Source organism: Microcaecilia unicolor, chromosome 12, assembly GCF_901765095.1.
Source record: "Microcaecilia unicolor chromosome 12, aMicUni1.1, whole genome shotgun sequence".
NCBI lineage: Eukaryota > Metazoa > Chordata > Amphibia > Gymnophiona > Siphonopidae > Microcaecilia > Microcaecilia unicolor.
In genome coordinates, this window is record NC_044042.1 from 32,053,537 (window position 1) to 32,197,715 (window position 144,179).

General features: G+C 45.2%; 1 protein-coding gene across 2 annotated transcripts; it reads right to left on the reverse strand.

Moving 5' to 3' along the window:
* Positions 1-52,628: 52,628 nt before the first annotated feature.
* TRIM29 (tripartite motif containing 29) lies at positions 52,629-105,322 on the reverse strand. Of its 2 annotated transcripts, none has more exons than XM_030220445.1 (10): positions 104,314-105,322; positions 96,832-96,927; positions 88,750-88,983; positions 88,115-88,304; positions 85,320-85,409; positions 83,220-83,315; positions 78,764-78,853; positions 66,850-66,942; positions 62,488-62,564; positions 52,629-53,894 (listed from the first exon to the last, which is right to left on the reverse strand). In XM_030220445.1, exons 1-10 carry the CDS (start codon positions 105,172-105,174, stop codon positions 53,832-53,834), a joined length of 1,890 nt encoding a protein of 629 aa, XP_030076305.1. In that variant the 5' UTR covers positions 105,175-105,322; the 3' UTR covers positions 52,629-53,831. The 2 variants fall into 2 exon arrangements, with proteins under 2 accessions (XP_030076305.1, XP_030076306.1); XM_030220446.1 differs by having other exon boundaries at positions 66,850-66,939; positions 104,314-105,321.
* Positions 105,323-144,179: the final 38,857 nt, after the last annotated feature.

Genomic DNA, 144,179 nt, shown 5'->3' on the forward strand with positions numbered 1-144,179 from the left:
TACGCGTAAATTGAATTTGCTGCCAATTAACACCAACGATTGATTGTTAGTGCCAATTATTGGTGCTAATTGGTTCATTATGCAATTAACTTGTGCACGCAATTTTGAACCCCATATATAGAATTTACTAGATTTATTTATTTATTAGGATTTATTTACCGCCTTTTTGAAGGAATTTGCTCAAGGCAGTGTACAGTTAGATACTTTTATTTTTAAAATCCAGCAGCAAAATGTGTGCACCAGTGGCGTTCCTAGGGGGGGGGCAGTAGGTGCGGTCCGCCCCGGGTGCACGCCGCTGGGGGGGGGTGCCGCGCGCGCCTGTCCTCCGTTGTTCCATGCTTCTTCTTCGCCCCGGAACAGGTGTTCCGGAGCAGAGAAGAAGCATGGAACAACGGAGGACAGGCGTGTGCGGCACCCCTCCAGCGGTGTGCACCCGGGGGGGGTTCCTTCGCGGGGGGTATCCTTTCGCCGGGGGGGGGGGTCCATGCTGCATCCGTGGGGGTGCTGCACCCGGGGGGCAGGGCGCATCAGCGATCCGCCCCAGGTGTCAGCCCCCCTAGGAACGCCACTGGTGTGCACATACTTTCCACCCAGATGTGCAGTAGTTAAATTATTCCCTACATCCAGGCGCTTTTCATGTGAAGAATTGCATAGGAAGAATTTATAAAATGCTATTAACCCCTTTAGCAAACCTACTTGATATCTTAGCCCTAACCATTATTATTTCAGATTTTACACTATATTCTGTCCAGGGCATCTTACTGTTATGTGAAAAGATACAGAGTTACATCCTGGAAATCCAAATTGAAAGGGTTAAGGATTAGGATAGCCAGGTGAAATAGGTTTTAAAGGATGCCCCCCCCCCCCCCCTTCTGCTTTTATTCTACCTAAAACTCTCAAGAATCTTTTAAGATGTGAATAATATCGTCACATCACATCTGTTTTCAATTTTTCTTCTGTAATCATAATGAAAAGACCTTAGCACCAGCCGTGAGATCAGGGGCTAGTGGGAAGGGAGCACAGAACCAGATGAGCAGAAAGGGAGGTCCATTTATGAAGAAAGCTGAGTGAGTCCAAAGCCATTACAATTCCAGCCGTATCTCTTCCAAGTGACAATTACCTCGCAGAGCTTTCCAATTTCCTACGGTTAGCTCTGATTTAGGATTCTTTATTTCGGAGATAACACCCTAGAAATCGCTTATTGCTAGCCATCTTTGCCTGTTTTACTTAACCCCTGTGGCCGCTAATGACTGCAATCAGTCAGTGGCTGTTCCATCTGCAGTGAAGAAAGAGCTTTCCTTCTCCAGGCAGGGAATTCTGGGGCCTTTCTGATGGGGATGAGTTGGTGCCAGATTGCAATCGGCAAAGCAGAGCAAGAAGACGTGGTGGGGAATATCAAGTATTTTGCAGCCATTCATGGATGAGACTGGCCCAGGTGCGGACTCTGACGGCTTTTGACATGAAGACGCTCCGATGGACACTTCAGTATCTGACATGAAACCCCTTTTTATTTATTTATTTACTTACTTTCAGTCAATTGCTCATCCCCTGGAGATGTTCACAAATAGCTGGATAAGCACTTGCAGTTATATGATCATATTGTACCAAAACTGGAGCTGAGGGTATCCCTGAGGTCTGTGGCTAAAACTCTCATAAACCATCTCTCAAGGCACACAGATTATCAAAGGGTCCCCTAGTACTATAATGTAGTAAATGTAAAACAAATCTGGGAAAATGTTTCTTCACTCAACATGTAACTCTGGAATTTGTTTGCCAGAGAATGTGGTAAAGGTGATTAGCTTAGCGGAGTTTTAAAAAGGCTTGGACAGCTTCCTAAAGAAAAACTCCATAGACCATTATTAAATGGACTTGGGGAAAATCCACTATTTCTGGGATAAGCAGTATAAAATGTTTTGTACTTTTTTGGGATCTTGCCGGGTATTTGTGACCTGGATTGGCCACTGTTGGAAACAGGATGCTGGGCTCGATGGACCTTTGGTCTTTCCCAGTATGGCAATACTTATGTACTATGTACTTATGTAGTGGCAGGTTTAAAAGTTGATAGTTAACTATTAAACAGGTATAATAAATTCAAAGGCATCTGGGAAACTGTTCTTAATTATAATAAATTCAGCTCTCCAATAACGGACACATATATGCAAAAGAAGGGCCAAGAAAACAATGAGGCAAATAATCTGTAAGAAGAATGTAAAATAGTTACAAAACACTCAAAAGAACAGGGAATTAAAGCCCCAATGATCAAAACTAATAGCATGCAAATTTCTGTGCACTATTAGTTTTGATCAGGGGGGTACTACTGCGGGAGGATTGTGCCCAAAGCACAATCCTCCCACAGAAGTTGTTTGACAGGTCTGGACTGTCAAAAGAAAAGCCCCGGTGCCTGTCAAACAGGAGGTTCCCCCCCCCACCACCACACTCACACAAGGGGCTAGAGGTTCAGTGGACCTCCAGCCCCCCTAACCCACCAAGACGTTTCCCTGCTGGTCCAGTGGCTTTCTCCACCCCCCCACCCCCAGACACATGGGCACAGGGGGTCTGGAGGTCCGGTGGAGTTTTCTCTTAAATGTTATTGAAGCCCTGCCCAATGAATCCCAGGATGCACCGGGCAGGTCGATGCCATTTTGAAGGAGGAGACCCAGGAGGAGGAAGTGCTATTCCTTCCTCCCTTCGAAAGGTACAAGAGGGATTTGAGGGGCAGTAGGCCACCAAGGCGGGTGGAGGGACCTCAGCACCCTTGTGTCAGGGGGTTGGGGGGAGAAGGCTACTGGGGCCACCAGGGATACTTGTCCGACTGCCACTGCCCCCACCCTCTCACCACCTGTAGGCCCTCGCCGGGCCTACCTTAGAAGATCTTGATAGCTCATTCCTATTGTGAAGTCCTGTGCTCCATTAGCAGCCTCAGATACACTTCACCCCCATCCCAGATTCACCTTTTCTCTCGCTGTCTCCAGCTATGGATCTACATACCTGTATATAATAAATATAAACTACTTTGGTTGTACCACAGAAAGGCAGAATATCAAACCCACAACTCTTTACCCTTTACCCACTATCCTGGGAAATGAGCTCTGAGAAATGAACCCACTGCTCTTTGTGTTCTGCCTGGCGCTTGAGACCTGGGGTATGTACTTGTTTCTTTTACACCTTTGGGGGGTGGAAGGGGGTCTGTGACCACTGGGGGAATAACGGGGAGGTCATTCCTTAATTCCTGCAATGGTCGTCTGGTCAGTTAGGGCACTTTTTTGTGGCTTAGTTATTATTAAAATGGATCTAGCTCAAAAAAACATCTTAGTGTTGGTGCTGGACAGTTTTGTTTTGTTCCATTATGGCTGAAAAACATCCAGGACTTAGAAACACTCAGATCCTACCCTTAATGCACCCTCAACATGCCCCCTTGAGATATGGACCCACTGCAGTTGAACAGCATAGAAAAACATCTTTCCATAGAGCATGGTCGCTGCTAGACAACTATCAGGCTTATTTTCGAAAGTGATCACCGGCCATTTCCCGACATAAATCAGGAGATGGCCGGCGATCTCTCAAAAGTGGCAAAATCGGTATAATCGAAAGCGGCTTTTTTTACACCATCGCCGCTTTCCCGTGTTGGTGGCATAGCGAAGGCGGGACATGGGCAGGCATGGGTGTGGCTACCAGATGGCCAGCTTTCGCAGATAATGGGAAAAAAAAAAAGCGGTGTTAAGCAGTATTTCACCGAGTTTACTTGGTCCTTTAATTTTCACAACCAAGCCTCAAAAAGGTGCCCCAATTGACCAGATGACCAGTGGAGGGAATGAGGGATGACCTCCCCGTAGTCCCCCAGTGGTCACCAACCCCCTCCCACACTAAAAAAAAATACAAATCAAAACCTTTTTTTACCAGCCTGTATGCCAGCCTCAAATGTCATACCCAGGTCCCTGACAGCAGTATGCAAGTCCCTGGAGCAGTTTTTAATGGGTGCAGTGCACTTCAGGCAGGCAGATCCAGGTCCACCCCCCCCCCCCCCGTACCTGTTACACTTGTGATGCTAAGTGTTGAGCCCTCCACCCCCCCCCCCCCGAAAACCCACTGTACCCACATGTAGGTGCCCCCCTTCACCCATAAGAGCTATGGTAGTGGTGTAGAGTTGTGAGGAGTGGGTTGGGGGGGGGGGGTTGGGGGGCTCAGCACCCAAGGTAAGGGAGCTATGCACCTGGGAGCTATTTGTATATTTTTCAAACATTTTTAGAAGTGCTCCCTAGGGTGCCCGGTTGGTGTCCTGGCATGTCAGGGGGACCAGTTCACTACAAATGCTGGCTCCTCCCATGACCAAATGCCTTGGATTTCGCCGGGTTTGAGATGGCCGGCATTTTTTTTCCATTATTGCTGAAAAACAAAACCGGCTATCTCAAACCCGGCGAACTCTGGCATTTGGCCGGGCTACACCGTATTATCGAAAAAAAGATGGCCGGCCATCTTTTTTGATAATACAGTTCCGGCCAGCTGTAGCGCCGCCACCAAAATAGATCACCGGCGACCTATTTCACCGGCGACGTTCGATTATGCCCCTCCATGTGACTCGTGAAGGGAATCAATATATATAAAAGGCGAGTGTCGTACTCACTCGCAAAAGTGCAGTAGAGACCTTCTCTGCCCCGCCCCCGCGTCAATACGTGATGACGAGGGCGGAACAGAGAGGGTCTGTACTGCGGCATTTGTGAGGAAGGGACACCGCCGTCGCCGCCGCCACACCCTCCACCCGGTCGGGCCCTCGCTCCGCTACTGAAACAGCGAGGGTCCGGGAACGCAGCACTGAGCTCTGCTGAGCTGCCGTCGGCCTTCCTTCTTCTTCTCTGCCTGTGTCCCGCCCTCGACAGCATTACATCACACGAGGGCGGGACTGGCAGACAAGAAGAAGGAAGGCCGACGGCAGCTCAGCAGAGCTCAATGCTGCGTTCCCGGACCTTCGCTGTTTCAAATTAGCGGAGGGGCCCGGCCGGGTGGAAGGTGGGTGGCGACGGCTCCGGGGGGGGGGGGGGGGGGGAGGCAGCGGCGAACTCGGCGGCGCGGGCTCAAAGGCTAGTTAGCTCTCTAAAGTATGTTGCGCGTACTGTCCTGTTTTATTTTTATCAGCTCACTGACCTGTATGTGTTTTTTTTTTTTTTTTTTTCTTCATTGTTCCATATGCTGTTATATGTTTTTATAAATATTATGTTGCTTTAAAATCAATAAATAAAGTTAAAAAAATACCGATTTGGACGCTTTGGAGAGAAAAACATCCAAATGCTGCTTTATGCCACTTTTTAAAAATGTTTTTCTCTTTCGAAAATGAGCCCCAGAATCTCTTAGAGAGAAGAAGAGAAAGTAGATGGTATGGATGGACAGAATGAATAGACCACGTGGCCCTTGACAGCCAGCGTTTTCTATGTTTATATATTTTTTTAACTTTACACTCTCCGTCAATTAACATTCAGGCTTCCCATACACACAAAACCAAGATTTTGATAATTAAATTATACAATCATAGTCATCTCATGCAATCCTGTAAAACACGTTATTGGACATTATAACAAGAGCTAATTCCAAAAGTCATTTACTCACATAAATGGGCTATTTGAAAAATTCTCACCTCCTCCTGCATCTATAAGTACTGCTGATGATTCTTTTGAGTTTGTAGGGCTGTCGGGGACCCATTGTTTTGCTTTGACTGTAGCAGTTCTTTGCTGTCCCTCGGAAGCTTCTGCCCTAGTTGACCGCCTCATCTTGCCTAATGGATAAGCTAGCCTGGGATGAGAGGTAACCTTTAATAGTCAATTAAGAAAGAAGTTCCACATGTGTGATAGTCACAAGGCAATTGGGCCAGAGATCAAGTGAGAGATATTGTAGGAGAGAGGAAGAGACTATCTACTTACCCATCTTGAAAGAACTATAAAATACCACTTGGAATTTATACTAAAGAGGTTTAAGTAAAATGGAGTTTCAGTCACATAGCAGCGAGTACTATGGAGTCACTGACAAGAATTCCTTCCAAGGACAGGGATCACTCATTGGGTGTGAATGTGAAGGGCCTTGGAGAAGGACCGCATACAAGCTTGCATAAAGGGAGTCATAAAACTGGCCCTTAACAGACATGTACATGTCTCCACCAATGTTCAATCTAAGCTATGCAGGAATTCACTGACATTCTTGCTAGCAGTGCTGTTGTCAGACTTGTGAGTTCTTGTGCCAAGTGGAGCACTGCTGAGCGTGGTGACACGCCCCCGGACTCTGCTTGGTGGCCGGGCAACCCCGAGGTTCACCTGCGGTGACCGCCGTTCCCTGGAGGTTGAGGCTCCAGGTGTGGGCGGCCGGCAGGACTTGTGCAGAAAACTGAGAAGAGGGGCGCTGAGGAACCAGCCGGAGGGAACAGAAGGGAATGATCCTGGTACAAGAAACGTCCAACAGGCAGGAAGCAGGCAAGAGAGTAATCCAGGTGCAGGCAGAGTCAGTAGGAAGGCAGTAGACACAACAGTAATCCAGGTACAGGCAGAGTCAGAAGGCAGGCAGCAGACACAAGAGTAATCCAGGTACAGGCAGAGTCAGTAACAAGGAACAAAGCAGAGGAGAAACGCACTACCGAGCAAGCAACACCCACCAAAGTGGAAGCCGAAGCAATAAAGCAGAGGAAAAGGCTTCCAGAAATAGTGCTGGTGTCTGATGTCAGCAGGAACCAGCTGGGGAGGAGAGCTGTGAAAAGGCCAATGGTAAGGAAGGAGAGCATGAGCCCGCCTGCGGGGGAGGCCAATCCCACGGAGCAAGGAGACGGGGCCACGGCCCAAGCAGCCTGCAGGATGGAGCACCGAAGCACGTACAGCACGGGCGGGACGGCGGGCAATGTCAGCAACCCCAGCAATTTTGGCATGAGCCCAGCGCCGCCGAAAGAAGCATTAGTCCAGTGCAGCGCCATCGAAGGAGCGTCAGCCCACTATGGAGGTGAGGGACGTGACAGCTGTTTCAATATCACATTTTCAGTGGTGAAAGGCAAACAAGTTCTGAAGGACTCCAAAGGACCTGCCTGTGCCTAGTGACTGAAAACATGATATTGAAGAATGAGGTTGGAGGACTCCCGCATAGCTTAGAGAGAACATTTGAGAAGGTGGAGGTTACACGCCTCACTGAATTTGGGGGATCTAATATAAACCCCTATTTATTAAGCTGTGATAATATAACTCTACATTACAAAGCATTATCTCAAACTTAATGGAAATAACACATGGAATTTGTAATAATCCCAAACTTCCATGTGTCATTTCATTGATCCTAAATCAGGTACAGTGTGGCTAACAAACTAGGTCACATGCAAATGCATGCAAAGCAGTTCATTGTCATGGCAACAAGCAGCACAGTTTGCTGCAGTACTCATGTGGTAATCAAGAGTATAAGTAATCTTCCCCTGGGAGCATGGTCAATCTAAAGAGTCTGACAGTGCTCCCTGGACTTCTATTTAAAGGGGTTGCAAGGCCCTAGAAAAGCTTCTCCTCCACCCCTCCCCTTCCACTCCGAATACAGAACATTCTTAATGTCTCATAGAGAAAGTTGCCAACCTTCTCTCCACACCTGCATAGCCCATAATAGGATTGAAAAATTGAAGCCCCACTCCTGCCTCTGAAACCCACCCCTTTGCATTCTTTAGCTAAATGTAACCCTCCCTGATTGGGCCCTCTACTGAGGGTCTTCAGGAGGCATGTGGCATAGCTACGGGTGTGCCTGGGTGGGCACAGGCCCACCCATACTTGACTCAGGCCCACCCAGCGGCGGAATCCCACATCAACATCTCTCCTCCTACATGGCATCCCGGCATCTGCCCGCCCGCCGTTGAACCCCATCCCTCCCCAGGCGCCTGCAGTGATCCATTATTGCTGCCTGCTCCAGCCCCACAGGCTTCCATCGGCCAGATCCCACCAGAAAGAAAGCAGGAAATAACATCAGCAAGGGCGGGACTCGGCCGATGGAAGCCTGCGGGGCTGGAGCAGGCAGCAATAATGGATCACTTTAGGTGCCGGGGATATCTGTAAGGTACACTGGGGAGGGACAGGGTTCAGCGACGGGTGGGCAGAGGAGAAGAGATGTTGATAAGGTAGGTGAAAAAAAGCCTACATTTTTTTAGATCTTGGGGGTGGGGTGCAGCATGTTAACTCTGGGCCCATCCAAAATACTGGGTCTGGCTACGCCGTAGAGAATGAATAGGGATCAGATTCCTATTCATTTTTGCTCCTACCAATGCTATAGTGCAAAAATAGCATCAGCCTTCCTCAAGGGCTCTTTTGTCCCACAGCTGAGTAAACAGGCCTAATCGTGATGTAGCCCAGAAGCTCTGTGCTGTTTCTCCTCAAGCAATCCAGGACTCAAGCAAAGTCCCTGGAGCTGTGGAAGACAATAGTGCCTGGAGGGTGAAAAGAGGTTGTCTCAGGAATATTCTAAGGAAATATTAATTTATGGAAAGAATTGTGGATGCATGAATGGCCTCCCAATGGAGGTGGTGGAGACAAGGAAGGTATCTAAATTCAAGAAACCACGGAACAAGTACAAAAGATCTCTGAAGGAAAAGGGATTGTAGGGCTTGGTGTGAACGGGCAACTGTATGGTCTTTGGCTGTGGTCATTTTTCTATCTTTCAGTGAGGGACTGTCGATTGGAAACAGGTGCATTTTTGGATGTGGGGTTTAGTATTTCTCATGCTCCTCTTTCCAGTGCAAACTTCACACCAGATTGTTAAAGGAGAGGTGGAAATTCTTCCAAGAGTGATCTGTGCTGTAGGGAATGAGTATTCTGATTCTCAAAAGGTTCCTGTACCCAGGACAAGGGTGGCAGAGATATACTATTGCAACTCTGAGTTAAAGAGATTCTCAGAGGAGAAGAGAACCTCTGGGCCAAAGTACTCAGGAGGAAACATTAACCATGCATTGTCCCTCCTAGGAGAGAAAGGGTGGAGCCTTCCCCACTCCCTTTCTCCAAGTGGTGGACTGCGGTTAGTGGACAGTGACAATTGGGAAAATGGAAGGTCAAGGGGGGGTTTCAAAAGTGGATGTAAGCCAGCAAGTAGAGGTTAAAATAGGGTACATCAGGTGGCTCAACCTCTTCCATTCCAGCTCCCTCTCTCCCCGCCCCCCCCCCCCCAATGGCTATAGACCCCAGGTAACAAAGAGAGTGAGTAAGTAAGGGACAAGTGCTGCCTTGGCCAGGTGTAGACACACAGGAAAGAGCATGGGATGGCCATGCCAACTGCTGCTTCAGCTGGACTGGCTATGATCAGCAAGCTGAAGGCAAGTGAAGGGATCAATGAAATGAATTATTTGGGTTTGAGTAATGATGTCAATGCAGTGGTGTAGCAAGGGCGGGGTGGTGGGGGCGGTCCACCCCGGGTGTCAACGGGTGGGGGGGTGCATCCATCCTCCCCCCCGACACGGTCCCCACCTGTCTATGAGCTCCATCCATCTGCACCGCTGCTGTAAAAATCGCTTTGTCGGCCCTTCCCTCACTCACTCTGTCCCGCCCTTGAGGAAATAGGAAGTTACGTCAGAGGGCGGGACAGAGTGAGTGAGAGAAGGGCCGACGAAGCGATTTTTACAGCAGCGCTGCAGATGGATGGAGCTCGTAGACAGGTGGGGACCATGTCGGGGGGAAGGCAGGGTCCACGCCGGTGGGGGGGTGTCGTGTTGGTCTGCACCCGGGGGGGTGCAGCGGCGATGCACCCCCACTACGCCACTGTGTCAATGTCAGGTGCATATGATCAATAAAGCTTTGGCCTGTTTCCCAAGAATGTGGGTATGTAGTTAATATTGTGGGGGAAAGAGAAAGAGCTAACGAGTTAATACAAAAGCATGAGAACATTTCACTCTTTTACAGGGAAACCGACCTGCATTGACCAATGGAAGAGGAGGAATCATCAGCTTTTATTCAGATACCAATAAACAGAACCTATTGACTGGGAGATCTTTAAAGAAATATTGCTAAGGGTCTGGGAGGGAGAGGAGACCCCTGATGCAGAGTGATTTTTCTGATACACTGTACTTCTTTGACTGAATTTTCATTTCTGCTACAGACATTACCAGACAGAAGTGCTGATTTTGTCACTGACAAAGAGGATTCTGGTCCTCCAGAGCTGATATCTCAATAAATTGATCAGTCTGTAAGGTGCCACCTGTCTCTGCCAACCTTATCACATCCTTACTGTTTCACAAATATGTCAGTAAAGTTTTGTTGGGAGTCCCAAAAGAGGTACAAGATGGCCCCTCAATAATTTCCAGGTGGTCCCCATTTGTCTTAGTGAAGAGTGGAAAGGGGGTTACACCAGCTCCAATGCACACCTGATTCTTTCACACATACACACACAAACACACTTTTTTTTTCATAGTGCTTGTCTGGAAAAATGGAAGTCGGAAAACCGTGAAGTCCAGCTAATCTGAAAAATGCAATAAGAATTGTGTTGTGATTTTAAGAATAAGCAAACGTTCACCTATTTCCATAAAATACTAGACAGGTATAAGAAATATTGGGCAATAGTAGACTGGATTTATGGGCTCAGCTGCCTGTTTTGAATCAGACACCTGACAAGTTTCTTGGGAGGTTCTTTGTTCTTGTGAATTTAGTGCACGTGAAAGCTGCTAGATTGATGGCTAAGAAAAATCAAGTCCTTCATTTATCCACATAGCAGGTGCAAGACGGTAGGAACAGAATGAGCTTCCTATGCACACACTGCGCCACTGCTACACTTTCCGGAAAAAAAAATGTTTCTTCAAAGGAAACTGCCAGTTTATCTGTTGGAGTCAGAGTGAGGATCTTTGAAATTCTGCTTGGGAGACTTACTCAAAGCAGAACAGGAACTGCTAAGGCTTCCCAGCTCCTAAGATCTTTATCTTATTCCTACCACTTCCATCATTCTATAATGAAGTTAGCTAAAGCACCAAAAGCCTGGCCATTTTCTCCGTTTTATATAAATTAATTATAAATAAAATCATTTCCATGTGGAAATTAAACCCAAATTAATTCTGTTCTGCCTCATTCTTAGTCACCTCTGATGTGAGATCATCGCCCTACATTTTTTATGTGAAATCTGTGAAACAGTAGCTGCTGATCTGCACAAGGCGGGTAGATAAAGGCTTCAAACTTGTCCCCCACAGTGTATGACTGTCTCTGCTATAAGCAGGGGCGTAGCTACGTGGGGCCACGGGGGCATTGGCCACCATAGATTTGGCCCCCCCGCCAACCCCTTTGACCCCCCTCCTGCCGCCAACCCTCCCCCGCCACTGTCGCCATCGGGTACCTTTGCTGGTGGGGGTTGGGGACCCCCACCAGCAAAGGTACCCGACGGCGGCAGGAAGGGGGGGTCGAAAGGGTTGGCGCCGGGGGGGTCAAAGGTGGCAGCGGTGGCGGCAGGGGGTCAAAAATGGCGGGGGGGATCAGCGGTGCCAGGGGGGCTAAAATGTGCCCCCTCACCTGGGGCTCTGGACCCCTCTCCCACCAGTCTGGCTACACCCCTGGCTATAAGAGCTGCTGGGTGGCAATGTAAACCTCACACACCTTAACAGACGGATTCATTGGATACTCAGAACCAAACTTGGGTGCTAGACGTAATTAGTGCCGGACTATTGCCTGCCTTAGTGAGCACAAAATGCTCAGAGGCTCAAGTGCGGGAGACAATGTGCACGCCAAAGATTAGAGCAAATTGCAAGCTAATGTAGTCAAACGGATATTAATGAGGTCATTTCCTATTCCTTTCCAATGTTCAGAGGACAGCGCACAAAACAAAGCCGCCTTACTGCTGAAAAAATAACACCAGCTCAGAGCATAAGTACATAGTACATAAGTCTTGCCATACTGGGACAGACCAAAGGTCCATCAAACCCAGCATCCTGTTTCCAAGAGGGGCCAATCCTGGTCACAAATACCTGGCAAGATCCCAAAAAAGTACAATACATTTTGTGCTGCTTATCCTAGAAATAAGCAGTAGATTTTCCCCAAGTCCATTTTAATAATGGTCTATGGACTTTTCCCTTAGGAAGCCTGCCAAACCTTTTTAAAACCCTGCTAAGCTAACTACTTTTACTACATTCTCTGGCAAAAAAATTCCAGAGTTTAATTACAGGTGTTTGAAGTGAGGATTTCTCATGCTTCTGTCTTTAAAATCTGCCAGTTTTTATATAATGCGGAAGTAGAAGGAAGCCTATGCAAGCCCCTAAGCACTGGTAGTGAGAGATGAATGTGTGCAAGTCAGAGCAATCCCAAAAGTGAAAGCACACATTGGCACCTGTTTCCTGTTTTTAAATATAAGCATTCCAAGTAAAAAAAAAAAAAAAAAAATCGATACACATATTTACAAGGCACAGAAAACAGATGCTAATGTGGGCTTCACTTTCGGGTTTGCCTGACACATGCGCACAGGTGCTGAGCTTACTGCGAAACTCTTCTGCGCATGTGTCAAGCACCTTCCCCCCTTGCTTTCGTTTTTACAGCGTGCATATAATACGAATACCTTTTCCTTTGAGCATTGGCAAACTAGGTTTCTGTGCTGTTCCAGCTGTATGGTTTCTGCGCTGTTCCAGCTGTATGGTTTCTGTGCTGTTCCAGCTGTATGGTTTCTGCGCTGTTGGCTTACAACAGGAGTTCAGGAGGGAGGGCCAGATTCTTGTTAAATAGCTGGGAGGAGCTGGTGTGGCTTGGAGGCAGTTCAGGACAACCTGCCTCTCTATTAGCAAGCCTGATAACATCTAATTTGTTATGGATAATGCTGAATTAACTCTCCCAATAAATTCAAAGGGCTCCAGTCTCCTCCCTGCCAAAGGTGCTGTTATCATGTTTACATGCAGAAACTACAGGCAAGAAATTTGCATATAAATAACCTGCCAGTACAGAAAAGGAGCTGCAAGGTCTTTTATTACTCCAGAGAGAGCGAGGCAGAAGGAAACAGACTGGTGTTACAGTCATTTCAGTCTGGATTCATCTCCCATAGCTGATTAGCCTAGGTAAGGTTCACAACCTTATAAATATGTATTTTCAGTACATCTAACATTTAGTTACAGTGGTGCACACTTCATCAACTTCAGCTTGAGACAGAGGTGCTTAGAGGGCTTTTCCCATTAAATTTGATGCCAGGTGTTGGGCCTATGTGCAATTGCCCAGTGTAATTCTATTTACTCATTTTCAGGTACCTGGTGGAAGTCAGCTTTGGTATCTTTCCTTTACACTGCACAGAAGCCAGGGGGAAGCATTACTTCAGTCAGAAAGAGGGGGATGTAACCTGATGGTTAGAGCAATGAGTTGAGAACCATTAGGTGTATTACTAGTATTATGCTAACATTGTATTATATCTCTGGTATTTGCAGGGCTTTTTTTGAGGGGGTACTTGGGGGTACTGAGTACCGGCACCTTTTCTATTGTCTGCTAAAATCGACCCATGGTCCCCAAATGTTAATGAAAGATCTCAGGCTCTACACAACAATTCTGCCTTGTCATAGATTCTGTGACTGGTTGCAGGGGGCCTGGCTATTGTAGGGTGGGTCTCTCAGTGATCACCCCATTCCTGAAGGGTGGCCTGGCATTTGAGTCCTGTCACCTTTTTTGGTAGAAAAAATGCACTGGGTATTTGAATTCCAGAGCTGTTAAATATGTACATTTTTGATACAGTTTCACAGTAGTTGTATTATTAGGTTTCACTTTACTGTTTTCAAGTTTACCTCAATTATTGTATTTATGTTTATATTTGGTTATTTTACTATTGTTATGCTGTTAACAAAATTGCAAGTTTTATGTTAAACAGTATCTTCTGTTCACCGCCTTGGGTGAATCTCTTCATAAATGCGGTTAATAAATCCCAATCAATCAATGCACCAGGGAATCCAGGGCTCAAATCCCACTGCTGCTCCTTGTGATCTTGGTCAAGTTACTTACGGCTGGATTCAGTAACTGGCACCCAAACTTAGGCACTGGGAAAAGTCACGCTAAACTCATATTCTATAAAAGGCCAATCACCCTTCATAGAATAGGCTTAGCACCAGTTTCCACACAGAACTTTGCACAAGAGTTATGGCCTGCTGATGCAAACCCTGGTGTGCAACCCAGGAATTCTACAACACTGTGCCCAAATTTTGGAATGCCCTGACCCACCCATGCCCCGCCCCCTTTTGGATTGTGCATGAGACATTTTGGGCATACACAGGGGCATTGCCAGACTTCGGCGGGAGGGCGGTCCAGAGCCCGATGTGAGGGGACACATTTTAGCCCCCTCCGGTGCTGCTGACCCCCCCTCGCCATTGCCGACCCCCGCCGCCGCCACCACCACCAACAACAACTTTGACCCCCCCCCCGCCAACGACCCTCTTGACCCCCCTCCCACCGCCAACCCTCCCCCGCTGCCACCATCGCCTACCTTTGCTGGTGGGGGACCCCCAACCCCCGCCGGCCGAGGTCCTCTTCTTCCGGCGCAAGGCTTCGTTCTGTTTCTGTGAGTCTGAGGACGACTCACAGAAACAGAACGAAGCCTTGCGCCGGAAGAAGAGGACCTCGGCTGGTGGGGTTGGGGTCCCCCGCCAGCAGAGGTAGGCGACAGTGGCGGCGGGGGAGGGATGGCGGCGGGAGGGGGGTCGAGAGGGTCGTCGGCAGGGGGGGTCAAGGGCCAAATCTACAGGGGCCAAGGCCCCCATGGCCCCACGTAGCTACGTCACTGGGCATATAGCATTATAGAATAGCAGACAGGCAGATGCACATGTAAGTCCAAATGAGTGTCAATTAACACTAATAATTGATTGTTAACAGCTCATTAACTCATTTCTTTTTGCACACATCTGCCCTGAGCACCCAAATTTGGGCGATGTTTATAGAATGCAGGGGTTAATCCTCTGCTGCCTCAAGTGCAAACATGAAAGGTAACTCTATAATTAGGTGCCATTAGATTATGGACCCAGTTTATGGAATAATAGGCAACGTTTCCCAGGCGACTGGTGCCAGTAATTTATTTATTTATTTATTTACAGCACTTATATCGCACAATTTCCCACCCAAGGGTAGGCCCAATGTGGCTTACAACAATCTACATAATCATACCGCAGGCAAGGTCAAAACAGTTAATGTTCTAGAAGTATAATGGGAAAGGATAGAAGCGAGATGAAAAAAAAGAGAAGAAGCAGAGGTGATAATATGACAGCGGGGAAGACAGTTCAGACGTTAGAGGTGCCAGACGGTAGTGGTGCGTACGCTTTGCCAAATAGAAAGGTCTTGAGGCGCTTTTTGAAGGTAGGATGATCAGTGGTAAATTTCACTAGCTTAGGTAGATCATTCCAGAAATGGGCACTAGTGTAGGAGAAAGTTGATGCGTAGGGTCTTTTGTATTTAAGTCCAGAATATACTGGGTAATGGAGGTTTAAGTACGATCGGGCAGTTACACGTAAGTACTAGATGCTATTCATAAAAAGAGCACACAACCCCCACCCCCCCCCCCCCCCCAGGTCCCAATATTCAGATCGCAGGAGATAGCCAGGCTGTCTCTCATGGTTGGTACTAAACTGGGATATTCAATGCTGCTCTGTTTCCGGTGACCGGCATTGAATATCCAGTTTAACTTTGGCCGGTCTGATTTTAACTGGCCACGCTGATATTCAGCACTGGCCGCTTAAAGTGAGACCAGCCAAAGTTATTCTACCTATTGTAGTGGCTCAATATGGCCACCAAACTTGGCCGGTTGGGTTTAGAAAATTGGGGGATAGCCGGTTATATTGCGCGATATAACTGGCTATCTTTAAGCCTCTTTCCTGCGATATTCAGCATCAGGTAACTGGCTATCCGGTGCTGAATAGTGACGGAAAGCCGCTAAAGTGCCATTTTAGCGGCCTTTTTGTTTTAAATATCAGGCGGCCAGATTGTGGATATGGCACTTAAAGTTGTGCAGGCAATTGTTCACGCGTCTGTTCACGCTTTCCAGAAATACTAGGACTAGGGGGCATGCGATGAAACTACAGTGTAGTAAATTTAAAACAAATAGGAGAAAATCTTTCTTCACCCAACGCGTAATTAAACTCTGGAATTCGTTGCCGGAGAATGTGGTGAAGGCGGTTAGCTTGGCAGAGTTTAAAAAGGGTTTGGACGGTTTCCTAAAGGACAAGTCCATAGACCGCTACTAAATGGACTTGGGAAAAATCCACAATTTCGGGAATAACATGTATAGAATGTTTGTACGTTTGGGTAGCTTGCCAGGTGCCCTTGACCTGGATTGGCCGCTGTCGGGGACAGGATGCTGGGCTCAATTGACCTTTGGTCTTTTCCCAGTATGGCATTATTTATGTACTTATGTAAATTTGCACATGCAATTTAATTGAGTAACGAGCCAATAATTGTGTACTAATAATCAAATACCGGTGTTAATTGGCAACCATTTGGATTTGCGTACATATCTTGCTAGGCCACTATTCTATAAAAGATGTGTACGTAAATCTTTTAGCATGTAGCTGAAAAGTGGGCGTGGCTATGGAGGGGCATGGGCGGGTCAGGGGTGTTCACTAAGGATATGCTCACTATGATAGAATTTGGGGGATCCGCCTAATTCGGAGCGACATTTATAGAATAGTGCTCAGCGTCTTTTTCGGCACCCAAATTTGGGCATCATTTACTGAATCTAGTTCGAAGTGCTTAGTGCGCCAACTGTCAGGGAGACGTACACACATGGACATGCCCCAAAACAACCCATGCAACTTTTAGAATAGTCCGTTGCATGCATTGAATGGTGCACTTAGGCACTTCCAGCAGCCACTGAGCTGACACAAGTATGTGCATCTGCCTTTTGGCACCAATGCACTTTGTGCTACTATTTCTATAACAACAGGAATGCCCTTCAGCCATTCTAGAATTGTGCAGTGGCGTAGCTACGGGTGGGCCTGGGTGGGCACAGGCCCATCCATTCTTGGTTCAGGCCCACCCAGCAGTGGTAGCACATTGCTCTCTCCTTCCTCTCCTCTGCAGCGTCCCAACATCTGTGCTCCTGTCTCTGAACCCAGCCCTCCCCTGTGTACCTTACAGGCGTCCCGGCATCTGCACTCCTGCCTCTGAACCCCGTCCTTCCCCTGTGTACCGTACAGACATCCTTGGCGCCTGCAGCGATTCATTCTTGCTGCTTGCACCGGCCCTGCAGGCTTCCATCTGCCACGTTCTGCCAGACAGGAAACAGGTGATGACATCGGCAAGAGTGGGTCGCGGCAGACGGAAGCCTGCAGGTCCGGCACAAGCAGTGAGAATGAATCGCTGCAGGCGCCAAGGAAGCTTGTATGGTACACCGAGGAAGGATGGGGTTCAGAGACAGAAGCGAAAATGCCGAGATGCCGCGGAGGAAAGGGGAGAGATGTGGGGTAGGTGAAAAAAAATCTGTGTTTTAAAAAATATCTCTGGAAACATATTAGGGGAGTGCGTGTGCATGGAAGGGCCCATCCAATTTACCTCTGGGCCCATTCAAAATACAGGCCACCAAGAGACTAAGCCGGGCCCGGGGCAAGACCGCCTCTCCCCGTTCCCAGGCCGCTGGTGCTGCAGTCCCCGGTCTCACCTGCCTGCCCTTGGCTCCGTCGACCGTCCACCATCGGGCCCCCTGCATTAAAATCGGCCGCGCCTCACCTCCGTGTGGAAAGGCAGATCGCCTCCCTTCGGGCCTTCCCTCACTGTGTCCTGCCCTCGTCTAATGTAACTTCCAGTTTCCGCGAGGGCGGGACACAGGGAGGGCCCGAAGGGAGGTGATCTGCCTTTCCAAACAGAGCTGAGGCGCTGCCGATTTTAATGCAGGTGGCGGATGGAGGGGGGCTGTCGACAGAGCCGAGGGTAGGTAGGTGAGACCGGGGACTGCGGCACTGGCGGCCTGACCCCGGCGGCGGGCGGGCCCCCCTTGGAGGCCCAGGCCCAGAGAATTTTGCCCCCCTGCTCCCCCCTCTCGGCGGCCCTGTGGCTATGCCTCTGAACTGTGGCTAAGCACATCCCTTTGTGGTGCTTAAAATGAGGCACTGATTTATAAAATTGCCATCTTGGATTGTAAGCCCTCTTGACATCTGCTGCACCTGAACACAATTGACCTTGAGCTACAACAGAAAAAGACACGAGCCAAATTCAGATCCTGAAATAGCATAAGTCAAACATGGATACAGTAGCAATTGGTAATGTGTTATGAAAGGTGACCATATGCAGCCCCTTATACAGGTGGCTTCTGATACTGTCATAGGAGCCAACACTTTGGGAAGCAGATGTACAGCCCCAATCTGACAAATGATATTCACAGAGTCTTGCAGGACAGGTCGTGACTCATCTGCCCAGAGACTTTCAGTACCCTTCTCCACCACCGCCAACTCTAGGCTCTGCCCTTTCTGCCTCGCCTCACCCCATGCTTGGAACAAACTCCCTGAGCCCATACGCCGGGCCCCCTCCCTACCCATCTTCAAATCATTGCTCAAAGCCCACCTCTTCAATGTCGCCTTCGGCACCTAACCACTACACCTCTACTCAGGAAATCTAGACTACCCCAACTTGACAGTTCGTCCTTTAGATTGTAAGCTCCTTTGAGCAGGGACCGTCCTTCTTTGTCAATTTGTACAGCGCTGCGTAACCCTAGTAGCACTCTAGAAATGTTAAGTAGTAGTAGTATTTAGGGCAGGCCCATCCATTAGGCTAGACTAGGCAGCTGCCTAAGCAGCAGCTTCTGGGGAAGTCCCTAAGAGTCACTTCACTGGCTTCCGATCAGGTACCGCATACAGTTCAAGGCTCTCCTACTAACCTACAAATGCACTCGATCTGCAGCCCCTCCTTACCTCTCTACCCTCATCTCCCCTTACGCTCCTACCCGTAACCTCCGCTCTCAAGACAAATCCCTCCTTTCAGTACCCTTCTCCACCACCGCCAAATCTAGGCTCTGCCCTTTCTGCCTCGCCTCACCCCATGCTTGGAACAAACTCCCTGAGCCCATACGCCGGGCCCCCTCCCTACCCATCTTCAAATCATTGCTCAAAGCCCACCTCTTCAATGTCGCTTTCGGCACCTAATCACAACACCTCTACTCAGGAAATCTAGACTACCCCAACTTGACATTTCGTCCTTTAGATTGTAAGCTCTTCTGAGCAGGGACCGTCCTTAGTTATTAATTTGTACAGCGCTGCGTAACCCTAGTAGCGCTCTAGAAATGTTAAGTAGTGGTAGTAGACTTGCATACTCCAGGGCTACCTCACTAGCCTTGCTCAGAATACTCTAAGAAAGATTTCGCAAATCTCAACAGGGGCCACAAAGAAAGAAAGTTCAATACAAACACACATTGCGCCAATTTTCAAACACATATATCCATGTGGCAGCAGATGCTATTAGGGTGGAGGAGTGGCCTAGTGGTAAGAGCACCCACTTGACATTCTGAGGTGGCCGGTTCAAATTCCACTGCTCCTTGCGATCTTGGGCAACTCACTTAACCCTCCATTGCCTCAGGTACAAACTTAGATTGTGAGCCCTCCTGGGACAGAGAAATACCCAGTGTACCTGAATGTAACTCACCTTGAGCTACTACAGAAAAGGTGTTGAGCAAAATCCAAATAAATTATTTGAGATTATGTTGCTACTATTTGAGATTCTACATGGAATGTTGTTACTATTTGAGATTCTGTTGCTACTATTGGAGATTCTACATGGAATGTTGTTGCTATTCCACTAGCAACATTCCATGTAGAAGCCTGCCCTTGCAGCCGCTCAGGCTTCTGTTTCTGTGAGTCTGACGTCCTGCATGTACGTGCAGGACGTCAGACTCACAGAAACAGAAGCCTGCGCGGCTGCAAGGGCAGGCTTCTACATGGAATGTTGCTAGTGGAGGAATCACCTAGTGATTAGTGCAGTGGACTCTGATTCTGGAGAACTGGGTTCAATTCCCACTGCTGCTCCTTGTGATCTTGGGCAAGTCACTTAACCCTCCATTGCCTCAGGTACAAACGTATGCCTAGATTTACTAAGGTGCACTATAGGTCCGTTAGCAGTTTTAACGCACGTTAATGGTTTACACGCGTTAAACACTAATGTGCCCATAGACATGTATAGGCGTGTTAGTGTTTAATGCTCCTTAACTTTAGAGGGGCGTTAAAAACACTAACGCACCTTAGTAAACATATCCCTTAGACTGTGAGCCCTCCAGGGACAGGGAAATTACCTAGAGGCATATTTTCAAAGCACTTTGGGAGGCTAAGTGCTTTGAAAATATGCCTCATCGTGTGCCTGAATGTAACTCACCTTGAGCTACTACAGAAAAGGTGTTGAGCAAAATCCAAATAAATAAATAAGTGACCTCTCTGTGAATGTTCAGCGATACATAGCCCTGAAATCCTGAATAGATATAGCTGGGCTTGAGTGTAACTTTTAAGGGACCTCAACATTAGCTTCAGAACTTTTAGTACAAGAAGAGTGCTGGTCAGATTTCTACGGTCTGTGCCCTGAGAATGGCAAGGAGAAATCAAACTCGGGTATGCATATAGAGTATCGCATACCGTGTAAAATGAGTTTATCTTGTTGGGCAAACTGGATGGACCTTACAGGTCTTTATCTGCCGTCATTTACTATGTTACAATGCAAACAGTGCAGCTGAACATTCTTCCAAAGTGCCCTGGATAATGCCAGGGGCAGAGCATGGGTGTTCCACCTAATTGCATGGATAGCTGGCACCTTCCCGGGTGCAGCACGGCGCCCCCCCCCCCCGGAGCGCATTCTTACTAGCATAGGAAAGCAGGGAGCGGGCGGGAGGGCCGAGCCGCCCCTACTGCACGTCGCTGAGAGCTGCATTGGCTCCGCTGGTTCCCTGCTCTCTCTGCCCCGGAACAGGAAGTAACCTGTTCCGGGGCAGAGGGAGCAGGGAACCAGCAAAGCCGACACCCCCCCCAGCGGCGTGCACACAGGGTGTACCACCCCACCGCTCCCTCTTTCTACACCACTGGGGCTGTCCCCAGTTAAACTGTATAGCTTATAAGAATAGAGCTGAACATTACAGCTATCCATAGAAAATGCTGGTCTGTGGTCTCTACATATAGCAGTGCTAAATATATGTAATATATTTAAACAGCATGGCCAGACACTAACCGCATCAATTGAATAGATTTTTCTGTCTTGTTTGTGCAGAAATAAGGGCCAATAAATAAGTTGTGGGTGATATTGTTTTATTGAACCTACTGCATCTGTGACTCGCTTTCAAGAGCTAAGCTGCCTTCATCAGATCTCAAAAACCAGTGCCTTATATATTGAGGTAGACCAGCCTGGTTGTTGACCCTTATTTCTACACATGCAACTGGACTAATGACCTCTACAATATACTCTCTTGCTTAAAAGTAACAAAAAACATGGGATGAGGGAGAGCAGGAACGTCCCGAGCAAGAAATGCACCCTGTGCAATGCACCTCGTATTACACCTGCCTTGCCCACTGTGTTGTCGCCAAGCAGGGGAGGCAATACACAGTGCACAATTGTGGTGCCCCACCCTCCCTTGCACCCTGTGTTGCCACACCTCCCGCACACAGGGGGTATTTTACTAAGGTGCACTAAAGTGTTTTAGCTGGCACTAAAAATCAGCTGGTACTAAATGCTGAGATGCCCATAAGAATATAATAGGTGTCTCAGCATTTAGTGCCAGCTGATTTTTAGCGGTAGCTAAAAATGCTAGCACACCTTAGTAAAAAGACCCTCATATTTAGCTGCAGCCCTCAGGGAGGGAAGGGGAGTTAATGCTCAACATTTTGAGGATCCTTGTGACTTTCATAAGGAAAGCTGATGAAGTCTAGGAAGGTTTGCCAGAGTTCTCAAGCTATGATAATTAAAGAGACACAATTAATATGATGACAGGTCTGGAATAATACACAAGACTCAGCACAGAATGAAAAACAGACACAGGATAGCGAAGTATTAAAGAGAAGATTCCAACAAGTGGTGTAGCCACCGGTGGGCCTGGGTGGGCCAGGGCCCACCCACTTAGGGCTCAGGCCCACCCAACAGTAGCACATGTTTAGTGGTAGCTGGTGGGGATCCCAAGCTGTACCAGCTGAGGACTTCCCCCTGATGGTAACGAGAACGCTACTCTCCATGATACCAGCACTTGTGCATGCTGTTTTCAGCGCATGCCTACTGCAGACTACCAAGGTGGAAAGAAGAGTTTTCCTGCCAGATGAGATATTTTCTGTGGTGGTGGTGGTGGTGGTGGGGAGAGAACACTTGGTGCCCACTCACTTCTTACCTAGGCCCACCCAAACTCTGTTGTCTGGCTATGCCCCTTATTCCAACTGGGTGAAAAAAAAGGGAGATCCAAGAGTTTGTTGTTCGTTAATTAAGAGTTGGAAGACTAAAAGTGCTACAAATAAATCCCAGCCACTGCAAACCAAAGAAGCTATGGAGAGGTTTCTAACAGCAACAAACAATGACTGCCTGTAAGCTGGAAAAACCAAAAGGCCTTGGCTCAAATCCCACAGCAGCTCCTTGTGGCCTTAGACAAGCCACTTCACCCTCCATTGCCTTGGGTTTGATGCTGGGTACATGCTGACAGCAACGCCAGTTCTGCTCATGCCCTTCCATGTTGGACAGCGATCACATAGTGGTGTCTCTCTCCTCAAGGTGCCCCCTCCCCCAACTCCCCCTTCATTATCTCCTCAGACCCTTGCTGAATTCTTTCACAACAAGGTTCAAAAGATAAACCTTGCTTTCTCTACCTCACCAGCTCTCCCTCCACTAGTCCATTCCCCTCTCTCTCCTTCCCCTCATTCCCTTTCCTCCTTTCCTGAAGTTACTATTGAGGAAACTACACTTCTCCTTTCTTCCTCAAAATGTACCACCTGTTCCTCTGATCCCATTCCCACCCACCTTCTTAAAGCCATCTCTCCTACTCTTATTCCTTTTATCTGTCACATTCTCAACCTCTCACTTTCCACTGCGACTGTCCCTGCTGCCTTTAAACATGCTGTGGTCACACCTCTCCTTAAGAAGCCTTCACTTGACCCTACTTGTCCCTCTAATTACCGACCCATCTCCCTCCTTCCTTTTCTCTCCAAATTACTTGAGCGTGCTGTTCACCGCCGCTGCCTTGATTTTCTCTCCTCACATGCTATTCTTGACCCATTACAATCTGGTTTTCGCCCTCTCCACTCAACCGAAACTGCGCTTACTAAAGTCTCCAATGACCTATTACTGGCTAAATCCAGAGGTCAATATTCCATCCTCATTCTTCTTGATCTTTCCGCTGCGTTTGACACTGTCGATCACAGCATACTTCTCGATACCCTGTCCTCACTTGGATTCCAGGGCTCTGTCCTTTCCTGGTTCTCTTCCTACCTCTCCCTCCGCACCTTTAGTGTTCACTCTGGTGGATCCTCTTCTACTTCTATCCCTCTGCCTGTCGGCGTACCTCAGGGTTCTGTTCTTGGTCCCCTCCTCTTTTCTATCTACACTTCTTCCCTTGACTCATTAATCTCATCCCATGGCTTTTCCTACCATCTCTATGCTGATGACTCCCAAATCTACCTTTCTACCCCTGATATCTCACCTTGCATCCAAACCAAAGTTTCAGCGTGCTTGTCTGACATCGCTGTCTGGATGTCTCAATGCCACCTGAAATTAAATATGACCAAAACCGAGCTTCTCATTTCCCCCCCCAAACCCACCTCCCCGCTCCCCCCATTTTCTATTTCTGTTGATGGCTCTCTCATTCTCCCTGTCTCCTCAGCTCGAAACCTTGGGGTCATCTTTGACTCTTCTCTCTCCTTCTCTGCTCATATCCAGCAGATTGCCAAGACCTGTCGTTTCTTTCTTTACAACATCCGTAAAATCCGCCCCTTTCTTTCCGAGCACTCTACCAAAACCCTCATCCACACCCTTGTCACCTCTCGTTTAGACTACTGCAATCTGCTTTTTGCTGGCCTCCCACTTAGTCACCTCTCCCCTCTCCAGTCGGTTCAAAACTCTGCTGCCCATCTCATCTTCCGCCAGGGTCGCTTTACTCATACTACCCCTCTCCTCAAGACCCTTCACTGGCTCCCTATCCGTTTTCGCATCCTGTTCAAACTTCTTCTACTAACCTATAAATGTACTCACTCTGCTGCTCCCCAGTATCTCTCCACACTCGTCCTTCCCTACACCCCTTCCCGTGCACTCCGCTCCATGGATAAATCCTTCTTATCTGTTCCCTTCTCCACTACTGCCAACTCCAGACTTCGCGCCTTCTGTCTCGCTGCACCCTACGCCTGGAATAAACTTCCTGAGCCCCTACGTCTTGCCCCATCCTTGGCCACCTTTAAATCTAGACTGAAAGCCCACCTCTTTAACATTGATTTTGACTCGTAACCACTTGTAACCACTCGCCTCCACCTACCCTCCTCTCTTCCTTCCCGTTCACATTAATTGATTTGATTTGCTTACTTTATTTATTTTTTTGTCTATTAGATTGTAAGCTCTTTGAGCAGGGACTGTCTTTCTTCTATGTTTGTGCAGCGCTGCGTACGCCTTGTAGCGCTATAGAAATGCTAAATAGTAGTAGTAGTAGTAGTAGTCTCACCTCAGAAGGCAATGGCAAACCACTCCTGTATTATTGCAAGAAAACTACAATGCGGGGATTCCTCACTGTGGCATCTGGAGTTGGTTTGACTCAAGGGCATATCTGGATCTGGGTAAGCTGGATAAAGTTCTGTGGTAAAGAGGCTGAGATTTAACCATGAGAAGTCTTTTCTTTAACAGTCTCTTTCACCAGCACTAGGATCTGTAGATCAGATCTGAATTACCAGGGACTGTCTGCCCCTGCCCAGGCCTTGGAATATTAGCGGAGAAAGCAGATGTCTTTTTCTTCTCCTCCGTTCCCCTTCCCCCCTACCCCCGATCATCTTGTTCTAGAAATTTTTTGTTTTGAAACATAAGCAATAGACAATTACAGCAGTAAAAATATTCAAATAGCAATACAAAGTATGGCATAGTATACTACTTACAACGTCAACACAATATGTAATAGAACATTTTAATAGACAGCGTAGGGTATAAGCAAAGATAGAACATATAGATAGGTAAGAGAGTAAGAGGAGTTAGAAAATAAGGTGACTAATTTAAAGAAAGTTGCACATGAGATCAGAGATGATTAAATGTTATCTCAGCTAGGTTAGGAGCAGTGGCGTAGCCAAGGGTGGGCTGGGGTGGGCCCAGGCCCACCCACTTTAGGTTCAGGCCCACCAAGTAGCAGCACACCTATAATGTGGCTGGCAGGGACCCCAAGCCCCACCAGCCAAAAACTCCCAACAACTGTTTGCTGCCGGTGAAAATCTACTATTTAAAAGGTATAAGGGGGAGAGGGGATGTTTGAAAGACCATATGGCATGCAGGCGAGAGAGGGAGAAACCAAATCACTTGTAGGAGAAGGTGGAGTTCTGCCCATCCACCTTGGGTGCAGGCCCACCCAAACTTGGGTGTCTGGCTACGCCCCTGGTTAGGAGTGGATAAACATGTCATGCTGCAGTATGTGGAGCCTGTGTCACTCTTGTGTGTGTGTGTGTGAGACTAAGAAGTTAGTTACTTCTTCTATTTAAGGCCTGGTTGAAGAGCCAAGCTTTCACCTGCTTCCTGAATTAGAGATAGTCATGTGGTATTGGTCCCTTTCCTTGCCCTCTAGGCTTTGTGGGTCTCCTTGCCCAATTCACCCCTGCAAGGCAGATTCTCCATTTTGGCCCAGAGCTTGTAGCGGACTCTTTTTTCACCACATCACACTTTAAGTTCAACACCCAATGCTGTTTTTACGTCCAAATTTTATTTGGAACCCAACTTTAAAACTTTGTTCTACCCAGCCCTTTAAGCATCTCTCTTTTCCAGCTCCACCTCTGCAATAAATCAATTCATTCAACAGTCATTCTATATCCACCTCTCTTCAATATCATCAGCTGTCAGCAACTGTGTATATACAGTACAAAGACTCTTGCCCTGGCGCTGAAAGACTTTTCAGCTTTTGCATGCTGTAACTGTTCCTACTTATTTTGCACTAAACAGTTAAAACTCAGGAAAACGGAGTCTTCCTTGTGGATGTTGGGCTGCTGCTGCTGGTTTGACTGTCTGGTTAGTAATTCATGTGCATACTTTACCAGGCCAGAAATGATCTGCCTCTGAGTCATTTTTTCAAGGGACCTCTACTCAGGGCTTTGGATACAAGTGTATGTGCAGTGTTCAAATATGAGTTCAATTCTATTTGATATTTATTTATTTATTTGTAACATTTGTATCCCACATTTTCCCACATATTAGCAGGCTCAATGTGGCTTACAAAATACCGTAATGGTGAACGCCAAGTACGGTAGGTATTAAACAAATACATTTTAAAAAAGGGTCAGGTAAGGTAGGGGTAAATGGATACAATAAGGGACAAGGAAATAATAAATAAAAATGTCCATTGCAATGTATATATAAATGCATTGTAGAGTAGAGGCATTTACCGTATTTTTCGGACTATAAGACGCACCGGACCATAAGACGCACCTAGGTTTTAGAGGAGGGAAATAGGAAAAAAAAAATTTTCCTCTTTCCCTCCTCTAAAACCTAGGTGCTCCGGTGCGTCTTGTCCGGGTTTTGGACCTACGTCCCGTACTTACAGGATTCCGTGTTCCCTGGTGGTCTAGTGACGTCGGGGCAGGAAAGAGCCCCCTCTTTCCTGCCCATCGCGCTGCTCTCCGTGCTTCTCAATGCTTTCCGACGGTCTCGGCAAGATTCAAAATGGCCGCCAAGAATCTCGGCGGCCATTTTGAATATCGCCGAGACCGTCGGAAAGCATTGAGAAGCACGGAGAGCAGCGCGATGGGCAGGAAAGAGGGGGCTCTTTCCTGCCCCGACGTCACTAGACCACCAGGGAACATGGAATCCTGTAAGTACGGAACGGAGGTCAAAAAACGCTACCTTCGGACTATAAGACGCACCCCCCATTTTCCTCCCAAATTTTGGGGGAAAAAAGTGCGTCTTATAGTCCGAAAATACGGTAAGTAGAATCAGTAGGGTAGGCCTTGCAAAACAGATATGTCTTTAAAGATCGCCTGAAGTGTTGATAGTCGTGTATCGTTTTTACACTCTTTGGTAACGCATTCCACATTTGCGTACTTAAGTAAGAAAAATTGGATGCGTAGGTTGATTTGTATCTGAGTCCAATGCAGCTTGGATAGTGAAGGTTCAGATAAGTACGTGATGAACTGATTCTGTTTCTGGCTGGAAGCTCTATTAAATCAATCACATATCCTGGGGCATCACCGTAGATTATCTTATGGACCACAGAGCAAATTTTGAAGGTAATGCAGTCCTTGATAGGGAGCCAGTGTAGTTTCAATCGAAGAGTTTTAGCGCTATCAAATCTTTTTTAGTTGAATATCAGTTTGGCAGCTGTGTTTTGGGCTGTCTGGAGTGTTTTCATAAGCTGTACTTTACAACCCGCATATATTCCACTGCAATAATCTGTTTGGCTCAATACCACTGATTGTGTCAAGTTATGGAATATTTCCCTCGGAAAGTAAGGTCTTATACGTTTAAGTTTCCACATAGAATAAAACATCTTCTTTATAATGGTGTTAACTTGGCTCTCTAGTGTAAGATGGCTATGAATAATAACTCCTAAGATTTTAAGGATATCAGAAATAGGGAGAGAATAAGCAGGAGTGATTAGGGTTGTAGGCTTGTAATTATTGTATGGAGAGGAAAAGACAATGTGTTTTTTCAGTGTTTAATTTCAGTTGAAATGAGTAAGCACATGAATCCATGATGTTCAAGCAACGAGCGATGTCATTGGATGTCTGAAGGGGATATAAATTGTGACATCATCAGCATAAATGAATGATTGGAAGCTCTGTCTGGATAAAAAGTTGGCCAATGGGGACATCATTATATTGAAAAGGATTGGTGATAATGGGGAACCTTGGTATTCCAGCTACATAAAAAAAGTTAGGGGTCCTTTTACTAAAGTGCGCCAAAAATATGGCCTGTGCTGTTGTAGACACGTGTATTGGACGTGCACAGGTCCATTTTTCAGCGCGCCTGTAAATAAGGCCTTTTGGGGGGGGGGCAAAAATGGACATATGGCAAAAGAAAAATTGGTGTGCGCCCATTTCGGGCCTGAGACCTTACCGCCACCCATTGACTTAGCAGTAAGTCTCACATGTTAACCAGGCGGTAATCGTAAGCGCACGTACAGTGCCAATTACCGCCTGATTAGCGCCACATGGTACAAAATTTTAAAAAATTTCAGACACACGTAAAAAAATGGAATTACTGCCCGGGGCATACGGTAGCCGTGCAGTAGTTCCAAATTGATGTGCATTGGACGCTCGTAGGTACCTACGCGCTTTAGTAAAAGGACCCCTTAAGTAGTTTAAAACCAGGGTAAATGGAGTGAGGGGTATCAACAAGAGCAAACGAACAAGGGACCACAGGAAAAACGTAAACTTAAAGGGAATACCAGGGAGAGGACCAGGAGAAATAAATATGCTGTGTGTGTGGGTGGGGGGCTGTAGGTTGTGAATCCATCAGTAAAGCACCCTGTAACCAGGACATCTTCCTTATACTTGAAGTCCAACAGAAAGACACAATTTAAACTGCAGAATGCTGGAAAGCCAATTTTGCAGGCACTGTTCAAAGATGAAGAAATACAGCCTACTTCTTTGTATGAATTGTGTCACATTCATCTCTGATATTAGCTTTAACTATCTGAAAAGAACTTGTTCTGATGATAAACTTTCTCAAGGCTGATTAGCTCATTGCCACTTCCAGGCCTTCACTTTCCTCTACATCTGACATCGAGACGAGCTTCAGCGCTGAAGGGGTAACATTACAAGGCACTTGTACATCTAGAACAGCATTTTACATGCTCAAGGGAGCTCTTTTTAAATTGCCCAGTGGTGTACATATTTAAAAAGTAGGTGCACAGACAGCAAGGGACTGATTTTCAGCGGCTTCAGCCACCAGCATTTTGCTTTAGTCATCTATTCAGTGGTGATATGCAATTACATAGTGCTGCTGAATATATATTTATGGAGTGACTGGTGCAATTACTTGTCCATTTGAGTTAAGCCTGCTATTTCTCTGCCCTGACTTAACCAGATAAGTTATCCAGAGAACTACTAAATTTTGTCTGGTTTCCGGATAACATTTTGGCCAGCTCCTAGCCTTTCTAAATATGTATAATTTTTATATGTTTAAAACTAGCCACAACACATTAAATGATAATGATATCCATATAAATGACAGAAGTAATAATAAAAAAAAAGACTTACTTGCTCAGTGTCATAAGAGCATAACAAAAGCCGTGCTGAGCCCAGGAGCCTAACTCCGACAATAACCACAGTCTGAAAAGAAAAGGAAAACCAACACTTCCACAAACCACAGCAAAGGAACCCAGGACTGGGAGTGACCAAGCCACAGGATAATCCAAGATGACAATAAGTAGAACCTTTATTTTCAATCCTACAGATGCAACTTCCCAGACCAAACTGAGACTTATTGTCATCATGGATCATCCTGTGGCTTGGTCACTCCCACTCCTGGGTTCCTCTCCAATAACCAGTCTGAGTCACAAGTACTTGGCAGACTCCATGCGCTGAAGGACAGTTCTATATTGGAATGCCTAGATTTAGGTACTAGAACCGCACCTATTTGAAACCTGTTCTATAAGAAAAGTAGGTGCCTGCTTTCCTTTATAGGATACTAATGCAAATGGGGGATGATGCACCAACAGTTAAGATGTATCGACAGAAAATGGTCATTCATGCGTGTGTCAATGTACATTGATAAATGACTAGAACTGTGTTCCCTAAGTTGGTCCAGGAGTACCCCTTTGCCAGTCAAGTATCCACAGTGAATATGCATGAGATTCAAGTATCCACAGTGAATATGCATGAGATTGATTTGCATACACTGCCTCCATTATATGCAAATCTCTTTCATGTATACTCCTTGCAGATGTCCTGAAAACCTGACTGGCAAGGGGGAAGTAGAACACATGTCTTCAAAAGTTAAAAGGTTTTTATTCTTGCCACTTTAAAACACAACGACGTGGCCATGTTTCGCCTCTCTAGAGGCTGCGTCAGGGCCTAACAACTATTAGGGTCCCAAAGGGCACAAACTCCTAACATGCTATATCTAGAATCACCAAAATGTCCATGCACTGTATAGAAACCAATCAGCACCGATTTGATGTCAGCACATAAAGATGTCATGATGTCATGATGTCGTGATGTCATGTACACGGGGACATTTGCAAAAATAGATTCTAGGCAGAGACAGCCAAATTTCAGCCATGCTGACTCTGTACTGCTTGCTAGGCTGCTTCTCCACAAGGTATTTCATCCTCCCAGGCCATAGGAGGTCTATTTAAAATCTAGGAAGATCTAGGAGAGACAGACAGCCTCCTACAATTCACAAGCCTCCTTCCCCATGGATGTACGTATAGAAAGAATGCAAAGTACTGTGCACAGGTTATGTTCGTGATTGTAGTGATTAGCTGGCCCTGGGACAGTGAGGCATTTTCTAACCACAAGACTGAAAAGAAGCACACCTGATTTCCAAGTGATTTGAACCCACCACCTATGAATGACAAGTCAACTGTTCTAACTACTAGGCCACCTCATTTGCTCTAGAGTCATAGATTACAGGCATCTGTACTGATACCTTAGAAGGAGAACATGTATGTCTCTGAGTGAAGAAGTGCATATATCTCTGGGGGAAAGGTGACTATAAAATGCAGACTCAAACAGTGAGGTTCCCATGAAGTCTGAGAGGGACAAACCAGCCTGTTATACAACAGTCTATAACACATCCTTCTATGTGGCAAAGGAAAGGTTCAATGATCTCACTTTGGCAAAGTACCTGAGGAAGCTTTCAGATTAATAAAAATGACCATGTTGCACATTTCCAATATATTTTTTTTGTTACATTTGTACCCTGTGCTTTCCCACTCATAGCAGGTTCAATGTGGCATACATATTATATACAGGTACTTATTTGTACCTGGGGCAATGGAGGGTTAAGTGACTTGCCCAGAGTCACAAGGAGCTGCCTGTGCCTGCCGTGGGAATTGAACCCAGTTCCCCAGGCCCAAAGTCCACCACACTAACCACTAGACCTCTCCTCCACTCTGACAACATATTCAACTCTAAACACCTTTTCCCAGATCACATATGTCCACAAGGTCTGGTTCTGAGTCTCAAAACACTAATACAGGCTTGGGTAAGTAGGCCAACTGCAGATCAGGTGGGACTTGAACCCTAGTCACCTGACTCTAAGCCCCAAGTGGTCACCATAGGCCACTGGTCTATACATACTCTTCAGTATTCCAATGAGGGACCCATAGCACTGCTTAGGGTTGATATCCCAGATCCTGGGACAAGCACAAAGCACCATAATAAGAGATGTGAGTTATAATACAGGTTCTAGCACATCTAAGCTCCTCAAGTCAACACAGTTGAAGTTGATATAAACACCATTGAAAGTTTGGAGAAAACAACAAAAAAGTGTTGTACCGAATCGTGCTTAGAGCTGAACAATGTATGTGCCAGCAGTTAGGCCTGCTCTGAGCAGACCTACATATCGGCGGCCAGTTTATGTGCAGTTAGACATGATTCTATGACATTGCGCATAAATTATAGACACGCCCCTCACCGCAAGCCTTTTTCGGTTGTGCAACTTACAAAACTAATGCATAACTTTATAGAATATGCATAGAGGGCATGTAAAGTCCAATTGGTGCTGATAATTACTTGTTAGTGGCTAATTATCAGTGCTGATTGACTTGTTAACCAACCGACAGTGCACACAGATTTCTGCACGCATTTTTGGATGCCATACATAGAATTGGGGGTTAGCGCCTAAGTTATATACTGTGTAATGAGAAATGTATATTCCTTCCTATACTAGGCTTGTAATATGGCTCTGCTGGCCCTCAGTATTCCTTGCTTTGCTGTCGTCAGCATATTTTTAGTTTCTTCCTGCAGCTGCATGTAAGCTACATTGCTTTCTCAGTAAATGGAAAGTACATGTTACATGTCAAGGTGACACTTATAGGGAACTGAGGCTATGCACGTGGCCCATATATGGCAGATACACATGGATATAACCTTGGTGGTGATGAGAGAGTGAGGACCCTGCAGACTCCAAGATGTTCCAACGGAAATATGTGTTCAGAGAGGAAGGACACCAGCAGCGCCATAATTGAAAGAGAAGGACATCCATCTTCTGATACAAGTTGGGAGATGGGCGTCCTTCTCCCAGGGTCGCCCAAATCGACATAATCGAAAGCTGATTTTGGGCATCCTCAACTGCTTTCCGTCGCAGGGAAGACCAAAGTTCATGGGGGCACGTTGGCAGTGTACCAAAGGCGGGACAGGGGCGTGGTTAAGAGATGGGCGTCCTCGGCCAACTTTACTCTTAGGTCGACCTAAATGTTGAGATGGTTGACCTTAGAGATGGACGACCTCGGTTTTTGGCGATAATGGAAACCGAGGACACCCATCTCAGAAATGACCAAATCCAAGCCATTTGGTCGTGGGAGGAGCCAGCATACGTAGTGCACTGGTCCCCCTCACATGTCAGGACACCAACCGGACACCCTAGGGGTAACTGCAGATAGACATTTTTGAACGGGGACGCCCATCTTGTTTCGATAATATGGGATGCCCCGCCCCTTTGCGGGGACGTCCTCAGAGATGGGTGCCCTTAGAGATGGGCGTCCCCGTTCGAAAATGCCCCTCCAGGTGTTTCATACTACTTACTTGTTTGCTACATGGTTTTGCGTGCTGGGAGCACGCGTTACTGATAAGGAATTAGCCAATTGCCACAAAGTGTGCATGTGAACACAAGAGGAGAGGATTGTTTAGCACTCAATTTTTTTTTGTGCCTAATCTTTGGCGCCCTTTCTTGAACCTATCCCTTTATTTATTTATTTATTTATTTACCACCTTTTTGAAGGAATTCACTCAAGGCGGGTGTACAGCAATTATAAGTCAGACATAAGCAATAGACAATTACAGCAGTAAAATATTCAACCAACAATACAAAGTATGGCATAGTATGCTACATTACAATGTCAACACAATAAGTAATAAAACATTAACATAGGCAGCCTAGAGTATAAGCAAAGATGGAACATATAGATAGATAGATAGATAGATAGATAGATAGATAGATAGATAGATAGATAGATAGATAGATAGATAAGACAGAGTAACGGGAGTGAGAAAATAAGGGACTAATTTAAAAGAAAGTTGTAAATGAGGTCAGAAAGGTGCTTGAATATTATCTTAGCTAGGGTAGGAGTGGATAAACATGTCCCGCTATATAGTATGTGTAGCCGGGGCAGAGAATAGGCAGGATTGGCTTTTCTGCGTGTATTTTATAAAAATATGTGCTTATTCTTTCTGGTACAAATACACAATTACGCCTGCTGGGGAACAGGTATTAATGTGCACCCCTGCTTTGCCTGTGGTAATTTTATAAAGGTACAGCGACTATGCATACATTGATTTTTATAAAATAGGTACAACATTTGTGCCTGTGTACTTTTGATAAGGAGCCATTACAAAAATATTCTTTTAATACCTGCTCTGCATAGTGGAATGGATGGTGCTGGCAGAAGCCCTGACTGTGCTGATCTTTCTGCATAAGGCTGGGCTGCAAACATGCAGATAATCATGACCTGCAGCTCACAGTGCCCATCTTTTAGGCGGTGAACTTCAGTATCCTTCATTGCTGCTCAGGATGACCTAGAAGTAAATGTTTCTCCTGAGGAGTCCTGCAGGCAGCAGCTCTTTCCTTCTCAGTCAGATGCAAGGGAGACAGGGGCAGAATGGGTGGGTGAAGTCTGATAGAGAGGACAGAGATCATTATATTTTTAAGAGAGCCATTAACTGGATTTCTATAAAATGTTAAAGCCCTCCCAGGGCATTGTTCTTCCAAGGGCACAATTTCTATCTCCATTAGCGTCTTTTTTTTTTCCCTGCGTAATGAACAAATGAACTGCAGGAAAATGCACTAGCTCTGAACAGCATTAGGAATCTGGACCCGGGGGAAAAAGGGAAAGTGTGATCATAATGACAATATCAAACTATACAAGGTGACAGCTATACCACTGAGCCTCTGAGTTCCACCTACCCTCAGAAAGTATTCAGACTGAATAAAGCTGCACCCTGGACACTGATGGACAGATCATGAGCTCCAAACAGCAAAAGACTGCACGCAACATGGATCTTTCTGAGCAGGGGACAGACAGGTGGTGTTGTAGCTGACCTCACTGGCTCTAAATTAGATAATAGACTAGTAACAGATGATGCGATTTGCTAGATGCTCTCAAGAAATGGTTCTCTGCTGTGCTTTAAGCCACTCTAAATATCTTGAAATCCAACTTTCTGTGGGGTCTGTTATTCCTAAATTGCTGTCACAACTGATAAAGACGCCTCCTGCAGAGAAATCTCAGAGCTTAGATAGCAAGAATAAAATGTTGGCGCAATAAAATATATTGTACAATCTATTTGATAGTAAAAAAAAAAAAAACGTTTTAACTAGTAATTGCATATGAGTGAAGGAGATGGAACATTGCAGGGCCCTGTCAGCCTGGGAGCAAAAAGAGAGAGAGTTGAAAAGTACACAAAACAAAGCAGCAAGCAAAGCACAAAGGGGCCTTCAGAGCTGGAACAATGGTGCAATCTTTAATGGAATGGACCCGACAGGGGCCGTGTTTCGGCGCTCGAAAGCGTCTGCCTCAGGGGTCAAACTAGTATTCCTTTTTGTTTGGAAATAACCCAAAATGTCCTTTTATAAGGATATTTTAGTCTCTAGCGAATTGTACCAAACGCTCCCGAATGCAGTGGTGCGAGTCACCTCCACCTACCCTCCTCTCCTCCTTCCTGTACACATTAATTGATTTGATTTGCTTACTTTATTTTTTTGTCTATTAGATTGTAAGCTCTTTGAGCAGGGACTGTCTTTCTTCTATGTTTGTGCAGCGCTGCGTATGCCTTGTAGCGCTATAGAAATGCTAAATAGTAGTAGTAGTAATCTCTTGTAACCAGAGCTAATATTGTGATGTCATAATGCCTCAGGCCACCAATAAGAGCCAACCTCATCAGTGATGTCACAATGGCTTGATTGTCCTATACTTGGCTCACTTTTATTACATAGCTCTGAGCAGGGACTGTCTTTCTTCTATGTTTGTGCAGCGCTGGGTACGCCTTGTAGCGCTACAGAAATGCTAAATAGTAGTAGTAGTAGAGTCAGAAAAAAAATGCCAAACAACCTGGGAGGGCTGGCAAACCCTGTGCTGAATTTTGAAATAAGAATTGGTGCTGCTGCTCAGGACCCCCTGCTGTGCTGACCAGGTAGCAAATGAAGGAGGGGGAACTTTCCGGGGGGGGGGGGGGGGGGTCGAGCTGCCCCCTCCTTGCCTATGTGTGTGCACACTTAAAATCCTGGCCATTCAATCCAAAGCTAGTTTCAGACATCAGCTACAATTTATTGATTGACTCTGCATATTCAAATGGACTAAATACTTTGGTGTTATTTATGAAGTCTTCACCTTACACAGTCAGAAGAACAAAGACACTGGAACACAGATAAGAAACCGAAGGAGCAGAAGGTGGAGAGAAAAATCAGTCAGAGCAAAGCAACAAGGAGTGGAGACGCTACAAAACAAGAAGGCAGATGGTGGGGAACAGGAGTGAGGTCCACAGATGTTGGGGGCGGAGAGATCAGGGAGAGAAGGAGTGTCAGGATGGAAGACCAAGAGTGTTAGCTTCTGGCAATGTGCACAGGGCAAACGTTTTTGAATCAATTTCAGTTCGCTTGGGTTTTGCTTCTTGATTTTTGGGTGTTTCATCTGTATGTCTCAGGCATTCATTTTAATAAATTGTCATGTGTATAAGAACTTTTTAAACATATGCTAATTGACGTTGCTTGTATTGGCTCATAGGTTAACACACCTCAAATCAATGTGCAGGCAGACTTTAGACAGAGAGGGGAATCCACATGTCCAAGTCCGAATGTGGGGAGTTCCTGTACTATGTTACATGTGGCTCTGCCAAATAAAGACACTCTTGTAAAATAGTTGTAGAACTGTACATCAGAAGGAGCTGCACATGTATGCATGTAGAATCCCCTCCCCCAAAGGCATGGGAGCAGCATTCTAATATTATTGCTTTCTCTGTAAAGGACCCCAAACCAGCATCAGTGGCCTCCCCTTATCTGTTCCCAATAGCAAAGCCCCCATGATGGCAGCTCTTCCCCCCAATCCAGTCCTCCCCCAGCACAGACAATCCCTGAGATGAAGATTCCCCCCCCCCCAAGAGCATACCCATCCTCCTGTTTCACCCCCTCCCCCAGCAAAGATCTCCACATGTCGAAAACAGCCCAACACATGGCAGCCTTCCCCAAGCCAACCCATCCCCTCGATGCACGATCTATTAACACAGGCCCGCAACATCCCCATGACCTATTCCCAGGGCTTACTGGAGGTCTCTGGTGTCTAGTACTGTGGGTGTGATGCCCACTCACTCCTGCCTCGAGGCTCAGACCATCCAAAATTACCACAGAGAACTACCAGTAACATTACAATATTACAGCTAGAGATCAGGATTCCATATATGGGCATTTACAGATAAGCCTGTGGAGTGAGACGGGGGGGGGGGGAGCTTCTGGGGGGGGGGGGCAGTGTTAATAGGCTGCACTGTGACTTCAGGGAGGTTGCCCTAGTGGGAGGATTCCACATGTTGGGCTATTGTCCATATTTGGAAGCCTGATATTACTGCTAGAGGTCTCAGCAGCCATTTTGGATGGTCTAAGCCTCGAGGCAGGAGTGAGTAGGCATCGCTCCTGCTGCACTAAATACCAGGAACTGCTGGTAAACCTAGGGACTGGGTTGGATAGTGAAAGGTGAGAGGGAGTTGCTTGAGGGACCATGTTAATAGGTCGTGCCTAGGAAGGCTTGGCCTGGAGGAAGATGGATACATGTTGGACTGTTGCCTACATTTAGGGGCCTTCAACAGGAAGGGCTGAAATGGGGGAGAACCACAGGGGGTCTTCATCTTCAGGAAGTTGCTGTGTAACTTGGGGGGGGGGGAACAGATGTTGGTATTTACTGCTGACCGTAAAGCAGGCACTTAGATGTGCCTTGGAGCAGCTATAAATACCAGTATCTATTTTTCTCTATACAGAGGTGGATTCCTTATGTGAAATAGGAAATCCAGGTCTGTATTGTAGGCCTACCCTACTACTACTAATTATCATCTCTATAGCACTACTAGACATACCCAGTGCTATACACTGAAAATGTAAGAGACATTCCTTGCTTGACAGAGCTTACAATCTAATCAGGACAGACAAACAGGACAAATAAGGGATAAGGGAATTACTAAGGTGGGAATGATAAAACAGACATAGGTACTGAACACGTGAATATGGGTTAGGAGTTTAAAACAGCATCAAAAAGGTGGGCTTTTAGCCTAGATTTGAAGATGGCCAGAGATGGAGCTTGACATACTGACTCAGGAAGTCTATTCCAGGCATATGGTGCAGCAAGATAAAAGGATAGAGTCAGGAGTTAGCAGTGGAGGAGAAGTGTAGAGATAAGAGAGATTTACCTAATAAATGGAGTTTCCTGGGGAACAGTGTAGGGAGAGATGAGAGGTACTGAGAAGCTGCAGTGAATGCACTTGTAATAAGAGGAGTTTGAACTGTATGCGGAAATGGATAGGGAGCCAATGAAGTAACCACACCATTCCCTCTCCCTGCCCTATCCACACCCTCTTGCAATCAAAACATACTGAGCTTCCACAAGTATGAATGGTCCCTGTTTTGAAAAAAAAAAACAAACAATCCTTCAGTTAAAGACAAAAACAATTACTAGTATATAAATAAAAATTATCATGAAAGTGCTCATAAATCACAAGACGTAATTATATCATTTCATAAGTAAGGATTGCCTATGAAAGCTAATAAAAAATGTATTTAGTCCAATAAAAAAGGTATCATCTTATTTTCTTTTATTTTCTCTGTTTTGTTTTATTTCTATTTATTACCTTTAAAAGTGGACTAACATGGCAACCACATCACTTTACTCACCATTTCAAAAAGAAATCATGTCATCTAGAAAAAGTATAATCATCGCATTCCAACATAAATTTAAAAAAATCTTTCAACCCTTAAGGCATTTTTTTCAAACATTTTCAATTAATTCTTTCTGCTCCTCAAAAGCTGCCAAAACATGGAACAAAAAAATCACGTATCCCTTGCATATAATCCTTCCATACACTGAGATTATACCTTGTTTTGAAAGAGCATTTAAACATCTGGCTGTCTCCAGCCATTTAAATGCTGTCATTTATGTGTGGGAATGTTTCTAAAATAAGGGCCTTTAAGGTGCACTAAATTTTTTAAATCATGTTAACAAACTGAGGGGCCCTTTTACTAAGCCATGTAGGTGCCTATGCATGACAAATGTGTGCCAAGTTGGACTTACCACATGGCCCTTGTGGTAATTTAAATTTTGGCACGCGTCCGCTACACGCATCTGAAAAATATTTTTTATTTTCTGGCGCACGTAAGTCATTACCGCCCAGATTCTTTACCACTAGGTCAATGGCTGGCAGTAAGGTCTCAGACCCAAAATAGAAGCGGGGCAATTTTGATTTTGCCCCACATCCATTTTTGGCAAAAAAAAAAAGAGGCCTTTTTTTTTTTACAGGCGCTCTAAAAAATGGATCAGCGCACAGCCAGAACCCATGCCTACACTACCGCAAGCCATTTTTCAGTGCACCTTTGTAAAAGGACCCCTGAATGCACACTAATGAATGCACATCCCTACAGCTTTCAGGAGTAAGAACCTACACTGCATTAAGTTAAAAATATATTATGTATCTTTTCTTTTGTTCACCTTTACTTTTCGGTATTCAATTCACTAATACCACTAATGCACTACTTTGTCCAAGTACATAAACTCAGATTCAACAAGCAATCTTCCTTCACACTTCTGTTAAAGGTGACTGCCTGCCCCCAGGCTCTGAGCGGAAGCAATAATCTCTCAGAGACACTCTAATGCTCTTTGTCCTCTCTCTTGCACAGCTGGAAGAGAGATTGCCCTTAGCTGGCAACTGGTACTTCAGCATCAGCAGAGATACCAATTTAAAACCCAGCTGCAGTACAGAGATTACAGAATTTAATGATATCTGCACAAATCTGAAAATAATATAAAACATCATTTTATTGCTATTATATCCTAAAGAAGGTGGAATCTGATCTAATCTTAGCTCAGTGTGGCCACCTAGTTATCATTTGAACCTACTGTTCAGTTTGTGTCTCAAGTTGGAAGAACTGTTAACAAGTTCAGTTAAGTGATAATCAGTTTTCTTGGACCATTTCACCAAGTTAGATTGGTCCACAGGGGAGGGAAAGGGAAGGGATGGAATTTTTTTTCAGCTGTAGCTCAAGGTGAGTTACATTCAGGTAAGGTAGGTATTTTCCTGTCCCTGGAGGGTTTATAATCTAAGTTTGTACCTGAGGCCATGGAGGGATAAGTGACTTACCCAAAGAGTGTACCAGACTTCCCTGGTTCTTAGTCCCCTCTTTTATAAGGCTGCCAACTGGCTCCAGATTCTCCGGACAGGATTGATCCAGTCTTGGGTTGACCTTGTTTATTTATTAGGATTTATTTACTACTGTTTTGAAGGATTGTTGCATGCAGGGACTTGTAGTTCTGATTTCCCTATTGCATTCCCTAAGAAAAGCAAGACTACAAGTTCCAGCACGCACTGGGGTAAACCCAGGACTTGATCAACCCTGTGCTGCAGACTAATCTGGATCCATTAAGCTACTTTTCCATTCCAGAGGGAATTTCGTTCAAATTGTTAGCTTCAGGCGTGGATGCTGTTCAAAAAAAAACATCCTGGAAGCCCAGGCCAGTTATATCTCATGTATTAAAAAAGGAGGAAGGAAGGCCAAGCAACAGCTGGCATGATTAAAAAGTGAGGTGAAGGAAGCTATTAAAACTAAAAGAAAATCCTTCAGAAAATAGAAGAAGGATCTGACTGAAAATAATAAGCAACAGCATAAGGAATGATAAGTCAAATGCAAAGCGCTGATAAGGAAGGCAAAGAGGGGTTGTGTTGGAGGCAAACACACATAGAAAAAGCTTTTTAGGTATAATAAAGCAAGAAGCCGGCAAAAGAATCAGTTGGACTGCTAGATGACCAAGGAGTAAAAGGGGCACTCAGGGAAGACAAAGCCATACCAGAGAGATTAAATGAATTCTTTTCTTCAGTCTTCACCAAGGAAGATTTGGGAGAGATACCGGTGCCAGAAATGGTATTCAAAGCTGACGAGTCAGAGAAACTGAATGAACTCTCTATAAACCTGGAAGATGTAATGGCGTAATTTGACAAACTGAAGAGTAGCAAATTGCCTGGACTGGATGATATTCATCCCAGAGTACTGATAGAACTGAAAAATGAACTTGCAGAACTATTGTTAATAATATGTAATTTATCTTTAAAATCAAGCATGGTACCGGAAGTTTGGAGGATGGCCAGTGTAACGCCATTTTTTTAAAAAGACTCCAGAGGTGATCCAGGAAATTATAGACCGGTGAGATTGATGTTGGTGCTGGGCAAAATGGTAGAGACTATGATAAAGAACAAAATTACAGAACATATTAAAAAACATGGATTAATAAGTCAAAGTCAACATGGATTTAGTGAAGGGAAATCTTGCCTCACCAATCTACTACATTTCTTTGAAGGGGTGAACAAACATGTGGATAAAGGGGAGCCGGTTGATATTGTGTATCTGGATTTTCAAAAGGCATTTGACAAAATGTATTTTATTTATTTAGATTTTGCTCACACCTTTTTCAGTAGTTGCTCAAGGTGAGTTACATTCAGGTACACTGGATATTTCTCTGTCCCAGGAGGGCTCACAATCTAAGTTTGTACCTGAGGCAATGGAGGGTTAAGTGACTTGCCCAAGATCACAAGGAGCAGCAGCGGGATTTGAACCCGGTGCTCTAACCACTAGGCCACTCCTCCACTCATGAAAGACTCTAGAGGAAATTGGAGAGTCATGGGATAGGAGGTAGTATTCTATTGTGGATTAAAAACTGGTTAAAAGATAGAAAACAGAGAGTAGGGTTAAATGATCAGTATTCTCAATGGAGAAGGGTAGATAGTGGGGTTCCCCAGGGATCTGTGCTGGGACTTCTGCCTTTTTAGATATTTATAATTGATTTAGAGATGGGAGTAGCTAGTGAGGTAATTACATTTGCTGACAACACAAAGTTATTCAAAGTTGTTAAATCGCAAGAAGATTGTGAACAATTACAAGAGGACCTTAAGAGACTGGGAGACTGGGCATCCAAATGGCAGATGACGTTTAATGTGAGCAAGTGCAAAGTGATGCATGTGGGAAAGAGGAACCCAAACTATAGCTACGTAGTGCAAGGTTCCTCGTTACGTGTTACCTACCAGGACTTTGATCTGGGTGACATCATTGATGATACATTGAAACCCTTTACTCAGTGTGCGGCGGCAGCTAAGAAAGCAAATAGAATATTAGGTATAATTGGTAAAGGATTGGAAAACAAAAATGAGGACGTTATAATGCCTTTGTATGCAATTCTGGTCACTGCATCTCAAAAAAGATATAGTGGAATTAGAAAAGGTACAGAGAAGGGCAACGAAAATGATAAAGGGGTGTTGTGCTTGTGAATTCCTATGCCCAGCGAAGCACAGATGAGACAAACTTGGACCTGAGCTCCGCAAGGCGGCCGAACAATTCCAAGACTCAGTGGCGTACCAAGGGAGGGCGATGGGGGCGGTCCGCCCTGGGTGCACGCCGCTGGGGGGGTGCCGCGCGCCTGTTGGCCGAGTCCGCTCGTTCCCTCCCTGGTTACTTCCTGTTCCGGGGCAGAGGGAGCAGCAGGGAACAAGCGGACTTGGAGCCGACAGACGCACGGCACCCCCCAGCAGGTAAAAATGCACCAGTGGGGGTGTAATTTCACCAGGGGGGGTCACGCTGCACCCGGGGGGGGGTGTAATTTCCCCGGGGGGGGCCACGCTGCACCTAGGGGGGGCGCATCGGCAATCCACCCCGGGTGTCAGCCAGCCTAGGAACGCCACTGCCGAGACAAAGAGATGGTCAGGATTCAGGCAATGGTCAAGGCAGGCAGCAAACCAAGCGATGGTCAGGATTCAGGCAATGATCAAGGCAGGCAGCAAACAAAGAGATGGTCAGGATTCAGGCAATAGTCAAATTCACCAGACACAGGAAACACCACGAACTCCACCGCAGTTGAAACTGAAGCAAAATGCTGACAGTGTTCTGCTCTTAAATAGGCCTCCCATCAGAGGATCCCTGCCAAAGCTGCCAGGCGAGGACTATCAATGAGCACACCCATAAAGATAGGCTTCTCAAGATGGCTGCCTCTCAGGAACAGATACAAATGGACTTCTCAAGATGGCTGCCTCTCAGGAACAGATACAAATGGACTTCTCAAGATGGCCGCCGCCAGGAGAAGCAAAGTAGGAGTGTAACAAGGGGATGGGATGACTTCCTTATGAGGAAAGGCTAAAGGCACTAGGGCTTTTCAGCTTGGAGAAAAGGCGGCTGAGGGGAGATATGATAGAGGTCTATAAAATAACGAGTGGAAAGGAACAGGGAGACGTGAATCGCTTGTTTACTCTTTCCAAAAATACTAAGACTAGGGGGCACGCAATGAAGCTACAAAGTAGTAAATTTAAAACAAATCAGAGAAAATATTTTTCACTCAGTGTTTAATTAAACTCTGGAATTCATTGCAAGAGAATGTGGTAAAAGCAGTTAGCTTAGTGGGGTATAAAAAACGTGTGGATAGCTTCCTTAAAGTTCATAAGCCATTATTAAGATGGACTGGGGAAAATCCACTGCTTGTTTCTAGGATAAGCAGCATAAAATATATTGTACTGTTTTGGGATCTTGCCAGGTACTTGTGACCTGGATTGGTGTAGGAAGCAGGATGCTGGGCTTGATGGACCTTTGGTCTGTTCCAGTATGGCAACACTTATGTACTTATCTGTGTGTGGCTTGGCTAATGCACTGGACTTAGTAGCCTGAACAGGGTACAAAAGGGTATTTTATTGCCTTATAGATTTTAGCCCAATCTGCACGAGAAGTCCATTGTGCTATCTGGAAGGCCCTGCTTTTACAGAGAATGAAACAGAGTGGAGGAACAGACACCTGACTACTTGGTTATTTTCAGTGATCTGGCAGCGGTTCAGGGCAGGACATGGGCAGCGCTCTGTCATGTCAGGTAATAAACTGTCCAGATTGTAATTATATCTGCTTTGGTTCACCGGTGTCTATCCAATTTATCTTAGCTTGGCCATTCTTCAGACAATCAAGGGAAAAAAATGAAATCTTGATGTGACAATATAAGGAAAAGTGCTGGAAGCTACATTTATCCTGGAGAAGACTGTGATACCTATTACTGAACCAACATAAGACTTATGTACATATTCATGCACAAGCTTCCAGATCTAAGAAGTCCTTTACCCCATCCAAAATTCTAGATAATATAAAGGTTATTTAGGTCTATATAAAATAATTAAATGACAAATGTTCCTGTCCCAGATGGTGTTGTGAGGTCAGGGTAGGTATCTGGCTGGCATTCAGCTGGCACAGCCAGTTCTTATCCAGTCAGGCCTGCTGCCAATGTAAGTTTAAAGCTGGCTAATCAGAGGCAGGGAACCCCTGCAAGTGCTGCAAGTCCCATGGTTTTCCGAGACTCCACATTGAATGTGCATGAGATAGATTTTCATGCCTGTCACCTCCATTATATGCAAATCTCTCACATGTAGACAGGGCCGCCGAGAGGGGGGGACAGGGGGGACAAAATTCCCCGGGCCTCCGGGGGGGGGGGGGGGCCGGCACCGCCGCCCTCCGTCGCTCCCTGGCATTGAACTTAAGCGCCTCACCTTCGAAAGCACAGCAAGCAGCAGCAGACCACTCCTTCCTTCCGTGTCCCGCCCTCGCCTGACGTAACCCACGAGGGCGGGACACGGAAGGAAGGAGTGGTCTGCCGCTGCTTGCTGAGCTTTCGAAGGTGAGTGAGGCGCTTAAGGTCTGTGCAGAGGGCCCGGGGGTGGAGAGAGGGCCCGGTGGTGGGTGGAGGGGGGCCCGGCGACCTCAGGTGGGGGGGCCCAGTGGGCGGCCTTGTCCCGGGCCTGGCCCAGTTTCTCGGCGGCCCTGCATGTAGATTCATTAGGGATATCCTGAAAACCAGATTGGTTGGTGGTCCCCCAGGACAGTTTTGAGAACCACTGCTCAACAGGGCCTTCATTTCCTCCTATTTCCCCCCCAGCATCCTCACACTTGCTACAGGTTGTCAAAAGGACAGGATGGACCACAGACCCAACAGCAGTTCTTTTCTGTTGCTGGGACGTTGGACTCTTGTCATATAAGCAGACTGGGGAGGAGGAGAGAACCGCAGCCAAGTTATGGATGATGGAGAAAGAGAGCTGCTCAATAGTGAAAGAGGGTGAGGTGAGGAGGTGGTGATTGACTGGAGAGGGGAGTAAGAGGAAAGGAATGCTGGAGGAAAGACGAGGGGGTCAAAAACCAGGAGGTAATGATTAATTGCTGAAAGCTAGGGGAGGGGGTGAGACATCAGCAGATGAATGCCAGGGGAGTGAGGAAAAGAGGTTAAGTGCTAGAGCCTGAGGAGTGAAGAGGAGGGGTGGATGCTGGGGGCAGGCAGACAGGATGAGAAGGGAGGAAGTGGCCAGGATGATGAAGAAGGGCTGAATGCGTGGGGGGGGGGGGGATGGCGGAGATGAGCAACAAGTCATTAGGTGGGGATGAATGCTGAGGAAGAGAAAAGGAGCAAGTGAAAAAGCTGGGGTCCCTTGAGGATGGGTGAATGTTGGGCGACTGAAGAAGAGGGGTTGAATTCTGGAGACTAGGGTGGTGGAGGTGCAAGGCAAGAAGATGGGGGTAAGGTGAGGATACAGAACAGAAGTGTGTGGTAAGTTGTCTTTATTTTTTTTCCTCTTAGCATTGATAACCCTAAGGTGAGGATGCCATCACTGCCTGGGGCATTCCATTAAAATTCAGAAAGAGAACACAGGAAAAGCTGCTGAGAAAAAAAATACGGCCTCCTGTCACAACCTCTGCACCTATCAGCACCCACAACATTAATAACATGGCATGATCCCCAGGCACCGCAGAGTACCTAATGGCCATTTAAAATGAGTAATTTACACGGTGGGGCTTGAGAGCCTTCAGACCCTTCCCCTGCCCCCAGTTCTCATTCCACTGCTTTAGCATAAGTAAGACTGGCATTTTCAATTTAAGGTTTAGCAAGATAATACCTGTGGGTGCCAGTAGATTACATAGTGGATATTAAACACATCAGATTTACAACGCAGGAACACTGATGGAATCCATAAATAGGAGACTGCAGAGAAAGAGAGTGGGATTCCTTTTTGCACTAAGAAAGAAAAAAAAAATACATATATACTACCATGCTCCCTGGGAGCCCTATTTGATTTTCCATAAAAGCAAAGAGGACAATTTTCAAACCATTCTTACCTGAATAATTAAGCAGTTACCCCCCCCCCCCCCCCCCCCAGTGGAATTGGATCTTGAAATTTATTTATGTGTTTAGCTCATATACCCTCTGCAAGCCTGAAAGCTAATGAAGCCCTGTACATTCAGGTACGGCAGGTATTTTCCTGCCCCTAGAGAGCTCACAATCTAAGTTTGTACCTGAGGCAATGGAGGGTTAAGTGACTTGCCCAAGATCACAAGGAGCAGCAGTAGGAATTGAACCCAGTTCCCCAGAATCAGAGTCCTCTGCACTAATCACTAGGTGATTCCTCCACTAGCAACATTCCATGTAGAAGCCTGCCCTTGCAGCCGCGCAGGCTTCTGTTTCTGTGAGTCTGACGTCCTGCACATATGTGCAGGACGTCAGACTCACAGAAACAGAAGCCTGCGCGGCTGCAAGGGCAGGCTTCTACATGGAATGTTGCTAGTGGAATAGCAACATTAACAATCCATGTAGAATCTCCAATAGTAGCAACAGAATCTCAAATAGTAACAACATTCCATGTAGAATCTCAAACATTTAGATTCTTGCTCACACCTTTTTCAGTAGTAGCTCAAGGTGATATTTCTCTGGATATTTCTCTGTCCCAGGAGGGCTCACAATCTAAGTTTGTACCTGAGGCAATGGAGGGTTAAGTGACTTGCCCAAGGTCAGATGGAGCAGCAGTAGGATTTGAACTGGGATCCCCATCCCCTAGTTCTGAGCCTGCTGCTTTAGCCATTAGGTTGCTCTGCCACTGCATGCTACCTGCTGGGAAACGTACCTGTGCTGAATAGGGCTATGTCCAGGGGCCAGGGGGAGGATGGAAGTGGCTGAATGCACAGGGCCATTTCATTTTGAAATCCCCATACATAGTTTAAGCTGTAGAATTTGCCTTGCTATAAAGCAGGTGTAGAGTCCATAGGAAATATTGTTCCTGCAGTGCACCCGGCCCCTGTATTATGGGATGTTGCCATTGAAAATGTGCTCACAGACTCCACGTGGGTTTCACATTTACTCACCAAATTGAAGAAAAGATTCACTGACTCTAGTGAACATTCTCAGCTATTGTTCGTAGCAGTTTAGAAAATCAAAGCTGCCAAGTGACCCATTTCCAGGAGGGAGACATTTTGGCCAGTCCTGATTTTAAACTTAACATCCCACACCAGGGGCTTAGCAAGAAGTCCATTTTGAGGGAGGCCCAAGAGTGGACTAAGGGGCCATGTATTTTATGTCAGCTCTATCCCCACTCACCCCAACACACACATATTTAAATTGTACTTTTGCTGCTAAGAATGTGAAGAGGAGGGGTTTAGAGGTTCACTGCTTGGGTTCCAGCCTGCACTGCCTGAGCAGTGTGGAAGTTGGCAGCATGCTTCAGCCACCAATGCCAGTATTCCCGTGCATGCTTAGTTCAGTTGCTGAACAGAGCATGCACGAAAGTGCTGGCACCAGCAGCCGATGCATGCTGCCAACTTTTCACACCGCTCGAGCAGTGGACCCTCTTCAGCTGGCAGGACTTATGCATCCCCACCAGACATTAAACCAGTGTTGCAATTTTGAAGGGTGGCTTGAACCCAACATGGAGGCCCCAGAAACCCAGGACTGACCTACTATCTCCCTCCTGGAACTGGGAAATTTGGCAGCTCTGCAATATTACTAGCCCTGTTCCCAAGAGTTTACAATGTAATGCAACAGAAGATAAAACTGATTTGCCCAGGGTCACAAACAGTATTTGTTGGAGAAGAATGTTTTAAACCCTAATTTCTCTTGCTTTCAACCCATTACTATAACTCAGGGGTTCTCAGCCCAGTCCTTGGGGCACAACCAGCCAGTCAAGTTTTCAGGATATCCACAATAAATATGCATGGATAGATTTGCAAAGAATGGAGATAGTGCCTGCAAATTAAATTTATCTCTTGCTTATTCGTTGTGGATATCCTGAAAACCTGAGTACTAGGTGTGCCCTGAAGATTGGTCTGAAAACCCCTGCTCTGACTCAGGAGTTCTTAGCCCAGTCTTCAAGACACACCCAGCCAGCCATGTTTTTCAAGATATCCAAAATAAATATGAAGAAATTAATTTTTATACACTGTAAACTATGGATGCAAATCTATCTTGTGCATATTCACCAAGGATAGTGTGAAAACCAGAGCAGCCCATGTGTCCAGAAGACTAGACTGAGAATCCTGGTTCTAACCCCCAGGCCACACACCTCAAAAGTGACCATCTATAGCCCTACTAAGTTTTATATTTGCAGCACAATAGCCATCCCATTTGGGTGTTCAGCCCAGATGGGAAGCCCATTTCTTGTCTGATTGGGGGGTGCCAATCCTGTGTTACTACTACTACTTATCATTTCTAAAGCGCTACTAGATGTACGCAGCGCTGTACACTTGAACATGAAGAGACAGTCCCTGCTCGACAGAGCTTACAATTTAATTAGGACAGACAAACAGGACAAATAAGGGATAAGGACAAAGAGCAGCAAGATTCCATGCAAAATCCCAAAGAGTAGCAAGATTCTGGAATCCCATTGTAGGAAGATTCTGTGTGGAATCCCAAAGAGTAGCAAGATTCCGGAATCCCAAAGACTACTACTATTACTTATCATTTCTATAGCGCTACTAGACATACACAGCGCTGTACACTTGAACATGAAGAGACAGTCCCTGCTCGACAGAGCTTACAATCTAATTAGGACAGATTTACACAAACCCGCCATCAGTATGGCTTGAATCTTGTTCCAGTGGCACCAACATTATTGGACTGGTTGTATTGGAGAAAGGCTGGGGAGCATGGAATTCAGGGATGAAGCTTTCCCTTCAGTACTGAAGAAGAGTAAGAAGATAATTATAAGAAATGAGAAGTGTTACAGGCATCACCTTTCCTTTAAATGCAGCATCTTGTGCTTTTCTTCTGTGCTATTCTGGTCTTTTGCAATACGTTTAGCTCCATACAAGTCATGTACTAAATAAAGTCTCATTTCTAATTCAGGATTAGCTTACAGGGCTTTAGCCATGTACCTAAGACACAACAGTGTTTTTGAAGGTACTAGCAGGAACTTTTTTCAGCTGCCTCTGTCAAATCATTTTTTTCTCAAGAAGTTGATTCACTTGTTTTCTCTTCTTTCCTGCTTGACGCTTGCTGCGGAAGCCTCTGGAATGACTGCCTTCTTTTTTTCCATCCTCGCCCAGAGCAGGAAAGGCTCTGCCTCCAGATGCAGGACTAGGAGGCTTATCTCACCCCAAGTCTTAGGAAATCCTTTATCCCAGTTACCACCATGGCCTTGGGACAGAGCAACAGAGTTTATCTCCATGTAGTTGCTTTGGATTTTCTTGAAGAACGCTTTTGTGCGAGACTTTGATATCCTTGGTGGGTCTTCAGGTTTAGTGTTGCATGTGTGTGAAAGAATGAGTGGGATGCACATGTACAGGGCAGATCCTAATAGACTCTACTCATGAGAATGAGGACTGAATGAAAGTCTGGGTCGATATGTGTGTATAGTGTGTGGACATGTTTGTAAAGTAGGACTGTCAATACCAATAATTTCCAACAGACAAGTGTCCTTATGCTTCATAGATCACCTGTCTCTTTAAAAAGGGCCACTAGGGCTACAACTGTGTCCTTTCTGCCACTTTTCCCTCAGCCTTTTTTTTTTTTTGTGGCTTCCATTCCAATGAAATTGGACAGAATACAGGGAAAGAGTGTTACAAGGCCAACATCAATCTTGCAGTTTTCCATAGAAGGAAAATAAATCAACATTCCTTGCAATATCATGGAAGTTAACTTCAGGAATGAAAAGTCCTATAAAGTAAAAAAAAAAAAAAGTCCTGGCCACAAGCATGGAGAACGATAGCTGGACTACAGTCCTCTGGGAGACAAATATGAGCTGCTCATCTGTGTGTTTTCACCTCTCACTGAATTCCTGCATCTTTGTGTCACTGTACATATTTATCCGGACAACTAATACAAAAATATTATACATGAATTCCTAGCAGTTTGTGGGGGTTCTACTTGGCTGATTCTTTTCAAGGTTTGCTTTGGCTAGATTCGAGCATTTGAGTGTAAAACCGCAAGACACAACAGAGTCCAGATTATCTTAAAAAGGACAGGCAAATTCAAGGCACTGCCATGCCTAGAATGGAGGGTGACACTACACTCCTCACTGTACTGTCAAAGCTTTTCAAAGGCCTTAGGTAAATCTCGACCCATTACCTTAGAACTCTGCTTTCTCTTCCTAAGATGAAGACTTGATAGAACACCTCAGATAACCATCTCTCTCTTATGGGAGACAATCTCATGAATAATTATGACAAAGACAATGAAAGTGTTAATTTCTAAGTGGTATGGTTTCTCCCAGCTTTAGGAAGGGCACTGAAGATCCTAAGTGTGAGGGAACATTGACACCTGCTGGGCAGAAGGATCTTGAAACTTGAAGTTACACTTGGTAAATGGCTTAATGCCACAGACTTTCACAGCACAGAGGGACAAGCGGGGCAGATTGTGGACAACAATCAGCCAGGGCATGAAGAGGATCCTGTTTCCAGCCCCTCCTCTCCTTTCCCCTCAGGTGCTGGCCTACCCCCTTCTCACCTAACCTTGATGATGCCTCCTCTGTTGCTTCAGACTCCCTGCTGCATAAACTATGCCTGCAATTGATAAAAACTGCAGCAGCATTAAGCTTCCTCTGAGGCTCCTCTTAGAGGCACAAAGGCTTCTGGGATGGCAACCATTGCTATGCTGCTGGCCTGCAAACCCCTGCACTTTTAAGAGGACATTATTGCAGTTTGTTTATTTCAGTAGTCCACCCTATCACTCTACCCCCAACTGGGCAATTTGTTCCTGGTACCTGGTTTAACCCCCAGCTCAGATATTCCACAATGGAGAGGAAATCATGATCATTGCTCAAGAGTGACACCAAGTGGCCAGATTCAGGGCCACCATTTGCAGGTACTTTGCAGTGATGCAAAGGAAGGGTCATGGCCCCAGATCCCAGCCCCTGGTTCTGATTGAACTGGGGGTTCGAAAGAGCTGGAGGAAGCAGTCAACAAGAAGAGTGGAGAAGAAGGAGGAAATAAAGGAAGAACTTGGAAACAGAGACAAGGTGACAGTAAAAAGCAAAAAAAAGACTGAAAGAATGGGTAACTGCTACAGTCATGAATCTACACTCAGATTATCCCCTGTGCTCTGTCAGTGTGAGTGATCTAAATGGGAAATAGTATTGATACGTCTGGGCGTGACACAGGAGAAATTGCCTAAAACAAACCACTCTGTGAAACCCTTTACGTTCCATTGTTGTTATCATCAGGGCTTTTCTTTGAGGGGGTACTTGGGGGGTACTGAGTACCGGCATCTTTTCCATTGTCTGCTAAAATTGACCCACAGACCCCAAGTTTTAATGAAAGAACTCAGGCTCTACACAACAATTCTGCCTTGTCATAGATTCTGTGACTGGTTGTGGGGGGACCTGGCTATTGTGGGGTGGGTCCCTCGTGATCACCCCACCCCTGAAGGGTGGCTTAGCATTTGAGTACCTGCACCTCTTTTGCTAGAAAAAACGCACTGGTTATCATAATATGTGCAGTGGAGCTAAAGAGCTGCACCTGACATGAAGCTCCACACAGGGACTGTGGGTACACGTTGTGGAGTCTCTAACCCCGTCCACATACATGCCAGGTACTAAGAAATGACATAGTGTAGCTATGCTGCTTTACTTTTATCCCAATACTGAAGAGCTGGGTCTCTGCCAGTTCTTTATGACTAATTATTCTGATCCTGCATCACTGAGCTGATTTTGTGTTATTTCAATACTAGATGCAAGTCTCTGATTGCTTTTTAAGCACAGTAATAACTGTGATTCCACAGATAATCCAATGCAAATACAAATGCCGTACTTAGGGAAGGATGCTCAGAGACAAATGTTTGTGATGCTGCATATCTAAGAGATTTATTCCCTTCTTTAAAGACCTATCATGGCATTCGTCATTGGAGAAACTTCCTATTTACCAAGGACGTCTACCTGTCATGCTGAGAGCACTAGCTCAGTAGTCTGGCATGCACCTCTTAAAAGCCCTGATGCAAGAAACTCAGAACAGCGCCCAAAACACTCATTATCAGAAGCTACTTTCCTTTCCATGGGTCATTCAGAGTGCTGGCTAAAGTTGTATCTTTTTATGAAATGTGTATGGAGGTAAAGAGACATGATTTCCTGTCCTACTAGATCTATGGAGTGGAGGAGTGGCCTAGTGGTTAGGGTGGTGGACTTTGGTCCTGAGGAACTGAGTTTCTGTGAGTCTGACGTCCTGCACATACATGCAGGACATCAGACTCTGCGCAGCCACATTGGTGATCTGCAAGGGCCGACTCCGACTTCTACATGGAATGTTCCTAGGAATAGCAACATTCCATGTAGAATCTCAAATAGCAGCAACAGTGGAGGAGTGGCCTAGTGGTTAGGGTGGTGGACTTTGGTCCCAAGGAACTGAGTTTGATTCCCATTTCAGGCACAGGCAACTCCTTGTGACTCTGGGCAAGTCACTTAACCCTCCATTGCCCCAGGTACAAATACGTACCTGTATATAATATGTAAGCCACATTGAGCCTGCCATGAGTGGGAAAGTGCAGGGTACAAATGTAACAAAAATAAAAAATATTCTTCAGTACAGAGTGAGCATTGAGAGAGCAGGGCAGGGCTGCCTGTAGACCCAAGTAGGGCCTGGTGTGGTTCCCCTGTTCACACATGCCTAAAGACAACCCTAGAAGCATGGTTTATATTATATCCGCACAACACAGGCTGCAGGGGTAGATTCCCACAGCACATTCCTAGGAAAAAGATTCAACATTACTGAGCCGAAGAGAAATTTATGCAAACAACTGTAAAGTGTCAAAGCTATTCCCCCAGGACGCCCTCTGTGCAGATAAGAAGGGATGTATTTCTGTTGTTGACGTCACTGATTGATTTTTCCCCAGAGAAGTTTAAAGTACAGTAGGAAAGAGGTGAACATAACGGTATGAAGAACTCAGAAGACAAGCCATTAGCAGCAAAAAAATATGAGTATATTGTTGTTAGAAGCAATGACACCCAGGTACAACATGCTAGGAAATGACTTTCGTTCTATACATTTCCCTCAAAATATCTCCCCCCCCCCCCCCCCAAGAAAATCCAAACATCTCAAACAGCCAACAGTGCAAAGCTCAGCAGAGGTGTCAGAATATTTATCAGGCAGGTGGCTGTGTAAGGTTGCCAACTGGCTCCACATTCTTCCAACAGGGTTGATCCAGTCTATTGCATGCAGGGATTTGTAGTCTTGTTTTTCTTAGACAGTGCAATGAGGAAATCAGAACTACAAATCCCTGCATGCAATGGGGTAAACCCAGGACTGGATCGACCCTGTAAGCAAATCTGGATCCAGTTGACAACCCTTTTTGTGCTCAGGGATTAGAAAGAAGTAGTTTCCAAGGAGAACAAACACAGCTGCACAGCAAAATTGTGAGAGGATGGACCACACCACACAATGCAGCAGGCCATGTCTACTGCTCTACTCGCCCAGCACCAGTTGATGGATAGAAGATATAGTTTTGTACTTACATTGAGCTTTCAAGTTTCTCTGACTCACCAGTACATATTAAAACAATTAAAAACAAGAGGCCTAATAGTTTACATGACATTATATCCGATTAAAAGAAGTAAATGGAGCCCCAGGCTGCTTTAAATTCAGTCCTAGTTGGCACGTGCCCTGCCAAGTAGCCAGCTAAAAATATCAATTTCTTTTCCAGGACCACGAGTGTATTACACATAAATTAATTTCATTCATACAAAAATGGAATATCAAATCAGTCTTATAGCAGCTCAATCAATTTTTTTATATCTCTAATTTGAAGAGGTGAGCTGACTTGAGGGAAAAAATGAATGCCAAGTCTCCTGTGAATATGGGCACAGAAAGGTAAGTGGTAAATTGCCCTAGGGAAGGGAGCGCAGAATAGCCAATTATGTAAAAAGATGAAGTGCCAGATGAAAGGAATCTGGGATAGGCTGGCAATATCCATACATCCCTGCCCTAGAACTGATATAGTCAGCAGTGCCAAGCTGCTCAATGCCTTGTTTCTTATAAGAGAGTACCCTCTCCTGCACCATCCCACCGAGAAATAGCAGAGGTTTGGCATTTGAAGATAGATCCAAAGGAATGGTTGGTCTTCTCTACTCCCTCTTCATCCCTTGCTTCTGTACACTGTTAATTTCATGGTGATTCATTGGAAGTTGGCGATTTCCCTTTATTGACATAAAAGGGGCGTTGATGGGACTGCAAGAGATAAGTTTCATGTTTTAGAATTTATCATACTGTGGATACCAAACTACACTCATTCATATATTCCTGACTAGCTTTATATAGAACTAGTCCTAAATCTAATCCCCAGACTGAGCCTACACTTAAGTATCTGCTCTTAATCCTACAACTAATCCTGCATCTCACTGTATACACTAAACCCCCCATCCAAGTGTGTATGCGTAACTCTGTATCCCAATGTGTACACACCAGATGCGGAATGACCATTGGAAAAAAGGGCAGTGTCCGAGGGCCTACAGCAGCAGAGGACCCACTCTTCCCTAGCCTCCATATAATTTAATCACTTTGATAGGTGGTTAGGGGCCCATAACCATTATTGCCCGAGGGCCCAGAACACTGTCAGTCCACCCCTGGTATACACCCAACTCTGAATCCAAGTGTTTGTACCCAAGTCTGTATCCTAATGTGAATACACCCAACCTGTATCCAAGTGTATGTGCATCTAACTGTGTAGCCCAATATGTATACACCCAACCCCACATCCAAGTGTGTGTGTACCTGACTGTACAGCTCATTTTCAAAAAAGTCCAGAAACTGGCATAAATCTGCATTTGGACATTTTTCTTTTCACAAAAACGTCCAAATTGGTATTTTCAAAACCAATTTTTCGACGTTTTTCTATGAAGTCCATCAGAAGTGCATTCAAATTACAAGGGGGCATTTCTGTCCAAAATTCCGCCGCATGTCTTATCTACCGCGTGAACCGATACTCTCATATCACCCCTCTCCTCAAGTCGCTTCACTGGCTCCCGATCCGCTACCGTATACAGTTCAAGCTTCTCCTATTGACCTTCAAGTGCACTCAATCTGCAGCCCCCCATTACCTCTCTTCCCTCCTCTCCCCGTATGTTCCCACCCGTAACCTCCGCTCTCAGAACAAGTCACTCCTATCTGTACCCTTCTCCACCACCGCTAACTCCAGACTCCGCCCCTTCTGCCTCGCATCACCTTATGGCTGGAACCGACTTCCCGAGCCCATACGCCATGCGCCCTCCCTGCCCATTTTCAAGTCCTTACTCAAAGCCCATCTCTTCTCCCTTGCTTTTGGTGCCTAACCACCTTCCCCATTCATGATACCTACACTGACTACATAGTTTGCTACCTTTAGATTGTAAGCTCTCTTGAGCAGGGACTGTCCTTCCCCATGTTTAAACTTGTACAGCGCTGCGTAACCCTAGTAGTGCTTTAGACATGCTAAGTAGTAGTAGTAGTCAGGGATATGTTAAGGGCGGGATCTGGGCGTTCCAAACACCTGGACGATTTTCAGCCATAATGGAACAAAAAAACCGTCCAGGACTAAAACTAAGACGTTTTGAGCTAGACCTGTTTTTATAATGAATAAGGCACAAAAAGGTGCCCTAAATGACCAGATGACCACTGGAGGGAATCAGGGATGACCTCTCCTTACTCTCCCAGTGGTCACTAACCCACTTCCACCCCCCCCCCCCCCCCCCCAAATTTAAAACATTGCTTGCCAGCCTCAGATGCTATACTCAGGTCCATTAGAACAGCATGCAGATCCCTGGAGTAGTCCACTGGTGAGTGCAGTGCACAGCAGACATGTGGACCCAGGCCCATACCTCCCCCTACCTGTTACACTTGTGGAGGAAACTGAGCTCTCCAAAACTCACCAGAAACCCACTGTACCTACATATAGGTGCCCTCTTCACCCCTAAGGGCTATGGTAGTGGTGTACAGTTGGGGGTAGTGGGTTTTGGGAGACTAAGAAGACGAGATAAGGGAGCAATGGTGAGATGTATACCTGGGAGCATTTTATGAAGTCCACTGTAGTGCCCCCTAGGGTGCCCTATTGCTTTCCTGGGTTGCACAAAATCAAGCCATTGGGATGTAGAAAAATGCTGGCTCCTACATCCCAATGGACTGATTTTGTGCATTTTGCACTTGGACATTTTTTTTTTTTTTTTAAACAAAACATCCAAATCACAAAACCTTGTTCAAAGGTAAAATTATGTATAATCATACCTGATAATTTTCTTTCCATTAATCATAGCTGATCAATCCATAGACTGGTGGGTTGTGTCCATCTACCAGCAGGTGGAGATAGAGAGCAAACTTTTGCCTCCCTATATGTGGTCATGTGCTGCCGGAAACTCCTCAGTATGTCGATATCAAAGCTCCATCCGCAGGACTCAGCACTTAGAGAATTACACCCACGAAGGGACACTCTGCCCAGCTCACCACCGCCGAAACGGGGGAGGGGAATTAACCCAGCTCATCCCCACACAAGTGGGGGAGGGGAATCCGTCCAGCTCATCCCCGCGGAGCAGGGGAGGGACACCACACCCGCCGATGCGGGGGGATCTGGCTTATCCTGCAACCGCAACCGCGGGAGGAGCTGACTGACCCTAACACCGCCGAAGCGGGAGGGGTACAAAACTGCCCTACAGCCGCACGAAGCGGGAGGGAGTGCCGGCAGAATTTATGTCTCAATCCAGCCCCGTAAAACGGAGGGGAGAGGAATGCAGCAGCTCACTGTAACACAAAGTCGTCTCAACTCTTGAAGAATCCAAGTGAAAGAAGAACTTGAACACGAAGTCCTCCTGAAGTAACTGAAGGCTAAACTTGAACCTAAAATTCAACCAGAATATAAACAGTACAGATATCTGGGAGGGGCTATGGATTGATCAGCTATGATTAATGGAAAGAAAATTATCAGGTATGATTATACATAATTTTACCTTCCATATCATCAAGCTGATCAATCCATAGACTGGTGGGATGTACCGAAGCAGTACTCACCCAGGGCGGGACATAGAAATCCCTGACCTCACCACTGAAGCTCCAAACCGAGCCTCCGCCCGTGCAGCCACAGTCAAACGGTAATGCTTGGAGAATGTATGAGCCGAAGCCCACGTTGCCGCCTTGCATATCTCTTCCAAGGAGACGGATCCGGCCTTTGCCATCGAGGCCGCCTGAGCTCTCGTGGAATGAGCCTTCAGCTGGATAGGCGGCACCTTCCCCGCGGCCACATAAGCCGCTGCAATGGCTTCCTGGACCCATCTTGCCACTGTAGGCTTAGCAGCCTGCAGACCCTTACGAGGACCTGCAAACAGGACAAACAGATGATCCGATTTCCGGAAATCATTGGTCACTTCCAAGTATCTGATGATGACTCGTCTCACATCCAGATATTCAAGAGCGGAGTACTCCTCTGGGTAGTCCTCCCTATGAAAGGAAGGGAGACAGAGCTGCTGATTCACATGGAAGCGAGAACCAATCTTGGGCAGGAAGGAAGGCACTGTGCGAATAGTCACTCCTGCCTCAGTGCACTGCAGAAAAGGCTCTCGACATGAGAGCGCCTGGAGCTCGGAAACTCTTCTGTCTGAAGTGATAGCCACCAAAAAGACTGCTTTCAACGTCAGGTCTTTCAGAGATGCCCTCGACAAGGGTTCCAAAGGCGGCTTCTGCAATGCTCTTAGCACCAGGTTGAGATTCCACGCAGGCACCACTGAGTGCAGAGGAGGGCGCAGGTGAATAACTCCCTTGAGAAAGCGCACCACATCTGGCTGCGAAGCCAGGGAAGCACCCTTCAGGCGGCCCCTGAAGCAAGCCAGAGCCGCTACCTGGACTTTAAGGGAACTGAGCGACAGGCCTTTCTCCAGACCTTCTTGCAGGAACGCCAACACTGAAGAAATTGGAGCAGTGAAGGGAGAAAGTGAGCCTGCTTCACACCATGCTGCAAAGATACGCCAAACCCTGGCGTAAGCAGTAGACGTAGAGCGCTTCCTCGCTCTCAGCATAGTGGCGATGACCTTGTCTGAGAAGCCCTTCTTCCTCAGACGCTGCCGCTCAATAGCCAGGCCGTAAGACCAAAGGGAGAGGGATCCTCCATCACCACGGGACCCTGATGTAACAGGCCCTGCTCCACTGACAGCCGCAGAGGATCGTCGACTGAGAGCCTGAACAAGTCCGCATACCAGGGACGTCTGGGCCAATCCGGACCCACCAGGATTACCCTGCCGGGATGCTTTGCCACCCGGTCTAGCACCCTGCCCAACATGGGCCAGGGCGGGAACACATAGAGGAGCTCTTGTGTCGGCCACTGTTGGAGAAGAGCATCTACTCCCAGGGATCGAGGGTCCCGTCCTCTGCTGAAAAAGCGCGGCACTTGGCCATTGGCCGATGACACCATCAGATCTAGGCTCGGCTGGCCCCAGCGCTTCGTGATGTCCAAGAACGCCTGAGCAGATAGTTGCCACGCTCCGGGCTCCAAGGTATGGCGACTGAGAAAGTCCGCCTTGACATTCATGACTCCGGCAATGTGGGCCGCTGAAAGCTGCTCCAGGTTCGCTTCCGCCCACTGGCAAAGACTCATAGCCTCCTTGGCTAGAGGGGCGCTCTGGTACCTCCCTGGCGGTTGATATAGGCCACAGCCGTGGCATTGTCCGACAGGACCCGTACAGGCTTCAACACGAGTACCGGGATGAACTCCAATAACACCAAGCGAATGGCTCTGAGTTCCAGGAGGTTGATAGACCACTTGCCTCTGCAGGAGACTAGAGCCCCTGCGCTGTCCTTCCCAAGTAGTGGGCTCCCCAGCCCATCAAAGAGGCGTCTGTCGTGACGACAATCCACTCCGGGGTCACCAGAGGCAATCCTGCAGACAACTTGTCTGTCTGCGTCCACCAGCTCAGCGCCTTGCGCACTGCTGGGTCCACGGGAAGGCGCACAGCATAATCCTTCGACATCGGAGTCCAGCGCAGCAGCAGAGATAGCTGTAGTGGTCTCATATGAGCCCTGGCCCAGGGCACTACTTCCATCGTGGCCGTCATAGAGCCCAACAGCTGCACGTAGTCCCAAGCCCGAATAGGAGAGGCTACTAGGAACTAGTCCACCTGAGCCTGAAGCTTGACAATCCGATTGTCTGGCAGGAACACTCTGCCCACTTGGGTGTCGAATCGAACTCCCAGATACACCAGGGACTGAGTCGGGCGCAGCTGGCTCTTCTTCCAGTTGATGATCCATCCCAGGGAGCTCAAAAGAGCAACTACCCGGTCCATAGCTTTGCCGCACTTTGCACAAGAGGGGGCTCGGATCAACCAGTCGTCCAGATAAGGATGGACTTGTACTCCTTCCTTTAGCAGGAAGGCCGCTATGACCCCCATTACTTTGGAAAAGGTCCGCGGAGCAGTAGCCAACCCGAAAGGGAGGGCTCTGAACTGGAAGTGTCGTCTCAGGACTGTAAAACGCAGAAAGCGTTGGAGAGGAGGCCAGATGGGAATATGCAGGTACGCTTCCTTGATGTCCAAGGAAGCCAAGAACTCTCCTGCCTTCACTTCCGCTATAACAGAGCGGAGAGTCTCCATGCGAAAGTGCCTCACTTTCCAGGCCCGATTGACCCCTTTGAGGTCGAGGATAGGCCGGACAGAACCTCCTTTCTTTGGAACCACAAAGTAAATGGAGTAACGTCCCTTGCCAATCTGATTTTTTTTTTTTTGGCACCGGAACGACCGCACCCAGGCGGATCAGGTTGTCCAAGGTCTGCTGCACTACCACAGCTTGACCGGAGACTTGCAGGGAGAGAGTACAAACCCGTCTCTTAAGGGTTGGCAGAACTCTAGCTTGTAGCCGTCTCTGATGACTTCCAGCACCCACGCGTCTGAAGTTATAGTGGTCCACTCGCCCAGAAACGAGGACAGCCGTCCTCCAATCTGCACTGGGGCGTGGACCAAGGCCCCGTCATTGGGTACGAGACCCTGGGGGAGGACCGGAGGGAGCACCTCCGGGACGGCGGTCTCTGCGAAAGGAATGCTGCTTGGGGGAGAAATTCCTCTTGAAGGAAGAGGGGGCAGAGGAACCCGACTTGCCCGGGCGGTATGGAGGTATCGGGACGAGTACTAACCCGAGCCCTGACCTCTGGTAATTTCTTGCCCTTAGACGTGCCGAGATCGGTCACGATTTTGTCCAGCTCGACCCCAAAGAGCAGCTTGCCTTTAAAAGGCAATCTAGCCAGGCGGGATTTAGAGGCGTGGTCAGCAGACCAATGTTTCAGCCAAAGCCACCGCCGCGCAGAGACTGTCTGAGCCATGCCTTTAGCTGAGGCTCTCCAGACATCATACAGCAAGTCTGCCAAATAGGCTAAGCCCGATTCCAGGGCCGGCCAATCAGCCCTCAAGGAATGATCCGAGGGGGAAGCCCGCTGCACCATAGTCCGGCACGCCCTGGCCACATAGGAGCCGCAAACTGAGGCCTGCAAACTTAAAGCAGCTGCCTCCAAGGACGACCTTAAGGCCGCCTCCAATCTTCTGTCTTGGGCGTCCTTTAGGGCCGTGCCACCTTCCACCGGCAACGCCGTTTTCTTAGTCACCGCAGTGATTAAAGAATCCACGGTAGGCCACAGATAGGCCTCACGTTCACTCACAGCCAAAGGATAGAGGCGGGACATAGCCCTAGCCACTTTAAGGCTCGTTTCCGGGACATCCCATTGAGCCGCAATTAAGGTGTGCATGGCATCATGCACGTGGAAGGTTCTAGGCGAGCGCTTCGTCCCCAGCATAATGGCAGAGCCAACAGGGGCTGAGGGAGAGACGTCCTCCGGAGAGGAAATCTTCAAAGTGCCCATGGCCTGTAACAACAGGTTGGGCAAATCCTCTGGGCTAAAAAGCCGCGCTGCAGAGGGGTCATCCGCTCCATCCGAGCGGGGATCTATCTCCTCCAAGGAATCCGCAAAGGATCGTTGGGAGACCTCAGACACGCTGCCCTCATCTACATCGGAGGAGACAAAAGTCCTCCAAGGCCTGGAAATCAACCCGAGGGCGTTTACCTCTGGGAACCTCAACCTCTTTATCAGAAGAGGGAGCAGGGGCAGCGTTTTGCATGAGGAAAGCCTGATGCAGCAGCAAAACAAACTCGGGGGAGAAACCCCCCAGACTGTGCACTTCCGCAGCCTGGGCAACAGCCCTAGACGCACTCTCAACCGGCGCTCGCAATAGCGGGGGAGAGACATGCTGCGCATCCAAAATGGCGTCCGGCGCGAAACTCCGTGAAGGAGCCGCGCGGGAAGAACGGCGCTTAACTTTAGCCGCTTTTGTGCCGTCGCCCAAATTAAGGGCGTTCATGGCATTAATGTCTCCAACCTCAAGGGCGGCCCCGAAGAAGCCGTCCGAGCCGCGTGGCCGGCCAAGATGGCGGAGGCGAGGAGCGGGGGATGGGCGTATATGGCGGGAAAAACCCGCCACGCCGGAGGAACGACCGGGACATTCATCGGTCACTAAACTATCACCCATCAAGGGCGAATCAGGTTGTAAAACCCCCGCATCCCCTCTAGAAGCGCTCCAGCGATCCGGGGAGCGACCCTTTGCGCCCTCGCCCTCCGACGCCATTGCCACGAGGAGAAGAATCGGGGAACCCCCTGCCCGCTATAAAAAGGTAAAATTACCTGCTTGCCGCTCCGAGCTGTAACGAACTGGTGTCCCAGTGAGTAGCTGCAATGAACGTTTAAAGAAACGTCGAATTAAACGCCTTTAAAGACGTTTAAAAATATTTTTTTTTTTTTTTTTTTAAACGGAGCCAGCGGGAGGGGGGAGAAAAGGAGGGACCTGGCACCACCAGGTTTGCACTTGCTCAAAAGAGCCCTCAACCCCAGGCCTCAACAAAACCTAAGGATTAGGCTTGGAGGCCTAGCCAGAGCTGCTGCTGTGTGTGACCACCACCTGCTGAGATAGAGAACATACTGAGGAGTTTCCGGCAGCACATGACCACATATAGGGAGGCAAAAGTTTGCTCTCTATCTCCACCTGCTGGTAGATGGACACAACCCACCAGTCTATGGATTGATCAGCTTGATGATATGGAAACAGTATTTTCGAAAAAAAAAAAGATAGATTTTTTTCCTTTTTGAAAATGACCTTCTTTCCTTATTCAGATTTTGGACATTTTTTGCACAACATCCAAAGTCGGACATGGACGTCATATTGAAAATGGCCCTCTGTGTATCTTAATGTGACTACATCCAACCTGTATCCGAGTGTGTATGTGCTTGTGTATCCTAATGTGTATACACCCAATCCTGCATACAAGTGTGTGTGTGTACCTAACTGTGTATCCGAATGTGTATACACCCAACTTGCATCTGAGTGTGTATGCACCTGTGTATACACCCAACTTGCATCTGAGTGTGTATGCACCTGTGTATCCCAATGTGAATACACCCAACCTGTATGTGTGTGTGTGTACCTAACTGTTTATCCCAGTGTGTATACACCTAACCTCGCATCTGAGTGTGTGTATGTACCTGTGTATCCCAATGTGTATACATCCAACCGATATCCGAGTGTGTGTATGTACCTAACTGTGTATCCCAATGTGTCTACACCCAACCCCGCATCATATTTTAGGTTTTCTTACATGCCAGTAATTATACCCTACCTTGTATCTCAGTGTGTACACTCACCCCTACATCTTAACACCAATACATCCAATATTACTATAATACCCAGCCTTTGTCAACCCCAAATAATCATTTTGATGAAAGAACTAACATTGGCTGTTGTATTGCAAGGCATGGGAAATCCTGGGTTTTACTTACCAGCAAACTCTGCTTGGAAGATTTCCAAGTCTGAGGCTGAGTTTTGGGGGTCTGCTGTCTCGACATCATGGGGTAAGCTATGTGAACAATAAGAAGTTGTTTTTAGAATGCTGTTTTCGCATTCGTGAAAAGCCAAGGCCAACCAGAAAGAAAAGTCTTATGGGAGGAGGGGAAGGGCAGTGAGTGACCGTTTTCAAACTCTCCACTCTAGGTACTTTTTAGCCACAAAATTTGCATCAAGAGAAAGTGGCACATGCTTTCAATCTAAAATTTATAGATATAAAAGTTAATCCAATAAACAAAGAGAAGAGAGGATTATGCCTGTTCACTGGACCAACTTAACACATTTTCTGACTAGCTTTCAGAAGCTAAAACCTCCCTTCCTCGGGTTAGGAAAGAGTGAGCAAAAGATGGCAAGACTAGGAAATATAAGTGAATCATAAACGTTCCAGTGATCGTGTGAAGGGAGAAGGTGGAGAGGATGGGTGATCAGAAGAAGACAGGCACCTGGATTTTGTGGTTTATAATGTATTACAAAACCCTGGTCTTTGTTGTGTCCTCACTTGTTAATTTCAAAGCAGCTGCCCATTTTAAGTTCAAAAGTTTCAATGTCCTAAGTTCCCTCTATCCTGATCACAAGATCATTGATGCAGTGCTGGGGTCCCAAGAAGCGTTCCCCCTCCCCCCTCCACACAGCTTTCCCCTTATCAATAGGATGCTTTTAGGATTCATTTATTTATTCTGGTATTGTCAGTTTTTTGCATCTTCTGTCCTGACCTGAAGGAGAGGGTTTTAGCTCTTGAAGGCTAATCACAAAATATATTAAGCTGGTCCAATAAAGAGAGGTTATCTTATATTGTTTTCTTTTTTATTGGATTAATCTTTATTTTCATACATTCAAGTGGACTAACACGTCTTTGAGACTTGCTGCTGTTTGTGGATGTTGGTAGGGTTTCTATGTAAAATCACGCAGGCAGATTTGAAAACAGAGGGGTCGATACGCAGCAGATCTTATCCAGGCTGGAACAGTTTCTACCTATCTGGATAATGCCGCCGAATATCTGGTCAGGCCGCTTCAGCACTATCTGAGTAGTACTGGGGAAGAAAAAGGTGAAAGAGAGTGGGGAAAATGACCAGGCTGACCAAGGACAAACGAGGAAACTGATAAAACATTTATTGGTGAAGACTCGACACAGCACTGTGTTTTGGAGGTGAGCCTGCTTCAGGAGTTAAATCACCAAAAGGTAAATGATTGTCGATAAAGGTGGATGAGAAAATATGATCTTGAAAAAGACCTCTGTCGCAAAATAGAAAGTACAGCGTCAGTGACCATATCTTCTCATCCACTTTTATCAATGATCATTTAACTTTCGGTGATTTAACATTCACTATATGAAGACTCCTGAAGCAGGCTAGAGGTTTCCTCATTTGTCCCTGGTCAGCCTGGTCATTTTTCCACTCTCCTTCACTTTTTACTTTTTTTTACCGTGGGATCTCAGTGTTCCTCTGCCCAGGCAGACACATGGTGCTGGGGAAGTCCAGAGGTGCAGCTAAAGCAGATACCAGTCTGAATATTGCCAGAACCGAGATAGGAACCAGCAGCCGCTGTATTCCCGAATATTCAACACTGGTATCCGTGTATGGCCTGGCATTAAACTCCAAGTATAAAAATTCCACGACTGCAGGTATTTAAAAAAAACAACCTGCTGGCTGCTGCAGGCTGAATATTGATATGTTATTTTTGATATTGCTAAAAGCAGGAATTCCTCTCTGAATGTAGTTAAAGGTTCCACAGCATGATTCTTTTTATTTTTTTTTGTTACATTTGTACCCCGCGCTTTCCCACTCATGGCAGGCTCAATGCGGCTTATATGGGGCAATGGAGGGTTAAGTGACTTGCCCAGAGTCACAAGGAGCTGCCTGTGCCTGAAGTGGGAATCAAACTCAGTTCCTCAGGACCAAAGTCCACCACCCTAACCACTAGGCCACTCCTCCACTGTTGGTGCTATTTGAGATTCTACATGGAATGTTGCTATTCCTAGGAACATTCCATGTAGAAGTCGGAGTCGGCCCTTGCAGATCACCAATGTGGCCGCGCAGGCTTCTGCTTCTGTGAGTCTGACATACGTGCAGGACGTCAGACTCACAGAAACAGAAGCCTGCGCAGCCTTCTACATGGAATGTTGCTAGTGGAATAGCAACATTCCATGTAGAATCTCCAATAGTAGCAACATTCCATGTAGAATCTCCAATAGTATCTATTTTATCTTTGTTACATTTGTACCCTGCGCTTTCCCACTCATGGCAGGCTCAATGCGACTTACATGGGGCAATGGAGGGTTAAGTGACTTTCCCAGAGTCACAAGGAGCTGCCTGTGCCTGAAGTGGGAATTGAACTCAGTTCCTCACGACCAGAGTCCACCACCCTAACGACTAGGCCACTCCTCCACTGTTGCTACTATCTGAGATTCTACATGGAATGTTGCTATTCCACTAGCAACATTCCATGTAGAGGTCGGCCCTTGCAGATCACCAATGTGGCCGTGCAGGCTTCTACATGGAATGTTGCTAGTGGAATAGCAACATTCCATGTAGAATCTCCAATAGTAGCAACATTCCATGTAGAATCTCCAATAGTATCTATTTTATCTTTGTTACATTTGTACCCTGCGCTTTCCCACGCATGGCAGGCTCAATGCGACTTACATGGGGCAATGGAGGGTTAAGTGACTTTCCAAGAGTCACAAGGAGCTGCCTGTGCCTGAAGTGGGAATTGAACTCAGTTCCTCACGACCAGAGTCCACCACCCTAACGACTAGGCCACTCCTCCACTGTTGCTACTATCTGAGATTCTACATGGAATGTTGCTATTCCACTAGCAACATTCCATGTAGAGGTCGGCCCTTGCAGATCACCAATGTGGCCGTGCAGGCTTCTACATGGAATGTTGCTAGTGGAATAGCAACATTCCATGTAGAATCTCCAATAGTAGCAACATTCCATGTAGAATCTCCAATAGTATCTATTTTATCTTTGTTACATTTGTACCCTGTGCTTTCCCACTCATGGCAGGCTCAATGCGGCTTACATGAGGCAATGGAGGGTTAAGTGACTTGCCCAGAGTCACAAGGAGCTGCCTGTGCCTGAAGTGGGAATTGAACTCAGTTCCTCAGTTCCCCAAGTCCACCACCCTAACCACTAGGCCACTCCTCCACTCCACTTCTTTTTGTGAGGTAGGGTCATTTTCAGACTATGTATGTGCACAGATCACTGTTCATCTGCGTATATAGCTTTGAAAATTGTCATCCCTAGAGAAGAACGAGTACTTATCCAGGTACAACAGCCCGACTGTAAAGTGCCCTTCTCAAAACATGGCTAAACTGAATACCAGCTCCCATGGGTGCACTGAAGTCAGGCAGAAAAGATTTTAGTAATGTATTCATGCAATGTGGAGGCTTCGGCACCTAAGATTCCTCCTTACTAGAGATTTGTTCCGTACACTTTTCCACTGGCTCGTCCTCTCCCATCTGGATTACTGCAGTGGAATTTACGCGGGCTGCCAGGCCTCTTTGTTGAAAAAGTTCCAAACAGTTCAGAATACTGCTGCGAGACTCATCCTTAAAGAGCGACGCTTTGCCCACGCCGAACCTTTGCGCTTTAAACTCAATTGGCTGCCTGTACATGAGCGCATTGCCTTTAAGCTTTGCTCCCTAACCCATAAAATCATCTATGGGGCTGCCCCGGATTACATGCGCCCCTTGATCGACCTTCCACCTTGAAATGCCAACCCTGCTGCTAGGTCCTATCTCCACCTCCACTTCCCGAATTGTTAGGGTGTCAAGTACAAGAGGATCTTCACCTCGTCCTTCCGCTACTGGAGTCCCAAACACTGGAATGCTCTACCTCACCACCTCAAAACTCAAGCGGACCATGTCCTCTTCAAGAAGTTGTTAAAGACCTACTTCTTTGCTAAGACTTATTCTTCACTTTACGCCGCTGATTGATGCACCCTCCCTGACCCTTACCCTGCCTAGTTTACACTGTTAGATACTACTCCCCCTATTTGCTTCTTGTCTACTTTCCTAAGTTTCCAACTTTGTAGTTTTTGCTTAATTCTCTGTAAGCCACATTGCGCCTGCATGAGTGGGAAAATGTGGGATATAAGCGATCCATAAATAAATAAATATTCATTTATTTCAATAATTACAAGACCCTTTCTGGATAATTCCACTTAAAGCAAGCTAACACAAGAGGAAAGAAAAGGATTCACTGTAACTGGTCTGTGAAAACACTGCACAATATAATCCTGGATAATGTAGTAACAGTAAAAAGATAGACGCGGACAGAATACCAGTGCCATACCATTCATGTTAAAGAGGCTGTTCTCAGTCTTGGTTGCTTCAGGTGACGCCGGTCCCATGGAGGAAAAAGAGTACGATAGTGGGCTGCTGGCTGTTGAAAAATACAAGCAGTGTCTCAGGTGAGCTTTGTGGCTTGACAACAAGGTGCTTGAACCAGAGTAGAGGGCAGAAGGTGGGCACTAGGGGGCGAGCTCTCTCTAGCTCCTATCCGTCCTACTTAACCTATGAGTTTGACCAGAGAAGAAAGGAGGTTTTTTTTGTCAGGTCTCTAACCTGGAACATTTTAAAACTTATTGCAATTGGAGTAGAAGGGGAGACATTACCCACCCCACCCCCCAGCCCAAATGACCCTGACCTGGAAATTTTTTTGTTTTTTGTTTGTTTTTCAGAAAGTTACCACTAATGGAGGGCTAGGGCCGAGATGATTAAAAAAGAAAGTGGGAACCTGATAATAAAAGGAGGGAACTGAGCTTCTCCAGCTCAGAGAAGGGAATGAGAGGATCCAGATCTTACCAATTTCTGCCTGTCAGAACACACACCAAGCTGGCAAAGCAGGAGTAGATGGTTATAGACAACAGGGGAAAGCTCTGATTCATCATCTCTCATCTCTAAAGCACTACAACCTGCTAGCCTCTAATCCGCTTGGTTTTACTTTTTAAACACTGTTAATCAATGTCTTGTACAAATAGTACAATTTTTAATTTGTTGTTAAACAAATGGAGAAGCATTTAATTTAGGTCAGTGGTAATTTTCTGAATAAAAAATAAAAAGGTTTCAGGTCGTTGACTGATGATTCCAAGTTGGTGATAACAGGTTCCAGGTCTGTGACCTGACATAAAATCACCACATAAGAACATAAGAATAGCCATACTGGGTCAGACCAATAGTCCATCTAGCCCAGTATCCTGTTTTTAACAGTGGCCAATCCAGGTCACATGTACCTTCCAGAAAACCAAATAGTGGCAGCATTCCACGCTACCAATCCCAGGATAAGCAGTTGCTTCCCTATGTCTGTGTCGATAGCAGACTATGGACTTTTCCTCCAGGAACTTATCCAAACCTTTTTTAAACCCAGATATGCTAACCGCTGTTACTACATCCTCCGGCAAAGAGTTCCAGAGCTTTCCTATTCATTGAGTAAAAAATATTTACTCCTATTTTTTTTAAAGTACTTCCATGAAATTTCCTTGAGTGTTCCCTAGTCTTTGTGCTTTTGGAATGAGTAAAAAATTGATTCACTTGGAGACCTAAATCATAACTCCCCTTATCCATCTCTTTTCCAAGCTGAAGAGCCCTAACCTCTTTTGCATTTCCTCATATGAGAGGAATTCCATTCCCTTTATCATTTTGGTTGCTCTTCTTTGAACCTTTTCAAACTCCGCTATATCTTTTTTGAGATATGACAACTAGAACTGAAAGCAATACTTAAGGTGAGGTCGCACCACAGAGCGATACAGAGGCATAATAGTATTTTCAATCTTATTCACCATCCCTTTCCTAATAATTCCTAGCATCCAGTTTGCATTTTTGGCCACTGCCGCACACTGAGCAGAAGATTACAGCGAATTAACTACGACGACACCCAGATCTTTTTCTTGGCTGCTGACCCCTAAGGTGGACCCTAGCATCGGTTAACTATGATTCAGATTATTCTTTCCAATGCGCATCACTTTGCATTTGTCCTCATTAAATTTCATCTGCCTTTTGGATGCCCAGTCTTCCAATTTCCTAAAGTCTTCCTGCAATTTTTCACAGTCCGCATGTATTTTAACAACCTTGAATAGTTTTGTGTCAACTGCAAATTTAATCACCTCACTGGTCCTTCCAATTTCCATTTCATGTATAAATATGTTAAATAGCACCAGACCCAGTACTGATCCCTGCGGCACTCACTATTCACCCTCCTCCATTGAGAGAAATGACCATTTAACCCTGTTTTCTGTCCAATAACCAAATCCCAATCCACACCAGAATGTTGCCTCCCTTGACTCTTCATCACAAGCTTTCTGAAAATCCAGATGCAATACATCAACCAGCTCACCTTTATCCATGCCTTCAAAGAAATAAGCAAACTGGTGAGGCAAGACTTCCCTTGGCTGAACCCAAGCTGACTCTGTCCCACTGAACCATGTTTATTCGTGTGTTCCTTAATTTTATTCTTTATAATAGTTTCCACTATTTTACCCGGCGGTACTGACATCAGGTTTACCAGTCTGTATTTTCCCAGATCACCTCAGGAACCCTTGTTAACAATCGGTGCTACATTGGTCACCCTCCAATCTTCAGGTGCTACGGATGATTTTAATGACAGGTTACATATTACTAAACAGCACATCAGCAATTGCTAGGCACTTCTAGGCACTGTCAACCCGGCATTTTAAAGCAAAAAGTCTCCTGAATCTGAAATGTCCTACCAGAGGGAATGTTAGGATAAGCATTCTAACTGTACTAGTAGAGACATTACACTGAAAACAGCATTATCAGAGTTGTAGCTTAATGGTGCACTTAAAGTGAAGAAGAGTTCAGTAATTTAGAAAATGTAAAAATGTACCAAAAACCCCACATATATCTAGCACACCAAGATATACCAAATACATTTATTTAGTGATAAAACATTACAGACCAACATTTTGGTTCTCAATTATAAAACAATCTTCAGAGTGAACAAGTAAAACTATATAGTTTATATAATAACTGGAATCAAACAGTGCCCCCTGCTGTTTCCGCCATTGTGTGATTAAATGAATGAGGAGAACCAGAAGGTTGTTCTATAATATTATAGCAGGACATGTTTATCCACTCCTACCCTAGCCAAGATAATGTTCGAGCACCTTTCTGACCTCATTTGCAACTCTTTTTAACTAGTCCCTTATTTTCTTACTCCTGTTACTCTGTCTTATCTATCTATATTTTCCATCTTTGCTTACACCCTATGCTGTCTATTAAAACGTTTTATTGGGTATTGTGTTGGTATTATAATGTAGTATACTATCAGGCTTATTTTCGAAAGAGAAGGGCGCCCATCTTCCGACACAAATCGGGAGATGGGCGTCCTTCTCTCAGGGTCGACCAAATCGGCATAATCAAAAGCCGATTTTCAGCGTCCTCAACTGCTTTCCGTCATGGGGACGACCAAAGTTCACGGGGGTGTGTCGGCACCGTAGTGAAGGCGGGACTGGGGCATGATTAAGAGATGGGCGTTCTCGGCCAATAATGGAAAAAAGAAGGGCGTCCCTGATGAGCACTTGGCCGACTTTACTTGGTCCATTTTTTCTTGCAACCAAGCTGTGAAAAGGTGCCCGAACTGACCAGATGACCACCGGAGGGAATCGGGGATGACCTCCCCTTACTCCCCCAGTGGTCACCAACACTGTCCCACCCTAAAAAAAAAACTTTAAAAATATTTTTTTGCCAGCCTCAAATGTCATACCTAGCTCCATGACAGTAGTATGCAGATCCCTGGAACAGTTTTAGTGGGTGCAGTGCACTTCAGCTAGGCGGACCCAGGCCCACCCCCCCCCCCAACCTGTTACACTTGTGGTGGTAAATGTGAGCCCTCCGAAACCCACTGTACCCACATGTAGGTGCCCCCCTTCACCCCTTAGGGCTATGGTAGTGGTGTACAGTTGTGGGTAGTGGGTTTTGGTGGGGGGATTGGGAGGCTTAGCACCCAAGGTAAGGGAGCTAAGCACCTGGGAGCAATTTCTGAAGTCCACTGCAGTGCCCCCTAGGGTGCTCGGTTGGTGTCCTGGCATGTCAGGGGGATCAGTGCAATACGAATTCTGGCTCCTCCCACGATCAAAGGGCTTGGATTTGGTCGTTTTTGAGATGGGTGTCCTCGGTTTCCATTATGGCTGAAAACCAGGGACGACCATCTCAACATTTAGGTCGACCATCTCTAAGGTCAACCTAAATATTGAGATTTGTGTGTCCCCGACCGTATTATCGAAACAAAAGATGGACACCTATCTTGTTTCGATAATACAGGTTTCCCTGCCCCTTCGCGGGGGCCATCCTGCGAGGACGCCCTCATGAAAACGTGGGCGCCCCGTTCGATTATGCCCCTCTATGCCATATTTTGTATTGTTGTTTGAATATTTTTACTACTGTAATTGTCTATTGCATATATTTGACTTATTCTTGCCGTACACTGCCTTGAGTGAATTCCTTCAAAACGGTGATAAATAAATCCTAATAAATAAATAAATAATATATTTTCATTAAATAATATATTCAGCATATTTTACTTACTACGGTGTCTGCACTGCCCTTTTGGGCCTCTCTCAAACACCTTGTGGCAGCTGATATGAAGAACAAAAGTCACTGAGATGTAGCCTCAACTACTTATTTTTTTAAAGGACTCAACATTTCTCATTTATGAAACTGAAGTTAAAGTATAAAACCATATGCTCTGCAAGACATCACATCCCAGTGAACAAAGTACTGAAGGGAGCAAGTTCCTGAAGCATGAAATCAGGAAGACAATTCATGGAGCTCAAAACATTAAAAAAAAAATTAGCTTCTGATTGCTCATAGCTATTGGCCATGTTTAACATGGATCACCATGCCCTGAGCATGTCTCCTCCTGTTCATGGTTTCATTGATGTTGGTAAATGAATCTTGGCCTCACTTGTCCCGGAACTGGTGCTATACTCAAAGGACTGTCTTTTACCACACCTTTTTCTTTACAACTACAGTAAAAAAGTTCTTTTGTCCTTATTCCATTTTGCATGTCATCTATACACGCATAATATGCAAATCTTGTTCTTGTCTGGCCATCTTCCCAAAACTAGCTCAGCTTGACTGCTAGACTGCCTCAGGGTTATCTCTGTCTGGAAAGGCTACCTAAGGCTAACTCAATCCAGGTTCAGGGCTGTCTCAGGACTATTTCAGTCCTGATCAAGGGTTCTCAACCCAGCATTGGAGACACACCAAGCCAGTCAGATTTTCAGGATACCCACAATGAATATGCATGTGATAAAACTTGCATTGCTACCTCTATTATATGCAAACGTATTTCATACATATTCACTGTGGGTATCTTCAAAACCTGACTTGCTAGATATGTCCCAGGGAGTGGGATGAGAACTCTTGGTCTGGATTAAAGAAAGGTTATCTCAGCAATCTCTAGGTCTGAATGAAAGGCTGCCTCAAGAGCTGTCTCAGTCTAGATGAACGTTCCCCACTTTAAGAAAAATTCTAATAACACAAAGATATTTTATACTTCACATTCCTCAGCTCTTCCTCTGTTATGTCCAAGTCAAAATTTCTTGGAAGGGTTCCCTTTTCCATGCTGGTTTGGCATGAAGTCTGATAAAGCTAACGCATTCCCTTCACCAGATCCTCTCTAGTTGAAACTTGCACAGCCTCTAGGCTGAAATGGAACATTTGGAGGGATCCTGATTTTTCCATCACGGAAAAAAAAAATCTTGCAGACTGTAATTATATGCATAAAAGTGCTGTGACTTCACTCATTTGAAGTATGCAACTTGCTTATTCATGTTTCAGTAGTGCTGCAAATGGACCGTCCAAATTCTATAGCAGCTGTTTCCTCTGCAACCTATACAAGTCCAGAATTGTGCCGCTGGGCTCTTGTTCCACCCATTTCATGTTAATTCAAATCAGCTCATCGGTTCAGAGATCAGCACTGGGACTCCACCTGAGAATTCACTCCATTTACGGGGTGGCCCCACTGAGAATCAAGTCACTTTCATGACATTGGAGTTTTCCCAAATAGTTTTTATCAGAGGGCTTATTCTGGGGACATTCTAATCGGGCAACTATTTATTTGCCACAGCAGCACACTGGGGCACACATGAATCAAACACTTCACTAATACCCTCCACACTGTCTCCTACTCATCTCATGAAGAGTTAGTCATGCACACACTCCCTGATTTGGCTTCTGAAGTCCTTCACCCCTACGTACGTGTACTCATAAGCTACTATACATTTCGTTTCATTTCACTTCATTTATTAAAATTTATATTCTGCCCTTATCCAGGGTGGATTACTAATGAACATGGCATCACTGGGTGGGGTTGACCCTAAAACTGCTTTTTTTTTTTTTAAACTATGTATCTAATTACTGCATTTACCCCAAACACTGCTATGTAATAGGGCTGAAAAAGTGTTATAGAGAAAATGTAAATAAGGCGGGATATAGACTGAAGCATAAGCAGCGTTTTGCCTTCTTTAACTTACGGCAAGGGTTCTTAACCCTTTTTGGTTCCCGCATCCCTTTAACTGATTAATGAAACTCTCACACCCCCTTCCTAAGCCACTCGTCCACTAGTGACTACTAACAGCTGCTAACTGTGAGCCACTAACAGTGTCAACTGCTAACATTGCTAAAATTACAGTAGGACACGATTATACTACCTATTGCTGTCCTAATAACTGCCTTCACTCTGTCTAGAAAGTTTCAATAAATTGCCTCAGATTTTAAGAGTTTTCTCTGTAACCCTTTTGACCTCTTTCCACGCCCCTTGGGATGCAGGCACCACTGGTTAAGAACCTCTGCCTTACAGCATGCTAGAAGTAGTCTACAAGGCCAAATTTAAAATTCTATGTTTGATTTTCAAGGCCCTCAGGCAAAATGGACCGAAGTACCTAAAGAATAAGCCCTCAACCTACTTTTGAGACCTTTAAGGTCCTCTCAAGGAGCATCACTATCTGTACCTTTGTGAAAAGAAATTGCACGATGTGATGCCCACCAGCGAGCCTTCTCAGGAGTAGCTTCCATAGTCTGGAACTCTCTCACAAAAGGTCTGCCATGAGCTTAAAACTACCTCTTCTCCCAAGCTTTAATACATGTGACGACTGACTATCCACTCAGCAATCTGGCCTAGTTTGCCACACACCTTGTAACGAAGACCAGTTCCACATACCTCATTCAGGAAGTGTGGTATATCAAGTTTAAATAAACCATAAACCATTTGCCTTCAATTTAGCCACCCATCTGAGGATCCCCAAACCTTTGTTCTACTCATCTTTCTATGCGTCTATAGGTCTCAACTGCACTTGCCTCTCAGCTGCCTATTGTTTCATTACAAGCATCATATCTATGTTATTTGAGTGATGTAATGCATGCCTCTTAAGGTATGCCATCGTAGTGTGCCAACATTGTTTACCATATTTGTTATACAAATGTTCAAATATGTTGCTATTAAGGAGTTTCATTTATATTCTGTGTTAAATGAATGTTCTTTCTCGGGGGCAATGTTTCCAAAGTTTTACACATGCCATGATAATAACGAAGCTCGTTCCTAAGCCAGGGGTGTATGAAGTATGATCTCAGTCTCAAATTTACTGTTAACACTCACCATAGTAGTTATATCATGCCAAAGAAAGCTTCCTTCTGGAGTTCATAAGATGTAACATGTATAGGCAACCTATCCAAGTGTTTTTGGAAATTCTTTTTAATTAAGACTGTGGCTTCCATAACAATGGAAAATATTTCTATAACCTTTTGCCCCGTTTTCTTGGTTTCAGACTGCATTTCTCGATACTTGAAGATCTCTCTCTATATATAAGATTCACAGAGTAATCAACCATCTCTATGATCAATGCTGTTCTGGTAGTTTTCTCTTCTACCATTATGTCCAGTTTCTTTGCATTGCAATTTTTATTGTTAGAATGGGGGCATCCCAGGTGATCATAACCTCTTCTCTAAAATTTCTTTGAGGTCATGATCCCAGTGCTTTTCTGGTACAGTGCTGTTATGTTTACAAAGCTTCCAACGGATGAGACATGGCACCTTGTTGAGCCTTTCTGTATAGAAATTTTCTGTCATCAGAACTTCACAGCCTGCTATGAGTGACTACGTCTAGCTCTTTCTTACACATAAAAAACAATCTACAGATGTCCGTTGTATCAGTTGTTTTCTATGCTTGCTGGTTATCAATAGAAATCAAACAAAATAAAACATGGAAAAGAAAATAAGATGATACCTTTTTTATTGGACATAACTTAATACATTTCTTGATTAGCTTTCGAAATACAACTTTTTTTTCTAGCCCATTATAAACCATAAAGTTGTATTTCTCTGTTTATTTCTCTGTTTATCACCCTCCTCTCACCTACCAACACCCATCCTGTTAGAATATCAATGTAATGCTTTGATGTCCCCATGCATACCCCCATCCTCCCACTCTGACTGTCAAAGTAATGCTTTGATGTTTCTCTTATATATACTATCTGCTACCACATTTGCTTATTTCCAATCTGACGAAGAAGGGCAACCTTCGAAAGCTAATCAAGAAATGTATTAAGTTATGTCCAATAAAAGAGGTATCATCTTATTTTCTTTTCCATGTTTTATTTTGTTCGATTTCTATTGATAACCTTAAGAGTGGACTAACAGGGCTACCACACCTCTCTATGCTTGCTGTAAATGATCTCATTCATAATCCACTGTCCTGGGCTGCAACTATCAATCACTCATCCTAAAGTTTCAATTCATCTCTCCTTAACTATTCCTGTTTCCGGTTTGATCAATGAATAGTTCCTGGAGTAACGCTTTGTATTTCCTACTGTACTTACGCATTTGCAACTTGTTTTATCTCATTTGCTGATCCAATTCCTTGACGAGTTTTTCTTTTCCTTTACAAATTCTGTTACGTCCTTCCCTTTTGGCACTGGTGGATTCTCACTCATTCCTTCTACTCATCAGAATGCTTGTCCAAGTCTATTGATGGATTATTTCAACATCTTTTGAATATTTGGACCTGATGACACTGTTAGGTAAGCCTGGAGACCTATCACAGTCGTTTGATAGGTATAATCTATTTCTATGAGACCCACTCTTCCTTCAGCTTGTGGAATGTACAGTCTTGGAATACACTGACCTCATGCATGGAAGAGTTTACTTGTTCATACATCCAGTTTTTCAAGATCTTTAAGAGTACAGTCTACAATTCCAAAGCTGTATAAGAGTGCAGGAATTGCCAGCTGATTAATGGCTTTTATCTTATTTCATGATGTTAATGCACTCTTCAGTATCAATTTCAGTCTCCTATAATATTCTTTACTGATCTCTTCTCTCAGTGATTTATGCTCGATAGTCACTACTTCCTCTATTCCTCTTCCTCCCTTGCTGTTCAAGTTTCTTTATCACACAGTCATCAATCAGAGAGATATTTTCTGTTTTGATCAACTTTTCTCTAAGGAAAGTTGCCTTAGCACTTTTGTCCAGACCAAAATCATCTTTATGTCATCTGAGAAACTCTTCGCTACTCAGAGTTGTTTTCTAATTATGGGTCACTGGAACTGTAGAGGGTCATCTACAAACAATAAGTATGACAAAACCTTTGGATCACTGGGATCTTTAGAGGTAAGGCTAAACCCATAGCCCAAAGATTAATAACAGTATTCAGTGGATTAAGTGGCAAATAAAACAAAAGTGGGGACAGGGAATCTCCCTAAAACAATCTTTACTGGATCTTGATGTTAGGATTGACAAAGTGTCCATCTGCATATTGCATATTCAGAGTGGTTTGCCACATTTTCATGGTGAACTTCATGTATTCAATCAATCCAAAGTTTATTCTATATATTTCAAGGCAATTTATTATCCAGGAATGTGGGATGCTATCAAAGCCTCTCTTATAGTCAATCCATGCTATATTGAGATTTCTGCTTTTCTTAGCATTGGACATAATGGATTTATTCAACATTAATTGGTCCTTGGTTCCATATACTCTCTTCTCATTAACCTTCTGTTCTATTACCATGATGTTATTAGAGTCAATATAATTGTATATTCTATCAGCATATATGGCAGCGAATAGCTTATAGACTGTAGGTAGTCAAGTTGTGGGTCTGTACTTTTTGAGAAGGTTACTTTCTTCTGTTATTAGCCATTCTGGCTTCACAAATTGATTTTTATAATCTGTCAGGTCTTGGTGAAGTGATGGTAATTATCTGGACCAGCTTAGGACTCCTTTCAACCTATTTTCTAGCTCTTTTGTTGTTACATCAGGCCATTCCATAACTTTGTTTGTCTTTTCCAGATTATCCTGTTTGCAGGGCAGCCATTTTGCTTCTTCATTGTGCTCAACTGGGTCTTTGTATAAGATTCTCCAGAATGTTTCTGTTTCAGCTGTAGCTGATGATATTTTTACTGTACTTATGATTTTTTCCCAGCCCCCCTGTAGAATCTGTAGAATTGTTTGGGGTTCTCTCTAAACAGCTTCTTCATATCTCTGCAGTATTTGCACTTCAGATGCTAATTTTAATTTATTATTGGAGCATATAAAATGAAGGTCTTCCTCTATTAACACGACATGTCTCCATATGATAGTCTGGATTTTTCTCATTATCTTTACTGATCTTGATCCTTTTAGATACCCCATCTACTGTATCAGGGACAATTCTGATTGCAATGATTTTATTTTTAATTTAATGCATTTTTTTCCAAGGAGGAGTTGTTATCTTTCTCTTCTACTTCTGCCCCTGTATCCTTGTTGGTAGAATTCTCTATACTGTCTATTATGTTATCTCATTTACACCTTGTTGATATAGATCGTATTTCAGTTATATGATTGTTCTACCCTGCTGTTTTAATATACATGTTTCTGAAACTTTATCATCTTCTTCCTCTTATTAGGGTTCAATTTGCCTGTCTCCAAGCTTACTTCATTGATTGTATTTATGTTTACGTTTGATTGTTTTCTTGCTATGCTATTAACAAAATTGTAAGTTTTAAGTCTCGCTATACTTGCTGTATACTGCCTTGGGTGAAGCTCTTCATAAAGGTGGTTAACAAATCCCAATAAATAAAATAAAATAAATCCATCTCCCCTTCCCTACCCCCATCCTATATCCAGCATTTCCCCTTCCATACCCTCATCCCGAGATCAGTATCTCCCCCCTCTTCCCTGCCCCTGTCGCCACTGCTCTACCTCTTCCCAAGCTGAAACCGCAAGTAGATTCGGCACTGGCAGGGAGCCTTTAAACACAGGTCTGCATTAAAGTGCTGCCGCATTCCACTACTCTTTGATGCAGGACTTCTTGTTAGGGAAGGGCAGGAAACAGCAGTGCTTGCGTAGGGGCCTGAAAGGTCCTGCGCTGACATTGAGCCTAGTTGCAACTTTGGCCTGGAAGAGGTAGGGCGGCAGCGGAAGGGAAGAGGGGGGAAGCTGGACATGGGACTGAGGTAGGCAAGGATAGATATGATGCTGCTATTCTGCTGTGCTTCTGTCTTCCAAATGTTGATTCCTAGTCTATCTAATAGCAAGACCGGCCCTAGTTTGGTTTGGCCCCCCAAATTTATCTATACATTCATTATTGACCTTTTCTCCCCAATTCGGCCTCCTCAAATTTCTTCATTCTCAAAATACCATTTAAAATATTCATCCAACCCTCCCAAATAGTTTTCCTTCATGACCTCCATGTTCCCGTTCCCGTGAAGCCAAGCAGGGAATCACTGACACCTTTGCTTTTGCCTTGTGCCATTCCAGATATTTCATGGTTTTTAAACCATGGGGTGGGGGGGGGGCACTGTAATCTGCTGGTTCCACGAGGTTCCATCTGTTAAATAGCTGAAGCAGCTCTAGTTGTACAGAAAGATGTCAGTAGTCGCCAAGCAGCTTAGCAGGAGAATTGCTCATTTCTGGCCTCTAAATAAGAGAATCAAGCCCTGAGTTTTTAGCCACTGGTCAACAGATATCTAAGATGTGAGCTGTACTTTCAAGCCTTCCCTGTGTCAACTCCATCATACGTCCACTGACTTCAGCACCATGTCCATCATACTCATGCACTCATCCTCTTCTAACAACATTGAACACTTCCTTCTCCAGCCCCTCCCCTCCTGTTCCCTGCAGGCTACCTAAAAGGGAGGGACGAGTCCTAAACAGCCAGGCCCCTGCCCAGAGTTTTCTAGCGTTTCTGAACTGGAGTATTACCAATTCATACCTTTCATAGGATAGGCTGAACTTCCCTGGTTGGCAGGTTCCTCCTGAGTCTGGAGAGGAGAATGATCCCACATCCGGCTAGTGTAGGTGCCTAGTAGGAAAAAGGTAGGTTGTCACTAGGACTACTTTGCGGAGGGCTTCAGGTTCAACATGTTCTGTGCAGCATCCATCAGGTTAGCATAATTTTACAACTAATTCTTAAATGATGCAGTGTGGCCAGAGCCTGGACCTTAGGGTATGCAGGACATGGGAATTCCTCCAGGTGAGGTCCTTCTCTCTCTCTTACTAGGGAATGTGGAAAAGAATTTCACTGCTGCTGAAACTGATTTACCCTCAAATACTTTTTCCTTTCTAAAACCTTTTCATTTCAGAAAGTAGCAGAGACCAGATGAGTGTAGCACCGTGAAAGTCCTCGACAACTGATCCCGCATTCATGGTGGCTTATCAGCTCAGGAGTCAATCCTGAAAGCCTGCTGAGTGGGTAAAGGTGAAGATAACTGGTAATCCTTAGCCTGATATTCGGCTGCATTTACAGTCATCTGGCTACATCTACCTGCCAAGAACTGTAGAGGGTAGAATTATGCTAGCTATTTGTGCAGCCGATCTTGTGTGAGTAAATTTAGCTGGCTAGCACGGAATATAACATTACCTGACTAAATGTGAAAAAAAAACCCCACCCCTCTAGCAGACACATTTAGCTGGTTGGGTTTTTTAACCAAATATTAGGGGTCATCACAGATCAATTCTTGACCTGTCAGGATCAAGTTAACTCCATAATTACTAAAGATTTTAAGACCCTCTGGAGACTAAATGCCTTCTAGTGCAATCTTTAGGGGTCCTTTTACTAAGCCGCAGCAAAACGTGGCCTGCAGTAGTATGGGTGTGTGTTTTTGGTGCCTGCCGGGCCAGTTTTTACCGCGTCTGGGGGAAAAGGGCTTTTTTTCAATGGGCCGGGGAAAGGGCCTGCAGAAAAATTGAAACCAGCGTGCTCCTATTTACAGCCTGATCCCTTAATGCCAACCCATTGATTTAGCAGTAAGGGCTCGCGTACTACATGAGTGGTGACCGGCGCACAACAACTGCCGATTAACGCTGGAAATGCCGCTCGTGGTAGGAAATAAAAAAATAAATTTTCCCAGCAGTATGGGTGCGCACCAAATCCGAAAGTACCACCATGGGGGTGAGCTAGCCTGGCAGTATTCTCATTTTGACGCACGCTGTATGCACGTAGAGCCTACCGCGCCTTTGTAAAAGGGACCCTTAGTGTTATCACAATTAGACTACTGTAATGCTGTAAACTTAGGTATAAAGAACGTCTAGTTATTTGATAGGTTATCTCCCTTTCTTATTAAATTGCATTGGCTTCCCATAAAAGCAAGAATCATTTTCAAACTTTGCTCCTTTATCTGTAAGATTATCTATGGTCTAGTGCCCGACTATATGTTAGATATGGTGGAGCTTCTCCCTCACAATGCTATTCCAGGTAGAAGAGATTATCTTCTGTTGCATTTTTCTTGTTATAAGAATATCAAATATAAGTCCATTCTAGTTAAAGATTACTCTCATTTGGGCACCAAATGGTGGAACTCCATCCTGAGAGGCGTGTAAAAGGCTGTCTCTTTTTTTCTCGAAAAGAAATGGCCGTGCGGTAAGTGAACCACTTACCGCAAGGACATTTGGGAGGGAGCACTTACCGCCACCCACTGAGGTGGCAGTAAGGGTTCCTGCACCAACTCAGCGGTAACCGGGCACCGATTACCGCCGGGTAAGCACCGGTGCTACAAAAATATAAAATATTTTTGTAGCGTCGGAAATGGTGTGCTCTGGGGGGTGGGAACTACCACCGGGCTCCTACAGTAGCCCGGTGGTATTTTCGGATTGGCACGCAGCAAGCCCAATGACACACACCAACCCTTTAGTAAATTGGCCCCTAAGGTTTTGTGCTAAGCAATCAATTGTAGATGTTGTTCTTTTAAACCTTTTACTGCTGTGTTAATTTTCTTTGCAGTCTAATCTAAGTTATTATTTAACTTTTCTCTGTTTATAAATTGCTATCCTGCTAATCTGTAAGCCACACTGAACTGGTCTATGTAATTCCGGATAATGTGGGATATAAGCACCAATAAATAAAGAAAACCAAATAGATACAAGTTTTACCCCCCCCCCCCCCCCCCCCCCCCCCCGTTTACTAAAGCTTAGCTCCAGTTATCTGCAGCAGGGCCCATTTTATTCCCATGGGCCCTCCTGCTGCAGATAACTCGAGCTAAGCTTTAGTAAACAACCCTCTTAGCCTGGCAAACCTTTTTAAAATTGACCTCTCAATGGTCAGGCATTTTAGCCTCATCCATATCATTTTAGACAATAGATAGAAATAAAACAAATCAAAATAAGGTGCTACCTTTTTTTGGACTAATTTAATACAATTTTTTGACAAGCTTTCAAAAGTAGAACCTTCTTCTTTAGGTCGGATATGAGCAAATCTGAAGCAAAAATTGATGAAAAACAAAAACCTCCCAACAGAAGCTTAAAAAGAAGAGATTGGCACTAGTCCTTGCAGTAGAGCAAAGTACAAATTGTTCCAGTAAATATCACAGGGCTCCACAGGTACCCACAGAGGAAATACATTCAACATAAGGGAAGGGAAATGGGACTTGATATACCGCCTTTCTGAGGTTTTTGCTGCTACATTCAAAGCAGTTTACATATATTCAGGTACTTATTTTGTACCAGGGGCAATGGAGGGTTAAGTGACTTGCCCAGAGTCACAAGGAGCTGCAGTGGGAATCGAACTCAGTTCCCAAGGAGCAAAGTCTACTGCACTAACCACTAGGCTACTCCTCCACTAACAACATTCCATGTAGAAGCCTGCCCTTGCAGATCAGCAATGAGGCCGTGCAGGCTTCTGTTTCTGTGAGTCTGCACAGCCGCGTTGCTGATCTGCAAGGGCAGGCTTCTACATGGAATGTTGCTATTCTACATGGAATGTTGCTAGTGGAATAGCAACATTCCATGTAGAATCTCAAATAGTAGCAACATTCCAGAATCTCAAATAGTAGCAACAGCAACATTCCCTGTAGAATCTCAAATAGGGAAAGGGAAATGGGACTTGATATACTGCTTTCTGAGGTTTTTGCAACTACATTCAAAGCAGTTTACATATATTCAGGAACTTATTTTGTACCAGGGGCAATGGAGGGTTAAGTGATTTGCCCAGAGTCACAAGGAGCTGCAGTGGGAATTGAACTCGGTTCCCAAGGATCAAAGTCTACTGCACTAACCACTAGGCTACTCCTCCACTAATCCTACTCATGCTTTTCCTCAAATGTTGTATTCATATATTACTCAGTACAGACAATATGAAGATGGGTACCTGATCGTGACTGAATAGCTAGGGATGGCCTTGAGTGTAAATATTAAGGGACTTCAACATTAGCGTCAGAACTTTTAGTCCAAGAACAGCACTGGGCAGACTTCTACGGACTGTGCCCTGAGAATGGCAAGGACAAATCAAACTCGGGTATACATATAAAGTATCGCATGTCATGTAAAATGAGTTTATCTTGTTGGGTAGACTGTACAGGTCTTTATCTGCCGTCACTTACTATGTTACTGTACTGGGGAGACAGAGCCAATGCTAATGACAAGAATCAACTCACACAAATGCCACTAAGCAGATAAAGGTGACACCTCTGTGGATGAACATTTTTCAGGACCTGGAAACTGCCTCAATGACCTTATGCTGAGAAAACTAAGAGATAACTTTTAAACAGTTCAGGAACTTACGACCTTTGAAGTTAAGATGATGAAATATTTGGACTTAACAAGGATCTGGGTTTCCGATCACCTTGTAAACCATAAAATTATACTGCTGTTTCACTTTCTGATTAGCCATCCACTTCTCCTGTTTCTCATTTCTCCCACCTCACCCCACCCTTATTTTTCCCTCGAGACTGTCATTGAAATGCGTTTCATGATTCATTTCTCACATACTTTGATATTGTCATCTTTTGCTCATATCCGACCTGAAGAAGGTTCTGCCTTTGAAAGCTTATCATAAAATGTATTAAGTTAGTCCAATAAAAAAGGTATCACACTACTGTATCATTTTAGGATAGGAGACAATGCAGCTGAGAGACAGGGACTAAGAGCACAAACATTGATGCTTAGTAAACGGGGGGAGGGGGGATAACATGTTCACATTGGTGGCCAGATTTTAATTTTTCAAATAAATACAATACAAATTCAAACAACAGAAGTGTCCCTTTTGCAAATTCACATAACACTGAAAGCAATCAGTCACCCTGTGACTAGATAGTTCACCATTGGTCTGACACCGAGCTGGAGCCCTGGCCTCTCAGCTTGCTGGCCTCACGCTGTTCTCCAGGCCTATAACAACGTTCATATCATACAGTACGAAAGGACATTCACCTCCCCCAAAAAACAAATGCATTTCCTACCTTTTGTGCCATAGATACTACTAAGACTCTGGGAAGTATCGATTAACGGCCGACCGTGAACTGAAGTTTGAAAAGCGGTCCTGCCAACACCTGGACCTGGAAGAAAACATGTAATTTGTACATATGAGTTTAATCTAATTTAATGTAATATAAGACTGGTACACCTAAATAATCCCAGCAAGAGGTTCAAGGTGGCTCACATCTTAAGAGACTCACACAAAAAAGAGGAATTACATCAAAATCGTCAAAAGAAAAAAAATATAAAAATCCTAAAATTTATCAAAAAGAAAAGTTTTCAGCTTACTTCGCAATTGCATGTAATTTACTTCTAATAGGATTTAAGAAGGAAGTTTATTCCAAATAACAACAGCCTGGAAAGGGAACGTGGAGGGGTATAATCGAACGAAAACGTCTATCTCCATGGGCGTTTATCTCCAAGAAAGGGTCCGTGAAGGGGCGGACCGAACCGTATTTTGGGAAAAAATAGACGTCCATGTTTTATTCGACAATTTGTGAGCTGGGCGTTTTTGTTTTTCAGCGATAATGGAAAATGAAAGCGCCCAGCTCAAAAACGAATAAATCCAAGGCATTTGTTCGTGGGAGGGGCCAGGAGTCGTAGTGCACTGGTCCCCCTCACATGCCAGGACACCAACCGGGCACCCTAGGGGGCACTTTTACAAAAAAAAAAAAAGGTAAAAGAGCTCCCAGGTGCATAGCACCCTTCCCTTGTGTGTTGAGCCCCCCAAATCCCCCTCAAAACCCACCACCCACAAGTCTACACCATTACTATAGCCCTAAGGGGTGAAGGGGGGCACCTACATGTGGGTACAGTGGGATTGGGGGGCAGTGTGGAGGGCTCCCATTTACCAGCACAAGTGTAACAGGTGGGGGGGATGGGCCTGGGTCTACCTGCCTGACGTCCACTGCACCCCCTACTAACTGCTCCAGTGACCTGCATACTGCTGCCAGGGAGGTGGGTATGACATTTGAGGGTGAACATAAAAAGTTGTGAAACGGCATATTTTTGTGGTGGGAGGGGGGTTTGTGACCACTGGGGGAGTCAGGGGAGGTCATCCCCGACTCCCTCCAGTGGTCATCTGGTCATTTAGGGCACTTTTTGGGGCCCTATTCATGGAAAAACAGGGTCCAGGAAAAGTGCCCTAAATTCTCGCTAAAAACGCATATTTTTTTTCCATTATGGCAAAAGGCGCCTATCTCTGATCGGCCGATAACCACGCCCCAGTTCCGCCTTCACCACGCCTTTGACACGCCCCCATCAACTTTGTCCGCATCCGCAATGGAGTGCAGTTGAAAACGTCCAAATTCGGCTTTCGATTATACCGCTTTATTCGTTTTTGTGAGATAAACGTCTATCTCCCGATTTGGGTCGCAATATAGGCGTTTTTCTTTTTCAATTATAAGCTGGATAGTGTCAAATTGGAATTTAAACATATGCCATTAAATGCTGGAAAACTTCAATAATCCACGTATGTTTTAATGATAAACCTTCCTCCCTCTTCAAAGTTGTAATTACTGCATCTGGACAAAGTCATCCCTTCTGAGTGAGTCACAGAACCAAGAAAACCCACTGGACCACCCAAACAGCCATCTCCCACTCCTTCCAGTTCCAGCACCCAGAAAGCCATCTCCCACTCCTCCTAGTTCCTGCATCCAGGCAGCCATCTCCTCCTCCTCGTTCCAGGCAGCCATCTCCCACTCCTCCTAGTTCCAGAGCCCAGGCAGCTATCTCCTACACCTCCCAGTTCCAACATTCAGGCAGCCCTCTCCCACTCCTCCCAATTCCAACATCCAGGCAGCCCCCTCCCATTCCTCCTAGTTCCAACATTCTGCTAGCTATCTCCCACTCCTCCCAGTTCCAGCATCAATGCAGCAATCTTTCACTCCTCCCAGTTCAAGCACACAAAAGGTTATCTCCCTTTTCTGTGAATTCTGGTGCTGCAAAGGCAGAGACAGAAGTGTGTGTGTGTGTGGGGGGGGGGGGGGGGGGGGGCAGAGGGACAGCTACCCAACAGGGAAAGTCAGGATGAAGTGGAGGTGCAAAGAGTGTCAAGGCCACTGAGGCAAAAAACATTTTCATACCCTTCCCAGTCAGGAGAGAGGAGAACCTTCTATAGCTGTCTGGCTGGTTCCACTCCGCAGTGTAATCTTTCATCATATATCGGTTATCAGCTGTGGATTGAATAAAAGTAACAATCAGGGATGCAGAACTTCAAAGCAACTGCATGAAAACAGTAGAAAAAAAGTGTTTAAGCACAGAAGACAGGACCGCCGAGAGGAGGGACATGGGGGGGGGGGGGGGGGCAAAATTCCCCGGGCCCGGTGGCGGGGTCTCTCTCTCTTCTGCTCCAGATGAGACCTGAGTGATCGCATCCAGACAGGAGCAGGAGACAGAAAACTGATGCCGGGCCCCCCTTGGAGGCTGGGGAGGACCCAGAGGAGCACCTCCAGCGCTGCTCTTCTGCACAGCTGAGCGGCTGCTTTTCCTCTCAGGCACGCATCCTTGGTTTTGAAACCGAGCATGCCCTGAGAGGAAAAGCAGCCGCAGGGGCAGGCAATCATCAGAAGAGCAGTGCTGGAGGAAGATGACTTCTGCTGGTGGGCCTCAGGACCCCCGCCAGCCAACAAGGTATTTCAATTGGGCAACGATCTGGGAGGGGGGGGCAGCGGCGACGATTGGGGAGGGAGAGGCCGTGATCCGAGGGTGAGGGACGACGGCCCTGCCCCGGGACCGGTTCGGTCTCTTGGCAGCCCTGACAGGAGAGGAGATGTCAAACCTCCCTCCTCCCTCCTCTATCCTCAGAGCCACTGGCATGATGTAAGGAGGAGGAATCACACATTCAGAAGGTGAAAACAGAATAACAGAGAACTCCTTAATCATGGCAGAGGACCCAACATTCAGAACAAGACAGCATCCTGGCCACCACTGCAGTAAGAACCTGCTCTGGCACTCCAACAGCTGAGAATCAAAGCTTGTTATCTCTCATCTGCAGATGCCACGGTTTCACCCTGCTTGCATCAAACTTAAAGGCAAACATTGCCTGAAAACAAACTCCTCCAGAATATATTTTGGCAAAATCCACCCATGGCAAAGCTCAGCAATATCCACCCATCAAATACAAGCATAGTACATCTTGGCAAAAACACCTAATGTACACAGGGACAAAACTGGCTGCACATCTAGGCAAACACAGCCACTGGCAAAAGCCTCCCATCACACATCTGGACACTCCCTGGCCATTGTATATCTTAACAAATACAAATATGGCACATCTGGACAAACCCCACCCATTGCACATCTTAGGCAGACACACCTATCACATATCTCAAGCAAGCACATATACAGGACCGGAGCAAGATTATGGGGAACCCTAGGCAAACCTTCAACCTTGCACCCCCTTACTGTGTTGCGTGTGTGTTTGTGTATATGGCTATTTGCAAATTTCCCACTCTTCCTGCAGTAACAGTACACATTGATGGTTCTTTGAGTTTGTGTGGCTTTCAGGATCTGTTGTTTTGTTCTGACTTCAGCTACTCTTTGCTGCCCTCCAGAAGCAACCGCCCTAGGTGACTCCCTTGCCTTGCCTAATGGTTGGGCTAGATCAGATCATATAACTCCATGTCTTTAGGAAGTGTCCAATGTTGGTCTTGTTTTCTAATTTGTACACACATAACCTGCAGGGCCGCAGAGAGGGGGGGGCAGGGGGGACACAATTCCCCAGACCCCGGCCTCCAAGGGGGGCCCGGCACCGGGGTCAGGCCACCGGCGTTGCAGTCCCCGGTCTCACCTGCCTGCCTTCTCAGCTCCGGGCCCCCAACATTCGAAGTGGCAGTCACAGATCACCTCCCTTCGGGCCTTCCCTCCATGTGTCCCGCCCTCGCGGAAACCGGAAGTTAAATCAGACAAGGGCGGGTCACAGGGAGGGAAGGCCAGAAGAGAGGCAATCTGCGACTGCCGCTTTGAATGCAGGGGGCCTGGAACCGTGGAGGCAGGCAGGCGAGACAGGGGACTGCAGCAATGGGGGGAGTGATGGGGGACGGCAGTGGAGGGGGGAGCAACAGGGGGCGGCAGCGGCGGGGGGTGGAGGCGGGGCAGCCTTGCCCCAGGCCCGGCCTAGTCTCTCGGCAGCCCTGATAACCTGTATTTCCAGTTGTTGGACTGCAAGCTCAAGCAGTTGGTGACAGTAAATCCAGGACTGTCTAAACTTCTGCATAAAAGCATAACATCATAGGGTAACCCTAAATAGGCACCTATGTATGTCAGTTTATAGTTCCAATGTGTAAAATGCTAAACTATTGAAATGCTACAACTTCTACCCTCACTTCCTCCCCCCCTTCGAGAGCCCATCCATCCAGAGCATCTGTCAGTTCATTATTTACGGTGGTATTTCATGCATAGAACTTTTCTTAATACTGGAAGCTGAGGGCACTTTGGGAATTAAACCAATGAAAGTTTAATTTGTGACATAAATGTAAAGGCCAGCTAAGCAAATTAGATCCTGTGAGCCCATTAAGAAGTTATATACTTTCATCAGTTCAGTGTGCAAACTCTGTGTTGGTAGAAGTTCTAACTTTATTCTTCCCCTCCTGCCCTCTTCCCCCATCTTAGTCCACCAGCATAGGAGCCAACTTTTCAGAATTATTAGGGGTGCTAAGCCCAACGGAAATAACCCCTCCCTGGACATATACAATGAATTCTTTCAATATTGGGGGTGCTCAAGCACCCACAGCACCCACAAAGCCGGCTCCTATGCCCACCAGCTCCCATTTGGAGGCTTTGCCTTGCGGTTCCCCTCTCTAGGGCCGGGCTGTAGGATAACTAGTAAATACCCACAGCTGTGATTTTTAGGGTTAGAGTGGCAATGCTTGACTCTTACTATTAACCCTCTCCACGAGGTTCTTGTTGAAGTCATTCCTGCAGACTTTCTCCACATGCTTCTTGCAAAGTCCTGTCAGATCATCCCTGAGGCCCACCATGGCCTGAGTCAGCTTCTCCCCCTCCAGAAAAACGTTGTAGCTTGGAAGAGGAGGGAGAGCAGGAACATTTCTGATCACTTCCTGAAATTCCTGCAAAAGAAAATGGGTAAAAGCCTGTTTTCTACTTCATCCAGTAAAATCGCAAAGCCTAGAATTAATAACCGGACAGGAGGTAACAGACCCTGCAAATTATAATTTTAAGAACTGAAATGAATGACAGAAGCAACCTTATTAAAGTGATTGGGGGGTGCTAAAAATGATCCCACCCAGGACATACTAAACAAATTAGCTCAACACTAGGATGCTCAAAGACCTACAGAATGGGCATCTACATTTTACCCATCAATCTTAGGTCTGATTCTCCAAATTACATCTTAATTCTTCAGGCGCTGCTATTAATGACACACCTCACTCATTACCCTGGGATGGAAAATGCTAACTCCACACAATTATATTGGCTGGGCTGGTCCCTTGCGTGGAGTAGTGGCCCTGAAGAATTAGGGAACGCCTTCCCGGCAGGGACGCCAACCATTACCTGTAGGAACAGCACTGCATCGGTGGTGTGCAACAATCTGTCTCCATCTTGCTGGCGATCCTGCAGCTCTTCTCGCCGGACCTGCAGATCCTTCACGATTTGCTCAACCTGCTCTACGGCCGCTCGCTCCTTCTGCTCCAGGCCCGCCTTCACCTCATCTCGCTGCCGCTGCAGCTCTTTCACTATGTCTTTGAAGGCATTGTCCACAGCTCCTTTCTGATTGGTTGTGTAGTTCTGATGAGGGGGTAATGGTAAAAGAGCGCAAAGCAGTTCAGGAACAGTTCTTTAATTTTACGAAGCTCTTTAGCTTTCAGCTGAAAGTTTTCTATTCCCAGAAGTGTGTTGTGATGGTTACTAAAACTTTGCACATTTTATGGGATTTAAAAGATTAGCTATTCGCTATGGGATAGATATTCAAAGTGATTTAAACAGCCAGAAAGGTTCCTGGATATTTAATTCACTTGTCCAGGTATATTCAGCTGAATGTGCCTGGTTAGTGCCTAACTTGTAACCAGCTACTTTGTGGTGTTCCAGGGGCAGAGTCCATGGTGCGACCACACCTTGAGTGTTGTGTGCAAACCTGGTCAACGTAGCTTAAAAAAGATATAGCAGAAGTAGAAAAGGTTCAAAGACGTGCAAACAAACTAATTAAGGGGATGGAACTCCTTTCGTATGTGGCTAAATCTTTTTATTGGTTTTGTTACAAAACAGAAAGCAACAAGTAACAATGCTAATCTAATACGTATTGTAGTAAAGTACAAGTCTTCAGGTACATTACAAGAGCTTATGGGAGAAAAAGAAAGAGGAGAAGGAGAAAGACGGAGAGAAAAAAAAAGGATGTGTATTAGTTGAGGACATATTTAGCACATAGTAATCCATGCAAACATATAAATTGCGAGTGACCGTACTCACCCGCAAATGCGCAGTAGAGAATTTCCCTCTCTGTCCCGCCCCCGCGTCAATAAGTGATGACGGGGCGGGACAGAGAGGGAAACTGCGCGAAGGGGAGGGAGGGAACCGCCGAGGTCGCTACCGCTCCCCCCTCCAACCGGAGTCACCGCCACCGCCCCCCTCCACCCGGCCCGGGCCCTCTCTTCGCAATTCAACTTACAGCGGCGAAAACGCAGCAGGCAGATCAGCTGAGCTGCCGTCGGCCTTCCTTCCCTGCCTCTGTCCCGCTCTCGCTGACGTTACGTCACACGAGGGTGGGACACAGGCAGAGAAGGCCAACGGCAGCTCAGCTGATCTGCCTGCTGCGTTTTCGCCGCTGTAAGTTGAATTGCGAAGAGAGGGCCCGGGCCGGTGACTCGGGGGGGGGGGGGGGGGAACGGTAGCGGCGGCGGTGACCTGGCGAGGAGGATAACTGGAAATCTTGCCCATTTTAAGGGGCATAACGGCTAGTATAACACAAATACAAAGTAGTCTGCAGCAGAAACACTGCTCAGCTTGCTAGTGAGAGATATGACACTAGCACAGACCATTTTTTCTTATATCTGACAAAGCGTGGTGATGTTTTAGCCAGATACATTTCAAATTTGTAAGTTTGGAGCAACAAAAGAAATGGGAAAACACCGCTTGTCTTATAAGTATACAGCAACAAAATAGCGGGTTACATCAAGCAATTTGCATGCTGGTAAAGAAAAATAGCGGAAGGGGGGGGGGGGGGGGGGAGAAGGACCTCAGACTGGTGACATTTAGCCAAATTAATGGGATTACTTATGTGCATATATCCCATATGCACAGTCACCGTACTTCAATCACTGGTCCTCAACCAACCACCTCCCTAGATGTTAAACAATGTCTATTTTTTATAACAATTTTTTTTATGCAAAAAGTGTCACATATGCACCTCCTCGGGACATGGAGAGCAAAGGCAATAACTTATCTTGTAGCGGCGGCGTACCCAGCGTAGCTGATAGCAGGACAGGCAAGCCGATATTGTCGTTTGTTATTTGAGCAGGATTCTACACTAGGGCGTCCTTCCCCTGACGAAGCCCTTACCGGCGAAACGGACCGTTGAGGAGGTCTAAGTTCAACGCCGCTACAAGATAAGTTATTTCCTTTGCTCTCCATGTCCTGAGGAGGTGTATATGTGACACTTTTTGCATTAAAAAATTGTTATAAAAATAGACCTTGTTTAACATCTAGGGAGGTGGTTGGTTGAGGACCAGTGATTGAAGTACGGTGACTGTGTATATGGGATATATGCACATAAGTAATCCCATTAATTTGGCTAAATGTCACCAGTCTGAGGTCCTTCTTCCCCCATTTCCGCTATTTTTCTTTACCAGCATGCAAATTGCTTGATCTAACCCGCTATTAAGTTTGGAGCAACAAATTCCACCATTCCTGATGAGAAGCTAGATGCAAAGTTTTCATAGCTAAAGAAAACATAGTATTGACATGCATTGATTCATCAGGATTTAGTATATTATTAAAACATTGACCGTTGAGCAACAGATACTTATATAGCATTGGGCCAGTAAAATGAAAGATATCAGTCAGAGTGAGCCATACATCACTCCAAAATTCTTGAATACACATACAGTCAAAAATGAGATGTTTAAGGGTACTCCTTTCATATGAGGAAAGGCTTAAGAAATTAGGATTCTTCAGTTTGGAAAAGAGATGGCCGAGGGGGGCACATGAGTGGTGTAGAATGGGTAAACGTGAATCAATTTTTTACTCTTTCAAAAAGTACAAAGACCAGGGGACACTCAATGAAGTTATATGGTACTATCTTTAAAAGGAACAGGAGGAAATAAATATTTTTTCACTCAACCAATAGTTAAGATCTGGGACTCGTTGCTAGAGGATGTGGTATCAGCAGTTAGTATATCTGGGTTTTAAAGAAAGGTTTGGACAAGCTCCTGGAGGAAAAGTCTGCTATTGAGATAGGCATGGGGGAAGTTACTGCTTGCCCTGGGATTGGTAGCATGGAATGTTGCTACTCTTTGGGATTCCGGAATCTTGCTTCACTTCGGGGTTCTGGAATGTTGTTACTGTTTGGGTTTCTGCCAGTGACATGAATTTGCCACTGTTGGAAGCAGGACAGTCAGTGTCAGGGCCCAGGCACAGCCCAGAATTAAATATCTGGGAATAAAGTCAGCGGCAGTCAGGAAAACAGGGATCACCACTAGCTGGATATAAAATAAGAGCAGCTAGAAAACATAGCACAAAACAACAGGGGTTGTTTCGGCACGAAGCCTTCTTCAGGGGTCAATATGGTTCAGGTTAAATCAGCAACACAGAGAGTGTAAAACCATTAAGTACTCGAGCACAATACACTAGACTGCGTGCCGTGGAAAACAGTCTTCTCTGCAGGAAGACTGTGTCGATACATGGCCCATGTAGGGTCTTTTGGGTCAGTTTTATTTGGTGAATAAACTATTTGGACACTCTTACTCCTTGGCTGCCTTGGTCATTTGGATTTTTCTCCACCTCCAACCCTGTGCTTGCTTCTCTTGTGGAACTTGTGAACCCTCTTTTCTTTTTTCGCCTGGATAGCTAGGGAACATGTCAGAGCACTCGAAATATATTTGCACCTAATATTGTGGGATCCAGACACTGTATATATTTACACATATTCACCCACCAAAGGGGCACCTCCGATTAGGTGTCAGGAAGGTGCCTGGTAGGAGTCTGTTCTATAAAGGAAATAGGGCACCTTTTTTCTTTTCTAGAATACTAGTAAAAAAGGCCCGTTTCTGACACAAATGAAACGGGCGCTAGCAAGGTTTTCTTCGGCTCCCCTGCAGCCACCCATGTCCAGCGACCCTCCTCTCCCCCTGCAGCCACCCATTTCCAGCAACCCTCCTCTCCCCCTGTGCCCACTGCAGCCACCCATGTCCAGCGAACCTCCTCTCTCCCCTGCCCCCCTCCAGCCACCCATGTCCAGTGACCCTCCTCTCTCCCCTGCCCCCCTCCAGCCACCCATGTCCAGCAACCCCCTACCCCCCCTGCAAGCACCCATGTCCAGTGACCCTCCTCTCTCCCCTGCCCTCCCCTCCAGCCACTCATGTCCAGCGACCCTCCTCTCTCCCCTGCCCCACCTCCAGCCACCCATGTCCAGCGACCCTCCTCTCTCCCCTGCCCCCCCTCCAGCCACCATGTCCAGCGACCCTCCTCTGGACATGGATCAGCTGTGAGGCATGTATTTTTTTTCCCCCGGGTTCTGAAGTTGACATCATAATGGCTACGGTGATGTCAGCCTGATCTATGGAGCCTAGCAGACCAAATCGGAATGAGCCACGGTCCCAGGCAAGTCAGAACGTTGGAGGTGAGAATTATTATACAGGATTACAGTAACCTGGTATCAACGTGCCTAACATTGCAACTGTGCTTACACCAGCCCATATTGTTGGTGTAAGTGCAACAGCCTAAGGGTAGCAGGTACGCACATAAATTATTTCTTTGGATTTTGCTCACGCCATTTCAGTGGTAGCTCAAGGTGAGTTACATTCAGGTATAGTGGGTATTTCCCCATCCCTGGAGGGCTCACAATCTAACCCCCTGGTCTACAAAGTGAATGGGCTGTGTTGGCAGTAAAGCAGCTTTGTAACAGAGGCCTAAGTTCGTACCTGAGGCAACAGCAAGTTAATAGACTTGCTCAAGATCACAAGGAGCAGCCATGGGATTTCAACTAGGCACCTCTGGCTGTCAAGACCAGTGTTCTAACCACTAGGCCACTCCTCCACTCTAACCTATAAGTTATGCACATAAGTCGAATCCCTGCCTGTGTCCCATCCCTCACTCTACCCCCCCCCCCTTGTAAATACACGCTACGTAAGCAGGTAAATGCTAGTAGTCTAAATATTTACGTGTGAAATGTACACATAACTCTGAGCACCTAAGTTATAGAACTGCCCCGTAAACAGCAAAATCTGATATATTTTTTAAATGCCTTGGTTCTGATCGTTGCATTCCCCCCCCCCCCCCCCCCCCCCCCATAAGCTTACTGAGGACACTTGTGACCACAATTTTTGCGGAATACAGAGAATCTAATGTACACTTGCCCCTAGATTCTATATATGGTGCCGCAGCGCAGATCCAAGATTTGCATGCCACTGAATTGATTAACTAGCCATTAACTATTAATCATCCTTAACAATCAATTATTGAAGTTAATTGGCACTAATTTGGATTTGCACACGCATCTTCCTGCAAACTATTCTATAACCCCAGATGCCTAAATTCTATAGCGTGCAACTCAAAATGAGGTGTGGCCAGGGGAGGGGCATGGTCGGTTAGGGGCATTCCAGGCAGTTTTATAGAATAGCACCATTTATGTTCCAAATTGCCATGAGTTTGGCACTAGCATTTACCCAAGGTTTCAGCTGGTATAAATACAGGCATAGTAACATAGTAAGTGACGGCAGATAAAGACCTGAACGGTCCATCCAGTCTGCCCAATGGTCATATTCATGATCAATTCAAGATTAAATCAGCAATGAACGTGATATTATATACTTGATCATGGTCTTTCTTTGGTGCTATTGGGACATAGACCATAGAAGTCTGCCTGGCTCTGTCCTTATGTTCCAACTACTGGAGTTGCCGTCAAAGCCCATTCCAGCCTATCTGAATCCATCTTGTCATTTGCGGGACACAGACCGCAAGAGTCTGCCCGGCACTGTCCTCATGTTCCAACTTACTGGAGTTTCCATCGAAGCGCTCTCCAGCCCATCCTAAACCGAATTGTTATATGCGGGACTCAAGACCGTACAAGCCAGCCCAGCACTGGCCTTAGTTGATACAGCCAGAGTTGCCATCAAAGGTTGGCATGCAAACACATATGCAACCCTTTACGTTTTGTTTTTTCTACCATTCGTTTTCTAACTAGAGATCCTCTGTGTTCATCCCATGCCTTTTTGAATTCCGCCAACTTTAGGAACAGGGATTGGTTTTAAGCATTGTTCTAGAAAGGGACTCATCCCAGAGTGCCCTTTATAGCTTAGTACTGATTTTTTCCTGCACTGATTTTTGAGCGTCACTTATAGAATTCCCTCCTTGTTTACCTCCAGCAACCTAACACGACCTCAGGAATGCCTGTTTTTAAGGCAGCTGAAAGTACGTGTGGTATAGAAACCTGTGCATGCTTCCAGTCAGGCAAAGGCTAGAGGCTCTGCAAATTTTCTTCAGTAAGTTTGGGCAATCTCAACTCAATTTTAAAACATTGCCATATTTGATTTTTGATCAAACTCAAAGGACAGTTTGGTTTTCCACTATTGTGAAAGGTTCTTCCAGAACAGTAGAGACAGGCAAAGGTGTAATCCATAAACTGTGCCTATAAAGCACCCTATTCCAGGGATTCCCAAACTTGTCCTGGGGAAACCCCAGCCAGTCAGGTTTTCAGGACATCCACGATGAATATGCATGATAAAGATTTGCATACCAAGGAGGCAGTGTATGCAAATCTTTCTCATGAATATTCACTGTGGATATCCTGATTGCCTGGGGTTCCCCAAGGACAGGTTTGGAAATCACTGCCATAGTCTGCTTTCTCTCACATCAGTTCTCCAGCTCTGAGGAAACTGGTGCATTCTTCCTTAGACACTACGGCGGTATCTCCTGTGGTTCGACAGAGGATTTGTGGGCATATAAAGAACAAGTTTAAAGTCATCTGCATGGGTAAACGTGTTCTCCCTCAATGTAGCTCAAAGTCCATGCGCTATCCCGCAATGCAGGCACCTTACACTGCACCGAGAGGCAGCATTGCCAAGGGTGTATTTAGGTGGGAAGGTAGGAAAGATACATGCCTGGACTGGATTTGGATTGGATTTATTTCACACCTTTCTCACAGGGCTGAATTAAGGCCAACTGATGCTCTAAGCACAGCCCAATGGTGCCTCTCGACCCTTCCTCTGCTTAACTGACAAGACATTAACTCAATAAGTGCTAAGAAATATCATTATTGTACAAAACAAAATATTATATATTTTTATAATGATTAGAAAAACACAGAAATTCAGGTTGGATAGTGGGTGAGCAGATGGCAGTGAAAAAGTTAAGGGCACGATAGCTAGTGGAAAAACTCTGTGGTGCCCCCCTTCCCTTGCTGCCCTAAGCACCTGTTTTATGTTTGTTTGTTTGTTTGTTTGTTTGCTTACTGGTTTATCCAGGGCTGTTTTCTCAGTTGTTCAAAGGCATGTTACATTCAGGTAAAATTGATATTTTCCTGCACTTATTCTTCAAACAAAACTCTACCTACACAAAATGCATATGCAAGTCTTCATGCAACTACTACTACTACTTAACATTTCTAGAGCGCTACTAGGGTTACGCAGCGCTGTGCAGTTTAACAAAAAAGGACAGTCCCTGCTCAAAAGAGCTTACAATCTAATGGGCGAAATGTCGAGTTGGAGCAGTCTAGATTTCCTGAATAGAAGTATGGTGGTTAGGTGCCGAAGGCGATATTGAAGAGGTGGGCTTTGACTAAGGATTTGAAGATGGGCAGGGAAGGGGCCTGGCGTATGGGCTCAGGGAGTTTATTCCAGGCATGGGGTGAGGCAAGGCAGAAAGGGCGGAGCCTGGAGTTGGCGGTAGTGGAGAAGGGTACTGAAAGTAGGGATTTGTCTTGAGAGCGGAGGTTACGGGAAGAAACGAAAGGGGAGATGAGGGTAGAGAGGTAAGGAGGGGCTGCAGATCGAGTGCATTTGTAGGTTAATAGGAGAAGCTTGAACTGTATGCGGTACTTGATCGGAAGCCAGTGAAGTGATTTGAGGAGAGGGGTGATGTGAGTATATCGGTCCAGGCGGAAGATAAGGCGTGCGGCAGAGTTCTGAACGGACTGAAGGAGGGATAGATGGCAAAGCGGGAGGCCGGTGAGGAGGGCACACTTTGTACCCATGGCAAGTTTCAAAGGGAAGGTGCATGCTTTCACTTTGAAAACTGAGGCAGAGCCCACAGCCAAGATGTCTTTGTCCAATGTGGACAGTTTGAAAACTGCTCCCTTAATATTTTAGCTTGAAATGGGAGACTCAGAAAGAAATCAAGAAAAATTAAAGAAGAAACTTCAAGAGAGAAAGAAAATGAAAAGGCAGAAAGAGAAGAGAATAAGAAAGAAGAGAATTTTGTTCTCACCCTGAGGCGATCTTTTTCCTTGTGCCATTTCTCCACTTCATCACCTACGTTCATAATCTCCAGGTGCAGCTGCTCCTGCCGCTCGGACAGCTCTGCCTTTCACAGGAGAATAAGAAACATGAAATTTACTTTCACAATCTACTCCATTAAGCCCTAGAATAAGTGGAAGCTCTAGGAGCCCACTAAAGGCTTTATTTAATGCTCTTTTAAGTATCCAGATACAACCTGCTCTTTGTTACTCCTGCCCCCCTCCCCTCCCTAACATGCACACAGGCCCCTGCTGCAAGGATAAGATGCCATTCCATAACCAACATGTGGGAAGTTGTCTCTGTTTGGCGTGGTAGGCGGGGTTACAAATGAGGTTGCTGTTTTCTTTGATCATATCATGGTTCTTAGCTGCAGGCAAAAGGCCTGCGTAAGTCCTACATTTCAGGGCACAACCCAGGGTGTGTCTCCAACAATTAGAGATTTCATGTTAGGAGGAATGAGGAATGACATTCAACAACTTATGAAACAGGGGGAGACGCCCATATCTGTGCTGTGTTCAAACAAGAAAATAAAATCATCGTTAATTTTGGGGAGGGGGGCCCAGCAGCCTACCTGGACTTTTTTGAGAATTCTTTACTAAAGGCCTTTGCTTGTAGCTACCCAGGGTAGCTCTACATTTTAATACCCCTCCCTTAGCTCAGCCATCACAGGGACATTTCCTACCCTCTTCAAAACCTAGGACACACAGGTATTCCTGAGTTAGCCCATAGCTGTCACACTTGAGCACCAGCTGGGACACCCTCCCTGGCTGGCAGTGCCCTCAACACTAGCCAACAGAAGACAAAGTACACAGGACAAAGTTTTGCTGTTTTGGCACAGCACTGCTATGTGTTCAAAGCTTAATTTTCCTGACTCATTTTGAAACAGGCGCTAATTTTGATATAAGCTAGAAAAGTGACCATTGCATCCACACATTTAGTGGACCGTACAGATTGACCCCTGATGCAGGCTTGTATGCTGAAACACAGCCAGAGTCGGATCTTGTAATAAAGATTTGCTTGCTATCCCAATTTCAAAGGCCTTGGTACTTCTTTTGCTGCTGGGTGCCCTTGGCACTAACACCACGACTTTCACAGCTTCTGTGGGAGTTGGGTTTGCTACTCAAACCTGGGTTTACAGTTCATGTGGGTTTGGCCTGTTTGCCAACTTTAGATCTGTGGCCATTAAACTGGTGCCTTTGGCTATACCAGCTTTTTGGAGGCCAGAAAGGCTTTTGCCATTTTGCAGGACTAATTGTTCAAAAACATTAATGTTTAGGCCACAGGATTTCTGGAACCCTGGGCAGACCCTTTTGGATTCAAGAAATATCTTCTTTACTGTTTGGCTCATTATTTTGGTTTCATGTCACAGGCACTGGCCATGTTACTTGTTCATATTATGCACAGAAATGTCTGTGCATTCCGGCAGACTAACATAGCAACCACACCACCTTGTTCATATTTTAAAATTCATGTCTTTTCTTCCATCACATCACACAATCCAGACTGTAACACAGCATAAGCATTCAGATCAAGTTTCCTCTATTGGTATCCAGTCTGAACTGGCAGCTGGTGATCTGTGCAAACAAGACAACGCTTGTTGAAACAGGAACATGTCAAACCAAGGACTGTAGAATGGGAATAGCTTTGTTCTTTGCACCGTGATCATTCTTACAATGAGCCAATGCAGAAACTGAGTAGAACATCAGCAAGGCCTTTCACTGCTAGTTAGAACAACCTGGAAATGTTTCCCTCCTGGTCCTAGCTTGGCTTGCAGCTGCACGCATCTCTTCACAATTCAATACCAGTCAGTAAAAAGCTCTGTAATCTAGGCTTGCTTTTGTGAAGTAGGTTGTTCTGGTTGCTGTTTTGGATTCTTTGATTTGTAATGTGTCAATTTGTATTCCTTATCTTTTTGTTACTTTTTATTCTTTAAGTTATTTAGGGCCGCATTTTGATACAAATTTAATCAATAGAAATAAAACAAAATAAAACATGAAAAAGAAAATAAGATGATACCTTTTTTATTGGACATAACTTAGTACATTTCTTGATTAGCTTTCGAAGGTTAAAATTCGAAAGCTAATCAAGAAAAGTACTAAGTTATGTCCAATAAAAAAAGGTATCATCTTATTTTCTTTTATTTCTATTGATTACCTTTAAAAGTGGACTAACGGCTACCACACCTCTCTACTCATGAGAAAAATTTGTAATCACGATGATATAAGAAGATAAGAATAGCCATACTGGGTCAGACCTATGGTCCTTCTAGCCCAGTATCATGCTTCCTGCATTGCCCAGAGTCACAAGGAGCTGCAGTGGGAACAATAGATATAAAAACAATAACATACCTTTAAATTGCATGATTAATTGCAATTAAATTTTTAATCAAAATGCAGCCCTACTCTAATGAGTTGTGTGACAAAGCAGTTGAGAAAGCCACTATGAAGACTGTATGCATTAAAAAAAGGTCCCACTAGCAGGGTTGAACACTGCATTGGGCCCTGGACAAATACATATTTGTGGGTCCCAACCAGAGGTCTCCGTTTCCTCCCCATGTTCCAACGTACCACAGGTACTGAGCAAGAGCATGCTCACAGGCCCTGTCTCCTGTGCAGAATTCAGGCACAGGAGGGGCCATTATGCCTCCTGTGATTGTTGTGGCTTTATTTTTTTTTTTCCTTCCACTCACTCACAACTTGAAACCACACTCGGGACCAGCCTCTACGGCTTTCCTGCTCTGCTCTGGAGAGATGAGCTGGGGGAACAGGTCTAAGGAGAGAGTGGAGGTCCATGTAAAAGGAGAGACTGGCAGGACTGAAGATAGGCGGGCAGTGAGAAGAGTTCTGAATTCAAGAGGCCTGGTGAACTGCTGCAGCCCTATGGATTGGGACCAAGGAGTGAGACAGCTGCTAGACATTAGCAGGTTAAAAGCTTCTGCCAGACCCAGGCTGAAGCAACTGGCCTTCAATCTTCCCTTGGTCACAAGACCTTCATCTCTGTCGAACGCTTACCACTCCTAGATGGCGGACTTGGCAGGTCTGAGGGCCTTCTCATGACTTTAGATCCTAAGCATCTGCCTAGTTTGCCTGTGCACTAATCTTGCTCTGATCACTAGTACATGGCTGCAGAATGGTCTAATCTTCAAGATTTCCCTAATGAAGATGAATGGGATAGATGTGCTTACAACTGAAGGAATATCTTGAAAGCCAAAGCACTTTGCAGTCCTTAAGGGTTGCAGTTCGAAGCCCCTTCACCAGTGAAAGAATGAAGTCAGTTTTACCTCCATCCAGGTTTTAGTTTAGACCATAACTTGAGTTCTGTGTCTAGTTTCAGAGACAACATCTATTAAAGGCCAGTTATAAGGTGGAGGCACTTCATACTCGAGACTACCTCTACTTCAGGAAGCAGATGAAAGCTTAGCTCTTCTCCCAAGCCTTTAATATATAGCATGGCTGACTATGCACCACTCTGTATCTGGACCAGCTTGCTACACACACCAGTTCCTTATACCTTGTTTAACTGTACAAAGAACTTGCTTTGAATTTACACATCCATCTATTTATCCCAACTGACTCTGTACCACCCACCTTGTCCCCATCTATATATCTGCACTTGGCCCCTCGGCTACATGGTAAGCTGTATTGTAGAAAAGAATTAGCATCATATCTATGTTAGTTGAATGTTCTAATGTGTGCTTATTAGATGTTTCATTAGTATTATCCTGACATTGCGTTATATCTGTGTTTGAATTTCACAGCTGTTAAATGTGTTTATTTTCGATACTGTTTTATGTTAGTCCTATTATTAGGTTTTAATTTGCTGTTCTCAAATTTATCTCATTTATTGTATTTTACTATTGTTATGCTGTTGATAAAATAGTACGTTTTATGTTAAACTGTACCTGCTGTACACCACCTTGGGTAAATCTCTTTGTAAAGGCAGTTAATAAATCCCAATAAATACAATGAATAAATAAGATGAATGGCCCCTGCACTTTAAGTTATAACACAGAGACTGAGGAAGCTAAAGATGTGGGGCCTGATATTCAAAAGGATTTATTCTCTCAATTTTGAGAGTTATGCTTTTAGCTTGGCTTCTTTGAAAATCTACTACTAACACTACTAGGGCTGAGTGCATTCCTTTATCATGAAATTTCACTAAGCCCTTAAATTTAGGAGAATAAAAGGTGGGTGGCAACAGGGGTGGATTTAGGGCGGGGAAAATGTTAGGAGCTTAACAATAATTTTCAGTGCTAGGTTCAAAATAATTAGGTTTGGAAATCTAGGCAAACAAACGTCAGGCCTACATGGGCAAGCATAATTTTTATGTTCCTAAATGAAGATGAATTTTCAGCTGAAAATATTTTAGGAGTCTAACAGGAGCATAAATTTAGGAACTCAGATTTTTTTCGAGTATTGGAACTGTACTCCCTAAAAGAAAAAAGGGGAAAAAGAGATACGATACAAGCATTGAAATATCTACCAGGCACCAGAAAATAGCATTTCCCATGCAGTGGAAACTTAGGGGCAAGAAGTCGTTATATCAAGCTGATAGGAAGGAGGCTCAAAAGCAAAATGAGAAAAACAAGGTTACTTACCTGTAAGGGGAGTTCTCCGAGGACAGCAGGATAAGCCAGCCACAAGGGGACCAGCCGGACAGCTACATGTGGCTGACGCATCCTGCTTGTCCTAGGAAAAATACTTTAACTGAGGAGATGGTGGACACTTGGAATGGCCTATCAGCACAGGTTACCGGAGCCAAAAGGGTGGCAGAACTCAACCATGCATAGGATAGACACCGGGGGGGGGGGGGGGGGGGGGGGGGAGGGGGCACTGCTGCTGTTATGACTGAATATCCAATGCCAGGCCATTTCCAAGAACCAGCAGACAGATAGGTCTGATTTTTATGTGGTCTGATTTGTACGGTTAACTTAGGGCCCCTATTACAAAGGCACGCTAGCGTTTTTAGTGTGCGTTAAAAATAAGCATGCGTTTGTAGACTGAATCTTCGCTTCTTAAACTTTCCCAGAACTCTGGGGCTTACTTCTGTTGAAGTCTTTAAAAAAAATATTTGGTAGAAGTTTTGAACTATTCTTCAGATCTTATTCCTCCAATTAATCGAATATATTATATTCCAACCAAAAGAATCAAGAAAGAGAAACCTCGGATATTATACCGCAAGAACCTCTACTAAAAGAACAAGAGAAATACAATCTTAACAGAAATTTTAGAATCATCTATAACTGAGGATTCTGAAAGAATGACTTTGTTAGTCTCATTTATATTTGAGCAAGATATGGAAGCTGTAAAATGTATGTTTTTTTTTAAGAAATCACAATCTCTATTCTATGGGAAAAAGATGTACCCGCAGGAATGGGGAAAAGCTTTTTTAGCTTTAAGGAAAGAGACCCTAGGCATTAGGGGCCTCTTTTTACTTAAACTACCCATGTAAATGTGTGCTAAAATATCAAAGGACTGAAATATATTTCTTTCCTACCAGAACAATTAATAGCTTTCCTAAGCCAAAAAAGAATTATGTAAAGTTTAATGTCAGATATAGAGAGATTGAGATATAGTTATGATTAGGTGTAGCGTGCAATGCTAAATATATCTTTACCTATTCCTTAATTTCTCTCCTGAATATGTAGCCCCTCCCCAAACTTTTAGTGGCCTAAAGAGGGCACAATCGTTTTCCTTTGTCATATTATTGTTCTAATCTTGATGGAAAAATTCCTTTGCCTGTATTACCTAATTCAAGTATTGTACTTGGTGAAAATTTGTTGTAAATTAAATAATTCAAAGAAAGCGGTGGTAATTTAACCTCGACTGCACCAGAAGGGAGCTAAAACCGCTGGTGGGGATATGGGCCTCATCCTCTCATTGTATTGTATTGAGAGATTTTCTCTTAATTTTTCCTCATATAATTACTTTGTGTCTTGATCATTTATTGTGGACTAAGTAACGATGATACTTCTATTCTCCTTGGGAAAAGAATATTCTTTTTTGTTGTATTTCTTGATTTTCTGACATTTATTTTGTGTGAATGTATATTTGTAATCTATAAATAAAGAATGAAAAAATAATAATAATAATTAAATAATAATTTTAAAAAAGCATGCGCTAAATATTAGAGACGTCCATATATTCCCATGGGCGTCTCTAACGTTTAGCGCGCACTAAAAACACTAACGCACCTTTGTAAAAGACCCCCTTAGGCAGTTAAGTGCCGAATATTGGTACTTAACCACAAAAGGGCCACCTCCAGCATCAGACCACCCACAAAACCACCAGCTACAGCTTTAACGGTTAATGTTAATATTCAGCTGCGCTAACTGGTTACGAGCCATTGATCATCAGTGAATAGCCCACAGAAGCAATCTAAGCAGGCAGCAGCCTCTTCTGGCTAGTTAAAGTGCTTTGAATATCAACCCCCCCCCCCCCCCCCCCAGGGATCTTAGTGACGATGGCGGGAGAGAGAAGAACACGGACTGAGTAGGACAACACTGCAGGCAGACACAAATGGGAAGCCTGGTTGGACTAAGCAGACTTCAGTTGCTGACTTCCCAGCCTAATGTTAACAGGGGCTGTAGCTGCGTGAGCTTCTGCCTCAAAACAGTGCCCTGCCTTTACCCAAGGCAGTGTACAGCAGGTACATTTAACAAAAAAACGTACAATTCTATTAACAGCATAACAATAGTAAATTGACTAAAAATAAACATAAATACAATAAATGAGGTAAACTTGAGAGCAGCAAATTAAAACCTAATATTAGGACTACCATGAAACAGTATCGAAAATAAACACATTGAACAGCTGTGAAATTCAAACACAGATATAACACAATGTCAGCATAATACTAATGAAACATCTAGAACATTCAACTAACATAGATATGATGCTAATGCTTTATCAGATCAAAACTTCCTGCTCATTGAGTCCAAAGTTGATGTCAGGGGGGTGCAAACAGGGCACTTGTTACCGGAGTATGTGGTTAGCTATCAAGGTTTGGACAAGTCCCTGAAGGAATGGTTCATAGTCCGTTATTGAGATGGACATGGGGGAAGCCTCTGCTTGGCCTGGGATGGGTAGCATGGATTTCTGCAAGGTACCCGTGACCATTGGAGCCGACTCTGTGGGTGCTGTGGGTGCTTGAGCACCCCCAATATTGAGAAAACTTGTGTTCAGGGAGGGGTCATTTCCATTGGGCTTAGCACCCCCAATAATTTTGAAAAGTTGGCTCCTATGCCGGTGACCTGGATTGTCCACTGCTGGAAGCAGTATGCTGGGCTAGATGGACCATTGGTCTGACCCAGTATGACTATTCTTATGTTCTAATTGCCCTGAGTCCCTATGCTACAGAAGGCCTCAAGCCAGCTTCAGGCTGAAAAAGTTACTTCCTAGTGGGCTTCAGATGCCCCTGGAGTAAAACACCAGGCCCTGACTGCAGGACTCACCTCTTTGACGTATTTCTCAGCTTCCACAGTGACAGTGCAGTGGTTCTTGTGCTCCTGAAACATGCAGAGATAGCAAATGCAGGTCTGGTCCGTCTGGCAGAACAGCTCCATTGTCTTGAAATGCAGTTGGCACTTTCTGGCCTCAAAGTCTTTGATGGGTTCCAGCAACTTGTGATCACGGAACGCTGCGCCCTCAAGATGGGGTTTCAGGTGGATTTCACAGAACGAAGTCTGACAGACGAGACACGACTTCACAGCTTTCTTCTTAAAATCAATGCAGGAGTCACATAAAACATCCTCTCCCAGGCTTCTTGGAGAACTACTTTTTGGAGAATAACCTTTTGGAGAATCCCCTAACTCCTGGCCAAAGCGATTTGCCTTCTTCGTATCAACTGGCTGCAGGACTGGACGGTTCACTGCCTTGGAACCCCCTAGCTCCAGAATCGAGCGGATTGCTGGATTAGCGTGCTCTGGCTCGATTCTAGCATTGGTCGGTGACTTCAAATTCCCTGGCTCGCTATTAAGCCGGTTGAGTTTCTTTAAGTCTCCGGATTCTACCGTAGGACGAAGTGGTCTCTTGGCATCTAACTCCAGGCCAAAGCGGTTTTTCTTTCCATCATCTGCCTCGGAACCAGAAAGATTTCTTCTGTTCGCCTCTTCCGTCTCTTTACTAACGTGCTTCTCAAAAGATGGGCCGTCTGGCTTGTCGTGTTCTGTTCCCGGAGAAGCGCCGTTCACCTCCTCTGGCATTTGGCTAGAACCATTGAGTAAACTTTTATTCTCCGGCTCTGTGGTAGGACAGTGTGGTGTCTCCTTCTCTGGTTCTTTGACAAACCCAGTCTTCACTTCTCCTGTGTCCATCCTGCAGTCGCTTGAGCACACACTTAGCTTTCTGTTCTGTCTGCAGCCTGAGTGTAGGGAACCTTCACAGTTGCTTCCTTGACGTAAATGAAGGCAGGAAGACAAGAGAAAACCTACCTGAACTGCACCCTGCAGGGATTTTTAGGGAGGGCACTTTAGTTGGTAGTGAAAACTGCAGAGGCAGGTAAAAGAGATTTTCACATTGCGTAAGAATCGCCACACCCAGGAAGTTCAGGAACATTCCTGCCTCGCCCACTTTTGCTGAAGAGAAAATTTATTGAAATGATTTTGCAGGTACAGAAAACCTGTTTGGCTGCTTGATTTTTTTTTTTTTTAAGTGTCTAATTGTTTCTTTAGCAAGGACGGGAGCGTGTTTTCCTTTACTGCTTACAGAGCTAATTAGAGGGAGTTGACACCCTGGCTCTGGCGGCAGAGTTCTGGGGATTTTGTGAAGTCTAGAGAAAAATGGTTAAGTGGAGTATGAGAACTTACTGAGACCCCAAGTTCCATATTTTTACAGGAGTGGCCTAGTGGTTAGAGCACCGGTCTTGCAATCCAGAGGTGGCCGGTTCAAATCCCACTGCTGCTCCTTGTGATCTTGGGCAAGTCACTTAACCCTCCATTGCCTCAGGTACAAACTTAGATTGTGAGCCCTCCTGGGACAGAGAAATATCCAAAGTACCTGAATGTAACTCACCTTGAGCTACTACTGAAAAAGGTGTAAGCAAAATCTAAATAAATAAGTATATGGAATGTTGCTATTATTGAAGATTCTACATGGAATGTTGCCACTTTTTGAGATTCTGGAATGTTGCTATTATTTGAGATTCTAGATGGAATGTTGCTAGTGGAGGAGTGGCCTAGTGGTTAGAGCACCAGTCTTGCAATCCAGAGGTGGCCGGTTCAAATCCCACTGCTGCTCCTTGTGATCTTGGGCAAGTCACTTAACCCTCCATTGCTTCAGGTACAAACTTAGATTGTGAGCCCTCCTGGGACAGAGAAATATCCAGAGCACCTGAATGTAACTCACCTTGAGCTACTACTGAAAAAGGTGTGAGCAAAAAAATCTAAAATAAAACATCCAAAGCACATAGGTGCATGTGACGCAGCAATTTTATCGGGCAATATATGTCCCTATGTGCTTTTCAAAATAGCCTACCAGAAAACTGCCACACTGAGATACACTGACTTTAAAAGACGGTATGGGCCTGATTCAGTAAATGGCAGGGCCGCCAAGAGAGGGGGGGGGCAACATTCCCTGGGCCCGGGCCTCCAAGTGGGGCCCAGCACCGGGGTCTCTCTCCTGCTCCTGAGTGGACCCAGGTGATTGCATCCCGACAGGAGCAGGAGAGAGAAAATTCTGGCAGCAGGCCCCCCCCCCCCCCTTGCATTGCCTGCCTAGCAGCTGCTGGGCCCTCAGGCAATACATGCTGAGTTTTGAGATCCAGCATGTGCAACATGAGGAAAGCAGCCACAGGGGTAGGCAATGCTGAGCAGAGGAAGGGGCTGCGCTGCATGCAGCTGGCGGGGGCCAGCCAAGGTACTTTGGGTGGGTGGGCAGGCGGGAGCGATGATGACTCTGTGGCAGGGGCATATCTGGAATCCGGCGGTAGGGGGGGCCAGAGCCAGAGGGGGGGGCACATTTTTGCCTCCCCCCCCCCCCCGCCGCCGCCGCCTCTCTCCACCCCCTCCCCGCCGTCAACCCTCCCCCGTTGCTTACTTTTGCTGGCGGGGGGCCCCAACCCCCGCCAGCCGAGGCCCGACCCGCAATCTCCATATTTCGTCTTCCTCCGTGGCCATGTGCTTCAAGGAAGTAACGCTGCAGTGCTGATTGGTTGAATCCAGTTCGGCGTCTGACGTCGCTGTGGGGGAGGGTTGACGGCGGGGAGGGGGGCCAGGGCAAAATCTGCGGGGGCCCAGGCCCCTGTGGCCCCACGCAGATACGCCCCTGCTCTGTGGGGAGCGGCGATCCTGGAGGGGTGGCGGCAATCCTGGGGGGGGGCACTCTCTCGGTGGCCCTGGTAAATGGTACCGAAAAACAGGCACTGGGAAAAATCAGATCTCAGTGTTATTCCATAAAGGGTGCTCTGGGATGAATTATTATTATTATTTATTGCATTTGTATCCCACCTTATCCCACCTATTTGCAGGCTCAAAGTGGCTTACATAGTATTGATAACATAGTTATTCCATTATATCAAGTATGGTTAGTACTGTGTATAGATTAATTAAGAAAAGAAAGAAGAAGGAAGGAATTTATTAGGGTATTTATAGAAGGTGGGCTTTCATAACTGAATGGGTTGGTGGAGTGGATTAGTGGGGCTGTAGGTTCTCATTGTAGGGCTTGTTGAAGAAATATGTCTTCAGAGATTTGCGAAAGGTATGAATAGGGCCTAGCAGGGATTCTTGCACTGAACTTTGGGCACAAGGACTTATGCACATCCCCCAAATTCAATAACACTGCCCCTGACCTGCCCTTCCCATGGCCATGCCCCCTTTTGGGCTGCATACAAGAAGATTTGGGTGTGGATCATTATAGAATCACGCACTGCCAGATCTGCGTGCATATCCAAATTAATGTCAATTAACATCAATAGTTGTTAGCAGCCAATTATTGCTTGTCAATGGCTCATTAACTAATTTATTTGCACGCAGATCCCAGGTTCACATGCAAATTTGGGTGCCATTTGTAGAATCCAGGGGTATGTGTATGTGGCAGTAAGAATAGGTGTATAGCTGAAAGTAGCTGGAGGAGGAGGGCTCCATTATGCATAGAAGTTCCTGCTGTCTTATATTACTAATTTAAAAGGGGGTTGGGGAAGGGGTGTGTGATATGCTGGTGGACAAGATGTGTAGAAATGTTGCTTTGGCTTGTCCTCCTCCATATCTAGTTTGCTCCATGCTGCCACCCCAAATATTACTGTCTAGAGATGCCACTGCTGCTTACACCCAGGGATAAGCAGTGACTTTCCTTAATAATGGTTTACGGACTTTTTTTTCCAGGAATTCGTCCAAACTTTTTTTTTTAGCCCAGTTACATTAACTGCTTTTATCAAATCCTCCATCAATGAATTCCAGAGCTTAAGTATGCAATGAGTGAAAAAAATATTTCCTCATTTTTGTTTTAAATGTGCTACTTTGCAACTTCATGGTGTGTCTGCTGGTCTTTGTACTTTCTGATAGAGTAAACAATTGATTCATGCTTATCTGTTCCACTTTACTGAGGATTTTATAGACCTTTATCATATCTCCCCTCAGCCATCTCTTCTCCAAACTGCAAAGCCCTGCAAAGCCCTATCCTCTTTAGCCTTTCCTCATATGAGAGTTGCTTTATCCCCTTAATCATTTTGGACATCCTTCTCTGTACTTTTTCTAATGCCACTGTATCTTTTCTGAGATGAAGCAACCAGAATTGCAAACAGTACTCAAAATGTGGTCTCATCGGGGAGTAATACAGAGCCATTGGACTGCCCAATGTGCCTCACTTTGCACTTGTTCACATTAAATTTCATCTGCCACTTGAATGTCTAGTCTTTCAGTTTCCCTGGGTCCTCCTGCAATTTCTCCCAATCCACATGCATTTTAAACATAATAAACATAGTAGATGACAGCAGAAAAAGACCTGCACGGTCCATCCAGTCTGCCCAAGAAGATAAATTCATATGTGCTACTTTTTTATTTGTACTGTCCTCTTCAGTGCACAGACCGTATAAGTATGGCCAGCCCTATCCCCGCCTCCCAACCACCAACCCCGCCTCCCAACCACCAGCTCTGGCACAGACCCTATAAGTCTGCCCAGCACTATCCCTTCCTCCCACCACCGGCTCTGGCACAGACCGTATAAGTCTGCCCAGCACTATCCCCGCCGCCCAACCACCAGCTCCGGCACAGACCGTATAAGTCTGCCCAGCACTAGCCCCGCCTCCCAACCACCAGCTCTGCCACCCATTCTAGGCTAAGCTCCTGAGGATCCCTTCCTTCTGCACAGGATTCCTTTATGTTTATCCCACGCATGTTTGAATTCTGTTACCGTTTTCATCTCCACCACCTCCCGCAGGAGGGCATTCCAAGCATCCACCACCCTCTCCGTGAAAAAATACTTCCTGACATGCATTTTAAGAACTGAATAATTTTGTGTTATCTGCAAATGTGATCACTTCACCTGATAAAAGGGATGGGATTACTTCCATATAAGGAAAGGCTCAAGGGGCTAGGGCTCTTCAGCTTGGAGAAAAGACGGCTAAGGGGAAATGTGATAGAGGTATGTAATGAGTGGAGTGGAATGGGTAGATGTGGATTGCTTGTTTAATCATTCCAAAAATACTAGGAGTAGGGGGTACACAATGAAGCTACTAAGTAGTAAATTTAAAACAAATTGGAGAAAATATTTCTTCACTCAATATGTAATTAAACTCTGGAATTCATTACCAGAGAATGTGGTAAAAGCAGTTAGCTTAGCAGGGTTTAAAAAAGGTTTGGATAATTTCCTAAAAGAAAAGTCCATAAGCCATTATTAAGATGGAGTTGGGAAAATCCACTGCATATTTCTAGGATAAGCAGCATAAAATCTGTTTTACTCTTTTTAAGATCTTGCCAGGTACTTGTGACCTGGATTGGCCACTGTTGGAAACAGGATACTGGGCTTGATGGACCTTTGGTCTGTCCCAGTATAGCATCGTTTATGTTCTTAAGTTCACTTGCTCCTATTTCCAGATCATTCATAAACATGTTAAAAAGCACCAGTCCCAGTACAGTTCCCTATAGTACTTCATTATTCACCATCCTCCACTAAGAGAATTGGCCATTTAGGGGATAATTCTATAAAGTTGTGCACCATAGTAACATAGTAGATGATGGCAGAAAAAGACCTGCACGGTCCATCCAGTCTGCCCAACAAGATAACTCATATTTGCTGCTTTTTGTGTATACCCTACTTTGATTTGTACCTGTGCTCTTCAGGGCACAGACCGTATAAGTCTGCCCAGCACTATCCCCACCTCCCAAGCACCAGCCCCGCCTCCCAAGCACCGGCTCTGGCACAGACCGTATAAGTCTGCCCAGCACTATCCTCACCTCCCAACCACCAGCCCTGCCTCCCAACCACCGGCTCTGGCACAGACCGTACAAGTCTGTCCAGCACTATCCCTGCCTCCCAACCACCAGTCCCGCTTCCCACCACCGGCTCTGGCACAGACCGTATAAGTCTGCCCAGCACTATCCCCGCCTCCCAACCACCAGCCCCGCCTCCCGATCTTGACTAAGCTCCTGAGGATCCATTCCTTCGGCACAGGATTCCTTTATGCTTATCCCACGCATGTTTGAATTCCGTTACCGTTTTCATTTCCACCACCTCCCCGGGAGGGCATTCCAAGCATCCACTACTCTCTCCGTGAAAAAATACTTCCTGACATTTTTCTTGAGTCTGCCAATTTTGGCATCTCTTTGCATCAATTCTGTAATGGAAGCTTGATGTCCAGATTCTATTATAGAATATTAACAAAAGCCAGCTGGTGCAGGGGCGTAACCAGACACCCAATTTTGGGTGGGCCTGGGTCCAAGATAGGTGGGCAGAACTCCACCCTGTCCAATGAGTGATTTCATCTCTCCCTCTCTCTCTTGCATGTGATGTGGTCTCTCAAACATCCCTCGCCTGCATACCTTTTAAATAGCAGATTTTCACCAGCAGCGAACAGCAACTAATTAATTAATTAATTTTTTTATTTATTTATTGCATTTGTACCCCACATTTTCCCACCTCTTTGCAGGCTCAATGTGGCTTACAATACATCGTGGATAGTGGAAATAAGAAGAGAATAGACATTTGGTGTTACAGAAGGATTTTGGGTTACATGGTAATAGAATACAAGATAGTAATATAACAGAAGGTGTTATTAAACATTTCTGGATATATGTGTGGAGTTTTACATGTGTTGATTGTTGTGGTATATCTTGTCAAAGAGATGGGTCTTCAGTAGTTTGCGGAAGTTGGTCAGTTCATGGATCGCTTTTAGTTTGCGTGGCAACGCGTTCCAGAATTGCGTACTCATATAGGAAAAGGTTGATGCGTGCATTAATTTGTATTTTAGACCTTTGCAGTTGGGGAAATGAAGATTAAGGAATGTGCGAGATGATTTTTTAGCATTCCTGGGTGGTAGTGTCTTGTCTGGGAAGAGGGTGAGCCCTTAGGTCCCGCAAGGCCCCGAAGGACCTCAGAGGACAGCCGTGCAACCCCAAGTTTTCACCCGCAGCGACCGCCGTTCACCGGGGGTTGAGCCCCCAGCTGCAGGCGGCCAACGGGACTTCCGGAACCACGGGATTGACGGACTGACCCAGAACCGGGAGCGGGGAGGGCAGGTGGAAATCAGAGAAGTCCAGAAACAGGCAACAGGTCAAGGCAGGCGGCTATCAGAGTCGTCCAAAAACAGGCAACAAGTCAGGGCAGGCAGCTATCAGAGTTGTCCAGTAACAGTCCAAAGGTCAAACCAGGAGAGCAAGGGAACGCACAGAGAACAGGAACACACGAAGACTGGCCTCGGGAAACAGAACCTGAAGCAACGTCCTGTTCCAGCCCTGCTCCTTAAATACTGTCAGCATTCAACCGCCCAGCCCCAGCCGACATGGCCGGCCAATCGGAACTCGGCTACTGAAGAAATCCCTCTGGTTGGTTCCGTCCAGCCTCCCAGGTGGGACTACAGTACCGGCATCCCAATCTGGTTCCTCTGAGGCAGAGCTTTGGGTTCCCACGCCCGAACGTGGAGAAGACGCCGGCCATCGCGTCTCGGCGCCATCTTCCCAGCTGGTGCAAGCGCGGACTCCGCAGCCGGCGACCGATAGCCTGGAAGCTGCGATCGCCGGCCTATGGGCCCGGCCCCAGACAAGGCGGCCACCACTGCGATGGGTCCTGGCTCTCAGCCGCGGCCTCAGAATGGCCGGCCATCGCCGCAAGGGACACTGGCTCGGCCCCGACTGCACTCGAGACAGGCGTCCATCCGGGGAACCGTCGGGTAAGTCCTCTCTGGCTGCGGGTCCTTCCTCCCGGCCCTTGCTTCCCGCAGAGGAGCAGCTGGAGGGAACGAAGGATGTGACAGGTAGGTCTATTAGGTCTGACATGTAGGCTGGGGCATCGCCGTGGATGATTTTGTGAACTAGGGTACATACTTTGAACGCGATGCGTTCTTTGAGTGGGAGCCAGTGTAACTTCTCTCGTAGGGGTTTTGCACTTTCATATCTTGATTTTCCAAATATGAGTCTGACTGCCATTTTCTGGGCTGTTTGGAGTTTTTGAAGTATTTGCTAATGCGCACTTCTCATGTTGGCTCCACAGTCTTCTCTCTGATGCATGCAACTTCCTGTTTCCACATAGGCAGGAATACATCAAAGGGAAGGCTGTGGGGCTGGTGTGAACAGTATGTGTCAGTTGCTGCTTGCTGCAGGCCAAGATCTTCTATTTACAAGGTATGCAGGAGGGACAGTTGTTGGGAGTTTTTGGCTGGTGGGGCTTGGGGATCCCTGCCAGCCACATCATAGGTGTGCTGCTACTGGGTGGGCCTGAGCTCAAAGTGGCCCACCCAGGCCCACCCTTGGCTACAGGCATGCTAAAATTGAATCATGCCATCAGTTATGGTTGTCATAGACATAGTGTAACTGTTGGCATATTAGTGCAGCAAGGGCACTCAGAACTTACAGGATTCTGTAAGGTATGTGCATCAGTTGGAACCCATGCAGTACACATTGGCATGTCCCCTAGCACTTATGTGCCAAACCAGCTGTGAGCATCTTTATAGAATGGCTCTTAGTGTGAAGAGTTTCTGTCTCATTTTGAATGGTGTAGCAATATTTTGTTGGATTGACTGAATATATGAGAAGCCAAGGTTTGTGAACACATTTTGTACCAAATTCTATAAATAGCGCTGAAAAATCAGCCCCCCAAAATAACACGTTAAGAGCTATTCTATCAATGGTGCTGAAAGTTAGGCGCCATACGCTTAGTGCTGGGATTGGCACCTAACTTTAGATACAAGGATTTACACCAAGTAAACCCTGGTGTAAATCCTTGCATCTAGGCGCAAACACCCCTTATTCTTTAAGTGCGCTATATTGTAGGAATGCCCCTGATCTGCCCCGACCCTCCCATGGGCGTTCTTCCTTTTAGGAGCCATGCATAAAAATTATGTGTGGATCCCCATGACTAAAAATGCACATGTAAATTTCAGTTAATGCCAATTAGTGCTGATAATTATTAGCACCCAATTATCAGTGCTAATTGGCTCATTAATCAATTAAATTGTGCACGCAAATTGGGTACACACCTAAATTTGCTCGATCAGTTTTAAGCATCACTTGTAGAATTTTGTAAGGACCCCTTGTCGAAATACAGCCATGTCGGGTCAACAATCAGATTTATAACCAGGGTGTGGCTCCAGTGACATCATCCACATAACTATAAGCACCAATTTTATTAAATTACCCGCTTGACTTTCAATTTTCCCAATCCCCAAATCTTTTATCCCCTACTGGCTTTCCAAATCCAATAACTCAGCCCACTCTCTACAGAAAAGCGAACTTTGAGCATCATATATAGAATTCCCTCCTAAATGTCTCCATGTTAAAGCTGGCAAGGTGTCACACTCTCATCCTCCCAGATGTCAGCTCTATGGGCTCCCCTACCTTAACAACTATCTCGCACTCGATCATCAAAAACCTTGCATCTTAGGTTTGGTTGTGTGACGAATAAAATGATTTGCAACAACATCCATTGTGCTTTGCATCATGAAGGCAATTAAAACACCTCCCTGGGTGGAGTACAACACTCCCACACATGGTGCAGCAAGCTGAGCCTATGCAGCATTCCCACACAAAGTACATCAGACCAAGCCTATAGCATTTCCTGCGCAACGCAGAACAGCAGGCTGAGGTCACAGGATGGGACTCCAAGCAGGTAGACTCAGGAGCAAGCTGAGAAAATATTCCTTTATGAGCAAGGTGTCTCCAAGATTATGGAATGATCTCTCTCCAGAGATGCAGCATGAAATGTCTTTGATTAAGTTAAAAATTAAACTGAAAACTCATTTTTTTTTTCAATTGGCCTTTGGATCCTAATGCTTTAGAGTGTCTCCTGTAAAAGGCTTAGAGGATGTGTGTCTGTATTTTTAATATTAATATTTAATTTAATTTATTTTGTGTTTATATAATGTTTCATATACTATTGTAGAATGAGTGGAGTTTTCTATTTTGATGGTGTTCCTTTCAGTTTAATTTTTAAATTTATTATTGTAAACTGCTTTAATCTTGCTTGAATAATGGTGGTATATCAAGTCTGAATAAACATAAACATAGGCCGATGATCAGAAGCAAACGCGGGTGCTAGTTGCTATTAGTGCCATACTAGTGCCCGCGTTTGCTCCTGCCCTATGATCAAAGCCGGCGAGCATGTGAAACAGTGTGCTCACTGACTCTGACTGAAAATAGCATGCAAATGCATGCTAAAAACAGGGCATTAACTATTCCTCCCCAATGCTCAACAGGCAGCTCCAAACAAGGGTCCTGCTGCCGTGGCAAACCCTATGCCAGCTCAGAGCTGGTGTTAGGGTTTACAGAGCACTAGGGAGGAATGGGGAGCCCTGTCCAGCATGCATCCCACCCCCCACGGACAGTGGACCTTCAGCCCTCCAGCCCCTCCAGTGGTCTAGTGCCCCCCTGAACCCCCCCCCCCCTCCCATACCTTGACATGACAGAGGAGGGAATAGCACTGCATCCTCCTTACAGCACCACTTCCAAAGTGACAGTGCCCTGTCCTGCCCAGTGCATCCTGGATGCCCTGGACAGGGCTTCCCTACCATATAAGGGAAAAACTCCCTTATATGGTAGGAAAGCCCTGCCCAGCACATATCAGGATGCACTGGGCAGAGCAGGGCACCACCATTTTGGAGGCAGTGCTGGAAGGAGGAGGGAGTGGTACTCCCTCCCCTGTCTTCAAGGTATGGGGGGGTTTCAGGGGTGCTAGACCACCAGAGTGGAGGGCTGGAGGCCCACCAGACCACCAGCCCTATAGCCCTCTCTGTTTAGGGAGTTGGGGGGGGGGGGGGGGGTCTGGAGGTCCGCTGGACCTCCAGCCCCTTGCATTGGTATATTTGACAGCCCAGACCTGTCAAATAACTTCTGTGGGAGGATTGTGCCTTGGGCACATGCCCAGGCAAAATCATCCCGCAGAAGTACCCTGATGATCAAAACTAATAGCACACATAAATTTGCATGCTATTAGCTTCGATCATAGGGGTGGTATTTCCCCTGTGCTGTTCTGGTGCTAATTTTAAAGCGCAGGGAAATTGATCATCGTGGCCTTAATGACATGTTAACAATCAAAGTTAACACTGCATGAAGTTGCAAGCTAAGGCTAAGGACAGAGTTGGGCAGATTTCTAAGGTTCATGTGTCATAAACAACAGATCAAGTATATAATATCACATTCATTGTTGATTTAATTTAGAATTGAGAATTAATGTGACTGTTGGGCAGACTGGATGGACCATTCAGGTCTTTATCTGCCGTCACTTACTATGTTACTATGACTTTAGCACATATTCTGTAGAATAGCTTCTAGGGTTTATGCACATAACTGCCAATTATTGTCACCAATCATGCTATTAGTCTATAAATATTCGCATGTTATTGGCACCTAACTAGATGAACCGTATCAAATTGCCCTTCATGGGTCTCTAGTCAAGAAGAATCGAAGGGCAGTTCACCGGCTCTGTTGCACTGCAGCAGGAATGAAATTGGGTAACTCAATGGATCTCACTGTCCCCAGGTACCATCATAGCCTATGTTACATTTTCACAAAGAGAGCACTCCTCAAAAGCCATTTCCCCTTGCAAATGCCTATTTACACTGGTAAAAGGTCTATTTAAAAATTCATGGGGGCAAGGTTAGGCTGAGGAAGGCAATAACATGCATAATTGTATATTTGCAAAGCCGCTTGTGTTATTTCACCAAAATCAGGTGCAAATGTCTACAAGTACTTTTTCCTGGGACGTTTAAAAAAGGGTTGTGCATTTTTTCCCCCTATGAGAATTAATGCAAAAGTCATGGGCAGAAATACCCATCTTTGCATCAAAATATATAGCTCTGAATATTGCCCTCAAGGTGTAACAGAGTGAAAGTATTGTAAATATGCCCCAGACCTTATCACTGAAGCAGCATGTGTGGGATTCTTTATTCAGCAGACATTTTACTTTTATTTACACATGCCCACTGACCTTCAACACATGCAGAGCTTAGCTGTAATCCCTTTCAGTCAGTCCCCTCTGGTCTGTACTGGCATTAAATCCTGAAAATTCACAACTATCCCAACTCACTTTCCATTCTGATTCTTTTTTTACCTAGAGGGCTTCATGTCCACATTAGAGGCAATGAATGGTGTTCACTCCATGTTATTTTAATTTATTTTAGCTTAATTTCTCATTTATATTCTGCACATTCACAGCCAGTTTGGACAAAGCAGATTATAGATACCTAGACAATTACAATGAAATATGCACACAATACAAATAACAATAAAACCCTCCTCCATATTAATAGCTATGAAAAATACCTAATTTGAATACTTCTAAAACAGAGCAGTTAAAACATCTTGTCCAAAACATTTTCCACATCCATGATCCACAAATTGGAAAACAACCAAGGGGTCAATTCTCAAAGGGTTTAGGGGGGAGTTATCAAAACTAGCTAGGGTTAAGATATGTTATTTACTGTTAACTTCAGTCATTAGTGACTAGCAGGCTCATTTTCGAAAGAGAAGGGCGCCCATCTTTTGACACAAATCGGAAGATGGGCGTCCTTCTCACAGGGTCGCCCAAAATCGGCATAATCGAAAGCTGATTTTGGGCGTCCCCAACTGCTTTCCGTCCCAGGGATGACCAAAGTTCATGGAGGCGTGTCAGAGGCGTAGCGAAGGCGGGACTTGGGTGTGCCTAACACATGGGCATCCTCGACCCATAATGGAAAAAAAAAGGGCGTCCCTGATGAGCACTTGGATGACTTTACCTGGTCCTGTTTTTCTTATGACCAAGGCACAAAAAGGTGACCGAACTGGCCAGATGACCACCAGAGAGAATCGGGGATGACCTCCCCTCTCCCCCACTGGTCACTAACCCCCTCCCACCCTCAAAAAAGTATTTCAAAATATTTTGTGCCAGCCTCTATGCCAGCCTCAAATGTCATACTCAGGTCCATCGCAGCAGTATGCAGGTCCCTGGAGCAGTTTTAGTGGGTGCAGTGCACTTCAGGCAGGCAGACCCAGGCCCATCCCCCCTACCTGTTACACTTATGATGGTAAATGTGAGCCCTCCAAAATCCACCAGAAACTCACTGTACCCACATCTAGATGCCCCCCTTCACCTGTAAGGGCTATGGTAGTGGTGTACAGTTGTGTGTAGTGGGTTTTGGGGGGCTCAGCACACAAAGTAAGGGAGCTATGTACCTGGGAGCAATTTCTGAAGTCCACTGCAGTGCCCTCTAGGGTGCCCGGTTGGTGTCCTGGCATGTCAGGGGGACCAGTGCACTACGAATGCTGGCTCCTTCCATAACCAAAGGGCTTGCATTTGGTCACTTTTGAGATGGGCGTCCTTGGTTTCCATTATCGGTGAAAATCAGAAACGACCACGTCTAGGGAAGACCATCTCTAAGGATGACCTAAATTTCCAGATTTGGGCATCCCCGACCGTATTATCGAAACGAAAGATGGACGTCCATCTTGTCTTGATAATATGGGTTTCCCCGCCCCTTTCTCCGGGACGTTTTGCGAGGACATCTTCAGCAAAACTTGGGCATCCCTTTCGATTATGCCCCTCTAGGTCTCATTGTGTTTGCCTAAGACCTGTACTAAAATAGTACAAATTGTGGTAAAATAATATGTCTTCTAACAGTAGCCCACATTGATGTTCCCCCCTTGGTAACCAGAGCTGATATTGTGATGTCATAATGTCTCATTCCACCAATAACAGCCAACCTTATCAATGATGTCATAATGGCTTGATTGTTCTATACCTGCCTCACTTTTATTACTTATAGCAATGATTTCAATTTCTACAGCCATTTCTTTTTTCTTTAGTTAAGGGGGAAATTATCAGCGTGGGCTACTGTTAAGATGTATTATTTTATTATTAACCCCAGTAAGTTATTAGTAACTAGGTCTCATAAAAATAAATAAATAAATTGTGTAAAATAGACTTGTGCTAAAATAGCACAAATTGTGGTAAAATAGCACATCATAATGGTAGCCCACATTGATAACTTCCCTCTTTAGGCTTCTACTGTTTCAGTATTTCAGTGTTTACAAGCCAGTGTTAAAGCGTCCACCCTTTGAAATAGTAGGTGGGAAGTAGGACTGGTGCCGGGCAGAGTTCTATGGTCTGTGCCCCAAAATTGGCAGGGACAGATGGAGATAATGTATACCAGTTTTTAAAACTTTGTACCACAGCATTAACAGATAAAATCTAGCAGGCACTGCAGGATCTAGTTTAATGTAACATCGGGGCACGCTAGGGAGGTAAAATTCCTTGATGAAATCAAGGACAGCTTTATGGAGCAGCTGGTACAGGAGCCGAAGAGAGAAGGAAAAATTCTAGACCTAGTCCTTAGTGGAGCACATGATCTGGTGTGGGAGGTAATGGTGCTGGGGCCGCATGATAACAGTGATCATAATTTGATCGGATTTGATATTAGCTTTGAAGTAAGTATACTTAGAAGTAAGTATACTTAGAGGAGCGACTGCGAGGGTCAAAAATTTACATCAGGCGTGGATGCTGTTCAAAAACACCATCCTGGAAGCCCAGGCCAAATATATTCCGCGTATTAAAAAAGGAGGACGGAAGACCAAACGACAGCCGGCGTGGTTAAAAAGTGAGGTGAAGGAAGCTATTAGAGCCAAAAGAAAATCCTTCAGAAAATGGAAGAAGGAACCAACTGAAAATAATAAGAAACAGCATATGGAATGTCAAGTCAAATGCAAAGCGCTGATAAGGAAGGCTAAGAGGGACTTGGAAAAAAAGACTGTGTTGGAGGCAAAAACAAACAGTAATTTTTAAAATTTTTTTTAGGTATATTAAAAGCAGGAAGCCAGCAAAAGAATCGGTTGGACCGCTAGATGACCGAGGAGTAAAAGGGGTGATCAGGGAAGACAAAGCCGTAGCGGAAAGATTAAATGAATTCTTTGCTTCAGTCTTCACCGAGGAAGATTTGGGTGGGATACCGGTGCCGGAAATGGTATTCGAAGCTGACGAGTCGGAGAAACTTAATTAATTCTCTGTAAACCTGGAGGATGTAATGGGGCAGTTCTACAAACTGAAGAGTAGCAAATCTCCTGAGCCAGATGGTATTCATCCCAGAGTACTGATAGAACTGAAAAATGAGCTTGCAGAGCTATTGTTAGTAATATGTAATTTATCCTTAAAATTCAGCATGGTACCGGAAGATTGGAGGGTGGCCAATGTAACACCAATTTTTTAAAAAGGTTCCAGAGGAGATCTGGGAAATTATAGACTGGTGAGTCTGACGTCGATGCCAGGCAGAATGGTAGAGACTATTATTAAGAACAAAATTACAGAACATATTCAAAAGCATGGATTAATGAGACAAAGACAACATGGATTTAGTGAGGGGAAATCTTGCCTCACCAATCTACTACATTTCTTTGAAGGGGTGAACAAACGTGGATAAAGATGAGCCGGTTGATATTGTGTATCTGGATCTTCAGAAGGCATTTGACAAAGTACCTCATGAAAGACTCCAGAGGAAATTGGAGAGTCATGGGATAAGAGGTAGTGTTATATTGTGGATTAAAAACTGGTTAAAAGATAGAAAACAGACATTAGGGTTAAATGGTCAATACTCTCAATAGAGAAGGGTAGTTAGTGGGTTTCCTTAGGGGTCTGTGCTGGGACCGCTGCTTTTTAACATATTTATAAATGACCTTGAGATGGGAGTAACTAGTGAGGTAATTAAATTTGCTGATGACACAAAGTTATTCAAAGTTGTTAAATCGCGGGAGGATTGTGAAAAATTACAAGAGAACCTTACGAGACTGGGAGACTGGGCGTCTAAATGGCAGATGACGTTTAATGTGAGCAAGTGCAAAGTGATGCATGTGGGAAAGAGGAACCTGAATTATAGCTAAGTCATGAAAGGTTCTGCATTAGGAGTCACGGACCAAGAAAGGGATCTAGGTGTCGTCGTTGATGATGCGTTGAAACCTTCTGCTCAGTGTGCTGCTGCAGCTAAGAAAGCAAATAGAATGTTAGGTATTATTAGGAAAGGAATGGAAAACAAAAATGAGGATGTTATAATGCCTCGAATATTGTGTTCAATTCTGGTCGCCACATCTCAAAAAAGGTATAGTAGAATTACAAAAGGTGCAGAGAAGAGTGACGAAAATGATAACGGGGATGGGATGACTTCCCTATGAGGAAAAGCTAAAGCGGCTAGGGCTCTTCAGCTTGGAGAAAAGGCGGCTGAGGGGAGATATGATAGAGGTCTATAAAATAATGAGAGGAGTTGAATGGGTAGATGTGAAGCATCTGTTTACACTTTCTAGAAATTCTAGGACTAGGGGGCATGTGATGAGGCTACAATGTAGTAAATTTAAAATGAATCGGAGAAAAGTTTTCTTCATTCAACATGCAATTAAACTCTGGAATTCGTTGTCATAGAATGTGGTAAAGGCAGTTAGCTTATTAAATGGACTTGGGGAGAATCCACTATTTCTGGGATAAGCAGTATAAAATGTTTTGTACTTTTTGGGACCTTGCCAGGTATTTGTGACCTGGATTGGCCACTGTTGGAAACAGGATACTGGGCTTGATGGACCTTTGGTCTTTCCCAGTATGGCAATACTTATGTACTCATGAAAAAGTGGAACCTGTGCAGAGTGCCAGATTCAACTCTGGCCACCTTGATGGGCAGACTGAATGGGCTGTGCATGTCTTTGTCTGCCAACACTTACTATGCTACTATGTTACTATATTGATTAAACTTTAGCACGAAGTCTGGAGCTGTGGACTGCTTGGATGATGTTGGACTTTGCGAGCTAAGAGGTTCTCTTACTAAGCTGCGTTAAGCACTTAAGACTAGATTCTATATGGCACCTGAGAAATCAGTGCCATAAGTATTTCCACCTAGCAGCCATGCCTGCACCTAACTCTAGGCGCGTCCTTTTATGCCAGGTAAAACTCGGTGTAAATACCGGCACCTAAGTTAGGGACAGAGCAGGTATCTTCTATAACCATGTGAGTAGATTTTCGGAAAGCCCATGGTGCACCCATTCCATGCCCATGGCTATGCTCCCTTTTTGGCAACTTGCAATAGAATTTACGAGCACCACTTTACAGAATACGCCTAGCATGTTGTGTGTGAAAATTCTAATTAATGCCAATTAGTATCAATAATTGCTTGTTAAGTGAGAATCATTGGCGTTGATTGGCATGTTAAGTAATTAAATTGCACATGCAAATTCGGTCATGCAATATAGAATCCGGGGGTTAATGCAGCATAACTAGCTTAATGCAGGATGTGCGAAAGTTGTTCTAGTTTATTTATTTATTTATTTATGATTACATTTTTATCCCGCGCTTTCCCACTCAAAGCAAGTTCAATGCGGCTTACACAGTAAAAGGAATACAGAATATTGTTAGAGAGGGTAAAAGTTAAGTATACCAGAATAATAGACGTGATAAGTAGGTAGAAATAGGCAATGGAGAGGGGAGTAAGGTGGGAGATGAAGTCTGGGTCAATGTCGTTATCATGGGGGTATGTGTTAGGTAGATGGTTCATAAGATTAGTCTGGATCGTTTGGATAGGCTTGCTTGAATAAATGGTTTTTTAGTGTTTTCCGGAAGGGTAGGTAGTCACAGATAGATCGGATAGATCTGGGGAGGGCATTCCAGAGTTGACTGCCCAGGAAGGAGAAATTAGATCCATAATAGGTCTTGTACTTGATTCCTTTGCAGTTGGGGTAATGCAAGTTGAGGTAATTTCGCGAAGATTCAGACATGTTTCTGGTTGGAAGGTCAATCAGATTGAGCATATAGTCCGGAGATTCACCGTGGATAATCTTGTGGATTAATGTGTGGACCTTGAAGTTGATTCATTCTTTGAGTTAGTTTTGGCATCTGCATGCACTAACCATGTGGTAGTTATTTTTTTAATATTTTTTTTATGTGAGTGCATGTCAGGGGCACATACCAGTTAGTGCATCTATATGACCGCTTGTAACTGGCTAGTGTAAGGTTAACACAAGAGCCCTTACCCCTCCTACACACAGTAATTTTACTTCTCATGCTAATTTTTTATCATAGCCGTGTACTAATGGTAACATTAGCACCTGATCGTTAATGAAAATAATAGAAAAAAAGCCTTTTTTGCCTGCCATGGTAAAAATTATCTTACTGCATGGGAAAGACCTGTGTAAGGGTACGCGTAGTAAAAAAAAAATAAAAAAAACCCTAACCTGCTTATAATCGAATGAGAAAAACGCCCAAGTTCCGACCTAAATCGGGAGATGGACGTTTATCTCACAAAAACGAATAAAGCGGTATAATCGAAAGCCGATTTTTGGACGTTTTCAACTGCAATCCGTCGCGGATGCGGACAAAGTTGATGGGGCGTGTCAGAGGTGTGGCGAAGGCAGAACTGGGGCGTGGTTATCTGCCGAACAGAGATGGGCGCATTTCACCGATAATGGGAAAAAAGTATGCGTTTTTAGCTAGAATTTAGGACACTTTTCCTGGACCCTGTTTTTTCACGAATAAGGCCCCAAAAAGTGCCCTAAATGACCAGATGACCACTGGAGGGAATCGGGGATGACCTCCCCTGACTCCCCCAGTGGTCACTAACCCCCTCCCACCACAAAAATGAAGTTTCTCAACTTTTTATTTTCACCCTCAAATGTCATACCCAGCTCCCTGACAGAAGTATGCAGGTCACTGGAGCAGTTGTTAGGGGGTGCAGTGGACTTCAGGCAGGTGGACCCAGGCCCATCCCCCCTACCTGTTACAATTGTGCTGCTTAATGCTTATTAGTCGTCCAACCCCCCCAAACCCACTGTACCCACATGTAGGTGCCCCCCTTCACCCCTTAGGGCTATAGTAATGGTGTAGACTTGTGGGCAGTGGGTTTTGAGGGGGATTTGGGGGGCTCAACACACAAGGGAAGGGTGCTATGCACCTGGGAGCTCTTTTACCTTTTTGTTTGGTTTTGTAAAAGTGCCCCCTAGGGTGCCCGGTTGATGTCCTGGCATGTGAGGGGGACCAGTGCACTACGAATCCTGGCCCCTCCCACGAACAAATGCCTTGGATTTATTCGTTTTTGAGCTGGGCGCTTTCATTTTCCATTATCGCTGAAAAACAAAAACGCCCAGCTCACACATTGTTGAATAAAACATGGGCGTCTATTTTTTCCCAAAATACGGTTCGGTCCGCCCCTTCATGGACCCGTTCTTGGAGATAAACGCCCATGGAGATAGGCGTTTTCGTTCAATTATGCCCCTCTAAGTGTCCTTCACTTATTTGAACTGCATTTAGAGTTTTCAGCATTAAAGCTGCAGGAGGCTCAGAGGCAGGGGTGGACTGACCACTGGAAAAATAAGAGAGTGCCAGAGGGCCCACAGCAGTAGGGGGCCCAATCTGACCTCATTTAATCACTTTTGATAGGCAGTTAGGGACCCAGGACCCTTATTACCCAGGGGCCCAGATCACCGCCAGTCCTCCCCTACTCAGAAGTCTTGATAATTGGCACATTTTCTCCTTAATTACTACTTAACATTTCTAGAGCGCTACTAGGGTTACGCAGCGCTGTACAGTTTAACAAAGATATATAATGCTCAAAATTTAGGCACATGTAATTTAATTGCTTAATGAGCCAATTAGCACTGATAATTGGGCGCTAGCAATCAATTATTGGTACTAATTGGCAATAATTAGAATTTACACGCATAACTTGCTAAGCATATTCTGTAAAGCACTGTGCCTAAATTCTAATGCGCAAAGGCAAAAGGGGCATGGTTATGGGTGGGGAAATGGGTGTTTCATGGGCATTCCTTACTTTACACGCATTGTTATAGAATATGGCCCTCTGCACCTAAATCTACGTGCCAGGATTTACGCCACATTTTCATTGGTGTAAATAGAGGCACATAGGTTTATTTATTTATTTATTTGTTGCATTTGTATCCCACATTTTGCCACCTATTTGCAGGCTCAATGTGGCTTACAATTTCCGTCATTACATATGCCATTTCAGAGTACAGATATAAGTAGAGAGGTGTGGTAGCCCTGTTAGTCCACTCTTAAAGGTTATCAATAGAAATCAAACAAAATAAAACATGGAAAAGAAAATAAGATGATACCTTTTTTATTGGACATAACTTAATACATTTCTTGATTAGCTTTCGAAGGTTGCCCTTCTTCCTCAGATCGGAAATAAGCAAATGTGGTAGCAGATAGTATATATAAGAGAAACATCAAAGCATTACTTTGACAGTCTGACAGAGTGGGAGGGTGGGGGTATGCATGGGGACATCAAAGCATTTCATTGATATTCTAACAGGATGGATGTGGGTAGGTGAGAGGAGGGTGATAAACAGAGAAATAAACAGAGAAATGAGTACAGATACAATTGGTAATATATATAGAAACATAAATGATGTAATGAACAATTGGTATATTACAATTGGTAATATATATATAGAAACATGGATGATATAATGAACAATTAGGTACAAAAGAGAAGACCATGCAACTGGTATTACATATTGAACATGGAATACATAATAAATTAGGCAATACTATATAGGGAGAAAATAATCTAAGTATATGGTGGAGAAATACAGTCCAATTATGAATCATTATGGTATGTCATGTTAAAGAGATGTGTCTTCAGAGCTTTACGGAAGTTAATTAGGTTTTGAATAATTTTCAGGTCAAGAGGTAGGTGCTAGGATATCAATTAAGCATATTCTATATACCACGCCTAAATATAGGTGCCCCTTATAGAATACACTTAGGCAGAAATGTCTTCTGCGTGGATTTTCTAGGCGCCATATATAGAATTTGGCCCTTAGCAAGCATTTTTTGGGGGTGCCGTTTACAGAATTGAGTCCTATATGTAAGAGAATTCTTTTAATGAATGGTTTTGACTTTATTTGAGTAATTTTACAGGTGTTATCCACATTTTATTTATAATTTTTAAGGGGTCTAGTCAATGGTTATGTAAAGGTCACATTCACCACATAGACAGCTGGCTAAAAAGTGTGGCAGTTTGCATGGCGTCTAATTGACCATAAGTGACTTGTAGGTTCCTAGACTTACCCCTATCATATTAATATTATTATTAATATCATGGATTTAGTTTGGGAGTTTTTCTTTGGTTTGAGTAGATTGTTGTAATTAAGGGGTCCTTTTACCAAGCTGCAGGAGAAAGGGCCCTGCGCTGGTGACAGGGGCCGTTTTCCCGTACGCCAGGGCCCTTTTTACCGCAGCAGGTAAAAAAAAGCTCCCAGCACACATGGCCATGTGGTAAGAGAACTCTTAGTGCATGGCCATACAATGGGGAGCCCTTACTGCCACCCATTGAGGTGGCAGTAAGGACTCCTGTGCTAAGCCAGCGATAACTGGGCAACACACGGCAATGCCTGATTTCCGCTAGGTTACCGCCATGCAAGCCATTTCCGGGGGTTTTCTTTTTCCCCATGGAAATGGTGCACACTCAGGGTGGGAATACCGCCAGTGGGCACGTTGGGTCGGTGGTAAGCTTACATTTGGCTTACCGCCGCTCTGTAAAAGGACCCCTAAGGGTTTTCTAATATTAACCTTTCTAAAATAAGCACAAGATATGCAGTGCCACATATGCCATTCCCAGTCATTGTGCCGTAGTATAACTTTACCTTCCCTTTATGAGCAAAAAAAAAAAAAGCTGAAAGCCTACAGTAAACGTGAGAAGTAGTCCTTGGAGTTTGTGGTAAGATAACTTGTAGTTACCAAACTTTGGACTTGATTCACCCACTTTATGGTTGGAAGGGAGGCTCTGGCCAAAAGTTGTTCAGCAAGACAAGTGAATAGATCAAAATCATAGCAGAAGCTGCGCAACAGACTGACTTGGCAATTTGGCTTTAATAAGCATATAATGAAACATTTGGAGCCACAGAATCCATTATCAGCTTTATTACAACATGCATCAGCCTAGTTGTTCCTTTCATGTCATGAATTTGCATTTAATTACTCACCCTTCAAAGCCTGAACTCAAAGCAAGTTATAGTCAGGTAGATACAACAAATATTTCCCTGCCCCAAAGGGCTCAAATCTAAGATTGAACCTGAAGCAACTTTTCCAAAGAGCATCCATAGTAAAAACATGATTTGCTCAAGCTACAAGGCTACTCTCCTTCTGGCTTAGGGGCCATTTTGCTAAAGGGTTGCCGCGTGGCAACCCAGAACTACCACCGGCCCAATGAGGGTGCTGGTGATAGTTCCACCCTCAGTGTGTCCCATTTCCAGCGCCAATGGAAATACTGATTAAATATTTCTGCAGGGGGTTACCCAGTGGTAATCGGGCAGCATTATGCGCTGCCCATTTACTGCGGGGTCAGAACAGGAGCCCTTACTGCCACCTCAATGGTGGTGCACCCTCCCCAAAATGGCCATGTTTCGGAGCAGAGAGAGCAGGGAACCAGCGGAGCCGACGCAGCTCCCAGCAGCATGCGCTCGGGGCAGACCGGCTCTCCCGCCCGCCCCTTCCTATACCACTAGGTAAGAATGTGCACCAAGGGGGGGTGTTGATGTGCCAAGGGGGGTCATGCTGCACCCGGGGGGTGCGCTGCATCTGGGGGGGTGCGCTGCGGCGACCCGCCCCGGGTGGCAGCCGCCCTTGCTACAGCACTGCTTAATGATGACAGTCCCTATCAAAAAGGCAGAGAAAGCCACCCTGAACATTCATAGACAGTAACCTCCACACAAAGTAAGAACAGGGCTGCCAAGGGGGGGGGGGGGGCAGGGGGGACAAAATTCCCCAGGCGGCCGGGGTCAGGCCGCCGGCGCTACAGTCCCCGGTCTCACCTGCCTGCCTCCTCGGCTCCAGGCCCCCTGCATTTGAAGTGGCAATCACAGATCGCCTCCCTTCGGGCCTTCCCTCCCTGTGTCCCACTCTCGAGGAAACCGGAAGTTACATCAGACGAGGGCGGGACAGAGGGAGGGAAGGCCCAAAGAGAAGCGATCTGCGACTGCCGCTTTGAATGCAGGGGGCCCGGAGCCTTGGAGGCAGGCAGGTGAGACCGGCGGGGACTGCAGCAGCGGGGGGAGTGACGGGGGGTGGCAGGTGGGAGGGCGGAGGCAGGGCGGCCTTGCCCCGGGCCCGGCCTAGTCTCTCGGCGGCCCTGAGTAAGAACAAGAAACTAAAAAGGCCTTCCTACATTTCAATCTCCACAATATCTCATTTATGTATTCCCCAAAATATTTGCCTCAGTTTACTATTAACCCCAGTAAGTTATTAGTAACTAGGTCTCATAAAAATAAATAAATAAATAAATTGTGTAAAATAGACCTGTGCTAAAATAGCACGTCATAATGGTAGCCCACATTGGGTTTAGGACTAGATTCTATATATCATGCCTAAAATTAATCAGCACCGAAACAAAATACGCTTAGGCGTACTCGAGAAAGTATACCAAAATTTAGGTGTACTTTATAGAATATGCCTAAATTTCTGTGCAGTTTATAGAATACATGGATCGCCTGTCCACGTGAAAAAACTGTAGTCATGGGAAGTTATACCAAGTAAAACTTGATGTAAATGCCCACACCTAAATTACACATGGACTGGGTGTATTCTGTAACAACACGCATAGATTTTAGAAATGCCCATGACCCACCCATTCCATGCCCATGGCCACACCCCCTTTTCAGCTACGCAACTTAGAATTTACTGAGTGTAGGAGTGGACTAATGGTTAGCGCAGCAGGCTTTAATCCTGGGAACCTGGGTTTGATTCCCACTGCAGCTGCTTGTGACCTTGGGCAAGTGACTTAACCCTCCATTATCCCAGGTACAAAAAAAAAAAAAAAACCTTAGATTGTGTGCCTTCAAGGGACAGAGAAAGTACCTGCATATGATGTGTACAGCACTGCGTACATCTAGTAGTGCTATAAAAATGATTAGTGGTAGTAGTAGAATACACTTGGGGCCCCTCTTACTAAGCCCAATGCGAACTTACCACTCACTAAACGGGAGGTAGCACTGAGCTACCGCAGCAGCCCAGCAGTACTTCCCACACCTAGTGTGCTGTCATATCAGGCTGCTACAGAAATATATTTATTTTTGTAGTGCTGGAGTGTACCTGGCGGTAATTGAGCAGTGCCATGCGCTGCTCAGTTACTGTCAGGTTAGAGTGGGAACCCTTACTTCCACTTCAATAGGTGGTGGTAAGGGCTCCACCCCTCCCCCCCCCCCCCCCGAAATGGCCACTCAGCAAGTGCTTTACTTGCCGCACGGCCATTTCCTGCAGGAAAGAGAGGCTCCCCTTTTACCCGCTGTGCTAAAAGGGGGCCTTGGCACACGTGAAAAACACACGCCAACCCCCTTTTGCAGCAGCTTGGTAAAAGGGGCCCGTAGACAGTTCAGCGTGCAAATTCTAATTAATACCAATTAATTTAAATAATTACTTGTAAAGTGGCAATAATCAGCGCTGCTTGGCTTGTTGAGTAATTAAGTTCTGCACGCAAATCCAGAAACATCCAGATTCTGTATAGCGTGCCTAGCATTCTGCGCTGAAATCCAAGCAAATTCTATAACAATGTATGTAACTTAATTGACTTAATAAGCTAATTATCATTGTTAACAGCTCTTAACAAGCAACAATGAGCACTAATTGGTAATAATTAGAATTTAAGCACATAACTCACTAAAGGGGAAATTCTATGTATGGCGCCAAAAAAATCAGCACTGAATTTAGTATTCTATAATCGGTACCTAGATTTAGGCGTCAATTATAGAATACGCTTAGTTGATATTTCAGCGCCTAAATCTATGCGCATCCATTTACACCAATAAAAACGTGGCATAAATCCTAGTGCTTAGATTTAGGCGCACTGGGCTATATTTTATAACTAGGTGTGTAAATTTTGGCACGCCCATTTCTCTGCCCATAACCACACCCCTTGTGCCTGCACACATTAGATGTTCAGCGCACATCGTTACAGAATACTCTCAGCGACTTGTGTGCCTAAAGTTTAATCAGTGCCAATTAGTGCTCATTATTGCTAGTTAAGTGCTGTTATCAGCACTCATTAGCTTGTTAAGCTTATTAAGTTACTTGCATAGTTATATAATCCATGCCAATTTTTGCACGGATCTCCTGGCACGCTATATAGAATCCAGAGTAAGTGTATTCTGTAATGAACTGTGCCTAAATTGTAATGTATGCAGCCAAAAAGGGGCATGGTTATGGGCGGGGAAATGGGCATTTAGTAGGCATTCCAAAATTTACAAGCACTGTTATAGGATACATGACAGAACTCATAGACCTTCCACTAGAAACATAACCAGATCATCTCGAACATACCTAAACCTCCACTATCCAAACTGCAAAAAAAATTAAATACAAAACAACCTATCCATCCAGCTTCTCCTATACAAGCACACAATTATGGAACGCACTGCCAAAAGTTGTGTAGACAACCTACGACCACCTAAACTTCAGGAAATCATTAAAGACCTACCTGTTCAAAAAGGCATACCCCACCGATCCAACATAAATGCCTGCTATATAGAATCCAGGGGTTAGTAGTGAAATGAAATGTTGGTCACTTTGCACATCGGTTAAGTGTGCGACAATTCTGAGTGCATCACTTGAGCAACTGCAACATTTCAGCATGTGTCAGTTCAGTGTGTGTCATTAGCGTATATATTAGTGTGAATTTAAGCGTCACTTGTATTTATGCATTAGTGTGAATTTTTTGGAATTTTCATGTGGCAGTCTATGTTGTCAAGTTATCAGTGAGACTAGCACAATGATAGTGGTAAGAAGTACATTTTAATAGCCAGGAAAATTTATTTATTTGTAACACTTATACCCGCGCTTTCCCACTTATTAGCAGGTTCAATGCGGCTTACATAGTATAGCAGGTATACAAAGTAACATAGAATGGATAACAATTGTAATATAGTGTATAAAGAGGTGAACAATTAGATGTGGATAAGTAAGATGGGTAAGAGAGGAGGGTGGTAGAGGTAGGGAGTGGGAGGAGGGTGTGTATTGGGATAGTGTGCTGTTAATTAAGGAAGAATGTAAAGTGAGGGTTGGAAGAGGGATGACATTTAGAAAGGATTAAGTAGGGAAGTATATTTCAGGTCTGATCCAGGTGCCCTTTATCCTTAGTCTGTGAGAGAACATTGGAGGACCTCTTCTCTACGAAGGGACTTTGATAGTGAACACTTGTAAATATTTGATTTGCAGAGCAGCAGTTCTTGGTAAGACTACTATGATGATGATATTGGGGTAAGTAGGGGTTAAAGAATTTTATAAGCAAACCAGTGACACTTAAAGAAAGGCACACACTTAACTGACACATGCTTAAATGACACAGTTGCTTAACTGACTAATGCTTAATTGTTGCAGTTTCTCAATCATCACAGGGCTAACTATCTCATGCTTAAGTGTCTCTGGCTTAAATGTTGGGTAATCGGGGACATCCCCTGCACATAACTTCTTATTACAATGAGGGAAAACATTCATCAAAGCTTCAGCATGGAACTGGATAGAATAAAAAGAAAGTGATACTACTCCCTCGATTTTCCAGGGAAGAAGAAAAAACATTCATTTTTCATACCACTGGAAATAAAGTGACCCTTCTCTGAGCTGTAGTAAATTAATTCAGAGGGACAGTAAAAAATCTGTGTGCCTGGATGGGTGAATAATCCTTCAGGCAGTAGTGGAGGTAGAGTGGAGTGCTTCAAAACACATTAAACATTACTACGTATTCTTGTTTATGACAGTAAGTATTCAGGAAGCTCAATGTCAAAATACTGTTGGTCAAATTGAGGCCAAAACCTATGAGAGTGAATCTTGTCCTTTGGATAGGCTACTCATGCTGCAAATACGGTTCAGAGCCTCTGGGGTGAGGGAGTATCAGCCATTTCTAAAAAAAAAAATGACACCTCCTTGCTGGAAGTAGGGTGCACGTGCACTGGATGCTGGAGGGAGCCACAATCTTTGTGGCATATGGGCTGTGGAAGGCCATGAAAGTAGGGGATATACCCCCAGGTATTTACAGAGGACGATTCATGGTGCCGTAGTCCAACAGATATCAATCCTGACTGAACTGGAAGCCCGAAGGAATAGAAGAAAACTTTTGGACCTAAACAAATAAACAATTAAAAAAAGAATAAGAAAAGAAAATAATGGGAAAACATAAGTGATACTAAAATGTGAGAGGAAATAGGAACAGGCAGAGGAGGATAAAAATTAAGGTTAGCAACAGGAGAAAAGGTCATGCAGCAGAAGGTGAATTGTGGTTCTAACATGTTTAATGGCCTAGAAGCAAAAAAAATAAAAAAAAACCTACATACTTCTCCAAGTTCTCCCTAAGAAAGAGGATCTGTGATCTTGACAGTGGATTCCTCCAGAAAATACAGACCTGCAATTTGCCCTTCTAGTCACTAGATGTCACCACTACATAGGTAGATGACAGAGATGTTATTTTTGAGATTCTCAAGATGTGAAATGGGCAGAAAACAAAAATTCAAACAAAAATGAATAATACACTCGTTAGCATAAATGTTATTGAATTATTGAACTGCAGTGAATGTACATATTTTGTAGCTGAAACCTGTATATGTACTGGTTTAGGGGCCTTTTTACTAAGCCACAGTAACACTAGCACGTGACTACCGTGCGCTAAAAAGCACTACTGTGGGATGCGCTGAGGAGTCCTGTGGTAGTGTGCTGCTCAGCGCATGCTAATCCCACATTGACAAATTTATTTATTTATTATTTTTATTAGGATTTCAATACCACCTTTTTGAAGGAATTTCACTCAAGGCGGTGTACAGTAAGAATAGAGCAAACATGAGCAATAGACAATTACAGCAGGAAAAATATTCAAATAACAATACAAAATATGGCATAGTATACTACTTACAATGTCAACATAGTACGTAATAGAACTTTTTAATTGATAGTGAAGGGTAAAGCAAAGATGGAACATATAGATAGGTAAGAAAGTAAGAAGAGTTAGAAAGTAAGGTGGCTGGTTTAAAGAAAGTTGCACATGAGGTCAGAGAGATGGTTAAATATTATCTCAGCTAGGGTAGGAGTGGATAAACATATGAAGCCCGTGTCACCCCTTGTATGTGTGAGTGAGACTAACAAGTTAGTTACTTCTTCCACTAAAGGCCTGGTTGAAGAGCCAAGCTTTCACCTACTTCCTGAGGTAGAGATAGTCTTGTGTTAAGCAAAACCTTTCAGGGAGTGCATTCCAGAGTGTGGGGGCTACTCCGGAGAAGGCTCGCTTATGTGTATAACATCGTGTAATGTCTTTTGGAGAGGATGTGGTTAATGATAGTCCTTGAGAGGACCTTAGTGTCCTGGTGGTGTGTATAGGATCATCCTATTCTTCAGGTACTCAGGGCTATTTCCTTTGAGGGCCTTGAAAAATATATTTAATTTTTCAACGTGGGAGGCATGCCCATGGGTGAAGAGTAGGCATTCCCTGCACCAGTGGCACAGCTACAGGGGGTCACGGGGGCCTGGGCCCCCCAAATTGGCTCTGGGGACCCCGGTTTGGCTGATGGTGGTCCCCAACCCCCGCCAGCTGAAGCGTTTGTCTGTCCCGTGCTGTCTTGTATTGCCTCTCCTGTTTTCAGTGGTGCCATGCATGCCCCAGCGCGGGACAGACCAACGCTTCAGCTGGCAGGGGTTGGGGACCCCCGCCAGCCAAGGGGGTCAGAAGCGGCAGAGGCGGGGGGTGGGAAGTGGAAGTGGCGGGGGGGCAGAAGTGGCAGTTGGGGGGCAGAAGCAGGGGAGGCAGGCTAAAATGTGCCCCCCCACCTTGGCTCTGGCCCCCCTCCCATCAAGATCTGGCTAAGCCCCTGCCCTGCACTAGTCTGATAGCGTAGGCACATTGCCGCATGCTGCACAATTATCATGGGAGAAGCACAGGAGCCCTTTCTACCAAGTAAATAGATTGAGGTAAGGGATCCCGCAGTAATAGCCACATACTCATTAGGAAATTAGCACGTGGCCAATAATGGGGGATATAGTAAATGCAGCCATTTTACTGCCACGCTAAAAGTGGCCGCAGTGACCGTAAACCCATGCGCTGACAGCAGCACTGGCCACGTTTTAGCACAGCTTAGTGAAAGGACCCCTTAATGAACTAATAATATTTTATTATTTATTTGGATTTAGCACACACTTTTTTCAGTAGTAACTCAAGGTGAGTCACATTCAGGTATAGTAAGTATTTCTCTGTCCCTGGAGGGCTCACAAATTAAATTTGTACCTGAGGCAACAATCAAAATGAAAAATACAGTTGCATAAATTTTAGGTTGCAAGTGAAAAATAATCTCGCCATCCTAAAGGTTTTAATCATAGGTCCCTATAGCTGCAAGTGCTTTATTGAAATAAAGATGGGTTTTCATGCAACTAAAACATTTTTTTGAGAACTAATTTATGCATTTGTTTATATTGAAGCTCCTTAAGAAAAAAAAACCAACGACTCCCAAAAAGATTTTATAAGGATAATATTTACTATATGTTTATATTGCTATACTTCCCAACCAGTTCCACGATAAGAGACTGTAATTTGTCTTAAAATAATATTTATCTGAGCAAACAGCTTGAGAATATTGAGACCTAGGATTGAAAATGTTGGCGTTTTGAGATTTTTCCATTGACACCTTCGTTTCAAGAGTGCTGCATGTGCCCTGCTTCATCTTGTGTTGTCTATACTATTGATTCTTCTTATAAATAAATAACATAGCTTTTGCTCTTAGCATAATTAATAAATTAACAATTGTTTTCAAAGATTCAAGTCAATTATTTGAAAGTTTTCCAAATTTCTTCATTAAGTAGGTTTTCCGCACTATGTGTAGCCAAATATTTGTTGATGGGGGAATGTTCTTCTACAGAACCACAGCACTGCAGATAGCAGCTGTCCACAGATGTGTAGCCAACCACATGTTAATGTTTCACTGCTTCTGGTAGCTGCTTATATTATATGGAGGGAAAGAGGGAAAGAGAACTAGATGTCCGATTAAGAATGGAGTATGCATCTACCTAGGGTGGTAGAAGACTAGTGAGAAAAGATAAGTTGACTTGAATATGGAGTGATCCGTTTTCACATACTCCCCTGGATTCTATAGATGGCACGGCACCCAAATTTGGACATGCTGCTGAGATGTGCATGCTAATTAATTGGTTAGCAAGCACTTAGATAACAATATGTAAGGAGAAAAATTACTCAAACAGCTACCTACAATCAATCAAAAAAGAGTGAAAAACCAACTCACTTAAATAAAGCAAAAACAAAAAAAACCAGAATAATGGAGGAAAAAGACCTCAGTTGACCGTGGTGTGAATCGAATAACCCCATGTCAAGGTGACAAAATATTCGAACCACAGTGAGGTTATTCGATTGACACCACGGTCAACTGAGGTCTTTTTCCTCCATTATTCCGTTTCTTGCTTTATTTAAGTGTGTTGGTTTTTCACTCTTTTTTGATTGATTAACAAACATTTAACCATCAATAATTGGGTGCCAACAACCAATTACTGATGTTAATTGGTGCTGATTAAAATTTGCATTCACATCTGGCTGCATGTTACAAGACAGGACGCCTAACTCCCCTAGCACACATACCAAAAGGGAGCATGGCTACGGGAGGGTCATGAGCGTTCCAAAAAGTTACGCGTGTAGTTATAGAATACTTGACCTACTATGTCAATTACTGAACTTTAACGCAATACCACTTTTTTTTGTTACATTTGTACCCCGTACTTTCCCACTCATGGCAGGCTCAATGCAGCTTACATGGGGAAATGGAGGGTTAAATGACTTGCCCAGAGTCACAAAGAGCTGCCTCTGCCTGAAGTGGGAATCGAACTCAGTTCCTCAGGACCAAAGTCCACCACCCTAACCACTAGGCCACTCCTCCACTTGAGTTCTTATTCTGGAAAAGAATCTTTAACATTTGACTGCTTAATTAACTCTGTCATGTACGAACTTTACTAAAATACCACTCTGTATTTCCTGATCCGGAATTGGCGATCGCCATTACGGTACAATGTAAGCCACATTGAGCCTGCAAATAGGTGGGAAAATGTGGAGTACAAATGCAACAAATAAATAAATAAATTTACACCAGGTTTCAGTCTGGTGCCCACAGTTAGGTGCAGGAATCAGCGCTACGCACTATTCTGTAAAGTGTGCACAGCCTTTATAGAATAGCACTTAGGGACAGATTCTATATATAGTGCCTGAAAACTCTACGTGGAATAAATTTTCACCTAAACGTATTCTGTAAGCAGCAATTATATTTAGGTGTGGTATATAGAATATGCTTAGTTGATTTCAAGGCGCTTAAAACTACATCCATCCTTTTACACCAAGGGAAATGTGGCATAGAGGCTGGAACCTAGATTTTGGCGCATAGGGGCATACTCTGTAACAATGCACGTAAATTCTGGAATGTCCATGAAGCACCAATTTCCCTGCCCATAACCACACCCCTTTTTTTTGGCTGCACGCATTAGTATTTAGGCGCAGTGCATTACAGAATATGCTTGGTGAGCTGTGTGCGTAAATTCTAATTATTGCCAATTATTGCTCATTAAGCTCCGTTATCAATGCCGATCAACTTGTTTAAAGCCAATTAAGTTACTTGCATTGTTATAGAATATGCCTGGATTTCGGCACGGAATACTAGGTGCGATACATAGAATCCAGGGATTAGTACTGATTTTGTCAGCACCCATCTTTGAGCACTATTTATGGAACTCCTCCCACTTGGTACTTCTATAAGAGGGCACCTACTTGTAGGCACTCCGATTCCGTGTGCTGAGATCCTGTTCTATAATGGCATCTGGGCATCCAGATCACATTATAGAATATTAGCATGCCTTACATCTAGGTGCCCACAGTTACACCAGCCATAGAGCTGGTATAACTATGGTTGCCCACATGTGGCAAGGTCATACGTAACTTACAGTATTCTGGGGGGTCTTTTACAAAGGCGCGCTAGCGTTTGTAGCGCGCACTAAATGCTAGAGACACCCATATATTGCTGTGGGTGTCTCTAGCATTTAGCACATGCTTCATTTTTTAGCACACTCGAAAAACACTAGCGCACCTTTGTAAAAGGACCCCTCTATTAGATGCATGTGTAAGAGGCAGCTCTACCCAGGCCCCTCCCATGAGACTGCCCCCTTGCATTTATGCACTATGGGGGAAATTCTGTGTATGGCACCAAATGTTAGGTGCTACTTCCATGCCAAATGTATGGCGCAGAAAAGCGTTCTAACGGCTGTAAGACATCAAAACGGGGCAGAAATGGCAGATCCGTGCGAAAACACACGTGCCCATTTCTAGAATAGCATGTAAGTGTTTCTGCATGGATCTGCAAAGGGGGTATGGCCATGGGAGGGGCATGGGTGGGCCATGGGTGTTCCCTTAAAATGCACACAGTGTTATAGAATTTGGGGCATCCGTACCGAACTTGCACACTGGGATTTACACCTATTTTGAGTTGGTGTAACTCCTCACGCCCAAAGTTGAGCGTGACTCTCACCATTATGCGTTATTCTATAAAAGGTGCTGATCCCAGAACACCTGTTATAGAATACCATTCAGTGCTGAAATTTGAGCGCCATTTATAGTATTTGCCCCATGCCACTTATATGAACCCTTAAAGGGAAATTCTATATATGGTGCCTTAAAAATGTAGCTAGATTTGCTAGATTGGCAAATCTTTACGTTGAAAGGAACAAGTACTATGGTTTTTGCATTTATAAATGCTCCTGAAAAAGCCTTTCAGGCTCATTTTCAAAAGAGAAAAATGTCCAAAAAATGACATAAGTCTGCATTTGGACGTTTATCTCACAAAGACGTCCAAAGCAGTATTTTTGAAACCTATTTTTAGACGTCTTTCTCTGACGTCCGTCAGATGGACGTCTAAAGCTCAAGGGGGCGTGCCAGGGGTGTGTTCAAGGCGGGACTTGGGCGTTCTTAAGACTTAGACGTCTTTCAGCCATAATGGAACAAAACAAAAACGTCCAAGGCTTAGATGTTTTGAGCTAGACCTGTTTTTATAGTGAATAGCTGCAGTGGGAATTGAGCCCACTTCCCCAGGATCAAGGTCTGCTCCACTGACCACTAGGCTACTCCACACAAGAGGTGCCCCAAATGACCAGATGACCACTGGAGGGAATCAGGGATCACCTCCCCTTACTCCCCCAAATCACAAAACATTTTTCCAATCAGCATTTTTCGAAAGGAAAATGACCTTTCCTGTTCTTAGATGTCATATCCAAAAATGCCCCTTGTGCATTTGACTTGCCCAAAGTCACCAGGAGCAGCAGTGGGAATTGAACCCACGTTGACACAATCAAAGCCCGCTGCACTAACCATTAAGCCATTCCTCCTCTTTGGACATCTTTTGTTCAAAAATGGACCAATAAATGGACGTCCAAATCATAAAACATCTAAATCACAAGACGTCCATAGCATTTTCGAACACAAAAGATAGACGTCTATCTTTTTCGAAAATGACCTTCTTTCCTGTTCAGTATTCAAATTCTGATTTAGATGTTCTATCGAAAATTCCCCTTTACGTGAAACAGTGTCGCACTGTAGGGCGAGACAGCACTTAAACCAAGGTAAGTACCGAACACTAAAGAATATGGATTTGTTGAACTATATAGCAACATGACAAAATATAAGAGTAGAAAAGCTAACAAAAATTGTTAAATAAAAATTAATGGAGGTTTTTTCAGGGTTAGTGAAGAGGCTGTCTTGTCATTAGTCCGAAGTTTATCTGAGACGTGACAGACATCACTGAAGCCCTTTTTCCTCCTTTTTTAACTTTAGCAACATTTTGATTATCTTGCATGCAAACGTTTAGAGTAACATCATCGATATTGCAAGAAGGAAATCATTTGAAGGTAGTTGCCTTCAAAATCAGTGCCATAAACCCAAGCGGTTAGCATGATTCAAATAAACCATGCCTAAAGTTAGACATAGTTTATAGAAAATGCTCACGCGCCATTCTTACAACTAAAATTTAGGCACACCCATTTAAGCCACTTAAAACCAGGCCTAAATACCTGCGCCTAACTTAGGTGTAGATCTGGTGTATTCTATAATAGTGCACATGGTTTTTTAAAATGCCCAGAACCCGCCCATTCCACACCCAGGGCTACACCTCCTTTTTGACTGCATGCATTAGAATTTACACGAACCGCGTTATAGAATATGCCTAGAAAGTTGTGTGCATAAATTCTAATTAAAGCCACTTAGTGCCACTAATTGGTTGTTAAGTACCAATTATCGGTACTGATTGGCTTGCAAATCAATTAAGTTGTGTGTGCAATTTGGCCATGCAGCCAAATTAGTATGCACAACTTAAGGCGCCATATTTAGAATTTGGGGGTTACTGAATAGAGCTTAGCTGTTTTACTGCCCCTTATGCACATAAGAGTACACATATCTGCAAAAGTGACTGTATTCTTACTGTACACCACCTTGAGTGAATTCCTTCAAAAAGGCGGTAAATAAATCCTAATAAATAAATAAACAAATATTCTGTACATTTGTGTGCTCAAATGGCACCTAAAGGTGAGTGCCCTGTTATAAAATTGCCCTCACTTTGGCTGGCAGCTAGGATATATTTTTGCAGTCTAGAGACAAGAATAACCGGGCAATTTAGATGAGCCAGTTGACTTTTTATGCCCTCATCTGATGTGCTTAGCTGTGTTACTCATCCATTGTTTTTATGCAAAGTATTCAGCCAGGCCCTGAGAGGATCACATGGCATCCTCAGACCAACTACAGTCAAAATTAAATTAGCCTTTTCCATAATGACTAATCTCAGACACTTCCTCCAAGTATGAGAAAATGTTCCTCTTTGTCCACCACATCATCTCCAAAATAACCTAAAAACATTTGAGAAAAGAAAATAAATCCTATCATCTGTCAAATACCACCTATATCATATTTTATGCTGTTTATCTTTATATTTTGTGCTTTTAAACAATGCAATTCCACTTTTCTATATCAGTTCCCATTGCTCCCAAGCAATAAAAGGTCTCATTCCCGTTGTTTCATATATTTAAATTTCACATTTTCCTTGTCCTGATAACAGTCTATAAATCTTGGAAATTGTCCTCTTGCACATGGGATAATTTACTGTCACTTTTCTAAAAGCTGTTTATCTACTGGCTTTATGCTCTGCTCAGGCTTTCCATGTAAGGTAGCCCCTGTTCTCTAAACTGTAGAGATTGAAGACGGTTTGACGTTCTAAACTTGTAGCTATGCAAATCCTTTATTTTGCCCATTATTTATAAGGTGTTATTACTGACCTATCTTAACACATTCCCAAACTAGCTTTCAAGATAAAATAACATGGTTGTCTTGTTAGTCCACTTTAATGAACAGAAACAAAAGTAATTAAACAAAAACAAACAATATAAGTTGATACCTTTTCACTGGATGAACTTAATATATTTTAACTAGCTTTCCAGAGTTAAAACTCCCTTAAAATAAGAGCCATACTGGGTCAGACCAATGGTCCATCTAGCCCAGTGTCCTGTTTTCCAAACAGTGGCCAAGCCAGGTCACAAGTACCTGGCAGAAACCCAAATCGTGGCAACATTCCATGTAGAACCCCAAAGAATAGCAGGATTCTGGAATCCTAAAGATTGACAAGATTCCATGCAGAATCTCAAAGAGTAGCAACATTCCACGTAGAACTCCAAAGAATAGCAAGATTCTGGAATCCTAAAGGGTGACAAGATTCCATGCAGAATCTCATAGTAGCAACACACCATACTACAAATCCCAAAGTAAGCAGTTGCTTCCCATGTCTGTCTCGATAGCAGGTCAGGTCAGGATAGAATGAGCAAAAGATGGCATTGCTAAAAAAATAGTCATAACTGAATAATAAAACACTGTCGCGCCTCACGCGCTCGCCGCGCTCTCGAGGACCTTGGCATACCTTCAGGCTTCTTCCCCGGGAGCGCGGGGTTTGTGAGTCCTTAAGGCAAAATCACCTTCCAGGTAGAAAAGAGAAAAGACTGGACCGGAACTCCGGACTGGAGTTGTACACCGGAACCCTCGGAACTGAAACGCACCGGACGGGTGCGCACTGGAGTGGGGCCCACTGGCCTGGACACGCTGGAGTGGCCCCACTGGACTGGAACATACAAGAGTGAAACCCGCTGGGCTGGAACACACACTGGAGCGGAACACACAGAACTGGAACCCCCTGGACCTAGTCTTCACCTACACTTGACTGCCTACCCCCTCGGGTTGGGCCTTCAGGTTCTGGCAGCCGGTAGGACTTACAGGAGCAGCAGGAATGAAGATCCAGGGGTGCCCCCGGGCACCTAGGCGAAGGCAAGGCAGCCAAGCAGGAACTATCCGGGTTCTGGCAGTCAGCAGGATTCAGCACAATGACTAGTAAGCTGGACCCAGGCTCATAGGGACACTGTACCCGGGCAACCCAGTCATACACAGGAACATACACAGAGCAAACTCAGGAGACTTGGAAGGCTATACACCAGCTAACAGCTAAGCTGTGCCCCAGCTAACAAGTCATGCCCTGGACCCAAACGCAGAAGACTAGCAAGGCTTGACACAGGCTACAAGCCAGCGGGGCCTAAGCTGGCTAGTCTACACTAAGAACAAACACAGTCTTGGAATCGTGGCTAGCAAGGGCGGCTAGGCTCACTCTAGGAACAAACACAATCTTGGAATAGTGGCTAGCAAGGCGGCTAGTCTAACACTAGAAACAAACACAGACTTGGAAATGGCTAGCAGGACGGCTAGCTGACACGAGGAACAAACATGGTCTAGGAAATAGCTTAGCAGGACGGCTAGCTGACACGAGGAACAAACATAGTCTTGGAAATAGCTAACCGGACAGCTAGCTGGCATGGGGAACAATCACGGGGAACTAGCAGAGCTATGCACAGGCAACAAGCCAGACGGTGCCTTAAGCTAACTAGTCAAACCTTGGAAACAAACATAGAGAACTAGTGGAGCTAAGCACAGGCAACCAGCCAGACGGTGCCTAAGCTAACTAGTCCTACCTTGGAAACAAACATAGAGAACTAGTAGAGCTATGCACAGGCAACAAGCCAGACGGTGCCTTAAGCTAACTAGTCAAACCTTGGAAACAAACATAGAGAACTAGTGGAGCTAAGCACAGGCAACCAGCCAGACGGTGCCTAAGCTAAATAGTCCTACCTTGGAAACAAACATAGAGAACTAGTAGAGCTATGCACAGGCAACAAGCCAGACGATGCCCTAGCTAACTAGTCATACCTTGGAAACAAACACAGAGAACTAGAAGAGCTAGGCACAGGCAACAAGCCAGACGGTGCCTAAGCTATCTAGTCAAACAAACATAAAACACTAGCAAAGCTATACACAGGCTATAAGCTACACGGTGCCTAAGCTAGCTAGTCAAACAAACATAGAACACTAGCAAAGCTATACACAGGCTATAAGCTACACGGTGCCTAAGCTAGCTAGTCAAACAAACATAGAACACTAGCAAAGCTATACACAGACTATAAGCTACACGGTGCCTAAGCTAGCTAGTCAAACAAACATAGAACACTAGCAAAGCTATACACAGGCTATAAGCTACACGGTGCCTAAGCTAGCTAGTCAAACAAACATAGAACACTCACACAGAGCAAACACTGACACCGGGTACAGCACTCTATACTCCAGGACCTTTGCATGAGATTAGATGAGGTGAGTAGAGGTTAGATACAAAGGCCAAGGCTCTAGTCTTCAGGTGACTAATAAAGCCCATCAACACCAGAGCCACAGGTGCAGCAATCACCTTGCAACCAAACAGAGGCTTGACACTCAGAGCAGGCATCCCATAGAAAGTAACAGCGGGAGCCATCTTGGATACTGGCAGAGACGAAGAGGCGGCAGCCATCTTGGAAGAGGCAAAGCCCACACAGGTGAGGTTCAGTAGGGCAATCAGCACACAGAGCCAGAGAGAACCTAAGACAGACACAGACACAGAGACAAGCAGGAGCCAGCACAGACACTGACTCCCAGAAACAGGGTAAGTCTGAAGGGTGGCACGGCCACCAACGGGACAGTATCCCTTCCTCAAGACCCCCCTCTCGGTCTCCCGGAGGTGGTCGGGTATCCAGGGGTAACTATGATGAAACTTCCTGATAGGTCTCAAAAGCCAGACATAGATCACTGGGCTGGAAGTCACAAGGAAGATCAAAACTGGCAAACAAAAATAGAACTTGGGACCAGGAAGCTCCTTCGAGTCACCATGGGGCAACCTCAGGAACATGGATACATCAAAAGGAACACAATTCAAAAGTAACCCTCCCCTGAGGGAACCCACAATGTCCTGACCCTCTTGGCAAATCCATGAAATGACAGGAACAGGACTGGAGTCACTACCCCAGCTGACATCAGAAGCTGGGCTGAGGCTCAAGGTGGCATTCCCATCTTGGCAGGAGCTAGAAGTCTGAACAGAAATGAATCTGAACCTAGCACCTGGGTTGGCCTCAACCCCTTGACTGGAACTGAATTCAGGAGCCTGACTGGAACGAGAACTCAACAGAAAGTCAGCCTCCTGACGGACACTGGACCTTAGGACGACCTCAACATCTTGGTCGGACTTGGAACTAGACACGGACTCAGCCTCCTGGCTGGAACTAGAACTCGGAACAGGCTTAGCATCTTGGTTAGAACTGGAACTTGGAAGAGATTCAGCTGCAGGGCTGGACGCCCCTCTCTGGCCGGACTGGGACGTCTCTCTAACCTTAGCTTCGGGCGGCCTCTGCCGAGCAGGGTTCAAGAGGAGACGGCCCTGGTATCCCCAGAGCATGCTAGCAGGCTGAAATGCAGAAAAGGGGTTTCTCCGGGCTCCAAGCCGTTGAACACCCCCTCTCTCAGCTATAGCTTCGGAGATCTTCTCCCAGGCTGAATCAACACAAGGTCTATCACAGTCCTCTGGGAACATCATCTCTTCCTCAATAGCAGACTCAATATCGTGGCTGACCTCTGCACTCGGTGCAGATTCAGCATCTTGACTGGACTTGCAACTCGGTCCAGACTCAGCATCTTGACTGGACTTGCAACTCGATCCAGGTTCAGCATCTTGACTGGACTTGCAACTCGGTCCAGGCTCAGCATCTTGACTGGACTTGCAACTCGATCCAGACTCAGCATCTTGACTGGACTTGCAACTCGATCCAGACTCAGCATCTTGACTGACCTTGCAACTCGATCCAGGCTCAGCATCTTGACTGGACTTGCAACTCGATCCAGGCTCAGCATCTTGACTGGACTTGCAACTCGGTCCAGGCTCAGCATCTTGACTGGACTTGCAACTCGGTCCAGGCTCAGCATCTTGACTGGACTTGCAACTCGAGACGCCCTCTGCCTCCTGGCAGGGACGGAACTTTAACTGAGGCTTGGCCGAACACACCCTTAGGGCAGGGATCGGCGACTCGATCTGGAGCGCCCCTCGAACTGGGCTCCGGAGCTTGCTTGGAGGTACCCTCCAAACTGGAAGCGGAGGTGCCACCTGTACCACCCTGAGGACTGGCACCAAAGACTTGGTTAGAAGCCCCCCTCGAACTGGACTCAGTGGCTTGACTGGACGGGTCACTTGAACAAGAACCGGAGACTTGACCCGAAGCGCCACTTGCACAGGAATCTGAGGCTCCCTCGAAGGCTTCCCTCGGACTGGACTCGGAGACT

Excerpts from the sequence above, each read along its gene's own strand:
- TRIM29 (XM_030220445.1), bottom strand. The coding sequence starts at position 105,174 with ATGGACACAGGAGAAGTGAAGACTGGGTTTGTCAAAGAACCAGAGAAG. Across the intron at positions 78,854-83,219 it reads TAGTATCTATGGCACAAAAG|GCACCTACACTAGCCGGATG; the intron begins GTAGGAAATGCA and ends TTTTCCTACTAG. Across the intron at positions 53,895-62,487 it reads CTTCCAAGCAGAGTTTGCTG|TCCCATCAACGCCCCTTTTA; the intron begins GTAAGTAAAACC and ends TATCTCTTGCAG.